The sequence below is a fragment of the Bidens hawaiensis genome, unplaced genomic scaffold (genome assembly GCF_021521415.1).
Source record: "Bidens hawaiensis isolate Kalapana, Puna unplaced genomic scaffold, B.hawaiensis_p1.1 tig00020238_1, whole genome shotgun sequence".
NCBI lineage: Eukaryota > Viridiplantae > Streptophyta > Magnoliopsida > Asterales > Asteraceae > Bidens > Bidens hawaiensis.
In genome coordinates, this window is record NW_027493081.1 from 42,120 (window position 1) to 186,298 (window position 144,179).

The following is a 144,179-nucleotide window of genomic DNA, read 5'->3' on the forward strand; positions in this document are numbered from 1 at the left end:
TAATTGACTCAACACTATCTGGTAACGCTAAAACGCAACGCTTAATTTATGTAAACCTGTGAACTCACCAACCTTGTGTTGACACTTTTAGTATGTTTAACTTAGGTAGCTGAGGCGGGCGAGCGGTATAGGACATGCATTCTATGAACACCATTGTTTTAAACTTCTTTTAATTTTTATCATGGCAACTGTGTTTTAAGTCGTCCTGTGTGGCGCAACTAATTGCTTTACAGTTTTACGATTCCGCACTTTTACTTAAGACTTGTTTATCTTGGTGGTTTTTGAAAACTTTAAATATGGTGTTTGATATAACTAATGATTCCGATCCTGTTAGTTCACACCCTCTGACGGTAAAACTCCGTTAGTAGATTTTGAGGGTGTGACACTGTTTTCTCTTTTATATTATTATTATTATAGTGTCTTAAATATGATGTTTTACTCACTCAATCTAGTGTTGACAAAAATTTATTTGTATAATGCAGGTTACCGTATGATATGATTAGCAAGATTTTTTGAAGAAATTTAGAATTGCATGCTAGAGAAGAAGATACAAGAATTAAACTTTGATTTTTTTTACTTGCTTATTTTTAAATTATGTAATATGTCTACTTTGATGTACTTGATTATTTAATTAAATTTAATAGAACCTTGAGAGCTGTGAGTAATTAGTTCACGCCCCAGCATTTCCGCCATATGTTGGGGTGTGATAATGACAGTCCACGAAGTGACAAACTTTATGAAGAAGTATGAGAAGAATAGCTTCAAGGACTCTGACAACAAGCACATTGGGTTTGATAAAGACAAGCTCCGTTGTTACAACTATAATGAGATGGGGCACTTTACAAGGGAATGCACGAACCCAAGACAACAGATAGTGATATGCGAAAGAGGAATGACAAACGACCGGTTGGTTAGAGTAGTTCATTGGATAAAGGGGTTCCAAGGATCAGTCAAGGGAACCTAGTCAATGAGGCTCAAACTCAAGGGCATTAGTTACACAGTCTGCTGAAATTGCCGAGCCAGATTTAGAAGGTCAATTTCGTGAGCTGATAAACCCATTGAACTTTGATGGAATGACATTTATGAGTGGAGATCAAGCTTCTTCAACCTATACATCTTGAAGCAGCCAAGGCGCCCCTAACATTCCCGAGTTACCCGCACATACATGCTCTCAAGCATGTATAGATAAAGTAGAAAGTTATATAATTCACAATGTTGCCTTAATTAGTGAAAACATTGGCAATATGTGTCTAATTGGATAGTATAAGAAAGCATAAAAGATTTTTACTAATAGAATTAAACTCATCATGAAGCCATGGCAAAAATGAATATAGTGTTATTCAAATAAAATCTGCTAGTTGTCTCTCGTAAAAAAATGAAAAACTGATTTAAATGCCAAAATTGAAGAACTAGAATTAGATATTTCTCAAAGAACAATAACTGGAGACAAGTTTGAAATGGAATCTGATAAACTCAATGGCATTATTGGATCTAAAATGGGGGTGAAACAGAAGACGGGGTTGGGATACGAACATGATGTTATTCCACCACCTTTCAATGATAATTATACTTATCTAACCCATTTTAGTTTCAACACTCCACATGAGGATGAAATGGTTTATGGAATTGATCATGTACCAAAACCTAAGATATTCAGTCCTAAGGTTTTCAAGACTATTGATCCAATATCTATGCTTGTTAGTTCTAATAGTACTTCATCTTGTTCATCACGTTGTGTAAAAGAAAATGGGTCTATGGAAAAGGACATGGGTTGTGAGAAGAAAAGAGTTTTAAATTCACTTTTTGATTCTAATGTGAATCCAAAACAATCATTTGTCAATTCTTCGAGTAATAATAATATTTCAGTTTCCATGCAAAATACATTTAACTTATCTTCATATAATAATGTAATATGTGAGAGTGTTGATGTTGGCGCTGCTCATATTATTTTGGATGAAAATGTAGATGTTATATTAGATAGTGATTGTGAAACTGTTTATGATGAATCTATTAGTGAAAATTATATTAATGTGAAAAGGCTAACTGATGTGAACATACCAAGCCGTTAATAATCAAGTTATAAACCTTTGAATAGTTAAGGTAAATCAGAGTTTTGAAAATAAAAAAGCAAGTACTTCGTGTAAATATGTTCCACCAAGTAAAAGATCATTTTCTCAGATAACCCAATCATTTAAGAAATCCTCAGTTATACAACTTTTCTGATCACAAATACGATGTTTATCATCAACAAAATCATGTTGATTCATATTACAACAATTCTTTTGATGATCGAGGAAACCATACAAATGGGTTTCACAGTCATGTTCCTTTCCAATGATCACTTTTCCCATCGCATCAACCGTATTATAGTTCTGATGATCATTCTGGGGTTATAGTAGAAAATTTTGTTATGTATGTGACAACCAATCTCACCTTGCAAGTCATTGCAAGAAACGGCATAGACAACAAAAGGATTTGAAAAGGCCATTAAATCAGTCCCGGTCTAAGGTTGCTAGTAGCACGGGATCAGGGATTGATCAAATTGCCAGTAATACTAGTGAAATGGATGTGAGATCCAATAAAATAAAGAAAACTAAAACACCTTTTTGGATAACCAAAAAGTATAGAGCGAAAATGGACTCAAAGACTGAGAAGTCTAAGAATCCACCAAAAACAGTTCCCAAAAGAAAGCAAACTGATCCAAAGATTAAAAAATCGGAGGATTTTGTTTTAAAAACAAAAATAAGACGGTCCAACTCTTCTAAAGAATAGGAAACATGATTCTACATGGGTTCCTGAGGACTGTTCATCGGATTTAGATACAGCCCAACACTCCAACTTTTTAGAAAATAAACTAAAATTTGGTGATTTTATTGTTAATCTTCTCGAGACAACTTTGTCTCAGGAACCCATGTCTAATTGAATCGCTAATGTGTAGTGTAAGTCAAGAAGGCCAGTCAATAGTATTCGTTACTTAGACAGTCTATACCTGATGTGTTGTAAAACACATTTACTTTCCGTATCATTTTTATCATGTTTTAATTGCTTTTTAGTTTAATTATTAAGTTTTATGGTTTGTTTATGCTTAATATTACAAAGATGATTGTTTTCTTGTAGGTGATGAAGTTTGGTGGGAAAAAGAGTTAAATTGAAGAGTTTAGGGGCTTAATTGTTCAACTTTCAAACTTATAAGTCAAGGCCCGACCCAAGCCCACATCTTAAAAGCCTTTTATTATATTATATTAAGTTAATAACACTTGTTTCCAGCCATTATCTAATCACAAATCCCGAAATCACAAAACCCTTACCCAAAAACCCTAGTTCCGATCGGAACTATTGTAGCCGGCCGGAAAAAGAAGAAAGAAAGAAGAAAGAAAGAGGCGGCTGAGGCTGTTGGCGGCTGGAAAAGAAAGAGGAACATCGGGGCAGCAGCTAGGGACCTTTTACATTGTTTGTTTCAGCCATAAACCTTAAGTAAAACATTCATAAACTTTACTTTTTGTTCAAGAACCCTAATTTAGTTGAATTGATCTTTTGTTTTGAATTGTTTTGCAATTGATTGATAGTTTGTCTTGTTATTGATATTGTTTGGATCTTGAATGAATATAATTATCTTTATGATGATGTTTATGATGTTTTTCTTAAGTATGCATGGCTGTCCAAAATCAATGAGTAGCTAAACTTGCTTGTTCTACCTAGGATAGATGATTGTTGAATAGTTTAAACTTGTATAATGGATTGTTAATGTTCAAGACTTGAATTATTGATGTAAAGTTTAACTAAACCATAAATTAGATTGTGTGTGATGGCTGTGTTTTATTTGTTATTACTTATAATCCTCTTGCATTAGTTAATTGAATTGGTTTTGATTAATTGATTGCTTGTTAGACTCTTGACTTGGTGTTTAGGGTTTATTTGCGAGGTGTACAACCGTAGGGATAAGTGGGTAATATAATCATCTAAAATCAGTTAAAATACACCTTCTTTGAGACCGAGAGGCGATAAGAAGTAATATTGTCTCGTTGCTTTTACTTGTTAGAATTAAGACCGCGCGAGAGCCGGTTTTTGTCTGGTCAAGTTTGAGTGTTTATGTGCAATTAGTTGGTTTAATTTGGGTTAAGTTAAATTGTTCCTCTATCCTTGGTGATATAGTATTTGTCTCCATTAGGATAGTGTGTCGATGAGACCGAGAGGTGAGTCAGTAATTGAACACGTTAATAATTGTTTTTCCGGTTTATTCTTTAAAATCAATTAAAATAAGTTAGAGTTTGTTAGAGAGACTGAGAGGTAATTTGACTTTCTTAAACAAGTTTTAGTTGTGTCATCTTTTATAACCGGTGTCGTGAATATTTTCAATCCATTGTCTTGTTATTTCTGCCAACATGATTCATTCCTAGGTAGACGTTTTTGTCACTGCTGTCAAAGTTTTCAAGGCCTTGTCAAAAGTTTTCATTTAATTAAGTTAAGTAGTTTAATTAATTCTAAATATTAAAAATCATTTAAATATTATTTTGGTGAGTCTTAGTCAGAGTTTAGTAATTATAAACGTTTTCGCGTGTCTTCGGGTTCGATATCCGGACTTTCCTTATCTGTGCTATACGCGATCGGTACACTTGCCGTTTGTGTGAACTAGGATAGATTGTTTGGTTTTTAAAGCTTAGTTGCGACTTGTGTTTAATATTTATATATATATTTTCGCACATTAAGTTTTTGGCGCCGTTGCCGGGGACACGGTTTAAGGCGTATTAAGAACGACTCGAGTTAAGACTTGCCTTGTTTACTACTTGTCTTTCTTATTTGTTTTTTTTGTTAGTTTAAAATAGTTTAGCTTATTATAATTTCTTTTATTTATTTTAATAGTTGTATGCTACGTACTCGATCTCTAGGACCATCAGAAGTTGAAGGATTTCCCGAACCAGAGAGAGAGCTTCTTGAGAAACGTCGTACAAAACCGTCTTCCAGTTCATCTACATCCGTCGGTAATACGTTTTCTTCTCCTACTTTTTCTGAACCCGTCATTAGGGATAGGATTATGGGTGACGCGAATCCACTACCGAGGAGGACAGTTGCAGACCGGGCCCGTCCGGTCGATGCTGGCGCGAGATCCAGCATTGCTCCACCAGCTATAGGAGTTCAAACGACTTGGCAGATTCCATCAAACGTTCTGAACACGATTGCTCATTCTGCTCAGTATCACGGGTTGCTCCACGAGAACCCGCATTCTCATCTCACTCGTATTGCACGTATCTGTGACATGTTTCATCTTGCCGGCGTATCCGAAGACGCCATAAAACTCCGAATCTTTCCGTTCTCACTCGTTGATCATGCGAGTCTGTGGCTTGAGTCCCTCCAACAGGGGTCCATTGCTACTTGGGCTGCCATGCAGACCCAATTTCTTGAGAAATACGATCCTCCGGCTAAGGCCGCTCGTTTGCGTAACCAGATTCATTCTTTCCAGATGGAGGACACCGAGAGCTTCTACCAGGCGTGGGAAAGGTTCAAAAATCTACTCGCATTATGTCCAAACCACGGCCTACAAGACTGGGCGATTGTTGAGAAATTCTACAACGGAGTGACGTACGCAACTCAGAGTATGCTCGACACAGCTGCAGGAGGTAACCTACTAACAACGAAAGATACGGATGAGTGCATTGCCTTGTTTAACGGTTTAGCCATGAGTGGATACCAGCGACCACCAGTTAAGAGTACCAAAACCGTCGATTTCCTATCACGCGGCATGCATTAGGTCGACACGAGCACCGCACTTGCGGCACAAGTTGAAGCGTTAGCAAAGATCGTGAAGGACTTGCAGGTGAAAAGTAAGTTGTGCGAGATCTGCAGAGGGGGACACGATACCGTTCAATGCCCCGTAGGTTTCCAGGAGGAGGCAGTCGACTTCGTTAATAATCCAAACCGAAATCAACATTCATTCAATTCTTATAATTCAGGGTGGAGAGGTAACCAAAATTCCAACTGGAGGAACGGAAACCAGTCCGGCTTCCAGCAACATCAGAGCCTATTCCAGGATTCCGGTGAGGGACCGAGTAGTGGTGAGAAGAAGCCCACGTTAGAGGAGATGATGGCACAGCAGACACAGATGCTGTCGCAACTCATGACTCGAGAGGACTCCCGTCACAAAGAAACTCAAGAGAAATTCCGGGAGCACGAGTCATTCATGAGAAATCAAAGAGCTTCAATTCAAAATCTTGAGCGTCAGATGGGAGAGATAGCAAGTCGTCTAAATAAGAGGTCGCCAGGTACACTTCCAAGTAACACTGAACAAAATCCGAAGGCGTTCGCGAAGGCTGTGACGACAAGGAGCGGTGCGGGGGCACGTAGCGAGCCCGTGATTCAAGAGGCGACGAGAGGTGTCGTTAACGAGCCTACGGCAGATGTTGAGGAGCAAGTAGACGAGGAGATTCAGTTGGAGTCTCCACCGGCCAGGGTGCATCAAAGGCACAGCCCAGGAAGTACGGCACAGGCCGAGAACCAGCCATTACCCAGCACACCACCGAGAGTCTACAAACCTAGACTCCCATTTCCCGGGAGAGTCCGTAGGGATAGAGACGAGGAGCAGAACTCCAAATTTCTTGATCTTCTGAAGCAACTTCATCTTAATATTCCTTTCCTTGAGACACTTACGCAAATGCCCAAATACGCAAAGTTTCTTAAGGATATTCTTTCAAACAAAGAGAAGTTAGCCGAAGTCTCTTCCATTCCTCTGAGTGCTGGTTGCTCTGCAGTCTTGCAAAGAAAGTTACCAGAAAAGATGTCCGATCCTGGGAGTTTCACAATTCCCTGCATCTTGAGTGATAATACGGTCGTCCATGCGCTGGCAGATCTTGGTGCCAGTATTAATCTCATGCCGTATTCCGTGTATCGCAAGTTGGGACTAGGCGAACCGAGGCCTACCCGTATGAGTATCCAGCTTGCGGATCGTTCTGTGAAATACCCCCGAGGGGTGGTCGAGAACATGCTTGTTCGTGTCGACAAGTTCATCTTCCCGGTGGACTTTGTCATCCTGGACATGAACGATGACGATAGTGTCCCACTCATCTTGGGCCGGCCATTCCTTGCCACTGCACAGGCATTGATCGATGTCTGCGAGGGTAAATTAATCTCAAGAGTTGGCGATGAGAACGTCACCTTTGACGTTCGACAGTCACTGAAACACCCCAAGTCTGCTGATGACTCTTTATACTTCATTGATACCATCATGGAACATGTCGGGGAGTTTTTCAGCGAAATTTGTGGAGGATCTGCCTCCGACACCCAGATTCTCGATAGGGAGATTCCGGAGATTGAAATGGTTGCCGTAACCAATCAGTCCTTAAATGACGACACCGAGTCGCATACCCCTGAATCTGGCGTGTCTGATGAGATCGTACGAGACGATCCGATGGACCGACCTTCAGTCGAGAGTCCTCCTCTTTCCTTAGAGCTTAAGGATTTACCTTCCCACCTTGAGTATGCTTTTTTAGATGAAGAGAGGAAGCTTCCGGTTATCATTGCATCTGCGTTGACCGAGGTCGAGAAGGAGAAGTTGTTGAGGGTGCTACGAGAGCACAAGGAGGCTATTGCTTGGAAGATTATCGACATCAAGGGTATCAACCCTTCGTTCTGCACTCATAAAATCCTCATGGAGGAAAATTTCAAAACTGTCGTCCAGCCGCAACGGCGGCTTAATCCAAAAATACAAGAGGTCGTAAAGAAAGAGATCATTAAACTCCTTGATGCGGGGATCATTTTCCCCATTTCAGATAGTGCTTGGGTGAGTCCAGTCCAAGTGGTTCCTAAAAAGGGTGGCATGACTGTCGTCACCAACGAGAGGAACGAGCTTATTCCCACGAGGACTGTGACAGGATGGCGAGTCTGCATCGACTATCGCCGACTGAATGATGCCACCAGGAAAGACCACTTTCCTCTCCCATTCATTGATCAGATGTTAGAGCGTTTAGCAGGTCAGCAGTACTACTGCTTCCTAGATGGTTTCTCCGGGTACTTCCAGGTTCCGATAGCTCCCGACGACCAGGAGAAAACCACTTTCACCTGCCCTTACGGAACGTTTGCTTACAAACGTATGCCGTTCGGACTCTGTAACGCTCCGGCCACATTCCAGAGGTGTATGGTGGCCATTTTCCATGATATGATCGAGGACTCCATGGAGGTGTTCATGGACGATTTTTCCGTATTTGGGAGTTCCTTCGATCATTGTTTATCAAATCTCGAGAGGATGATGTCCCGCTGCGTTGACACCAACCTAGTCCTTAACTGGGAGAAATGTCATTTCATGGTTCGCGAGGGCATTGTTCTAGGTCATCGAATCTCAAGTGCGGGGATAGAGGTTGACCGGGCAAAGGTCGAGACCATTTCTAATCTTCCCCCGCCGACTTCTGTGAGATCAATTCGTAGCTTTCTAGGTCATGCTGGGTTCTACTGCCGGTTCATCAAAGATTTTTCTAAAATCGCGAGACCCATGACCAAACTTTTGGAGAAGGATGCTCCATTTATTTTTTCTGAGCAGTGTATCGAGGCGTTTGATCTTCTAAAAGACAAACTAGTTAACGCCCCAATCATGGTTGCTCCCGACTGGTCATTACATTCGAGTTGATGTGTGACGCAAACGACTTCGCAGCCGGAGCGGTTCTTGGACAACGGAAGGATAAGCATTTCCATCCGATCTACTATGCGAGCCGGACCTTAAATGGCGCACAGGAAAGCTATACCACCATCGAAAAAGAGCTTTTAGCTGTGGTGTTCGCTTTCGACAAATTTAGGTCCTATCTGGTTTTGTCCAAAACGATTGTTTATACGGATCATGCCGCTATTAGATATCTTTTCAGCAAGCAGGATGCTAAGTCTCGTCTTATCCTATGGATCCTGTTGCTTCAAGAGTTCGATATAGAGATCCGTGATAAAAAGGGGGACCGAGAATGTGGTGGCTGATCATCTTTCACGACTAGAGGGAGTTGATTTAGGAGATTCAGGAGTTAGAATCGATGATCGTTTTCCGACGGAGAGTCTGATGTTCGTTACTTTACAAGAGGAAGGTTTTCCATGGTTTGCTGATTTCGCGAACTATCTCGCTGACGGATACCTCCCAAAGATGCCTTACCAGCAAAAGAAGAAATTCTTTGCTGACATTAAATTTTACCTTTGGGACGATCCATATCTTTTCCGCATTGGTGCTGATCAGCTTATTAGAAGATGTGTGGATGTCAAGGAAGGATGGCAAATTTTGAGCCATTGTCATGTGGGACCGACTGGAGGTCACCACGGTGTGAGTTCTACGGCAAAGAAAGCCTTTGATTCTGGTTTTTTCTGGCCGTCTATCTTTAAGGATGCTCACCTGTTCGTTAAGAGTTGCGATTGTTGCCAGCGTGTCGACAACATTTCTTCGCGAAACGAAATGCCCCATAGTGCCATTCAAGTTCGTGAGGTTTTTGATATATGGGGTATTGATTTCATGTGACCGTTTCCATCTTCGCGTGGAAACAAATACATACTCGTGGCCGTCGATTACGTGTCTATGTGGGTTGAGGCCAAAGCTCTACCCACCAATGATGCCCGAGTGGTAGTCCGTTTTCTGAAAAGTCTGTTTGCTCGTTTTGGAGTCCCGAAATCCTTGATCAGTGATCGAGGTACTCACTTTTGCAACTCGCAGATGGAAAAGGCGTTGAAGCGTTATGGGGTCACCCATCGGCTTGCGACCGCCTACCATCCACAGACTAGTGGGCAAGTAGAAGTGAGTAATCGGGGAATCAAACGTATTCTCGAGAAAACGGTTGGTTCAAATCGTCGGGATTGGTCTGACAAATTAGATGACGCTCTGTTGGCCTTCCGTACAGCCTACAAGACTCCGACTGGTTCCACACCATTTCGGATGATTTATGGGAAGGCCTGTTATCTTCCTGTTGAATTGGAACACCGCGCTTCATGGGCCCTTCAAAGGGTTAATCTTGATTTACCCGCCGCAGAGGGTAATCATTTCCATCAATTACATGAATTAGAGGAGCTCCGGGATCACGCATATGCACAATCATTTCGGTATAAGGAGCATACGAAGGAACTGCATGACAGGAAATTGAAGGGTAATAACCAGTTCAAGTGTGGGGATAAGGTTTTACTGTATAACTCACGATTGAGGTTATTCCCGGGAAAGTTGAAATCCCGATGGTCGGGACCGTTCACGGTCACTGAGGTTTTCCCGTATGGCACGATTGAGATACAAGATCGAAGCGGGAAGTTTAAGGTGAACGGCCATAGATTGAAGCACTACATTGGAGAGCCGATAACTGATCAGACAGTCGAGGTGTTCTACCTTGACTCATTCTCCGAGGAATAGTCGTGATGGATGCATCACTCGGGAGACAGCCCGAGTTGTAGAGTTTGTATTATGATTCTCTTTATTATCTGTTTTTATTTGTTTTATTTTTATATTTATTTATAAAAACATAAAAAAAACAAAAAAATAAATATTTAATAAAAAATCAAAAAAATAAAAAAAAAATTCAAAAACACAAAAATATGTTTATTTCTTATGTTTTTGTTTTCTGTTTTGTACGCCGCTACATGCGAGCGAGTTTGAGTTGTTACAGGTATTATTATGCGCATGGTAGCTCTGATGGCGTTTTGGAACTGGTTCGCCCGAGGTTGCGGCCGCGAATGAACTGCTATACGGTCGTTCGTTTGAGTCATATACAGCTGATGAAGAATTTGCATCTAAACCAGGGGAGTAACCCGTTCTCTATTTTAATTTCTGTTCTTTCAAGTTTTAATTTTATGCTTTACGTTTTATTTTTATTTTATTTCTTTTCCTTGTTCTCATCGAGGACGATTTCGTTCTAAGTGTGGGATGGGAATTTATTTTACTTAGTTGTAGAAAAAAAAATTAAAAAAATTCTTAAAAAAAAAAATAATAAAAAGTTTTCACTTGTTTTTCGTTTTCGTACGTTGTTTAAGTTAAAAAAAAAAAGAAAAAATGTCCCTTGTTTTTAGTTTCTTTTGCATTAAAGTGGGAGATGATGATATTTATCGGAAATCGGTTTTTCAAACTACTAATAATATGAGATAAATAAAAGAAAACGCACTTAACTTGGGATGTGTCGGTAGGCTCAGCCTTGAAAATGAAAGGGCAAATTTGATAAAACGGTTAAACGGAAATCTTTTGTGGGTAAACCGTTTTGTCCGTGGAAAATAAGCAATGAAAGGTCGGGCCATACTCAAGCCTCAAATTTTGGTATGAAAAAGTGGAAATATCATGAGTTTTAAAAAAATTGAATACGTTATCATATGATGCTTGGGTAGGTTTAACGTTAGAGTATGTCGTGTAGCCTGTGATATAAATCTTAAAGTGCTAGTTAGTGTTTTACACCTCATCGGCGTATGGTTTTATAACCTTAAATCCTGTATTGATGGGATGCTTCGGGTCCGGAGACCATGGGTCTGTATGCAATCTCTTTTGCTGGGTATTCACAATTCCTAAGTGGGGTTGTGTATATTTAAAATAAAGCCAAAGAGCAAACCCTTATAAGTCTATTAACTTGATCACAAAAAGTACGAAAGTACAAATACACTACAGACTTGATCATCCACGCTGTTAGTCATGTGGGGTCCCCTTGCTCGCGTCTCATTACTATTAAGAAACGGACCACAAGGGACACGCTACATGTAAGCCCTACAGATAAAATTTTGCATACTCACCTATGGTTATGGATTTGGTGTATTGCTTGATAACGGGGGTATGTCATGTTGTGGGTAGCACTGGCTATAAATAATTGAACCTTAATCATATCTAATGGCTGCTTGGTAGACTTTGATGCTTAAGCTTAGGTGGATAAACAATACCCTTGATCGTCTTAACTATTCATAAATATTGAGCAACAAAGTTTTAATTCTGCTAATTTTGAGGTTTAAGTCAAGTTGGGGTGGTCTGGTCTGGTAAAAACAGAAAATAAGCGGGTCTTAATTGTGTAAACCACTAAGTAATATTATTGTCGGATCTTATTTATCCCGGTAAAGATTAAGGCATGGGTTTAGGTGGACAACAATATCGATGATCGCGGTTTTTGCGTCTTTCTGAGCTTTAAAATCTAACCTATATGTTTGATTTAACTTTGATTTTCCGATTCTGATCCAACTGCATTAGAATTTTTCAGGGACGAAAAAGGTTTAAGTGTGGGGATGTTTGATGTGTTGTAAAACACATTTACTTTCCGTATCATTTTTATCATGTTTTAATTGCTTTTTAGTTTAATTATTAAGTTTTATGGTTTGTTTATGCTTAATATTACAAAGATGATTGTTTTCTTGTAGGTGATGAAGTTTGGTGGGAAAAAGAGTTAAATTGAAGAGTTTAGGGGCTTAATTGTTCAACTTTCAAACTTATAAGTCAAGGCCCGACCCAAGCCCACATCTTAAAAGCCTTTTATTATATTATATTAAGTTAATAACACTTGTTTCCAGCCATTATCTAATCACAAATCCCGAAATCACAAAACCCTAACCCAAAAACCCTAGTTCCGATCGGAACTATTGCAGCCGGCCGGAAAAAGAAGAAAGAAAGAAGAAAGAAAGAGTCGGCTGAGGCTGTTGGCGGCTGAAAAAGAAAGAGGAACATCGGGGCAGCAGCTAGGGACCTTTTACATCGTTTGTTTCAGCCATAAACCTTAAGTAAAACATTCATAAACTTTACTTTTTGTTCAAGAACCTTAATTTAGTTGAATTGATCTTTTGTTTTGAATTGTTTTGCAATTGATTGATAGTTTGTCTTGTTATTGATATTGTTTGGATCTTGAATGAATATAATTATGTTTATGATGATGTTTATGATGTTTTTCTTAAGTATGCATGGCTGTCCAAAATCAATGAGTAGCTAAACTTGCTTGTTCTACCTAGGATAGATGATTGTTGAATAGTTTAAACTTGTATAATGGATTGTTAATGTTCAAGACTTGAATTATTGATGTAAAGTTTAACTAAACCATAAATTAGATTGTGTGTGATGGCTGTGTTTTATTTGTTATCACTTATAATCCTCTTGCATTAGTTAATTGAATTGGTTTTGATTAATTGATTACTTGTTAGACTCTTGACTTGGTGTTTAGGGTTTATTTGCGGGGTGTACAACCGTAGGGATAAGTGGGTAATATAATCATCTAAAATCAGTTAAAATACACCTTCTTTGAGACCGAGAGGTGATAAGAAGTAATATTGTCTCGTTGCTTTTACCTGTTAGAATTAAGACCGCGCGAGAGCGGGTTTTTGTCTGGTCAAGTTTGAGTGTTTATGTGCAATTAGTTGGTTTAATTTGGGTTAAGTTAAATTGTTCCTCTATCCTTGGTGATATAGTATTTGTCTCCATTAGGATAGTGTGTCGATGAGACCGAGAGGAGAGTCGATAATTGAACACGTTAATAATTGTTTTTCCTGTTTATTCTTTAAAATCAACTAAAATAAGTTAGAGTTTGTTAGAGAGACTGAGAGGTAATTTGACTTCCTTAAACAAGTTTAGTTGTGTCATCTTTTATAACCGGTGTCGTGAATATTTTCAATCCATTGTCTTGTTATTTCTGCCAACATGATTCATTCCTAGGTAGACGTTTTTATCACCGCAGTCAAAGTTTTCAAGGTTTTGTCAAAAGTTTTCATTTAATTAAGTTAAGTAGTTTAATTAATTCTAAATATTAAAAATCATTTAAATATTATTTTGGTGAGTCTTAGTCAGAGTTTAGTAATTATAAACGTTTTCGCGTGTCTTCGAGTTCGATATCCGGACTTTCCTTATCTGTGCTATACGCGATCGGTACACTTGCCGTTTGTGTGAACTAGGATAGATTGTTTGGTTTTTAAAGCTTAGTTGCGACTTATGTTTAATATTTATATATATATTTTCGCACATCAATACCCGACACATGACAGGAAACGAATCCTTACTGTTTGATTTTCGGTAGTTCGATGGTGGATCTGTTTCTTTTTCTAGTGGCGTTGGAAGAAAAATAACGAAGAGATGAAAAGTCTCTAATGTTACTTTGACCTTTGAAGATGTTAACCTTGTTGAACAACTCAACCACAATCTGCTCAACATCTCACAAATCTACAACAATCAATACTCCACTCTTTTCACCGAGCATGAATGTTTGATCTTGAAACCAAGTTTCAAAGTCCCCGACGAATACATATTGATGCGTACTCTTGGGCATAATGATGCTTGTATATTATATATGAGAAGTTCGAATTCACAACGAACTGCTTCATGTCTGATGTCTAAGGCCTAGGAGAACGACTCATCACTTTGGCATCGACGTCTTAGTCATGTCACCTTCAAGAATTTGAATAGATTAGTTAAAGGTGAGCATGTAAGGGGTTTGTCGGCTAAAACTTTCTCTTGCATTGAAAATTTTATTTTTTTCTCCAAATGTAAGAAACACAAACTCCCTCATAGGCCCAAAATTGTTAACTCTATTGATTCCATTCTTCAGCTGTTACATATGGATTTGTTTGGTCCTATTCATCCTTTGGTAATTAGCCGAGAAGCATATTGTCTTGTTGATATTGATGACTTTTCCCATTTAAGCTAGACTTTCCTTTTAGAGAATAAGGATGAAGCCGCTCAGTTTCTGATCAAGTTTATGACTCTTATGGAGAACCAAACTGACAAGAAAGTGAAGTGTATACGAAGCGACAATGGAACCGAATTCTACAACAAAGTTGTAAATGAATTCTATCATTCAAAAGGGATTAACCAACATTTTAGTGCCCCGTACACTCCACAAAAAAATGGGGTTGTTGTACGACGTAATAGAACACTGACTAAAGCTGCAAGAAAAATGTTGTCAGACTCAATTGTTCCTTTGTTTTTCTGGGGTGAAGCAATTAATGTTGCGTGTTTCATCCAGAACCGTGTTCTGCTGAAGAAGCGTCTGAATAAGACTTCATATGAAGTCTACTACAAAAAAAAAACCGCATGTCAACTATTTCCAGATATTTGGATGTCTGTGTACTCTGCTTCATACAAGTTCCAACTCAGGTCCCAAGTTTTCTGAGAAGGAAGATGAGTGTTATTTTGTTGGATGCGCTACCAACAAATCCGCAACAAGAGAGAAAAAGTGATTTTGAAATTATTCAATGTTGACTGGAAAGAGCTCATTCCTACAAACGCTCGCACTGGTCCTAACTTGATGTTCGACAATGACTACTTATTCCACCAGTTTCGCGGTCTATCTACCCTTCTTGTTAAAACAACTCCAATCTCAGCTACAGTTCCTTAGTTTGTTTTAATCAAGCTATATCAAACAGTTGGATGATGATAGTTTATCTGTTGGTCCCTCCATTAGGAATGTGATACCCGCAATTTCTCATATGGCTCCTGTATGAACATACAACTGAGGTAGTACTTGTTGAAGATGCTTCAGATTCAAATTCTGATTCTTCTTTGAAGTCAACTAATAACATTGATCCAATTTATATTGAGACTGTAGTACATCTTCAACCACACCCTAGTGTGGTTGTATCTATTCCCACACCTCCCTAAATTAATGAAAACATACAAGTTGATGCTGAAGAGACTATTGATGAAAAACTTCCGACTGATTTTTCCAACACTACGGATTCTACAACAGTTCCCGCAATTGTTGTTCTGTTTTTGGAGAATCTATGGGATGGTCCCATTGCCCCAGAACATGTGGTCCAAACTACATCTGCCGTGAAGTCGAACATCAAATCGTGAAGATTGCCTACTTGTATAGGAAAGTAAAAGAAGAAATTTATGTAAAGCAACTGCCAGGTTTTGAGGATCCAGATCTTCCAAACTACGTTTACTGCCTTGACAAAGCTTTCTATGGCTTTCATCTATCACCTCGTGCTTGGTAATCTACTTTATCAGAACATCTATTAGCGAATGGCTACCAGAGAGGTGTTAGTGATCAAACACTCATTGTCAAGAAAGTTAGTAACGATCTGATCCTAGTCCAAGTATATGTTGATGATCTTATCTTCGGGTCAACGAGCGACACTCTGTGTAGAGATTTTTCATAGGTTATGTAGCACCAGTTTTAAATGAGCTATTTGGGGAAGATTACATTTTTCTTTGGTCTACAAGTTTAACAGAAGATGAACGAGATTTTGATTCGTTAAGAGAAATAAATCCATGAAATTCTTCAGAAGTTTGGGTTCAAGGACGCCACTCCTTAAGTTAATCTGATTGCTACAAGACCGGTGTTAGCTCCAAATCCATCGGGAAAGTAAGTCAATCAACACCTTTACAGGTCCATGATTAGCTCCCTTGTGTATCTAACTGCAAGTAGGTTGACATCATGTTCGTGTTTGTTAGTGTGCTAGATATCAATCAGATCTGATAGAGTCTCAATTAACCGCTGTCAAACGTATCTTCTAGTATCTCAAAGAAAAAACTCGTTTGGATTTTGGTATCCTGCAAACTCTCCCTTAGTGTGCATGCTTACATTGATAGTGATTATGGGGGATGCAACTTAGACAAAAGTCAACGTCAGGAGGATATCAATTCCTGGGTGATCGGTTAATCTCTTGGCAGTACAAGAAACAAGTCACCATGTCCAACTCCACCGCTGAAGCAGAATACATTGGCGCCTCCCGCTGCTACTCTCAAGTGATATGGATACAACATTAGCTGCTGGATTACAGTTTGAATTTCTTTGTAACCCCTATCAAGTGTGATAACAATGCAGCAATTTGTATTGTGAAAAACCTAGTCCAACACTCAAACACAAAACATATTGACATTTGAATGCACTTCATTCATGATTGTTTGATCATAAACTTGTCAAAGCTCCACACCTACTACAACTTTGCAGACATTTTTACTAAAGCTTTTGATCGTTCCCAATTTCTATACCTTTTTGTATAAATTTGTAATATTGTTTAAAATATGTCACAAATGTAGAGGAAGAAAATGAGTTAATTTTAGCTCACTAATAATATTTTCAATTTGTTTTAGAAAAAAAAAATGAGTTACTTGACTTGCCAAAAATTTTTTTATCCTTATCTTCAGAAAATCATAAAATGTTTCAAAAGATATTTTCCCGTTTAGAGGGAGCTACTACTTTGAGGGAGTCATATATTTAAAATTACAAAAGAATTTTGAGAAATTGATTTTCCAAGTGGAAAATGATAAGAAATTGTCTTTAATGATCCTAACAAGTAAAAATAGTTGATGAAAAGCCAACAAGATCATTGTTTGATGTGTAGATAGGCTTGACAAATGAGTAAGTGTCAGAGTGATATAAATTAAATTATCCGCCTATGCTGGTGGTTTTATCTTTATGAATTGGTTGCAAAAATGTTACCAGTCAATCATACACGAGCCCGTTAGTGATTGTTCACCATAAAATTAATTCTCTCTTTTTTAACAATATTGAAAATTCAAATGGAAAAGCAAAAAACTGCAAAGTGCTTAAAAGTCTTTAAAATCAACACAAAATGTTGATAATTAACAAACAAAAGGGGTATATTAGAACGACTTGAGGTGGGGCAAACAAGTAAGTCATAAACATCTTGAAAGACTGCATGTAAGTCTAAACTACGCGGCAAGTAAGTCCATTGTTCAACCTTTAATGTTTGTAAAAGTTTGCAAAAATTTTAAATATTATAATATTTTGACCAATCATTAGGGGGTCGGAGTCAGTTCGGGGTGATATGATGAACAAAAATTATGCCCGATGTATGGTGGAGTCAGTAATTTGTCAGATATGATGGGGACCACAAAAGTATTGTGCTTAATACATACCTTAACGTATCACTTTGACATCAAAATACTTGTTAAGTTTAAACTGGACAAATCATATCTACAATCGATTTTAGGTTCTTGGAATAATAATAATAATGAAATAGAAGTGTGATCTAGGACGTTTTCGATCAATGTGATTCCATGTCGTGATCTTTCTCTCAAAAAATTATGAACTCTTTGTAAATATTATTTAAGTATGTAATATTAATTTCATCTTTACTCCTAGCTTACTTTTTATTATGTTTTATGTTTTTAACTTGAAAATCTTGTTTTGAGTTGTTTTACTTAATTTTTTTTAATTTTTTTTAATTATTATATTTAAATATTTTAATCTTCTCTTTTAAAATTTTAATTTAAGTTTTTTTCTAAAGTTTATTTTAAATTTTTTTTTCTTTACGTAAAGTTCCCTTATGCAAATGTTGTCCAACGAACGGACCCACAAAAAAATAATATCTTGTATATATTTGAGTGTTTGGAACGATGCATAAATATTTTTCGGGTTTGAATCAGTAAATATTTTCAAAGTTCGAGGGTTGAGAGTGAATTTATATATAACTCGAGAGGTTTTAACCCTATCGCGAGACATGCTGGTCCTATATAAAGGGAATCAAAAGTCTCTTTCTCTTTATCACCTTTTACTTTCAAGAAAACCTCTCAACTCTCTCTCTCTCTCTCTCTACAAACTGCACCGCCATTCCGAACACATCCACAAACAAATCTGCTTAACCTCTATTTTGCATCACACTTGATAGTCATCAAAATGGATCCTTCTCCAAAGGTATAGCATCTTTCATCTGAACCTGATATTGTTCTTGTAACTGACGGTTCATAATCGAGCCGACTTCATATAAAAAATGGCCATCTTATGTTGTTTATGAACAAATCAATGTTCTATTCTTACTATCGACATCATAATCGACTTGTGGACTAATTTGATTGAAGTTGTGTTGTGTTTTGTTAAATTTTTAGATTTTTTGGGCTTATCAGACTGTGTAGAGTCCGATTGGTATCTTTATTGTAAGTGTTTGTGTATAAAACTTGTTCATATAGTCGATTCAGATCTATGAGACCTCATATAGGTGTGGAATTGCATTTTGGATAAACTCATATATGATTTGAATCAAATCGCATATTTGATTTGATTCGAATCGCATAATGTTATTATACAATTGGACCGCATTTTAAAATTCCAATCAGATCACATGAAGATATTTCAATGAATCGCATTGTTGATTATGAATCGATCGTATTTCATTCTAATCAAATCGCATTTTCCATGCTAGGCGATTGGATTTTATGCGATGTGATTGGTTTTCCCTATGCGGTTTAATTCGTTTGTCCTTGGCAAATTTTCTAAAATTTTCAGTTTTAAACTGTTACTTTCTGCTTTAATTTTATTGATTTATATTTTCAATTTTTGGTTACATCTTATTTTTTCTTATAAATCAGCACTAATGGTTTGTCTGATGATGTCTTTGTAGCAACATAGCATGTATTGTCCCCTTGATCTTCCAAAGAAGAGGAAGCATAGGGTGTTCACATCAATGATAAAAGACTAAAGGAGTCTCCTCTTATGTATTCTATATCTTTTAATCCAAAGATTCACAGCCCCTAGATTGAGGAGTTCTGGACAAAAGCCAAGGCTGCCAAGGACTGTATTGCATCAATGGGTGGCCAAGAAAAAGTTAATGATAACTGAGGTTGACGTTAGAAGAGCTTTGAGAATCAAAGATGTCGATGATCATTATTCCAAGAAACTGAAGAAAGATGAGTTACAGGAGTTTGTTACTGAGATGGGTTATGATACGGAGTGGAAATCCTTAGATAAGAAGCATCTCCCTCCCTTTTGGAGATTCTTATTTCACGTTGTAGCAAATTGCTTGTCTGAGTTAAAGGAAGGATTTGACCAATTGAGAACATATTGGGTTGGGGTTATGTAAAATCCCAAAAGTTCGAATAATAATAATATTGTATATTGAATCGTAATGACGGAAAAGTTTACTTGAGTTAATAAATAAATAGTAAAATAGTAAAAGGGAAAGATAAGTAGGCTAATTAAATGGAATTAATCATGGACTAAAAAGGAAAGATGGGCCTTAGGTCCATGGGCTTAAGGGAGTATAAATACCCCCTTAAACCCTAAATCTTTCCATTTCCATCCATTCCACACCATAGCCTACACCATAAAACACACACTTAAGCCTAAAGCACCTTTATAGCCGTCGGCCACCATCCGAGCCATAAACCAAGCATCATAACATAGGATCTCGATCATACAAGTGAGCTAACAAGTCCAAGATCATGTCTCAAGCTAGCCGTGACCTTACAAACGTCTAAAGGTATGTTCTTTACATTTAAAGGTTATGTTTTTTATGAACGGTTTGCCATGAAACTTAACCCTAGAGTAAATCGGGTCTAGATATGTCATATAATTGCAAACTTGATGATTAAAATGGACTAAATGAACTCATGGCTATATACGATTCATAAAGGAAACCCTAGATCTAGCTAAAACGTTTTAACACTATAAAGGTTTAAACTTTATGACTAGACATGTTTGATCTTGAAGCCGTGGGGTTAATGGGTTAATAACAGATGTAAAACAGTTAGGAAAATGGGAAATAGGTGGTTAAAAGTGTGAATATGGACCGTTAACCGGTAGTATGGCCTAGATGGATTTTAAGACAAGAAAAATCTGAACTGAAAGCTTCAGACCAAAGTTCTCGGCGACCTGAGCCTCCATATGGGTTCTCGGTCAACGTGAGAACTCGGTCAGCTAGGGTTTTCGATAACCAAAGATTTCGGTCAAACACGAGTTCTCAGCCAAACCCGAGATCTCGGCCAAATAGGAGTTTTCGGTCAAAGTGATGGGTTCTCGGTCAAACCCGAGTTCTCGCTCAAACCAAGGTTCTCGGCCAGAACAAGTTTTCGGTCAAATCAAGGTTCTCTACCTTGAGTTCTCGGCCATCCAGTTCTGTTGGGCCTGAACCTAGTTGGGCCTAGATGCAACAGCGGACAGTTGAGCCTGATATAGCTAAGTCCACAAATGTTAAGCCCAGGTCAGCTTAACCCCAGCCAGGGGCTCTGCCCCTTGGACCCCGCTAGGGGCTGCCGCCCCTAGAACCTTGCTGCCAGGGGCGCTGCCCCCGGACCCCGTTTGTGGTGAGTCATAATTAAACTAGAAACACGATATAGATAGCGATAGTGGATTGATATGTGTAATTGTTATACAGTTAGCCGTGCACAGCTCAAGAAAGGAATAACGATTAACGGTGAACGTAACCGTGTTCAGGTGAGTTTCTAGCCCCATTTCCTTGTTATGTTTTCGGGGCTGTGTGCATACTCGATGTGAATGTTAATACATTTACCTTAAATGGTAAGTGTATGTCTTAATAACGATTGTGATAGTTATGTATATATGATTGACAGTACGTGAACGACCTTCGGGTATTGCACGTATTGTTAAGGCAAGTATAGTGTAGTATGTATGATATGTGTGTGAATAAGGGAGTAGGTACGATTATGTTGTGTTTGGTATTAAATGTATGGATATGGTAATGAAAGGTAAGGTAAGGATAAATTGTTGCATACCCTAATAATATATGCGAAGGTTAATGGGTTGCATACCCTAATAATATATGCGAAGGTTAAAGGGTTGCATACCCTAATAATATATGCGAAGGTTAAAGGGTTGCATACCCTAATAATATATGCGAAGGTTATAGGGCGTAATGCTCTTTAAAACGTGAGGTAAGTATATGAAAGAAAGAAAGTACGAAGGTAAGTATGTATATTATAAATGAAAGTAAGAAAGTATGTAGTTATGAATGTATTGTATGTCATGTGATTTAGCTAGAACTCACTCAGCGTAGCTGACTTTTAGTATGCACGCAGGTGAGTAGAATGAGGTAGCTCGCTTGAGGGGAACATGTTGCATTGAATAAGAGGCTGGCATCGGAAGACTCAAGACGTTTAAGCTTAATGTTTTGTTTATTTTGAAAGACGAGATGTTGTTTTAAGACAAGGTTCAGTTTGTTATGAAATGTTTTGTGTAGGTTCTTATATTCGGCGAATGTTTTTATTAACTCTGATAACTGGAACTATGTGAATGAGTAAATCCAACGTCCAAATGTGAGGCACTGGTAACGGGGCCTTACAGGTTATGGCATGTTTAAGAAACAAAGTGAAGTTCAACTATTCAAGACTCATATTCCTATATATGCACGCTAATGCTTCTTCCAACAACTCATGGATGATGAATCCAAGGTTTGTTCAACTGCTATTCGATGATGTGATGCCTAGTGTTCCTAGGCCTATATACCCTATATAATATGATATTGAGGGGAATGAATTGCCTTATTTAGAGCCTCACCTTGCAAATATGGTGAATCAGACTATTTTTGAAGCCATGCTGAATCCTCCAAGTCGATGCTATCGTTACAGAGGAAATTAAGTTCCTGAGAAGAAGTTTGGTTTATTTGCTGAAACCAAACCAGCTGATGAGGAATTGGGTGATGATGATTCAAATTATGATGTTGTTGGAGATGACGAGAGTAAGGAAGAGCAGGTTGAATATGAGTTTGACGATGAGGATACGGAGACAGAACCTGAGGTAGAAGTTTAAAAGAGGAAGAAAAACAAAGCTGATAAGAAAAGGAAGGCTGCTAGCAAGTCTTCTGCTGTGGTTTTTCCTAACAAGAAGAACAAGAATAAGAGCCCGAGCAGCCACTTAAGCGATTAAGGAAGATCGGGGACTCCAAGAAGCCCACTTCCTAGAAGGTAACTCTTTCCACCGTGACACATACCTTCACACAACCAACAAAAATAACAACTCGACCTCCACAAACTACTCAATCTGACCCTCACACTGCCTCACCAACTACATTGTCCCATACCTTGGCCACCTTGAACGGCAAACAAGTTCATGTTTCCCATCCCAAAACCAAAACCAAAACCAAAACCAAAACCAAACATTCAAAAAGAACCATCCTCCATGGCTTGTAATGTATTTAAATTATCGTTTTCACCTTTTAAACAAGTTGAGGCGTCGGCCTGATGGTCAGCGCATGTTTCTTAAGTGGTGAACCGGTATGGGGCGCGACTTCGAGTCCCTCCGGCCCGGTTTTTGAGTTTTTTTTAAATTCATTTTAGTCAATTTATATTATTATTACACAGATATAACATTAGATAAACGCTATTTTATTAACCGGGGTTATGGTCATTTTTTTAAACTCAAAATCTTTTATAAACCTTTTTTATATATAAAAACAAATACAAAATCTTTTACTACACCCGCTTAACAAACCGAACCATATTAAAGATTCAAAATAAGTCTCCGACTAACTTTCCCGTTAATATATATATATATATACTATTGTATATAATATTTATTTCTTCATCAATAAATAATATTTATTCTATCTATTTAATAAATCAAACCTAAACAACAACAACAATGTTTCTTAAACTAATGATATGTTAATCCTACTTAAAACCCTACCTAATCCCAAACCCGCAATAGTCATGTTATTATAATTATTTCGTTTATAATTAATTAATATTATCGTTAACAATTAGAATCTTTTGTTGACGTATGTCGAGGATCTTGAGATTTTCTATCCTAACTTTATCACATCACATCCTCCTTAATCCACTCTATAAGGTTAGTAATTACAACCCTCCTCTTTATCATTTTACATTTCTTGGGCCGTTATGCAGTCACAAGTAAAATAGCTTTATTGTTTTCACTACAATTCCACTATATGCGTAGATATGCAATTGCTCAATTAGTTTATACACGCGAATGTGATATAACATTAGATAAATGTTATTTTAATAAACCGGATCCCGATTATGGTCATTTTTTAACTCATAATCCTTTATAAACATTTTTTTATATAAAAACAAATACAATAATAAAATCTTTTACTACACCTGCTTAACGAACCGAACCATATTAAAGGTTCAAAATAAATCTCCGTCTAACTTTCTCGTTAATATATAAAATATTGTATATAATATTTATGTCTTCATCAATAACTAATATTTATTTTGTCTATTTAAAAAATCTAACCTAAATAATAATAATAATAATAATAATAATAATAATAGTAATAATAATAACAATAATCATAATAGTAATGTTAGTTAAACTAATAATATGTTATTCTTACTTAAAACCCTACCGAATCCCAAACCAGCTATAGTCATGTTATTATAATTATTTCATTTATAATTAATGAATATTCTCGTTAATAATTAGGACCTTTTATTGACGTATCTTGAGGGGCTTGAGCGTTTCTATCCTAACTTTATAACATCACATCCTCATTAATTCACTCGAAAAGGCGAGTAATAACAACCCGCTCCCCCTTTTTACCATTTTACATTTTTGGGGGCGTTATGCGTTCACAAGTTCAACAACAATATGGTTTTCACTACAATTTGACTATTTGTGTAGATATGCAATTGCTCAATTAGTTTACACATGCGAATGTGACTATGTGTTTGTTTTGAGTTATGGTTGTTGGTATCTCATCGTTATCCTAATCCTCATCCTCATTAGTATGATCATACGCCGTCAGAGTAACTCTACCTGTTGGGATGAGGGATATAACCCTTTTGTATTATTGTTATACTAGTTGTAGTGATTCATGGTTATCGCAAGGAATTGCCATTTTCAATATTATGTATATACAAAAACTGTGATTACTTGCTCAACTTGATGTTGGCAAACTATATAGTTTCACGCATGATGCAGTTAGCTATTTGGGATGAAGCAAGTGATGGAGTTAGATTATACCTTATTTAGGTTGCTATGATGAATAAAGAACAAATTTATTTTTTAGTCTTTTATTGTAATGTTATTTCCTTTGAGACAATGTTATGTTTTTGTGTACTTGGTTTATTTATGAAATGAATAATTTAGTTATTGACACGTGTAATATTCTTTAGTGTCTTTTGAGCTATGATACAAATTATGTAGCACCCCGACATGTTCCTCCGTAGGTTGGGGTGTGAAAGATTATGCGAAGGATCAAAAGAAGAAGGGTATGGAGGCTAAGAAAGAGAAGCTTGTGTTGGTGGAAAGGGTGGCTAGATTGGAAACTTAGCGAGAGGCTGACAGAGCTCTCATAGCCAGTTTACAAAGGATGATTGAAATTCTACAAAAGAACAAGTTCTAAGCATCATGATGATGTTATGAGGTTAGATTCAAAGGTTTCCTTCCTTGAAAGTGACTTGCCCTCCTCTTCTCACATTGCAACAAGTTTGAGAAGGGAGTTCGGGTCGAAGATTGACCGTCTGAGGGCGAAAATTTAAAGATTGGAGACATGGATTGTATTCCTTGAGAGTGATCAAGGCTTCTCGAGAAATGTTGGGGACTCTGATTGCTGAGAACGCTGAACTCAGGTAAGAAATTTATCGGTTGAAGGCAAAGGTTGATGAACAGCCTGCTTAAAAGAGGCTCAACTCAAGATGAATGAAGAACTGACCAACAAATACCTTACTGTTTTTGAGATCATGAAGATGACTGATCAAGACATTGATGATCTTAAGAGACATCTGAATACCGTGGTCGGAAGTTGGGTGAACTCTGAGGACGAGGATGAAGGCAAGAAAAGGATGAATGGATAGTCCGTAAAGACTGTCCCGGTGTTGGAGCCAGTAATGTTGGTGCTGGTGTTGTTGTTACCTGCGGTGGTGATGCCGTTATGATTGGCACAGTTTTTAGTACCGGTGTTGTTGATACAGGGAATGTTTTTGTGATTAATCCATCTGTTGGAGTAACTGTAGCTGAAGATGAGGAGGAAAGTGATGAAGATGATGAGGAGGATGAAGAATATGATCCTCATGATAGCTTTGACGAAGAATCGGATGGTGATGACTCTGATGATGGAAATAATGATGATGGTGCTGGAGGTGCTGGTGATGGAGGTAGCAGTGAAGTGCGCAAACAAATTGCTCCACATGATTGATACGACATTTGATGATCCGCCGATGAAGGATGCTGCCAACAAAACAAGAGATCGGGATGCTTCTATGGAAGAAGGCTTTAATGTTGCTTTTGATGTTGTTAAATGTGAAGGTACCTAGCCTCCAGAGAAAGAAAGCTTCGATGATGGCATAAACTACTCCCCGAATCCGGACACACCGGTTTGTGATGTCAGAGACCTAGATCAAGCATCATTTGTCGTGGTGGCACTTCCAGCAAATGCTGCTGAAGCTTCTCAAGTGCCGAAGCCCAGAAAGAAGAAGTGACACTGGGCCAATAGAAATACTAGCTTAAGATGCCGAAACTACCCGTACCATAAGGCATTTCCCATTCTCTACTGAAACTGGCACGCTGATAGCAAATCATGGCTATCAAACATGCAAATGGAGACCTTACCTACTTGCATTACACATAGATGCATTCATTGTCTCAACTTGACATGAATGACTTCAGAAAACTCGTGGGTGATGGCGCTACAGAGAAGAAGCTGGAGGGTTAGTTCAAGCGGTTCTAGGCAAGGAATGGAAGAAAGACTACCATAATTTCAAGCTCAACAAGGGGATGTCTTACTTACATCCAATTGAAGTCGGTCTAGTCACCAGGAAGAGAAGAAAGGCATGGAGGTACAAGACGCCTAAAGATGGGCAGCCAATCTACCATGGAGAATCGTTCAAGCCCAACGTACTCCATGACTTCATTGATTGGGAGTTTAACAACAACACCAGGGAGGTCTCTTTCACGGTGAGACCATGCATACGTTCTGCTTCTTTGAAGAGCATGAGCTGGTCGGTCTCATCAAGGAAGATTTGCTGAAGTTGTACAAATGTCCTTTGACCACAGTTGAAGACGTTCGAAGGGATAACACTGACATGATAGATAAGAAGTTCAACAAGTTTGTTCGTTATCTTGTTGATAATAAACTATTTGATTATGAATCCCCCTTCAAGTATGTGTCCGACTGAAGACATAAGCTGCAACAAATACCAAAGAGGGAGATTGTAGATCCCACTTTGTTTTGTTAAAGTCTTTTTTATTATTTTCTTATTCACGATGTATCTTGTTAGCTTTCAGTCTTATTGTACTGACATTTGGGCCCGACGCCATGTATGTTGAGCCCTTTGTGCCGGTTGTAATAGAAATGGGCATGGCATGGCTTCACCTATAAAACGTGAAGCATGCACATGCTAACCATAACCTTTGGTAAACCTTATCCGTAGTTTCTCACCAACTCTCTCCCTCTCTATCTTTCTTTCCCTTTTCGGTAATAAACCAAACCGAACAAGTTTTGAGATCTCGGTTCCTCGTGAGTGATTCCCGCTAGCTCACGAGTGAGATTGATCAAAGAACCTAGTTGTTTGATCCCGGTTTGAGGACCTACATTTACTTATTGACTCTCTTTCTCTCTTTTCTCTCTCTATCTCTATTTCTTCACATGCAAAACACACACTAGTACAAAAAAAGGCCATTAGAAATAGTAAGTTAGGATTTTTGAAACGGTCTGGAAACCGTTACATATGTTGCGTTGCAAAAGATGAAATCTGATATTTTAAAATGGTTCAACAACCAATATATTATACCTAAACGACAGTTAACACTTAACGGTGGTGCTAAAATTTTATAACAGGTCTCTAACCGGTGTATAATTTGTAAATTTCAACGTTAAAAACCATTGTATAGTAACTAAGTACAACGGAACCATCGTTGGTGAAAAAACGGTTTTATTACTTTAGCAATGGGCTACAACTGGTGTAAATACCCTTTTACAACGGGCACAAAACCGGTGTCTATAATTGTTTACAACCTAATGCAACGGGCCAAAACTAGCGTTTATAATTATTTACATAACGGGTTGTGAACCATTTTGTTTTCAATGAAGTAAATACAACGGGCTTATTATATGCAACGTGTACATACAACCACAATATATATATATATATATATATATATATATATATATATAATAAAAATATTTATTCATCCATAAATGTACATTTCAATATATATATATATATATATATATATACCGGGGATGGATCTTGCGAGAAGTGATATTACAGCGAGAAGTGCGAGAAGTGAAGGTATAACTCCATTAATCCCTAATTTCACTCCCTTTCATATGATGTTACATACATATATGTAGGTTGATTGTATTTATGTCTTAATTACTCATTCAAACCTACCTACAAACATATAAATGCACCGAGCCACATTCAAACGTATATACCTACACACATACAAACATACATACACATATACAAACATACGTACCTACACACATACATATGCACCTACACAACGCACCTACACATAAGAAATAAAGTGAAATTAGAGATTAATGGAGTTACACCTTCACTTCTCGCACTTCTCGCTGTAAAAAAACTTCTGAAATGATCCAATACCTATATATATACATATATACCTATATATATATCATTTACGTACAAACCTAATACAATCATTTTGATATACACCAAATATAAAACAGGTTTTCATAATCTTGAATTGATGAAATAGAATGGGCTTTAAGTTTATCACCTATAATTGATAATGATATAAAGTACGTTATAACAAATCATATACTATATATTAATAAAGAACTAGATTTAAAACCGCCGCGTTGCGGCAGAGGCTCGATGCACATTCGGTCGGTATCGATGAAGTTCATCACAACATCTAAATAAAAAATGATATGTAAACATCCAAAGTAGTGTTAGCACACTATACTTATGATGAAGGCGTATAGCTTATGATACAAAAAATAATATATGTAAAACCACTTTTATTCGGTTGGAAAATACGGGGGTAGTGGCGGAAATTTGGCCGGTATCGATAGGTTTGCCACGGCACTGGAACTAAACACAAAAGATAATCTCGAAAAATTATCATATTTAAAAAAGAAAAAACAAAACACGGGCGTTGCAGTGGCGAGTCGACACACATTCTGTCGGTATTGGTTAGGTTCGTTATCATATCAGAAGTAAACATAAAAAAGGAAAAAACAAAACACGGGCATTGCAGCGGCGAGTCGACACATATTCGGTCGGTATTGGTTAGGTTCGTCATTGTATCAGAAGTAACATAAAAACTAATTTCCTTATTGACTAGGTTCGTTACGGTACCGAAATTAAATGAAAAAACATGGGTGTTACAGCGACGAGGCGTTACGTATTTAGTTGGCATCGCTTAGATTCGTTACGATACCGAAACTAAATCTAAAACTTAATTTTCTTCAAATTACTATACTTAAAATAGACCTTAAAAAAAATCCTCGAAAACGTAATCACAACTCACAACCCACAAAATGTAAACAAGTAAACAATAGATAGATGAAAAAGAAATATACATGAACAGCAAGGAGGTTCGAAACCAGACAAAGAATACCCAAAGAAGTTACCATAACAAACTCTAGCCAATCCACTATAACAACAAAGTTGTTTAAACCATGAAACTAAATTAATAAATTCACAAATTGAATGTTTCTAAAAGAGGTTGTGGCGCCGACATCTTGCTTTTAATCTATATAGATATTATAATACTTAACTGATTTCGTAGTGTTTCATATAATAGCTACATTACTTATTGATCCCCTCATTATATCTGTTTTATAATAGATAACGGGATAAAGTTATAACAAATTTGCTATAAGTTAATCACCTATAATAGATAATGAGATAAAGTACGTTATTTCAAATTTATAAACTATATATTAATCAAAAAAATATAATATTTATTTGATGTCGTAGTGTTTCAGATAATAGCTACATTGTTTTTCGATCCCCTCATCAAATCCATCTTTTGAAAGAGAATAATATTTTTTATATCAACTAAACATATTAAAAAAAACATGTATAGTAATGAGTACCTATAGCTTATAGAAACTTGTTGAGATGTTTCATCATAATTTAAAACCTGTATAAAAAAATAATTATATTTGTAAATAAACAAAGTATCTAGTAATGTAATATACATACCTCAAAATCTTTGGATGTAACTCTTGTCTTCAAATCATTCAATTGTACTAGTTAGTCTTCTACATAATCAAATCTTTAAATCATTAGGTATTTAAATGATTCGTGTCAATAAAGTTAAACTAAATATATTTAACTTAAAAATATTATTATATCTCAATTAATGATGTCAATCTCATACAGGTTCAGCCAATAGATTAAATAGGAATCTTTAATTAGACGTACATGCACACAAACAAAGTAATTCAGATGATATTTTGATAAATGTTCCGCAAGACAATAATCTTGCATCATCATTATAATTCATAAAACAACTGAAAAAACTTATCACCTACGGGTTGAAGAAACTGTGCCTGCAGGTGGGAGGTAAGCGAGAAGATGAATGTGATTGTATAGATGAATTCAAAATGCTTTTGGTTAAAATGTAAACATTATGGCTTGGAATTGATAAATTTTGGCGGTGTGAAGAGTATCACACGGACACTAAATTTAACCATTGTATATGATACAAATTTTAAACAGCGGTCTCTAAACCAGTGTAAATTGATTAAAAAGATTTATAAAATAATACACAACAGTTTCCTAAGTTTTTAGCGCTCTTTATTTTCATTGTATTTTTTTACATATTATTTTATATTTTGTTTATATGTTATGAACTAAGTTTTAATTAATCTTTATCATTAATTTCATTTACTATTTTTTTAATGTTTATATGTATGTTAATGAACTAAATTCATATTAACAAAAAATATCAGTTTTTAATTAATTAAAAAAAAGTAAAGTACATTCATATTTCATCTTCATCCATCGCTTCCGATTTACAGCCGGTAAGATCAACTTCTCCTACATCTTCATCAGCAACATCAACAAAAGCTTCATCCTCCTCATCCACATCCTCATCCTCATCAAGTGCAGGAGCCAGTTCTCTCACCAAACTCACCACCTTGACTCCCCAAACATCATTTATAGGGTTGACCAAATCAAGTTTGTTGAGTTGCTTCAAATCAATTTTATTGATGTAAGCAATATCGTCTGGACAGTAGAATTTGAATGAGTTACCAGATCTACTCACAATCACCTTCCCTGTATCCTCATTCCATTCCCACATTGTGTTCTATTCAACTTCAACCTCATCATCGTCATCGTCATCGTCGTCGTCGTCGTCATCATCACCATCATCATCAATTACGGGGACGACATCGGGAAACGGTGGTGGATGAATAGCATGAGCTCATCAGAGACTTTGGATGTGCTATCACAAATCACCCCATAGTTGCACATCTGCCTCAACACACTCTCCGAGCACATCACAATTACCTGCCTAGGGTTCTTGCATATTCTATTTATCTTGTTGGTGAAGTTGATAACAAATTCACCATGTGAATGTTTCCTAGTCACATAGGTTGTAGCTTTGCCATAGTAGAGAGAATTTTAATTTGTAGAAAATTATTCAAATATACAAATATTTATCGACTGAATATGATCATTTATAGAAGCTAATCTTCGTTTCATATTATACCGAAATTAAATGCAATTTTATCGAGCCATGCATTGGAGTAGACGTGATCGTTCAAATTAACGCGCATACGCAAAAGAATTAAATTAACTAACAAGATGTTCATTTATGATAAAATAAGTAGCAATGTAAACCCGTGTGATTTTGAAATAATGCAAACCAATTGAGTCTGGCTTATTTTGACCCACAAGAGCTCGAGCTCGGCTTGTGGGTCGTTTTTTAAAGCTCAAGCTTGGCTCAGGCTCTGTTTGTATATTAAATATGTAGTACCTTAAATGAGCCAAAACTCAACTTAAAAGTGCACTAAGTTCGTTAAGGCTCAAAAAGTCTAAACAATTTCCATACAAGCTTAAGCTTGGGTTTGGGCTTGGGCTTGATAACTAAACAAGCTTTGTGGCTCGGCTTAGACTAGATGTGGCTAAGCTCGTTTTTAGTTTTTTTATCGATCCAATCTTGAAAAGCTCCTGAGCTCTGGAATCTTGCCATATTAAGTGAAATTATTAATCTTTTTTAGTATATGCGTTATTGATTATTGAAATGATGATTTATTTTTTGATTTGATTTATTAGTTGCAAATGCTAGGTTAGGTTTTATACTTTTATGTGTTTATATTGTTTGTATCTTGTTATTATATATTGGGTGATTATCTGTCAACAATCTTGCTATTGTTAATACATGTTTAAGTTTTGACACATTTTTACTTTAATGTAATTAGTGGTGTAGTGTAGCCGAGCCGAGCCCGGATTGTTTTGACATACGAGAATTTGAGCGCTTTTTCTAAAGCTTAAGCTCGGCTCAGGCTTGGTTCGGTTATTTATTCGTTGTAGTCGTTAGCAGCCAAAAGATGGATTACTGTTGTGCTTGTTTCAATTCCGGGGAAAAAAATCAACAGCCTTTCTACTAATTTTTAAAGGAGAATGGAGTTTCTTATTCTTATTTAGTTGCTTTAAAGTTTGCGATTTGTCGGTTTGGGAAGCTGCCATAGTAAGTGAAATGATTAATCTTGTTTGGTATATGAGTTTCTTGATTATTACTTCTTGTTTTAATTTGTTTTTCGATTTGCTAGTTGCAATGTTAGGATAAATTCAATTAGCTTATATTATTATTATTATCTTATCACGATATGTGTATTTATCTATAATCTGGTTTTGTTAAAAGCGAAGATTTAAGTTTTGCTTTGTGTTTTTTATTGCGTTCTTGATTAATTTTGTACTTATTTGTTTGGTAACCAATTTGTGTATTGCAAGCCATTCAGTGGAGAGGAAATTGATTGCAAAAATGTATATGTGTTATCTTTTTGATTCCTAATTTACAATCTTAGCTAAGAGGTACTTAAGGTTAGTGGTGTGCAAATAGCTCAGACCCACGAGACGTGACCCTGACCCGTTTAATGGAATTCTCAGGACCTAGGACCCGATCATATTGGTCTGATCGGCTCTGGTTTCGTGAGTCTTAACCGGTTTACATAAAGAGAAAATGCTCAAACCCACGAGACCCGACCTTGACTAGACCCGTTTAATGGTATTCTTGGACCCAGGAACCAACCTATTATAAATAACCGCGTCTGATCCGAGTGGGGTTTCGCTGGTCTTACCCAGTTTATGTTGTGTTGTAAAACTGATTATTGTTACTTGTTACAACAAATTTTTGTGGTGTTTGGATGACAAACTGTTGGGCCAAGGTTTTGTGGTTTGTACTTAATATAGTAGTGTTGGGCTTGGGGTGCGGGTTATATGTAAAACGAGAACACAAGTGTGTTCTCGGTGGGCTTTTCTATGTTTTGGGCCAGTGATTGTTTGCCTATATATAGACATATGATGTATAGGGTAAAAGTTGTTCATTCCTAGTTATTTGTGATCAAGTATTGTAAGTGATTAAGCACCCGACGTATTCATCAATATATGTGTGTTTTGAAGCAACCTCGTGTTAATTTACTTTAGTCTACTCGTGTTCTTGAATCACCGAGTATAGGTATTCCGCACCTATACTTGTTGTGTTGATATCATATTGTAGTGATCTAGATTCGGGACTTACAATTGGTATCAAAGCCTTGGACGAACTCAAGCTCGTTATTGTGATATCAACGGATTCAAGATATCAAGGTTGGGTAGTTCTTGTGTTTTTCCGGCGAGTATTTGATCGGAGAAGAAGATCAGAGGTAATTTTAACTAAAGATTGTTTTATCTTTGGAAACAATTTAAATCCCACTAAAATAGGGATTTAGTTGTTCCCAAAATCAACTGCTCAAACAAGTTGCCTGGTGTTCTCGGCTGTCTCTCACAGTCTTTGGCCAAGGTCAAACTTAATATCAGTTGTTTTCGGTTAAATTGTTCTCGGTTTACGTTGGTTATCGGTCAAGGTTTGGTAAACCTCTTGGATCTCGGCTAAAACTTGCATAAATTAGAGATCTCGGTCAATACTTGTGTTCGGTCAAGATCAATTCTCGGTTAGCACAGTTCTCGGTCAAAGTTCAGTTACAGCTTGAGTTTTCGGTCAAGCTTTGGTCAATTTCTTGGTTCTTGGTCAAGAATTGGTCAACATTTAGTGTTTTCGGTCAACGCCTAGTCAAAAGCTATGTTTTCGGTCAACGTTCTCGGCCCAGTCTGCTGTGTTGGGCCTACTTGTTTTGGATTTGAACCTTTAAACTGGACTGAATTTTTAAGTGGACCTGAATCTCTATTTAAACTTAAATTAAAATGGCCCAATTAACTAATGGCAACAGTTCCATCAACTCGTCTCTTCACCAAGAACTTGATTCCATCATGGGCACTGCTACTCGTTTACCCTGGTTATTGTCTCATGAGGGGTTGAGGGAATGGAAATTCCGTTTCGAACAGTATGCCAAGATGAAAGATTCAAAAATCTGGAAAAGCATTGTGAGGGGACCTCAAAGAATCACCTATCAAAGGGATGGTTCAACCGAGGTTCTTGTGAAACCAGTTGCTCTATATGATGATGATGACTTTGCAAAAGTTGAAGAAGATGAGAAAGATCTTTCAACTCTAACTATGGAACCCTCACCCAAGATTGCCCTTCAGTTTAGAGAACTTCAATCAGCTAAGGAGTTGTGAGCCGCACTGATAGAAGTTTATGAGGGAAATGAGGATATGAAGAGAAGTCGCCATATGTTTAATATGTTTAATCATGTTCTGGGAGAGACACTGGAATCCCAACTTCAAAGGTTTATATCTCTTGTAACTGAAATGAGAACTGCTGGAATCTTTCTACAAACCTCAGAAATTAACAACAAGTTGGTGAATTCACTGCCGAAAAATTGGACATGAATGTTGCAGTTATCAAAAAGACCAAAGACCTTAACAGAATGAGTATGACTGAAATGATTGCCACTATTAAAGCCTGTGATATGGATGATAAACAACGGGCAATAAATCATGCTAGTTCTTATAGTGCTGTTGGATATAACGTTGCTTCTAACAGTGCTCTTATGTCTCAAGATAGCTTCTCACTGTTCAAGCCCACTCAACAACCACCACAGGGAAACTTCCAGATGTTTTCATCCACCCTTGGTCAATCATCATCAAATTCACCTCAACTCCAGTATTTTTCACCAAATCTGGTCAGTCTACAAATGATTTTGGTAAAACCACTCCCAGTCTAAACTCCAGCCAGATTCCCACCATACCCAAAGAAACTCAAGAGAATATCGCTCTAATGGCGGGATTTATGAACTGTTATCATGCCTTTCTGGCCGGAGACTTGGTTCAACCGGTGGTTACTGCTGAACTAGATCAAGGTCATCCCGATGATGTTGAAGAAATGGACATCTCGTGGAAAATTGTCATGGCAGTTTTTCGTGGAAAGAAGTTTACTAAGAGGACGGGTAGAAATAATTGCAACATTCCTAATAATCAAAAGGTGAGGTTTAACAAAGAGACCCTCAGGTGTTACAACTGTCACGAGCCGGGTCATTTTTCTTGTGAATGCACTAATCCAGCTAAGGATGGAAATACGGAGAGGGCATTGGTTCCAGTTGGGAATGTTCGGGGTGATGTTGGAGGCAGTTCGGAAAATGGTGAAAGAGGTATGGTTGCCCAAACTTTCTCGTGGGAAGATCAGATGGCTGCGCTTAACATTGGAAATCAAACTGCAAATTTCGCAACAGTTGAAGACTCTGAAGAGGAAAACACTGTTGAGGAGAAGGTCAAGGAACTCCAGTTTGCATACATGACGTTCACCTCTCCGGATTCATCTGAGGTACGTTTTCAACCATGTTCTTTAAATTGTGGTGAGAAAATAGAAATGTATAAATCTCACAATGACAGTCTAAGCAGAGATATGGAAAGAATAAAATCAGAGAATTTTAAACTTAAGAAAAATGAAAAAGGTTTTCTTGAAAAAATAGAATGTCTTAACAAATACATTAAAAAACTTAAGTCTGATTTTAGCATAAAGAGCTGTCACCATCTTGATGCTAAACAAGAAATCGCTGAGTTGACTGCTAAATTGGAGGCCTCCAAGTCAGAAATTTTAAATTTAACTAGCAAGTTTGAAAAGGCTGAATTTGATTTTAAGAAATTTGACGGGTCCAGTAAAGTTGTCAACTCAATGATTGAAAATCAACTGTGGTGGAAAGAAAATGAAGGTGAGGGGATAGGATTCAGTCAAGTTCCCCCACCATACAACCACAATTATCTCCCAACTCCTATCACCAAAGAACATGAAGAAAAGATAAAGGACTTGAAGTATGGTACACAAGATAAGGGTGAGGGGACCGGTTCTGCAAATGCAGGTCCATCTACTTCAAGTATGAACGATTCTAATGTGTCAACTTCATGTGTAGAAAGAGTAATTGTGAAGGAGTGGACTGATGAGAACGACGACCCAGTTTTGATTTTGATAATAATCTTGTTTCTAATGTTTCTTTAGAACTTCCTGTTTTGAATTATGTTATTCCGACTGTTTGTGTGGGCTTTGTTTTAAAGAGCATGGATACCTGTGTGATTGATTCGGTTGAAACTTTAAACTCTAATAATGTGGTTTCTAATAAAAACAAAATTTCAAAAAATTCAAAAACATCAGAAAAATATGTTGCACCTAAGTTTGTCAAGGAGGGATGTTCTAATGACAAACAAGGTGATAAGTTTAAAAGGGGTGACATGAATTCTCGCAAATCTAAGAAAACTGGTCCACACAACCAGTCCAGACAAGGAGTTGCCCAGAATGAATTTTTTATAGACATGTTTTAACTGTGGCACTCCTGGTCATATTGCCAGAAACTGTCCACATCGTCCGTACATTCCCTACTACGGATTTTATCAAATGAATATGCCTTATATGCCTCGCAATACGTACAGACAAGGATTCAGGCATTATCCAGCTTGTTCCTTTGACGATGATTGGAATCGAAACAAATCTGGTAGGTTTAGTCTTCATCAGACCAAACCGAACAGATCCAAAAGAATGGTCAGAAAAGATGTCTCAAATTCAAACTCAAATATAAATACTAAGGCTAAGCCCAAACAGTAGAAAAGGGCGGATTCGTCTCCTCCCACGTCCAAATCACCGGAGGTTACGACAACCATTCGTACATATAACTCCAAGTCTCACAGACATAGATGGTTGCCTAAATCTCCGGCAAAAGATTCAACAAAATCTATTTTTGATGATCAAAAGGATATGTCATGGCAATCCGTGACAGCTGTAGACGAATCAGGGTCACCCAGTGTAAGTATGGACTGGGTACCAAAAACTAACTAATCCCGCGTTTCGTGCAGGGACAACTATGGAGGAATATCATCAGACCTTGGTATGCTGATAGTGGCTGTTCCAGTCACATGACATAGACATTACCCAGCTACACAACATTCAAACATTTAATGGTGGGTACGTGTCTTTTGCGGGAGGAGAGAAAGGAAAGATCACTCAAAAGGGTACTGTAAGTAACAGTGTGTTAAAGTTTGAAAATGTTAATTTTGTTCCAGAATTAAAGCATAGTATTTTGAGCGTGTCACAAATTTGTGACAAAGATTTTTCAACTCATTTTACTAAAAAGGAGTGCTTAATTCTGAAACCTGGTATAATCATACCAGAAGAGTGGATTCTTGTTCGATCACAATGAAAAGATAATGCTTATGTGATCGTAATGAACAAAAATGTTCCTGACGAAATAACATGCTTGTTTCAAAAGTGTCAGAACATAATGCGATGCTTTGGCATCGTCGGCTTGGTCATGCTAATACAAAAAATCTAAATCGTCTTGCTAAAAACAATTTAGTGCGTGGCTTACCAATCAAGGATTTTGTGACTGTTGAAAAATGTGTTGATTGTGCTTTGGGTAAACACCATCGAAAATCTCATAAGCCTAAGTTAATTAAAACCATCTCGTCAGTTTTTCAGTTACTTCATATGGACCTCTTTGGACCGGTTCATGTCTTAAGTTTGTCTCATAGCTCATACTGTCTTGTTATTACTGATGACTACTCACGTTTTACATGGGTATTTTTCATGTCAAATAAGAGTGAAACTGCAGATCTGATCAAGAAGTTTGTGGTGTTAATAGAGAATCAACTGAACCTTAAGCTGAAAGGAATTCGTTGTGATAATGGAACGGAATTCAAGAATGCAGTTCTGAATCATTTTTTATCAGAAAAGGGGGTGCTTCGTCAGTACAGCACTCCACGTACACCTCAACAAAATGGTGTCGCTGAAAGAAGAAACAGAACTCTAATCCAGGAAGCAAGAACGATGTTACGTGACTCTAAACTGCCACTATTTTTCTGGGCAGAAGCCATTAATACGGCCTGTTATGATAATCAACAAGTCCAAGATGAAGACTCCGTATAAGATTGTTTATGGTCATAAACCCACTGTCGCACATTTCAGAGCTTTCGGGTGTCCGTGCACCTTACTAAATCTAGAAACCACTACAAAGTTTGGGGCCCGCGGCAGATGAGTGTTACTTCGTTGGATATGCCGGAAATGCATCATATAGGGTCTACAACAAGTCAACCAAGCAGATTCTAGAATCTTATGAAGTTCGTTGGTTAGAAGAAAAATGAGACTGATGCCCGTGTTGGTCCCGATTGGTTATTCGACTACAATGTACTCTTCAAGCCCTTCAATGTATTTCCAGTCATCAACACAGACTCTCAAGGTGGTCCCACAGTGGAAGTTACACAAGACAGTTCTCAGTCACTGTCTCATATCTCTCCGTTACTGGATGATGATGTTGCTGAGTTAAGCAGTGTTTCGACCACAACTGATAATCAGTCTAAACAATCTTCAGAGAGCGATTATTTACCAATCTCGTCTGAGGATACTGCAAATGTTGAGGGGGAGAGTTCTGTTTGATCCCCTTGTGTTATCACACGTTCTAATCAATATCTTAGATCTGATCCAGATCTATATTAATTATACGGATCTAACTCTTTTAATACCTTAGCTTGATTGTTTGTAGTATATATATATATTATCAATAAGATTAATGTGAAGCTTGAGAGAGAGAGAGAATACTTTAAACTTTCTGAATAATGTTAATTCTCTCAAAACTTCAACTCTTTACAAGTGAACAGTGGTTCACTATTTATAGAAGACGATCTGGTTCGCTAACATCCCCTAGCGAACCAGCATCCCCTTCGTTAAATAACTTAACTTAACGAACCACCCCTTGATTCGTTAACATCCCCTAACGAATCAGGAGGGAATACATTATAAAGTCCTAGTTCGCTAACATCCCTAGTGAACTAGACTTAACCTTAACGAACTAGTCTTAGTTCGCTAACATTCCTAGCGAACTAGACTAATCATAACGAATTAGATAAATAACATTAAATATTACATTAAAATAATCAAATAAACATTAATGATAATTACAAAGACTCGAGACGCAAAACCGTGCACTAACAGACACCCCCTCGTCTTGAGCTCTTTGTCTTTAACTTATTTGAAACGCTTTGTCTGCCAATCTCTGCAACTATGAATCCCATGTTCATGGCATACACGAATGACACGTTGGAATTGCATAGCCAGGTCGTAATCTTCTTGGCGTTCAAACAAAATTCGCTTCCTGTGTAGCACGTCATTGTCTGTCTCTGATAAATTAACCAACCACATCGGATCAATTATCTTGATGAACTCAGCTGTAGTCCAACGTGTCTATGCAATTCCAAGAAGATTACGACCTGGCTATGCAATTCCAACGTGTCGTTCGTGTATGCCATGAACATGGGATTCATAGTTGCAGAGATTGGCAGAAAAAGCGTTTCAAATAAGTTAAAGACAAAGAGCTCAAGACGAGGGGGTGTCTGTTAGTGCACGGTTTTGCGTCTCGAGTCTTTGTAATTATTATTAATGTTTATTTGATTATTTTAATGTAATATTTAATGTTATTTATCTAATTCGTTATGATTAGTCTATTTCGCTAGGAATGTTAGCGAACTAAGACTAGTTCGTTAAGGTTAAGTCTAGTTCGCTAGGGATGTTAGCGAACTAGGACTTTATAATGTATTCCCTCCTGATTCGTTAGGGGATGTTAACGAATCAGGGGGTGGTTCGTTAAGTTAAGTTATTTAACGAAGGGGATGCTGGTTCGCTAGGGGATGTTAGCGAACCAGATCGTCTTCTATAAATAGTGAACCACTGTTCACTTGTAAAGAGTTGAAGTTTTGAGAGAATTAACATTATTCAGAAAGTTTAAAGTATTCTCTCTCTCTCTCAAGCTTCACATTAATCTTATTGATAATATATATATATACAACAAACAATCAAGCTAAGGTATTAAAAGAGTTAGATCCGTATAATTAATATAGATCTGGATCAGATCTAAGATATTGATTAGAACGTGTGATAACACAAGGGGATCAAACAAGTAAAAAAAAAAAGAAGATGGTTTCTTTTCAGCATCACTTCCCTGTGGTGAAGAAGCATTTTGACTTTGACCACGAGGTCCAGTGTATTCTTTTCTTGGTTTGTCACATTCCTTTGCGAAATGCCCGAATTCTTGACAATTATAACACTTCACCTTCAATTTGTCAAAACCCAACTTCTTGTTTAACGCTGGAAGATCTTTTCCAGTTCTCTGCATGAATCTTTTAACTTTACGAACGATCATGGCCATATTCCATTTCAAATCCATGATCTCTAGATCATCCGGATCTATTTGATCATAATCCTCATCTGTTAACTCACTCGTGGCAATTTTACTACTCACCAAGTTTTCATATGAGGACATAAATGCCGTCAGAAAAGCAAAGTTTTGCTCAGTTTCCTTCATATTCACACTAGGTGGTGTAGCAAATGGATTAGTACTAGTAGAACTTCCTGAACCACCTGAATTACCAGCAGAGTAGAAACAAACTTTTGGATCATTAAATATAGCAGATTCTTTTTCACTTGCGGCATGAGTAAGAAAAGCAGTGATAGGTGAAATCGTTGAACTCAGAGGCATACTTCCACCATAGAAAGCCGGATCTTGATTTTCTTTGGAAGATTTTTGACACTTAAGATCATATTCTCTAGCTTTGATATTTTGTAGAAATTCAAGTGCTGTCAAATCTTCATTCAGAAAATAATCATTCTCTTTCAAAACCATGAGAAATGTTGAATAGGAACTAGGAAGCACACTCTTGATAGTGTCAATTTTATCTCTTTCAGAAATTTCCATTTTCATTTTATCCATTTCAGCAATTAAGTGACTAAATCTTGTAGTCATCTCTTCAACTGTTTCTCCTTTCAATAAATTAAAGTTTCGAAATTGAAACTTGAGCATCACTTTCTTACTCTCAGCTGTGTTTCCCATGCTTCTCATACGCAGATGTTGAAACAAAGATGCACATCTCTTGATACTTCCAACTTGATGAAAAATGTTCTCTGGTAAAGCCATAGTCAAAGTAGAATATGCTTTTATCTCGATTTCTAAAGCTTTCTTCTCTTCTTGTGAGTATTGAGAAACAGCTTTAGGAGTATACCCAATAGTATCATCACCAATCATTGGTGCAACATAAACCTCATCAAGACAATAAGAACAGTCAGGATGAACAGATCCCAAATGTGCACGAAACCGAGGTTCCCATTTGGCAAAGTCACTGAACTTCATCAATCTTGGACATTTAGAATGTGAACCTATCTCGGTATCAAGTTGCAACATTTGTTGCATCAACATATTTTGAGACGCCAATGCATACATACCAGCCATCTTTGAAAATTAAACAAATAATAAAATATCTTAACGAATCAGTGAATCAGCAATAGTGTCACACCCCGACTAGGTAGTTGCGGAAGCGTAATACGGGAATGTAACAGATAACACTGGTATCAACAACATTGTTTATAAAGAAATTCAACAACTAATTTACATCATATTACATAGGTTGGTACTATGTTACAAACTAGATGAGAATCACATAACCGGTTTACGAGCTTTTTATTTAATATTATATGTCCGCGTCTATTCACAGCTATTCAACTCTCCTTCTAACACCAAGCATGTAAGCAATTCATTCCACTTTTGCTTTACCTTAAAAGCATGTTAAAACGGGTCAACTACGTCTAGTTGGTGAGTTTCAAGTTTCACGAGTATCAACGAAATCAGTATACGAGTTCGTAAATTTTACAGTGTGTATGTATACATGTATGTGTATGATGTATTATACTAAGCCACAAGTGAAACCGAAACGAGCTAAAACACATGGCCACCCCTGCCCATGCACTCCCGTTGGCATTTAACAGCCACTTTGCCCCAAGTATGTACTATGTCTAACACCACATAGCAGTATGTAATAAGTTTAAATGACAATGTGCAACTGGGTTAACATGTTCCGGCATACCCCACCGGCTCTGTCAGTTGGGTTTGTCAAACCAATAGTACTATCCACACGTCACCGGCACGAAGTTAATCACTTGTGTTTGTGGGGACTTGTCAAGTGTTAGTACTTAGATAATCCACATCATCACACGTTTTCAAGTATATAAGTATATGTAAACATGTTTTTCACCCCAAAAGTTCGTAAAACAGTTTAGAAAGTGGGGGTCGTGAAACTCACCTTATCGTAGTTCACACAGAAATTATGTATCAATAAGTCAGATGCCTCGCTTATAGCCTGATTCCTATAAACGGTATCGTATCGTTAAGCCCAGAAATTATGTATCAATAAGTCAGATGCCTATAAACTAGTACAGTGTTCAATCTAAGTCGGGCTGTATAGATAATCTGGGTATAGCTGTTAAGCCCAGAACATGACCATAGTCTTAGATTGTGACGTTGTATACTATGAAAATATTAAAACTGGATTTGGCTCAGTTTCACCGTTTCCCGAGCCTAGCCAAGTTGATCGTTTATGCGTTTCGGGATTAGGTAAGATCACATAAACTTAAGTAAATATATTGATTGATAAAATGATTTGATTTATTAAAGAATTTTAAGGTTTCGGTATCTGGTTTGATCGCAGGGTTCGTTTCCGTTTTCACACGGGTTTGATTATACAAAACACGTACAATCCATCCGAATTGTCCGGAATTCTCGTAAAAAGTTTGTTTTTATCAATATCATTCAAAAATATGATATTTGACCACTTTTGACATTTTGACATACCAGTCAGTCCGTTAAACACAAAACTGCCGGTTTCGTTAAAACAATTATAATTTAAATATTTGATTAATCATAACTAAATATGTACTTATATATAAATTATGTAAATTTTTCTAAAAATACATTAAGACATGGAGAATTTTATAAAAATATTTTCAGAAATTTTATGATTAATTATTTACTTATTAAAATTTATTTAATAGGTTATAATTGTGTAATAAATGTCCTGTTTATATCAAACAACCTCCAAAAAATCCGATAATTTTTACAAATAGCCTAAATGTTATTACATAGCCCCTGCAAAATCTCCAGAACCTAACTCTTTTGAAAAAATGCCTCTTTGTGCGTTTTTCGGCTGTTAAGATTCGGTTAAACCATAATTGCACAAACCGTACTTAGGAATTTCTAATGATCCCCAAAATTTACCAGTGATCTTACCATCACATATTAATATCCAAAACAAAATTTCAGAATTTTTCAATATGTTTAGCTATTTTTCCCAAATAAACGCTCATAAACGGAAATAAATTCACCAAATATTCTCTGTTTATCGAAAAATTACCAAATTTGAACAGGGACTCATTTATATGATCCCTAATGTCCCAGAAAAGTTTCACAAGCTAAAAACAAGCACGTCACAACCTAATACTAAATAGCCCTTAAACGAGTGTTACGGGTTTACCTTGTCGGTTTTCGATGAGTTTTGCTAGCTTAAACGACTCTCCGGGTCTCGGGTTGAAAACTCAGTGTATCTACATATCATATAACATCAAACCAAGCATAAATCATCCATGTGTCAGCCTTGATAATTAGGGTTTCGGTTTTGGGTTCAAACCGAACTTTCAAACCGTAAAAATGTTGTATTCATGTTCTAATCCGCGTGTTTGACCAAAAAAGTATACGTTCCTGGTTTGTAAACATGTTTAACATCAAAACATGGTTTTACTTGATTTTTAGGGTTTTTGGATGGTTAAACATGTTTAAAACTAATCAAGGATTAATTTTTCATGGTTAAACTATGTTAATCATGGTTAAAAATCAAGGAAAAATCACTAATTACCTTTGGTTTTTGATGAAACTTGATGAAGAAGAATAGGTCTGCTGATTTCTGGAAATTTTTCTTTAAAAATATCTTCTTAATATTTATATATATAAAAGATACTAGAAGGGGGTGGGCTGTCCCCTTTTGCGGCCGCAAGGATATAAGGGCCCATTGGGCCTCTTTTTGGCCCAATGGTGACTCGGTTTTCGTGCCACGCGTAAAAGTCGGTCCAAAATTTAGTTCGGGTTCGGTTTTTCGCAAGAAAACTAGTTCGAGTGCGAAAACCAGCGCGAAAACGAGTGTTTTTCAGCCTAGTTTTGTAAAATAAGAAAAACGTACTGACTCGTTGTAAAATTCCAAAATATTTTCACGGATTGCTTAGAACATGTCATATAAGTGTTTTATAAATCTTTTTCGGCTTAACGGATGCTACAATGCTCGTTTTGATATTAACGATTGCGTTTAAGCTTATAGCGTATCGATAAACGAAACCTTTTTCGTTTAAAGAGTTTTAAACGTACTGGGGCCTAAATATCAATATGTTAGCCTCTATAACATATATATAACTCGTATATGACCCCTCAGTATGTATACGGGTCATAATTAGTATCGGTCGGTTACTCGTTTAAGCACTACGAATTAACCGATTTATCGTTTACTTGCTACGTAGTGAATATAGTATACCTCGTTTTGTCACGAATGTCACAAATAGCGAACTGTGAACAGTTGTAGCGAACTGTGAATAGTGTAGCGAATTGAGTCTTAACGAATCAAATCTTAACGAATGAGGTGAGTATGTTAGCGAATCAAAAGTCAACCTAGCGAGTCAAGTTAACGAATCACAAATAAATTTAACGAATCATCCAAATGACGAAACAGACAACGAATGTGATGAAAGTTTAACGAATCACAAGTCAACTTAGCGAATTGACCAAATGAATTGACCAAGTCAACTTAACGAATTGATCAAACGAATTGACCAAGTCAACTTAACGAATTGATCAAGCGAATTGACCAAGTCAACTTAACGAATTACTAAGGAGAGCTTAGCGAATTAACTATAACGAATTATAGCGAATTAATATAACGAATCAGCTACAGTGTATTAGCGAATCACACTATAACGAGTTATACTATAACGAATCAGGTTGTTACAACCGTTTGTAACAAACTTGATTCCTTTCTGCCACGTGGCAAAAAGTTGTTATGACACAAATTCCAAGATAACCACGTGTCAAACGAATCAGTTATCTAGTTAACGAACTAGATAACACGAATTGATTAACTCACACGAATCAGTTAGCGAACTAATTAGCGAATGGCAAGAACTGATAGCGAATCAAGGTAAAGACATAGCGAATCGCATGAAACTTTATAACGAATCGCATTCATCTTCAAATCTTCAAACATTCAAGAACAATTTTCTAGAAATATGAAGATCAAACCCAGAAACATATCAATTCCAGATCTGTAATATACACTCAATTCTTAACCAAACTTAACAAATAATATGCCAAACTCTTCGTAATCACAACGCGAATTCAACTCGACTCATCTCGTAATCGATTATCACACTATACGAACCAATTTCAATCAAAATCAAACCCCTGTTTACGGACTCAAACCGAAAACCCAATAAACATCACAAATCCAATTCACAATCCAATTCCACTCAATTGAACATCAATAATACCTTAATCGAAACCAGATTCACTCTAATCCATCCAGATTCAATCCAAATCAACTCAAATTGATTCAAATTCAAACCAAACAGAAAATAACCACAAAACTATAACAATAACAATCAAACCAAGCGAATTGAGCCCCGAAAGCTCTGATACCACTTGTTTGATCCCCTTGTGTTATCACACGTTCTAATCAATATCTTAGATATGATCCAGATCTATATTAATTATACGGATCTAACTCTTTTAATACCTTAGCTTGATTGTTTGTAGTATATATATATTATCAATAAGATTAATGTGAAGCTTGAGAGAGAGAGAGAATACTTTAAACTTTCTGAATAATGTTAATTCTCTCAAAACTTCAACTGTTTACAAGTGAACAGTGGTTCACTATTTATAGAAGACGATCTGGTTCGCTAACATCCCCTAGCAAACCAGCATCCCCTTCGTTAAATAACTTAACTTAACGAACCACCCCCTGATTTGTTAACATCCCCTAACGAATCAGGAGGGAATACATTATAAAGTCCTAGTTCGCTAACATCCCTAGCGAACTAGACTTAACCTTAACGAACTAGTCTTAGTTCGCTAACATTCCTAGCGAACTAGACTAATCATAACGAATTAGATAAATAACATTAAATATTACATTAAAATAATCAAATAAACATTAATGATAATTAAAAAGACTCGAGACGCAAAACCGTGCACTAACAGACACCCCCTCGTCTTGAGCTCTTTGTCTTTAACTTATTTGAAACGCTTTGTCTGCCAATCTCTGAAACTATGAATCCCATGTTCATGGCATACACGAACGACACGTTGGAATTGCATAGCCAGGTCGTAATCTTCTTGGCGTTCAAACAAAATTCGCTTCCTGTGTAGCACGTCATTGTCTGTCTCTGATAAATTAACCAACCACATCGGATCGATTATCTTGATGAGCTCAGTCTGTAGTCCTCGACCACGAACAATAACGGCCTCGCCAGTACGATTGTCATAGTACCAACGGTTGAAAGACAGATGAATATCTTGAGGCATTGTCTTCACAGGAACCCTTCTCATTGTCTTTGGTGGCTTCACTTTCAAGACAAGTTTCTTCCAGCCGGTCCTTGGATCAATCTCATCAGTATGTTTACGTCTTGGGACCTGGGGCTTGAAGAACTTGAAGCGATGATTGACCTCGAATAGTAAGTGTTGATGAAACCACTCAGCAGTTCGGTTGCCCCCACGATTGATAAATGGACGTCTCGCGAGGGTGCGTACATCCCAACACGGTAGTGTTAGAACATCCATTATCCTCTCGTAATATTGCACACCTTTTTCCCATTTAACAATACATACCTTAAGGTCTGAATCATAGAGCCAGGAGACAATATCACCATGTACCTTAGAAACAGTCTTGAAGGTAGTCACCTGATTTGCCTCAATCCAAGCAGCAACAGTATCCTTTCTTTCTTTATCTACATACCGAAAAGCACTGATGATCTTACCCACTTTCTGGCGTTTGAAGCATCTTTCAATGTCATCATCAGTCACTTCTTTGAGTGAAGGAACCGTTCGCTGCACAATCTTCTCCAAATCATCCTCAGTTTCTTTAATTACATCATCATGAAATACCGGAGCACCTTGATCAACATTTGCGTGTTGATACAAGTCCGGGTACTCTTCAGCGGACACATCCTCCATTTCAATCTCCTCATTCTCATAAATAAAATCTGTATTCATAAATAATGGATCATCTTCCATTTCGTTCTCATTGATCACTTCGACATCGGGCTCAGTCTCTAATGCATTCAGCTGATCGTCATTTAGCCCAAGTAGAATCGAGATCTGCTCCCTTGTCAAAGATCTAACCACAAACTCACCGATCTGTATCTCATCTTTGTTCACCACACTTCTAACCATCCCCAATTCATCAATAAATATTACCGTGTTAGCCTCAATCATTTCTATCGGCTTGGCAGCTGTTGGATCTTGATATGAAATTATCTGCTTGTTCGAATTATCAGCGCCACTTACATCTGCACCAGAGGATGAACCGTGTGATTGTTTAGGCTCACCTCCTGCATCAGACTCGTCAGGATCATCATCATCATTTTTTAGTTTCTTGAGGGCATCTTCTTTACAAGTTAATTGTAAAATTAACTCATCTTGTTCTTTTAATTTCACCCCGTGAGACTCAACAATCGCAGGCAACGACTTGGTCTCCTTCTGGCAGAACGAAATGTAACTCATCATTTTTTGTTGATTCTCCATGAGTCGTTATTGATTGAGTCGGTCAGCTGCCATTTGGTTTTCATATAAGTGTAACAGATTAAGCAGCATTTCCGTTTGACGTCCAGGTGACAAATTGTATACAGATGGATGAACTGGTTGAATAGGTCCCTGAGGCCGAGTGATTCTCATGAAAGAGACATCACTAGGCAGAGGCGGAGGAAAAGTAGTTGTTGGCAGAGGAGGTGGTCCCATTGTAGTGGTGGAAGAAACAGTTGACAGCACAGCAGGAGGCCTCGGCATCTCGGTCAACGCCGTTTGAGGAATCAAGTCGAGCCTCTCATGTGACACCATCGTCGTTGTCAAGGTGAGCATCGGAGTGCTAGTAGTTAGCGGCACCGCCGAGCTTTGAGTAGTTGATTGATGAGGTGGTGGTGCACCAATAATTACACCAGCCCCAGAGGACACACGGGGCTTCTTTGGTGGCTCATCAGTAGCTACAGCCTTACCCTTTCGTTTTCGTTCTTGCTGAGCTTTCATGGTGGCAACCAGAGCAGCATCGACTGCATCTTGTTGTTCTTTCAGAGCTCGCACACCAGCTCCATCATCACCATCACCATTGTTATCATCATCATCCCCACCATCATTGTTCCCACCTTCTCCCCCTTCACGCTCGGAATCCGAATCATCATGGATCCAGCGCTCATTAGGAGGACATACATAATCTGGATTGATTATATGACCAATCATCCTTTTGTCTTGTGGCTTATCCTTTCGATAAATCAACATCCGATGCACCGTTTCAGCTTTCATATGTTCCATATCAAGAACATCGTTCACCAACGATCGATCAATCACCAAATCCGGTATCAAATCTTGAATAATTAATTGTAGAAAGCGTGGATACATCAAAAACTTCTTTGTCGGCAGAGTTTGCTGAACTTGCTCTTTCAAATGATCAAAGATGAGTTCTGAATTGTTGAATGGCTTATTCAGGATTAAAGCAACAAATGCCGATTGTAAGCTTAGTCTACATTCATCGAAACCACCGCGACGTCCACTCAAGCAATGAAGCAAGACATGCAGCAAATACTTGTAAGGTGGACACAACCCATTCTTGTTTAACATTGATCGACGAATATCACCCCATAATTTAATCTTGTGAATAACCCCCTAACCAGCGTCCTGTCAAATTCACTCGGGTAATCGTCACTGTCGTCATACTGAAGTACCCGACGAATGACCTCAACATCAATCGTGATCGGAAGCTGATTAATTGTAGCTTAAACCCAATTACTTTCCTCAACATAAATTGCCGTGTTCCAGAACTGCCTGATTATACTAAGATACACCTTAGGTTTAGCAGTGATTGCATAATGTTTCTTCGAACGGCGTAAGAAATTCAACATAGCTCCGAACATCCTTAAATCAGCCACATCATGATCGACATAAGCACATATGTTGTGCTTCTTATCGAACGGTAATAGAATCATTTCGACTTGTTGAGCTTGTTGTGGTGGTTGTCCTTGTGGTTGTTCCTGTGACGGTTGTTCTTGTGGCGGTTGAATTTGTTGTTCTTGATCAGCCATTGTTACTATATAAATTAAAAACCGTATATAAGAATAGATAACACGCAATATAAAAAAAATATGTATTTAATCTAGTTACGCGTATTAGACGATTTAAATCCTTTAATTAAATTAATTGAATATTCAATTTAGTTAATTAATTAAAAACTTTTTTTTTAAATGTCATTCGTTAACAATCACACTGATTCGTTATACTAAGATAACGAATCAGGCGATTCGCTATCAAGTAAATAATTTAACGAACTGGGCCTAGCGAATCACTAATTAAGTTAACGAACTAAACTCTAGTTCGTTATATTTTAAGCGAATCAAACTCTGATTCGTGTGATGTCTTATTTGCTAAGCTAGTTCGTGTGAAATCTTAACGAATTGGACACGAAACAGTTCCAATTCGCTAAGACTAACGAATGGTCAAATTTAAGACTTTTTCTTTGACTTCACAAAGTCAAGGTCAAAATTATCTAGAACAATAATAGTCAACATCTTAACCCAGATTTAATTCGGCCATAATCATCGTTGAACTATCACGATAATCAGCTCTTTGAGCTCGGAAACACATTCGTTAATGTAGGTGAATGAGATTGAGACTCATTACCTAAGTGTACTAAGGATCAACGAACCAACAGCAATCATCAAGAACACACAACAATAATTAACCCAGCAAACAATAATCAAATATTGATTAGAGTCTACCAAGGGTATCAGAAAGGGATTCCGATCAAAATTATATCAAAATCAGACAATTAAAAACATAAATTATACACAAAACGGTTTCAGAAGTTCAAAACCCTTAAACCTCTAAAATTACATAATTAAACAGTTAAATCAATGTCATTTTTGACGAAAATGATATCGCCAAAGACATGTATACCTTAGAAACTCAATTAATCTTTGAAATGTTCAAACACAAAGATCGAAAATATCAGAGAGAATTTGAATAGTTTCTGAAAGATGAAGAAAGAAGACGAAAAGTGAAATGCTTATTCGTTATCTTGTCTTATATAGCAGTGCACGAAACCCTAGGTACAGCTTGCACGAATCAGACGATTCGTTTAACATAAAGTTAGCGAATTAGCCCATTCGCTAACACAATTCGTTACCTTATGTTAGTGAATCACAATGTGATTCGTTAAATTAAAGATAGCGAATCAATAAACGATTCGTGTCATGATTCGTTAAATATGTATAACGAAGGGATGATTCGTTACAGAGTGCGGAAGCGAATTAGGTTAGCGAACCAGAAGCTAGTTCGCTAAAGAATCATCTAGTTCGTTAACCATAAATAACGAATTGGATTTTAGCGAATTAAACCCTTTTATTTAATTTTAAATTAAATAAATAAATGAATAAATTAATGAAATAAATCAATAAGTTAAATTATCGAGAAACCCTTATATCCCGACAACCTAATACGTTAAAATTTTTTCAGATTACCGAAACTTAACTTAAATATTATTTAAAAAAAAATTAGTATAAAGAAAACTAAAATATTTTTGGTATTTTGTAAAAATTAAGGAATTAAAGAGTGTATTTACAGAAGAATATCCGAACCAAAACAAAATAGACAATCTTTTTGTAATTTTCAAAGATTTTATCAAAATCAGTACATATTTTTGTAATTTTGTCGAGTTTGAGCAGAGAATCATATTGACCAAATTGCCCTTCCATCACAGTTTTATATTTCAGCGATATTATGACTGGCGATAAGTCGGTCATTGGTATTGTTGTCCACATAAATCTAATAACACACATTCAAGTATTTTTGTGATATGATTAAATAGTTCAATTAGAGCACAGAATATCAGAAATTATCAGCCTCTAATCTCGGTTCAAGCTTAATTTGATTTTTGCCAAATCACCCCAACTTGACTTAAACCATTACATTGTTGATCAAAAATTTTGATACCAATTGAGAAATTTTAAGCAATGCATCACGTTTCCTTTACTGTGAGTGAGTATGCACGAGCCCATCTGTCGGCTTACATACATTGTATCCCCTGGGGTCCGTTTCTTAATGGTATTAAGACGCATGCAAGGGAGGAACAATTGTATGACTAACAGCGGATTTTGATCAAGTCAGTAATTTAAATTGTACGAGGTACAGCGGTGATCAAGTTTAATGACTTTGGGTTTGCTCTAGAAAGCGAGTGAAATATTCATGCATATGAATACCCAGATGGTTAAGCCGCATAAAGACTCACAGTGTCCAGAATCTTAACGCTTGTTATTTGCTTTATTTGATTTTTGGGTGATCAACAAATATAAGGCTTGAGTATGACTGGTTATTACATTTCTGCCATCCTCACCAAGACTTTTGCCAGAGACTAACACCCCTTTCAATTTGGCGTTTCTTTATGTTTATATCACATACTTTACTCTACTGGGTTGTTTTAAGACCTACCAATGCGCCAATGCAATTAAGCACGCAGTCTTTTAAGCTTACTTTTTACTGAACTTGAGGTCAAGATAATCAATGTACTATCATGTTCCCTTTTTGCTTTAAAAAACTCAAAATTTTGAGGAGCATAAAAAACAAAATAAACATAAATTTAATCGCCCCAGTTAACTTAAGAGAATAAATTAATGGCTAACCTTCAATTCACAAGTGAATCATAGGACCAAGACATGCAAACATGCTTTACAAACTTAAATAACTGACATAATTTTCAGCGAGAAAATAATCTAAAAATCTTTTTGTTTTTTCTCTGTACAAAACTTTAAAAACACAATATTTTTGTCTTTTTCAATTTTCTTATAAACAAAATAAACTTCACAATCTTTTTGATTTTCGGATTTTTCTGTACAAAACATAAATCACATTCTTTTTGGATTTTCAAAAATTTAAAATGTTTTTGATTTTTCTAAATTTTAAAGGAAAAGACAATTTAAGAATAGAAATCACAATATTTTTTGAATTTTGAAAATTTTTTTTAATGTTTTTGGATTTTATCTATACAAACGAAAACACATTCTTTTTGTATTTTCTATACTTTTCACCCCCTAAAATCTAAAACATAAAAAAAAATAAGACTAAATCTATAAAGCAATTAAAAAATAATTATCCTAATTTTAGGATCTCAGCAAGGGTCTTCAATCCATTTAAACCAAGCAAAAAAGTAAAACGTGTTTTATCAAACGCTTTGGTAAACAGATCGGCTTTTTGAAAATCTGTGTGTACTTTCTCAAGATCAATTAATTTCTTTTCATAACAGTCCCGTATAAAATGATATCGAATCTCGATATGTTTCGTTTTAGAATGTTGTACGGGATTCTTGGTGATACTTATAGCAGCAGAATTATCAATCAAGATGGGAGTAGTAAGAAACTTCAAACCGTAGTTGCAAAGATGTTGTTGTATCCACAGAACCTGAGAACAGCAAATCGAGGCTGCAACATATTCAGCTTCGGCGGTTGAAGTAGAGACCGTTGTCTGCTTCTTACACTGCCAGGAAACAAGCCGGTTTCCTAAGAATTGACATCCAGCAGTCGTTGATTTGAAGTTGATCTTGCATCCTCCATAATCTGAGTCTGAATAGGCGGTAAAATCGAAAGTATTATCTTTGGGGTACCATAACCCGATGTCAGGATTTCCCCGAAGATATTGCAAAATACGCTTGACCGCTGCCAGGTGAGTCACTTGGGGACTAGCTTGGTACCTAGCACACACACAAACAGCAAACATTATGTCGGGTCGAGAAGCAGTTAAATACATTAGAGAACCAATCATAGCACGATAAAGGGTCGGATCAACGGTATCCTCCAATTCATCCGGTGATAAATTGTGACCCACTGGAAGAGGAGTTGAAGGGATTTTTCCGGCAGTTATCTTGAATCGGCTCAAGACGTCGTTCACATATTTAGTCTGATGAATGAAGATTCCCTTATCAGACTTATGAACCTGCAGCCCTAAAAAGAAATTCATCTCTCCCATCGAGCTCTTTTCGAACTTTGTTTGCATGGACTTCTCGAACTCCTTACATAAAGTGTCGTTTGTAGACCCAAAAATAATATCATCAACATAAATCTGGACTAGAAGAAGATCATCACCAACAGTTTTATGAAATAAAGTGCAGTCAACAGTTCCTCGTTTGAAGCCATTATCAGTCAGATGGTCGGCAAGCGTGCCATACCAAGCTCTCGGGGCTTGATGTAGACCATACAGGGCCTTGTTTAAACGGTAAACACGGTCTGGATAATCAGGATCTTCAAAACCAGGTGGTTGTTGAACAAACACTTCCTCATGTAGTTCACCATTGAGAAAAGCACTTTTAACATCCATTTGATAAACCTTGATATTCTTGTAAGCAGCATAAGCCAGGAAGATTCGAATCGACTCTAATCTTGCAACTGGAGCATATACCTCAGTATAATCAATACCCTCTTGCTGATGAAAACCTTGCACCACTAAACGTGCTTTGTTTCTGACAATCACCCCTCGATCGTCCTTTTTACATTTAAATACCCACTTGGTTGGAATAGCTTTCTTGACCCTAGCAGGCTTGTCTATTAAATCCCAAACACCCAATCGTGCAAATTGCTGTAATTCCTCTTGCATAGCTTCTACCCAAGAAGGATCTTCAAGTGCCTTACGAGCTGTCGTTGGCTCAAGTTGAGATAGAAAGCAATTGAATTTAGCAATATTCACAATTCCCGAAGAGTGTAAATTAGTGTAACCACACAATACGTTATTGTCGCTTGACGAAGCAACTTGATGACGTGTACGAAGGCCCACATCAAGTTCGCCAATGATATTGTCATGTGGATGATATCCATGAATCCGAAGAGTAGGATTTTCAGGAACAACATCATTATCAAATAAATTAGTGTAATGTTCACCCAACTCGGGAGATGAAGCATTATCACTATCAAGATCAATAACTTGAATCTCAGCTTGATCATCATCGGAAGAAGTAGAAGCACTATCAATAACAATTGGAGGAGCAACTTGAGATTCTTCAGTTGTAGCATCGGGTTGAACTTCATCTGCATTAGAACTTGAAGAGCTTGGAATGATCAAGTGTTCTTCAAAGTATGCTCTAACCAGATCTTCATCGATGTGATCAGTCGAAGGAGTAAAAGAATTAAATAAACTATCGTAGTCAAACATCCAGTCTGGACCTTTCCCTTGAGGAGGAGTTGTGTACTTTTGACAGTCCACATGGTACCATTCTTCAATACAGCCAGATGTAAAATTAAATACTCTTTTCTTTGGAGACGCATATCCCAAGAAATATCCATCGATAGCCTTTTCATCAAATTTACCCGAATCCTTCTTCAATATTGTACACGGACACCCAAATGGTTCCAGGTACTTTAAATTAGGTTTTCTGTTATTCAAAATTTCATAGCTTGTCTTCTTGAGTCGTTTTACTGTTAGAACCCGATTAAGTGTATAACAAGCTGTGTTTACTGCTTCATTCCAAAAGTGAATAGGAAGCTTTGAATCAGCAAGCATTGTACGTGCAGCTTCAATTAGAGTTCTATTTTTCCTTTCAGCAACACCGTTTTGTTGTGGTACATAAGGTGCACTATATTCTCGGTGAATTCCCTTTTGAATACAAAAGAAATCCAAAATAGTGTTCTTGAATTCAGTACCATTATCACACCGGATTCTCCTCACCTTTTGTTTGAGCAGTGATTCAATCTTAGTAATAAGGTTTTGTACCAAAACAGGTGTTTGATCTTTTGAATTCATAAATAACACCCATGAATATCTTGAATAATCATCTGTCACTACAAGACAATACTAGTCACCAGAAATACTCGCACGATTCACTGGACCAAACAAATCCATATGAAGTCGTTCAAGAGGAGTATTAATGGAATTCAATAACTTAGAAGGATGTGTCTTCTTCTTCTGTTTGCCCTTCTTGCATGCAACACAGTGATCAGATAACTTAAAGTTCTTTAACGAGACACCCTCAACTAAATTATTTGCCATTAAATAATTCATCTTTCTAACATGAATGTGACCCATTCTTTGATGCCATAGAATCGAGTCTTTCTCGGTTGCTTTCGAGACAAAGCATGTTTCGATCGATGTTGATATCTTAGAACTCATGTTTAAGACATAAATATCATTTGATCGTGGTGATCGCATGACAACCATGTCCTCGGGAATAATAAAACCCGGTTTCAAGATAAGACACTCTTTGTCAGTAAATATTGTAGTGTACTTTTTATCACAAATCTGCGATACACTCAATAAGTTATGATCAACCTTGTCACAATAATTTACTTTTTCAAATGTAATATGACCATTTGAAACGTCACCCTCTTGTGTGATCATGCCCCCAGAATTCCCAGCAAACGCTACATAACCTCCTTGAATATTTCTTACGTTGGTTAATAGGTCGAGATTTCCGGTGATATGACGAGAACATCCGCTATCCATGATCCAGTTTTCACCAGAAATGGTCTTGGATGAACCCTACACATAAACAAAAGTGATTAGTTCAAAAAAGCAGCCCAGGCCTCAGTCTTGGGCACCTTTTGGTTTTCTCTTTGATCATTAACTTTAACAGTTTTCAATTGTTGTTCAGCCACTTGTGAATAAGTTACAGGCTTCTTAGACTTTCGTCTTAAGTACGCTGCTTGAACAATGTTTGAATTTCTGTTTTGACATATAGGTTTAGTTGGAATGAATTTTGGTTGCACTTGACCGTGTGTCTCATTGATCTGAAATACCTTCCGAGGATTCACATCAGAGAATAAAATATGAGTATCATCAGCAAACAACACTGGTCGTTTCAGAATCTCCTTAACCACTGGAATTGGCTTAGATTTGTCCTTGATAAAAGGATGAAGATTCTGATAGTTCTGTTGACTGCAATTTCTCACAACATGACCTTGTTGACCGCATAAAAAACACGTTCGCATGTCTACATGATGATGTTTAGAAGAAATTGGAATAAATGATGCAGATGATTGATGATGACTCACATGTTTAGTCATGCTCTTAGCAAACTCATCAGATAATTCTGATTTCTTCTTTAAATAAAAATCTAAATTAGAACTGTTTGAAAAGCTTTTTAGTGTATCTGTTCCAGTTGACTTAACAAAATTAATCTTCTTAGCTTGTTTTAAAAATTGTTTTGCCTTAGTCAATGGATCACACTGAACTGATGTTTTCGTTTGAGCATACACACGTTCAAGTTCTTGAATTTTTGAAGTTTCATTGACAAAAACACTCTCAATAAGTTCAAGTTTGATAATACTTATTGGAATGTCTTTTTCAGTGAACATTGTGTCCATTCCTTTTAACTTAAAAACTCTAGCAGCAGATGGCTTAGAATTAGAAGGATTAATGAAACGCATTAAATCCTTATCAGAAATTTTCGGTTTAACTGACTTCTTTGCCTTCATAGAGTTCACTTTCTTTGAATTTTCCTTTGTCTCTTGAGGTTTGTGTGAACCATACACTGCTTCCTCAAATTCGTGAGGTTCGCACAGAATATGATTAAAACTGGGAATGTTCTTATTCTTGTGAATAATCTCTGGTTCAAACACATCCTCGATAATGACCTCGTCATTGTGTTCAACAAACACCTTTTTGCTTTGGACATGAGATTTTTGAGGAGCAACTTGGGGTTTAACAATTTCAGGTTTAATCATTTTAGGTTTTTCAGAAATCACAGATTCCTTTTGAATCAAATCCTCTTCTTTTCTTGCAAAAGGATTAATTTTATAATCATTATGAAAAGGTGGCGGAATTTCAACAAAACTAATACCTTTCTTAGAATCTTTTTGTTTTCCAGAAACTTCAATAATTTCATTCAATAAAAATGAAGAATTTCGAAATTTACCCAACTTGTTCTTTAACTCAAGAACCTCATTCTCAAGCTCAGTTATCTTAGAACGATGTTTCAAGATTTCCTGAAACTTTTGGTCATTAATGGTCATTTTCACAAATAACTCGGCTTTGAGATCATGATTACTTGTCTACAATGCTTCAATCTTTTCTCGAGATTTCATTTGAGACTCAAGAGATTGTCGATAAGTGTCCTTAAGAGAAGCAATTTCTCTTATAAGATTATCATTTTGAATTTTCAAAGCTTCTAACTTAGAGTTGTTAGATTCACAGTCAACACATGATGCTTTAACAAATGAAGTAGAAGAAATAGAATTACTAACCTCATTGATCTTAGCCATGCAAGCAAACAATGATTCAGAAGACTTGTCGCAAGAATCGTCAGAATCAGATCCAGAATCATTATCTGAAGACATCACTCTAGCAGTAGCATCTTGACAATCTTCATGTAACCCAAACATAGCTAAATTTGCTTGAACATCATTGCATAGTAGCCGTTGTGACCAATCAGTCCCATCTGCTAACATTGCTTGTGTTGTTGAAGAAGATGGTTTCTTTTCAGCATCACTTCCCCGTGGGGAATAAGCATTTTGACTTTGACCACGAGGTCCAGTGTATTCTTTTCTTGGTTTGTCACATTCCTTTGCGAAATGCCCGAATTCTAGACAATTATAACACTTCACCTTCAATTTGTCAAAACCCAACTTCTTGTTTAACGCTGGAAGATCTTTTCTAGTTCTCTGCATGAATCTTTTAACTTTACGAACGATCATGGCCATATTCCATTTCAAATCTATGATCTCTAGATCATCCGGATCTATTTGATCATAATCCTCATCTGTTAACTCACTCGTGGCAATTTTACTACTCACCAAGTTTTCATATGAGGACATAAATGCCGTCAGAAAAGCAAAGTTTTGCTCAGCTTCCTTCATATTCACACTAGGTGGTGTAGCAAATGGATTAGTACTAGTAGAACTTCCTGAACCACCTAAATTACCAGCAGAGTAGAAACAAACTTTTGGATCATTAAATATAGCAGATTCTTTTTCACTTGCGGCATGAGTAAGAAAAGCAGTGATAGGTGAAATCGTTGAACTCAGAGGCATACTTCCACCATAGAAAGCCGGGTCTTGATTTTCTTTGGAAGATTTTTGACACTTAAGATCATATTCTCTAGCTTCGATCTTTTGTAGAAATTCAAGTGCTGTCAAATCTTCATTCAGAAAATAATCATTCTCTTTCAAAACCATGAGAAATGTTGAATAGGAACTAGGAAGCACACTCTTGATAGTGTCAATTTTTTCTATTTCAGAAATTTCCATTTTCATTTTATCCATTTCAGCAATTAAGTGACTAAATCTTGTAGTCATCTCTTCAACTGTTTCTCCTTTCAATAAATTAAAGTTTCGAAATTGAAACTTGAGCATCACTTTCTCACTCTCAGTTGTGTTTCCCATGCTTCTCATACGCAGATGTTGAAACAAAGATGCACATCTCTTGATACTTCCAACTTGATGAAAAATGTTCTCTGGTAAAGCCATAGTTAAAGTAGAATATGCTTTTATCTCGATTTCTAAAGCTTTCTTCTCTTCTTGTGAGTATTGAGAAACAGCTTTAGGAGTATACCCAATAGTATCATCACCAATCATTAGTGCAACATAAACCTCATCAAGACAATAAGAACAGTCAGGATGAACAGATCCCAAATGTGCACGAAATCGAGGTTCCCATTTGGCAAAGTCACTGAACTTCATCAATCTTGGACATTTAGAATGTGAACCTATCTCGGTTTCAAGTTGCAACATTTGTTGCATCAACATATTTTGAGACGCCAATGCATACATACCAGCCATCTTTGAAAATTAAACAAATAATAAAATATCTTAACGAATCAGTGAATCAGCAATAGCGAACTGTGAACAGTTGTAGCGAACTGTGAATAGTGTAGCGAATTGAGTCTTAACGAATCAAATCTTAACGAATGAGGTGAGTATGTTAGCGAATCAAAAGTCAACCTAGCGAGTCAACTTAACGAATCACAAATAAATTTAACGAATCACCCAAATGATGAAACAGATAACGAATGTGATGAAAGTTTAACGAATCACAAGTCAACTTAACGAATTGATCAAGCGAATTGACCAAGTCAACTTAACGAATTACTAAGGAGAGCTTAGCGAATTAACTATAACGAATTATAGCGAATTAATATAACGAATCAGCTACAGTGTATTAGCGAATCACACTATAACGAATTATACTATAACGAATCAGGTTGTTACAACCGTTTGTAACAAACTTGATTCCTTTCTGCCACGTGGCAAAAAGTTGTTATGACACAAATTCCAAGATAACCACGTGTTAAACGAATCAGTTATCTAGTTAACGAACTAGATAACACGAATTGATTAACTCACACGAAATCAGTTAGCGAACTAATTAGCAAATGGCAAGAACTGATAGCGAATCAAGGTAAAGACATAGCGAATCGCATGAAACTTTATAACGAATCGCATTCATCTTCAAATCTTCAAACATTCAAGAACAATTTTCCAGAAATATGAAGATCAAACCCAGAAACATATCAATTCCAGATCTGTAATATACACTCAATTCTTAACCAAACTTAACAAATAATATACCAAACACTTCGTAATCACAACGCGAATTCAACTCGACTCATCTCGTAATCGATTATCACACTATACGAACCAATTTCAATCAAAATCAAACCCCTGTTTACGGACTCAAACCGAAAACCCAATAAACATCACAAATCCAATTCACAATCCAATTCCACTCAATTGAACATCAGTAATACCTTAATCGAAACCAGATTCACTCTAATCCATCCAGATTCAATCCAAATCAACTCAAATTGATTCAAATTCAAACCAAACAGAAAATAACCACAAAACTATAACAATAACAATCAAACCAAGCGAATTGAGCCCCGAAAGCTCTGATACCACTTGTTTGATCCCCTTGTGTTATCACACGTTCTAATCAATATCTTAGATCTGATCCAGATCTATATTAATTATACGGATCTAACTCTTTTAATACCTTAGCTTGATTGTTTGTAGTATATATATATTATCAATAAGATTAATGTGAAGCTTGAGAGAGAGAGAGAATACTTTAAACTTTCTGAATAATGTTAATTCTCTCAAAACTTCAACTGTTTACAAGTGAACAGTGGTTCACTATTTATAGAAGACGATCTGGTTCGCTAACATCCCCTAGCGAACCAGCATCCCCTTCGTTAAATAACTTAACTTAACGAACCACCCCCTGATTCGTTAACATCCCCTAACGAATCAGGAGGGAATACATTATAAAGTCCTAGTTCGCTAACATCCCTAGCGAACTAGACTTAACCTTAACGAACTAGTCTTAGTTCGCTAACATTCCTAGCGAACTAGACTAATCATAACGAATTAGATAAATAACATTAAATATTACATTAAAATAATCAAATAAACATTAATGATAATTACAAAGACTCGAGACGCAAAACCGTGCACTAACATTATCGTCCGTCAGATATTCGGGAGCACACTGTTTCTAGACGCCATTCCAGATGAATACGTTGCCGGCACTTCGTACTCTCATAGTACGACGACGTCTGGCTGGAAGAACCCTCGTACTGATTCCGGGGAGAACGTAACAAATCTTCAACCTAACAGTGATGTTTTCGATCATTTAATTCCATCAAGAATCCAAAAGAATCATCCGATTGAAAACATCATAGGTCCCCGATTTCAGCTGGATCTTACTCAAATCAAGTCATAACTCACACAAATAGATGTGTTGACTAGGGAGTTAATGACGGGTTGCTATATTTAGAAGGATTACTGTTTATTAAAGGCGGAATCAATAATAAACAGGGTAGTTGATATCAATAATCAAAACTAACACACACAAGATTCACTCAAAAGATTTCCATTTATATAATGTTCATCATACAAATGATAATCGATTTAGGGTTTCTCGATGGGAAAGTTATATCCGTACTATTCTAAGACAGCCGTCACACACAAAAATATTCTCTCTGAATTAATGTGTCTATCTGCCTTAGGAGGCGTGCCCTAAATTATTCCTTTTATAGGCCTGACACCTCCTTTACAGCTGTCATTCCTTCTAGAAACCCTAAATGCAAAAACATATTCAAATTATATATTCAGAATTACTCTAAGTGTAAAACAAGTCTTCCGGGTAGGCTTTGCAACAATATTGATTTTCAGAGTAGGCTATGTGCTCTGCCTTCCTTCAGCACTTGGTAACATAGATGTGTGCTCGGGATCTGTTTCCGGGTTGACTTTACTTGAAGAGTATTTTACCAAGTAAAATACTCACTAGGTAGACTTCAATCTTCTTGACTTTGCCAAACTTTGCCCGACAAACCCTTACGAGCAACCTTGTTCTTCAATGATCCCTTCAACTCTTTACTATAGAATAGCTTATTAGCAAAGTGTGCTCGGCATCACTGTTCCTTGAGTCTAGTTTAGGTGTCACTAGTGTACTTTGGGTTCGATATCCGGGCTTTATTTGGCTTTACTATAGTCGATAGGTACACTTGCATGTCTAGTGGTCTAGCATTAGGAGAGTCTAGATTTATAAATTTAAAACTAGAGTGTCTAAGATAGGTTATATTATATACCGTTTTGCACATCAACACACGTAAACGTATTTTTTTTTGAATCTTGCCCGACGTTACTTAGAAATATTCCATTAAAACATCAAGCCTACTTGGACCACAATTATTAATGAATACCTTGCCCGGCCTTCCAATTACTTGGCTTCATGAGCTTGGTTAGTCGAAAGCTTACTCGGGAGTGAACTCTACTTGGCTATGAAAACCAGACTTGCTTGATAAAGTGAACCTTGCCCGGATTTGCATAAACTAGTGAACCTTGCCTGGTAATACACCAATTTGCAAACCCTGCTCGGATATCCACTAAAGAAGAATACTTGAAGATAACATTGCCCGATAGACAAAGTATCATGCTCGGCTAAGTAAAAGCTTGCTCGGAGGTCTAAGGTGTGCCTGGATCCATACTTAGCGAATTCTGAGGAGGTTGAGAAGATTCCAATCTTCCATATATCTCACTTTGGTCAAATCTTTGACTCAACAATCTCCCCCCTAGATTGGAACACCTCATCTGACCCAAAACATTTCTATGGTTACTTACACTTAGTCAAAATACACATCAAATCAAAATCAAAGTACGTATTCATAACAAAACATAAACAAATTACATAAAAAGAATTCTGTCCGAAGACATTACATAACAAAGCCTAATCTAGGAATCTTGTCTTTTCCTTGCATTGTTGGCGGCTTGTCTTCTGTTTACTATCACTGATGCAGCTCTCGGCCTAAAGATATCAAGGATTTGGTAGTGAGTATGACTTTCCGGTATGACCAAATCCCATATATCCATCAGATCTTCATCATGTAAGTAAGTCAAGTCTTCATCTTTCTTGATTATCCCCAGTGCTCTTCCATCTGAGTTTCTAAGCACATAATGGCCCACATCTTCTTTGTATTCGACTTCAGTTATGATGCCATTTCTTTGGACTGTGTAGTTGGGGCGTGCCATTCTTCTTTCAAGACTTATGCATGTATTCATGTTTGACAAAGGATTTCTATCTCTGACATTCATTTTGTAGTACAGTTCACACTGTCCATTTTCTTTAACTTCTCTGACCTTCTTGATCTGTGAAATTGAATCATTCTCCAACTTCTATTTTCTTTTAGGAACTGGAATCCCTTGTCAGCTTCATCCTTCAAAAACTTTGAGAGATCATTCATTTGCCTTACTGCCATCTTGTTTCTGTTTCTATAATCATACAGATTGAGTGTGGCCATTCTTTCCAGTTGTTCTTGAGTGTACTCATAAAAGTCACCTCTCACAACTATGTCTCTTAGTTGTCTGCTTTCCATAATCACTCTCAGACATTCAGATACAGAATCATAGTAAAGTTCTCTTGGAAGATCCACATCTGATTGTGGTCTTGTTGTTCTTTGTGGTACAGACCTACTTGATTCACCTCTTCCACCTTGTGAATGTCTTTTTGAAATTGGAGGCCTGAATGAATAGACTTCTTGGGTTTTCCAGGCCTTAAGTTGAAGGTGTTAATGTAGATTGCCTCTACCATTTCAGGTGGAAGGTTAGCCAGATCAATAAGATTGTGTCCTGCTTGTTCATTAAGAGTCTTCATCATTTTAGCTAACCCAGGACTGTTTGACAGTCCTGCAGGTATAAATCTTCCTTCAACAAAGCTTCAAGTGTTATCACCTTCCCTTAGAGCTTTTTCCCAATCAGCCTTTTGAATATAGAAAAGTTCTTTCAAGTCTTGCTTTTCCAAGGCATTAAAAGAGGCTTCATCCATTCCTCTTTGATTAATCATTATGCCCCTCAGAATATTGATCATCTCTTCATTCTCCCAAGGAACAATAGGTTCATCTTCAGGTTCAGAATTTACTTCCTTTGGAACTGATGTGTCAACAACAGGTACTTCCTTTGACCTTTCTTTTTCCCCCTGAATCTTATGTTTCTCCCTTAGAGTCATTATATTTCTTTTCTTTGCTGGAGGTTCAACAGATGTTTCAGATTGCTTAGTAGAGCTCTCAGTTTGTAACCTTTTAAACTTTTCTTTTCTTTTGAGTTTATTGTACTGGTCCAACACTGATTCTCTTGATAAGTTCTCAACTATTTCAGGTTTTACTCCTTTCTCCAGCAGGTATCCACACATACCTCCAAACTTCTTTTTTCAAAGTTTCCATCTTTTCAATCTTCTCATTCTCCTTGACACATTTTTCTATCACTTTTGCTCTTTCACTATTATAAAGATCTTGCAGTTTGTCAAATTTAAAGTGTGTGAGATCCTTTTCTGAATAACCATGACTTCTAAGATATTCTCTGTATTTCTGATCATCTCTGTTCTTTTGTTGCATGGACCTTTTGATCTTGTCAGTTTCTTCTTCAAGTTTCTTATTCAATTCATCATCATTCATATGAGCAATACTTTCAAATTTCACACCCAGTGCTTTCAACTTCATAATCAAAGGATTCTTCATTTTGGCATCTAACAGACTCTGCTCAATGTTATCCCTTTGTTCTTCAGTCACTGTCACATGTGGGGATTCAACATTAGCAGTCTTAGCACTTTTTCTTTGATCATCATTGTCATCATCATCAGATTCATCATATTCATCCTCCTCCTCAGTTGAGTCATTTACTGCATCTATCTTGGGCTCATCAGAAGGTGGATGATCTGGGTTTGATTCACTTCTAACAGGCACATCAGGAACACCATGCAGCTTTTCTCCTGGTTGCAAGGTTTGCAATGGGATTGCCCTTATTGGACTTGCATCATCATCATCATCATCAGGAGTCTCTACATAGCATTTATTCTTTTCATCACATTTCCCTTTCTTTGTTTTCTGATTCTCTCTCATGCCTTGATCAGTAGCTTCCCTCTTTCTAGAATATGTATTTTCAAATCTTCCTACATTTTCATGTATTCTTGAGGCTTTGGCCAATATATCTTCAATTGATTCTTCATTCTCCTTTTCAGGATTCTTTTCAGGTTCCTGTTAGAATTCTTTTTCAGGTCGACTTTGAGGTTGAAACATGCTAACCACCATAGCCAAAAGAGTTATCTGCTTCCTCAACTCTTCTCAACTTAATCAATGCCTCAATCATATCTTGATCAGCCACTTCTTCATTAATTTCTTTAGCAATATTGGCTTGGTTGATCAAGGCTTCCTGCTCTGCCAGCTCTACAGGATCCATTGTTTGGCCAGTATTTCTCTGTCCCTTGTTTCTCTGATAATGTTTTCATGTTCTCTCCTGGCAGCAGCAGCAGCTTCAACATCATCTTTGAACAGAATATCTTTCTCTGGATAAGCCTTAACAGGCTCTTCTTCAGAAACTTTTGCCTTTCCCTTACTCAATCTTCTCTGAGCTCTTCTTCAGTTTTACGCTCAATTTCATCAATATCTCTATCCAAATTTTCCATTTCTTCATCATACTCTTCAGTCTTGGAGTTTTCTATTTGTTCATTTCTGGTTCAATGAGTATCAACTCCTCAGTAACAGCATCTTCTTAATTAACTATATCATTTTGAATGTCAGTTAAATTGTCAGTAGCCACATTAGTCAAGACATCAGTAGCCACATAAGTGACAACTACATTTTCTTCAACATTTATCTTTTCAACTCCATCCTCTGTCTCCTCTACATTCTCTTCTTCACTCCACACAACATTCATTATCTCATCATTAACATCATAGTTTTGTTCTCCAACGTCAGATTTATCAGCTTCATACTCATCATTCTCCATCCTCCTTTCCTCACTATCCTCCTCCACATCATCATCATATGCATTCAAAATCAATTTCAAACCATCCACATTCTCTAAACCTGTTTCCATCTCAGTCTCAACATTCACCATAGAGTCAGTTGGCATCTTTTCATTCTCCCCCTATTTTGGGGCAGCTGAGGTCTTCTCAACCTCCTGCTCCAGGGCTTGAATTTTCAGTTTAGCTTGAACCAACTGTTCTAACAACATTACATTCTCCATAGTCACCTCTTCATTCCTCTTTTTCAATTCAGCATTTTCTTCCAACAAATCCAAATTTCTTTGGAATAGGTCGGGGTCAATAGGTGGGGTTGTAGGTGGTAAAGTAGAGAAGTGTTCAAATTCAGGTTGTTCTTGGGTTGTGGTTTGAGGTTGGAAAGTGGATTGTGGTGGTGACTGGGTATGGGGTGGGCTTGGAATAAATGGATCTGAATGAATTGGGCTAGTGGTTGGTGGTGTTTGGTATATATGAGTTGATGTTTCAGGCTGGCTCAATGTTAAGGTTTGAGGTGGGGATTGAGTAGTTTGGTGTGGTGGAGTTTGTGGTGGTGATGATATAATGGGTTGGTCAATGGTGGTGGTTATTGTGGTGGTGTTGGAATAGGTTGTTCTGGTTGCTCCCCCTGATCAAGTGCACCAACATCCGTGGCTACTCCAGCCCCTCCTTCATTTCCATCATCATCACTATCATCTTCATCATCCAACTCATCAATCTCCTCATCCTCCTCTGAGCTCAGCTCAGGAACCGGCATTATCTCCAAATCATGGTTCAACAACCATGGTAAAATCTCAAAAGGAATGTTGGAATTAAATCTATTGGCAGCACCTGGATTTGCAATTCTCTTATATGTGTCAGGATTCTGCAGCAGATGTGTAATGCCAAGTGTGGGTAAGTCTTGTAATTCCCTGTTGAAGATTATCTGTAAGAATCTAGGGTATTGCAGGAATCTATCCACCTCTGCCTTATTCAAATTTGCTACCAATCCTTCAAATATCATCTTGGAGAAATTGAATGGTAGATCATATATAATACCAACAGTGGCATTTGCTAAATCACGACTCATCAGAGTCTATGACCTTTTCTAGGAGCAAACCCCTGTATCACATGGTGAATTAAGAATCTATACAGCATAGGAAACATTCCCTTTTGGAATTGTCCATCATGTAAAGTTCCCTGATATCCCATTGTTTGTTCAAAGATCCTCATCCGGTGTGCTGTATTGAAATTTATAGAGTTATAGTCATCATCATGTAACAGTAAGCATCTTCTTATCATTCTCTCCGTCACATGTATTTCATGGCTTGCAAATGTTGCTTCGATTCTTCGACCATTTATGTCATCCACAAGTCTTTCAGATCGCCAGAAATCAAGTGAATGATTTCTATAAATTACTGGGCTTTCTGTGAAAGCAAAACTGACATTCGATCTAGCCATCCATGTAATCATTCTTGCCACCGACTCATTATCAGGTGTGACTTGTAACAGTGCACACATGTTGTGTTTCTTTTCAAAGAAATATTTTGGTTGAACTTCTTCTTCTGCCATATCTGAACAACACAATCAAACATATTCAAAGTGAAATTAGTCATAAAGTTCAATACTTTAAGTAATTTCAAGTTATAAAAAATGAAGAAGAAAGAGAGATTAATCATCAAGAACCTGTTCTTCGACAAGTTTATAACCTAAACACAAAAACAAAGTGTTAGTAATCAAATACATAATCAAAGCCCATTGTAGTCTAATCACGATCGGGAAACACATTATTATTGCTTACCGAGTCGGAATTAGAGGGCTGATTAAAATTAGAGTTTGGATTAGAGACGAATGTGATAAGTCGGTTTAGGTTTCTTTGTGATTAAGCAGTTGCAGTGGAAGGAGAGAGAGAGAGAGGGAAAAGTAATATTGAATAAAATTTCTAACTCCCTCTTTTATACCTTTTGAAAGTGGGTTTTAAATGCTTTTTGTCATTTAGTGAGTTATTAGCTGTCAAACAGTAACATTATTCACTTAATATATTAAAAGCATTTGAAAATATCCAACTTTTTAATATTTAAGTTTAGCAAACCTTGCCCGGAAAAGTAAATCCTTGCAAAGTCTACTCGGTATACTTCCACGTACACAAAGCTTACCCGATTAGATCAACATGTCAACCTTGCTTTGTAAAAAATTTCATTAAAATTTGACAAAGTCTGCTCGGTATTCTCCACTTACTAACCTTGCTTGGTCAGGCTAAGTAATTTAAAGTTAAGACAATATGAAGAAAGCTTACCCGAAATACCAGATTTCTTGAGAACTTAATCACAAGGAAAATAATCAAGTATAAAATATCAAATAAACATCCTTTCTAGGAATCAATTAAGATACCCGTATATATTTCTTAAATTCAAATTAAATAGCTCGATCTAGCATAAACCCTATCAGAATAAGAAACATATTCAAACAAGCATACTTGGTTGCATAGTGTGCCCGAGCAACCTTCCTGATGTATAGTGTGCCTGAACAACCTTCTTATGCAAAGTAGACCCTAGTAATCTTCCTAGAGTACAAAGTGTGTCCGGAAGAGGACTTCTAGCAGACAATGTACTTGGAAAGTCAAATTTTGAAATTACCAAGTATATTGAGGGAACACAAATGTACCCGAAACATAAAGTGTGCCTAGAAAACAAGGTTTGCCCGGAAACACTTGTAATTTCAAAGAAAACATATTCACACAAATCACAAAGCTTACTTGGTGTACTAATCCTAAGTTCACAAAGTTTGCTTGGAATAACAATCAGCATATAAAATGCAAAGCTTGCCCGGAACATGAATTTCTTGTTAAAACCTAGCTATAACACATAATTATCTCAAGACTTCAAAGCTTGCTAGGGAAATTAGTACAATAGTGTACTTTACCCGGAAAGTGTAAACCCTTCAAAGCATGCCCGAAAATCATAAACTTAGTCAAAAATGACTAAGCTTGCCCGGAAAGGTCATAAATCATCAAAACTTACCCGAAAATACATATTCAGCCATATTCAACTATTTTGTGCCCGGGAAGGTTAGAAAACATCAAACCCTACCCGAACTTACATATTCAACCTATTAAAGGCAAAATGCAACACTTTTTGACTTAAACCACTTGTCAGGTATATATATATATATATATATATATATTATTAAAGATCATAGTTTAAGAGCAAATGGTGCATTTAGAGATCAAATTTCAGTTATATTCCTTTTCAAAACAATTTCTTCCTTTTCCTGAAAATATCTCAAGAATGGGATCATATTGACTAAGTAGCTTTCTCAATACTTCATTCTCAACATTATTATGACAACATAGATAGGTTAACAGCAGGTCTAGACTTAGCATGAATTTCATCTCTTTGGTGATATGATTAAGGTTCATTTAGTAGCATAATACATTGAATAATACATTGATGGTCAACACTGTGTTATGATGCCTCATATCTCTTCTCAAAGCTTATTTGGCTTTCCCCAGATCACCCCAATTTGACTCCAACCTCCTGTATTTGGTCAAAAATTGTTTTTGTATGACAGAACTTATTGGATCTTTTTGTATTTTTGATATTCAAACATATATAGAGGTTGAACGTTGGACTTACTGTTAAATAACAGGCCTTTCATGCAAAGACAACTATGTATCTCCACATAAAGATCAACATATTCATTATGTTTATATCACCTTAGATTTTACATCATCATGGGAAAGCAACCATACATGTAAATGACTATACTAAGGTCCTTTTAGCCTATTAAATCCATATGATTGGCTAAGTAGTCAATGTACTATCATTTCCCATTTAATTATCAGTTTAATATTCAATCACCCCAATCTCTCTTAATTAGCAGGTAAATGGCTATCCTGTTTGACCACAAGTGATCAACAGGACCAAACATACATGTGAATATATGTCCTTTTAAAAGTCAGAGTTATTGACATAGTTTTAAGTGAAGGAATAAGAAACAAGTTATAATTTCCAAACATACATAAATGTATGTCCTTCCAACTGTGCAAATGACATGATTTTCAGCAAAAATAACTACTTCAGATTTTTCATTAAAAAAATCCTTCTTTTAAGCTTCTATAAAGCTTGAAATGAATAATCTTATTATATCTTAGTACCATTAATCAACTTGCTCATGTTTTGACCAAAATAAAGTGATTATGCAAAATACATTAGAAAATTCATTTTATCATTTAATTTTGACATAAAACTTATTTTGACACAAAAAGTTGTAACATAATCAAATCTTAATCAAACATAACATTATCAAGATGAGTAGACAGTACTAACATTCAAAGTCTATCCTATCTTAATAACATCAAATGATCAGATAAAGCACATATTCAAGCAATTAAGAAATGATGTCAAATAAGCTTATTTTAACAAGTAAATCATAACAAGAACACTTATTCTAACATCACAAATGCGCATCAACTGATAAACTTGTAAGCATATCAATCATATCAACCATGTCAAACTTTGCACTCATAATCAGTTAAAGCACATAACAATTAACATACCAAGTAATATAATCAAGCATATTCACTTATCATTCATTTTGTGCAACCTCTAACAATTTAATCAGTTAGCACATAGAGGCACAAAACTAGGCACACATCCTTAATCAGATCTCATCAGAGTTGATCATTCCCAAGGCTTTCAGAAGAAGTTGAACCTGCATCTGTCAAGTGGTTTGGTGAATAGGTCTGCCAAATTATCACTTGTATCAACTCTTTGCATTTCAATCAAACCTTTTTCACTACAATCTCTTATGAAATGATGCCTGATTTCAATGTGCTTAGTTTTAAAATGTTGAACTGGATTCTTGACAGTAAAATATGCAGCAGTATTATCAATAAGAATAGGGGTATTCAAAAAATTCAAACCATAGTCCAGCATCTGGTTTTGAATCCATAGAACTTGTGCACAGCATGCAGATGCAGCAATGCATTCAGCTTCTGCAGTTGAGATTGAGACAGTAGTCTGCTTCTTGCATTGCCATGACACTAGCCTTTCACCCAAAAATTGACATCCTCCTGAGGTTGACTTTCTGCTCATGTTACATCCATCATAATCACTGTCTGTGTAGGCAATCAGATCAAAAGATTCATTCTTTGAATACCAAATTCCCAAGTCTGGTCTTCCCTTCAAATATCTAAGAATTCTCTTCACAGCATTCATATGGGAGACTTTTGGATTTGATTGAAATCTTGCACACACACATACAGCAAACATAATATCTGGTCTTGTAGCAGTAAGGTACATCAGAGATCCAATTTTGGCACTATATTCATGTTCATCTACAGGCTCCCCCTTTTCATCAGCAATCATCTTTTCTTTGGTGTCCATTGGAGTTGAAGCAGTTTTGTACTCATGACAATTGAACTTATTCAAGATGTCCTGTACATATTTGGTTTGGTAAATGAACTTGCAGTCCAAGGAAGAAGTTCATCTCTCCCATAGAGCTCATGCTGTATTTGGATTTCATTACCCCTTCAAACTCCATGCACATTTGTTCATTTGCAGAACCAAAGATGATGTCATCTACATAAACTTGTAACAGAAGTAAGTCTGATCCCTTTCTTTTGTAGAAGAGTGTCTTGTCAATGGCTCCTCTTTGAAAATCATTTTCAAGAAGATGATTTGACAGCTCATCATACCAAGCTCTAGGAGCTTGATGCAATCCATATAGGGCTTTATTCAACTTATACACCTTGTTTGGATATATTGGGTCCTCAAAACCTGGAGGTTGAGCTACATACACCTCTTCATCAATCTTTCTATTTAGGAATGCAGACTTAACATCAAGCTAAAACACCTTAATGTTCTTTGAGGCAGCATATGCAAGAAAGATCCTGATAGCTTCAATTCTTGCAACAGGTGCAAAGACTTCCTCAATTTCTATTCCTTCTTCCTGAAGGCATCCCAATGCCACAAGCCTAACTTTATTCATAATCACCAAACCCCTTTCATCCCTTTTATTTCTAAAAACCCATTTAGTTCCTATTGCATATCTGTCTATTGGCCTATCCACAAGATCCCACACATGTAGGTCTCTGAACTGTGCGAGCTCCTCCTGCATTGCTTCCACCCAACTATTGTCTTTTAGAGCTTGAGCAATGTTCTTTGGCTCTATTTGGGATAGAAAGCAGGAGTAAAGACATATGTTTGCAATTTCATAATGGCTTCTTGTGACTCTTTCATGTAAATCTCCAATGATGTTTTCAGAGGGATGATTCTTTTCCACATAAGGAGTTTGAACAATCATATTTGCAGACACATTTGTGTCAAGATTTGATTCATTGAGATCTGGTTCTTCAATGATCAAATCAGTTTCTACATCATGAAATTCTGGTGCCTCTTCATCATTCGGTCTTGAAGTGGATGCACCATTGTTTTCTAAATTCAATCTCTCGAAAAGATCTTGAAATCTTGCAGTAGATACAGCTTCTTCTTCATTTTCTTGGTTACTTGTGTTTCCCTCATTCTGAATTTGATCATTCTGTACTTCTTGATTGTCTTGATTGATCTCAGTATGATCATGTTCAGGACTGTGATTATTTTCTTGATCTTGTTCAACAATATCAATTGAGGAATTTTTCACAAAGGTGTATTCCTTTTCTTTTCTAGCAACCTTTTTCCATAACTCTTCTAAGTCCAATGATTTCTTCTTTTTCTCTTCAACTACACTGGTCTTGTAGAATGAGTCATCAAAGTCTTCTGGATAAATCTTGAAAGACCTTATCAACTTCTCATAATCAAACAGCCATGCTGCACCATCAACTGTATTGAATTGATTCTCATTAAATATGATGTCAGATGATTCTGTAACACTCAAATGGTCTTTTACATATACTCTGTATGCTTTTGAGTATGTGGAATATCCAACAAAGAAACAATCTAGAGATTTTGTTTGAAACTTGTTCAAATAATCTCTTGTGTTCAGAAGAAAACATTTGCATCCAAAGGGCTTGAAAAACTTGATATAAGGCTTTCTGTTGTGGAATATTTCATAAGGAGTTTTGTTGTGCCTTTTGTTTACAAGTACCCTGTTCTGAACATAGCATGCTGTATTAATGGCTTCAGCCCAAAAAGTAACAGGTAAATTAGCATCTGCTAACATGGTTCTTGCAGCTTCAATCAAAGTTCTATTCCTTCTTTCTGCAACACCATTTTGTTTATGAGTTCTAGGAGCTGAGAATTGTTGAAGTATTCCCTTTTCTGCACAAAATTCTTGCATAACTCCATTTTTGAACTCAGTGCCATTGTCACTTCTCATCATTTTAACTTTCTTATTCAATTTGTTCTCAATCATTGTTACACAACCCTTAATTAACTCTGCAGTCTCATCCTTGGTACTCAGGAAATAAACCCAAGTATATCTAGAATAGTCATCAATGATCACAAGACAATATCTTTTCTTTCCTATACTTGGCACACTCACAGGACCAAAGAGATCCATGTGAAGTATTACAAGTACTTGATCAATTGAATTGATGAGCTTTGTCTTATGAGAATATTTGTGCTGTTTTCCTTTCTTGCGTGAACTACGATGATCTTCCAATTTGAACTCTCTTGTAGGTAATCCTATTACATGCTCACCTTTGACAAATCTATTCATGTTCTTTAAGTTCACATAACACAGTTTCCTATGCCACAATTTTGACTCATTTTCAGTGGCTGTGGACACAAAACATGCACCTCCCTTTGAAACAGCTTCTTTCATGTTCAATTCAGATAGATTGCCATTTCTTGGTGCCATCATCATAATCATTTCAGGAGGAATTACAAACTCAGGTTTTAGGATGAAACAGTGTGAATCATCAAACTGACTTTGTAACCCTTATCACACATTTGTGATATACTCAGCAGATTATACTGAAGACCTTCAACATGGAACACATTATCAAAAGAAACTTTCTATTTGTTAAGATTCCTTTCCCAACAATCTTTCCACCATTTTTATCACTCCCAAAAGCTACCGGACCTTCAAACTTTTCTTCATAATTGAAAAGTGATCTTTTATCACAAGTCATGTGCCTAGAACAACCACTATCCATGTACCATATATCATTCAGAGGAGTGGACTGTTCCTGCACAAAAGAAAGAATTTGATCAGTTGAGTGATGAGGTGCAAGTTTTTTCAGCTTGCAATTCATCCATTTCAGTTTCAGTGGCAACTTGGGAAGTGAGTGTTGTTGGTTCAGGATCTTCATGGGTGACTTCTATATTGTCTGAATTGTCTGTTTCATAACCATACTCTCTTGGAGTTTTAACAAATGAGGTTGAATTCTAGCATTCTGCTGAGTCAGTTGCATACTCCTTTATCACACATTCCTTCTTTTCAGAGTAGTCTCTTACATCAGCAACTGTCTTAACCTTAGTTTCAGCCTTAGGTTTCCAAAGGAATCCTTCAGGTTCATAACCATGTTTCATCAGAAACTTCTCATCACCAGTAAGTTCAGTTGGTTTCTTTCTAGGAAAGTTACCTCTGATTCTTGTCTTTTCACTGTTTGGTGATCCTTGAGAACTATCAGATTTGACTGACTGTGTATCCCTCTTAGGAATGATTCTCAAGGGCTGAAAGTTCTTTTGACCACTTTCTCATGCTTCTTAGAAGATACACTTTTTCTTACTGATTTAGTCACTTGTTTCTTTGCTTTGACTTCAGTTTTCTTTTCATTTCGTGTCTCCCCTGCTGATTTCAATTCATCTCTGTTTATGGTTTGATTTCCACACACCTTTCCTTTTCCCAGGTATGCATCATACTTTTGCTTGTACAAGACAAAATCTTGTCCATACTTTGTTTTATCTGGGACATGAAAAGGCATGAATTTGAGTCTTACATTATAGGAGTCTGTATGATGACCATACTCACCACACTTCTTGCACCAAACCTTTCCTTTGTATTTCTCATGTTCTTTTTCTTTCTTGAATCTTTCACTTGGTCAAGGTTCTTTTACTCCAATGGTCTTCTGATTCTTTAGACTATCAAAATTGATTGAGAAAGGAACAAACTCCTAATTCTTGATGTCTTGTCTTTCAGTCTTGCTCTTTACAAACACAATTTTTTACATATTCAGTGGTTCTTCATCTTGACTTTCTCTATGTCTTGAATGTCTATTCTCATATTCTTCCATGGTTTCTACTTCCCCAATGTCAAACACCTCATGACTATAGAAAACAGAGTAAATTAGGATAAACTTTTCAACATCCACATTCTCTTTCACCCTTTTCTTGTTGTTCTTCTTTATCCTTTCCAATACTTCTTTGCTTGGAGGCCTTACAGCATTGTAATTTACCTTCTTCCTTTCACATATGTCAAAGGACACATGCTCTCTCTTCATTCTTTCATTCAGTTTCCTCATTCTTGGTGTGACAGGTGGATACATTGGAAGTTTGTCAATGGACTCTAGTTTCTTGTATTTTCTTCCTCTTTCAGCAGCTTTAATTTCTTCATCAGTGATTTGATTACTCAAATCACTTAAGTCATCTTGATTTAAATCAATTGAATCAAAGTCATCTTCAGAGACTTGAACTCCAATTGACTTTTCTTCTTTCACATCTTTCTTCACTACAAATTCTCCTTCTTCATTCACCTCAACATTCTTATACAAGTCCACAACTTCTTCTTTGTCTTGAAAAACATCTTTGAATTGTTGTAGATATGCATTTCTTTTCTCTTTATCAACTTTTGGCATAAATTAGTTTTTGAATGATGGTGGTACTGCTTTATACTTGTCTTCTTCCTTTACTTGGTTTAGAATTCCACAGATGTTTTCAGTGGAGACCAAATTCTTCAAGAATTCATTGTCAGTTTGAAGTTTTGTGTTCACATTCTCTTCGTTAATCATTTTCTTCAACCCATGTATTTCAGTTGTGAACCTTTTCTGAGCTCTATAACTGTTTACACAATCTTCTTCCAAACTTTTCATTCTTTCTTCACTTATCAGTTCACTTGCCTCATATGCATTGATAATACTTTGTTTCTTAAAACACTCACTTTCCAGCTTGCCTACTTTTACTTTTAACTCATTGATAATTTCATTTAAATCAATAGTAGAAGCAAAGTGTACCTGAGATGATGATCCAGTTTCTTTCTCAATTATGGCCATGAATGCCACATTTTCTTTCTTGATATCATCTGCAATGTCTTTTTCATGATTGCTCCAATCAAAATTACCTTCATGCTGTGTTGTTACAGCCACATTTCCTTGATTTCTGATCTGATTTTGGTTGGCTGGAACAGTGTTGTTTGGAACATTTTGAAGGTTTTGGTTGTTGTTTCTTTGAAAACCTTGATTCTGAGGCACTCCTTGATTATGATTGTTCATTTGAGGTTGGAAGTTGTTGAAGTTGGGATTATAGTTGTTGTTGGGATTGTTGTTGAAGTTGTTGTTGAAGTTGATTCTCTGTTGATTCTATTGATATTGAGGTTGCTGATTTCTTGGTTGGTTTTAAAACTGGTTCATTTGAAAGTTTCTTGGCATGTTACATTCTCTTGCAAAATGACCAGGCTGTTGACAATTATAGCAAATGGCTTTTGACTTATCAAAACCAATTATTTCATTAGGCCCTGATCGGAGTGACCTACCAGTCATGTTGTAAAGCCTCTTGCTTCTAAGAGCCAACATGGCTGCTTGCCACTTCAAATCCATGTCCTCCAAGTCATCAGCATCTATCTGCTCAAGATCATCTTGTACCACACTTGTGTGAATTAAATTCTTTGCAACAAATGCATTATATGACTCTGTAAACATTGAAAGCAAGGTCTGTGTTTCACTGCCTTGACCATTTCCACCACTAGTATGAGGTACATGCCCACTTGCCATTGAGGCAGAATCAGTGTCATCAATCCGTTGCACATTGAATCTTTGCTTGTTTCCAAGATTACTTGTGCTAACACCAACAAAAGATTTTGGAGTATCAGCATTAAGCTCAACTGGTTCTTCAATAATGAGAATTTGTTGTTGATTCTTGATAGTCAAATTTCCCATGGGTGCAATCAATGCATTTGAAATATTGAAGCAAGGTCTTTCCTCCTTAATCATCTCATTCTCTATCATCTCAATCTCTGCAGCCTGAAGGAAGCACACTACATCATCCAATTTCAAATCATTGAAGTTGTGCTTCTGAAGGATGAATTTGCAAGCAGTGTACCATTCCTTTGGCATTGAGTTAAGCAACTTGGTATTCAAGTCAAAGTCAGTCATGACATAATCTGTGGTTCTGAGATCATTCACTATTGCTAAGAACCTTTCAAGAATGGACTTCAACCTTTCTCCATCTTTATACTTAAACCTCTCTAACTGTTGTTTCAGTCTCTACTTCTTGATGTTTTTGAGCTCAATGTTTCCCTCAAACATTTCAAGTATTGCATCATACATTGCCTTTGCGGTGGCATGATGTGCAACCGGTAAGTATCTCCTAAGACAGTCCTAACTTTAACATTGCTAAAGCCTTGTCATATACTTTTCTCATTCTTTCTCTCACAGCCGCAGTTGCAGCCGGATTTGCACCATCCTCAACAGTGCCTTGTGGACCATTCTTGATTGAGCTCCACATATCAACATCATTATAGCAAACGGCTACTTCAAACAAGACCTTCCATTTAGTGAAATTTTCCTGTCCATACAATCTAGGAATCTTGTTAGTAGACACTTCTTGTTCTTCGTAACCAGACATTTTGAGAAATCAAAAATAATTTCTGAAAACCGGTTGTTCAGATCTGATGTGTCTGATGCGATTAGAACAAGATTTATATATAAAAATTAAATCTTTAAATAAAGTAAGGAAGAGAAGACACCAAATGATTGTAGATCTGGAAGAAAAATGAATAATAGAGTTGCTGACGTCACTTTTCAATGGAACAGTGGTCTGCTTACGTCATCTTCTTCAAATCTTTAATCAGCAAAAAAAATCTTTCCAAAATAGCAGCAACAAGCTCTGATACCACTTGTCAGGTCCTCGATTTCAGCTGGATCTTACTCAAATCAAGTCATAACTCACACAAATAGATGTGTTGACAAGGGAGTTAATGACGGGTTGCTATATTTAGAAGGATTACTGTTTATTAAAGGCGGAATCAATAATAAACAGGGTAGTTGCTATCAATAATCAAAGGTAACTAACACACACAAGATTCACTCAAAATATTTCCATTTATATAATGTTCATCATACAAATGATAATCGATTTAGGGTTTCTCGATGGGAAAGTTATATCCGTACTATTCTAAGACAGCCGTCACACACAAAAATATTCTCTCTGAATTAATGTGTCTATCTGCCTTAAGAGGCGTGCCCTAAATTATTCATTTTATAGGCCTGACACCTCCTTTACAGCTGTCATTCCTTCTAGAAACCCTAAATGCTAAAACATATTCAAATTACATATTCAGAATTACTCTAAGTGTAAAACAAGTCTTCCGGGTAGGCTTTGCAACAATATTGATTTTCCGAGTAGGCTATGTGCTCTGCCTTCCTTCAGCACTTGGTAACATAGATGTGTGCACGGGATCTGTTTCCGGGTTGACTTTACTTGAAGAGTATTTTACCAAGTAAAATACTCACTAGGTAGACTTCAATCTTCTTGACTTTGCCAAACTTTGCCCGACAAACCCTTACGAGCAACCTTGTTCTTCAATGATCCTTTCAACTCTTTACTATAGAATAGCTTATTAGCAAAGTGTGCTCGGCATCACTGTTCCTTGGTTGAGTTGAATCTTGCCCGACGTTACTTAGAAATATTCCATTAAAACATCAAGCCTACTTGGACCACAATTATTAATGAATACCTTGCCCGGTCTTCCAATTACTTGGCTTCATGAACTTGGTTAGCTAAAAGCTTACTCGAGAGTGAACTCTACTTGGCTATGAAAACCAGACTTGCTTGATAAAGTGAACCTTGCCCGGATTTGCATAAACTAGTGAACCTTGCCTGGTAATACACCAATTTGCAAACCCTGCTCGGATATCCACTAAAGAAGACTACTTGAAGATAACCTTGCCCGATAGACAAAGTATCATGCCTAGCTAAGTAAAAGCTTGCTCGGAGGTCTAAGGTGTGCCTGGATCCATACTTAGAGAATTCCTAGGAGGTTGAGAAGATTCCAATCTTCCATATATCTCACTTTGGTCAAATCTTTGACTCAACACATCAGGCTCCACGGGCGTGGTATGCTACACTGACCGCGCACCTTCTTGACCACGGCTACAAGCGTGGAACGATTGATCAAACCTTGTTCCGAAAAACTGTCAGAAAATATTTGATTCTGGTCCAGATATATGTTGATGACATCATCTTCGGATCCACCAGTGCTGATTTGTGCAAAGAATTTAAGGGTGTAATGATGAAAAGATTTGAAATGAGCTCGTTGGGTGAAATGACAACGTTTCTGGGTTTACAGATTCGCCAAAGTCCGACAGGAATTTTGTTGCATCAAGGAAAGTATGTTGAAGATACGCTGCCTAAGTTTGAACTTCAAGACTCCAAGAGTGCTAATACTCCAATGGTAGAAAGACCGCTATTGTCATCTGATCCTGAAGGGAGTCCTGTAGATCAAACGTACTATCGATCGATGATCGGGTCTCTGATGTATCTCACAGCTAGTCGTCCTGACATCATGTTTGCAGTCTGTCAATGTGCTCACTTCCAGGCTAATCCTAAACTCTCTCATTTAATTGCTGTTAAACGTATTTTTGGATATATGAAGGGACGACCGAAGTTAGGTCTTTGGTATCCCAAACAATCAGAGTTTGATCTTTATGCTTTTGCTGATAGCAATTATGGTGGAGATGACATTGACAGGAAATCCACGTCAGCCGGTTGCCAGTTTCTCGGAGATCGCCTCATCTCATGGCAGTGTAAGAATATGTTGAAGCAGAATATGTTGCCGCACCCGCTTGCTGCTTTCAGGTTATCTGGATGCAAAACCAGTTGCTGGATTACGGTTTGGAATTTCTTGACACTCCTATTTTCTGTGATAATGATACGGCCATTGCTATTGTTAAAAACCCTGTTCAACATTCTAAAACCAAGCACATCGATATTAAAATTCATTTTATTCGTGACTGTTTCGATCGGAAATTGATTCATCTTGAACAAGTCCACACTGACAACAACGTGGCGGATTTATTTACAAAACCGGTCGGAACAGCAAAATTTAATGTGCTTGTGAGTTTTCTTAAAATGCGTCGTTCGAGGATTGATTCTTTTTGGGGATAAATATGTACAAATTTAGGGGGAGAAAAATCAAAAAGACAAAAATAGTGTGTGTGCATTGTCCTTATTTAAAAAAAAATATTGAGTTTTTCAAGATTCATTCTTGCTTAAAATCATGTCGGTTGCTCAAGTTTGAAGGACATATACTTGTATATGGTTGGTCCGGTGTTTTACTTGTAGCTTCATAGGATAGCCATTTACCTTACGACTAAAAGCACCCGGGGCGATTATGATGTGTTTTGTGTTTTGCATTCTTTCATTTAAAATTATGTCGGTAACTCTGTGTTGGAAGGAGATGTGTTTTCATGCATGTTTGGTCCGATTAACCACCTGTGGTTATAATGGATAGCCATTTACATGAAGGCTTAAAGTGACATGGGTGACTGAATTCTTAACACGTCTGTTTTACTCTACTCCCTGGGAAGTGATATTACTATTCAGTTAACAGCTTTTTAGAAGCATTAAAATATTTTCAAATGAAAATTGATCCAACCTTTGGAAAGTGATAGATAAATTGTTTATGTGTGCCTAACGGGTGAAGTTATTAAGCTTAAAAGGATCTAGAACAGTCATTGATGTGTATGGTAGCTTTCCATGATGCGTAAAAGTTAAAGTGATATAAACTAAATTTGCTAAACTTAATGTGGAGAGTCATTTTGAATACATGTGCATGTCTCCAGATACATCTCTCCGAATGATAGGCAGAAAAATAATTACCCGGTCATACACGAGCCCGTTAGTGTCTTGATCACCAAAAATATTGTATCATCAAGCTATTATTACTATTATTGAATATATATATATATATATGTGATTGCATTAACCTATTTCTATTAAAGTTATTTCATAATCAAGGCTTAAAGGGTCAAACTAGAACTACAGAGATGGTGGCACACAAGTAAGTCCTGTCATGTCTCGAATGAAAGGCTTGTCAGTTTAGTGGCACTTGTTGGTACATGTGTGTCAGTAGTTCATAGTCTAGCATTTGTAATCGAGTCTGTAATGCAATTATGTTTTGATTATGTTTATTTGTGTAATACGCGAAGTTGTCAACAAGTTCGCTATGGCGAACTTGTTGAATCAGCGAAGTTATTGACAACTTCGCCTATGGCGAAGTTGTCGTGTATATAAACTGTTTCAGCGAAACAGTTTGTCGTTGGTCGTTTAGGGTTTTGTTTCAGTTATTCAGTAACCGAGTTACGTGTCATTGTCTGTAATAGTGACCTTGGGTCACGTGTTTGTTATCAATATAACGTGGTTGGTTTATTGCTTGTGTGTTCGATCTCTACATACTCTACACTCGTATCTACCTACGCAGGGATTCCGCACCTGCGTTGTTAGAGACATCCCGTGTACGATCCGTCCAGGAACCTACAATTGGTATCAGAGCCATCGGCTCGATTGTGAGGTTCGGGATTTCACGCGGGTGTAGAAAACGTCTCGTTTGACCTATTCGCGGGACGTGTTTTTGTTGGGAATGTGTTTTGCTCGTGCTTGACAGTCATTTTCAAGCCATTGCATTGATCGGAAACTGCTGGATTGACGAAAACAGATCTGAACAGTTTCCTTGTTCATCGGGCGAAGTTACCGTTCTTCGGGCGAAGTTACCATTCTTCAGGCGAAGTTGCCGTCACTGGAATTAGGGTTTCGGCGAAGATATAAGGTTTAGCGAAGTTAACCACAACTTCGCTTACCTCATAAGTTCGCCTTAGCGAAGTTATCCGCAACTTCGCTTTCCACCCAAGTTCGCTTACCTCCTAAGTTCGCTCATTCTAAGCGAAGTTATTTTTAACTTCGCCAAGCCTAGCGAATTTAAGAACTCAGCGAAGTTCTCTTTTCAGCGAAGTTAACTTTCAAGCGAAGTTATTCTTAACTTCGCCTACTGAGCTGTTTTAATATTTTTTTTGTATTTTCAGGTTTTTCAGGTTTTCGCAAGGATGTCGTCAATTAACATCTCCGATTTGGTCAAGATGGAAGTAGAAGCGGGGTCTGCCACTAAGGCCCCGAGGCTGATGAAAGGAACTGACTTCGTGGCATTGAAGGACAGATTCATCCAATACATCAAATACCAGGATGCCAAAATGTGGGTGTGCATCCAGGATGGATATATCCCTCCAACTGCGCAATACGAAGGTCGTGATGTGGTTAAGAAGTACAGCAAAATGGAGGACGAAGAAAAGAAAATGTACGAGGCAGAAAGCAAGGCCCATGCTGCGATAACAATGGCACTTCCTCAAGAGGTTCTCCATACGTTCCGAAAGTACACTTCTGCGAGAGAGCTTTGGGATGCTCTTGAAAATAGATTCGAGGGGAATGTGGGTATCCGTGCATCAAAGATCAAACTCTTAAAGACCCAGTTCTCCGTCTTCAAATTTTTGAAGAACGAATCACTAGATGATATTATCACCAGATACTATCATCTAATGACAGAGCTTAGCAATTATTCAATTGCTTACCGAGAAGAAGAGATCGTTGAAAAGCTTCTCGATGCTCTCCCACCGAAGTGGGAAATGTACACCGTTCTTATGAGGGAAGACAGAGACTTTCCAAATTGTGATCTTGAAACGGCAGTAAACAAGCTCAGAACTTATGAGCTTAATATGGTTCGAAAAGAAACACCAACAGATCAGATACAAGACCCTGGTATGTATGGTGCAAAGGTTAACTCAGGCTCGAGTTCGAGGCCTGAATCTGCTGCTTATTACTCAAAAGGGGAGTCAGGTTCTGACTCTTCTCATGAAGGAAACGTTTCTGTAAACTCGAATGGTGATGTCTGTTTCGTTGCTGGAGGATCAAGTACTTCAAAGCCTCAAGCATCCTCAAGTGGTTTTTCTGCAAATGCCTCAAGCAATAATTATTCCAAGATGCCTATGAGTGTAAAATCTGCTGAAGAGCAGTTTGCAGTCTATGCATCATTTATTGCTTCCTACGAAAACTACATTCAGGGGAAGATTGTGGACCCTGCGGCTCTAGATGAGGATTACGACCAGATCGATGCTGATGATCTGGAGGAGATGGATTTGCAATGGCAAATGGCAATGATTGTGAGGCGTGTAAAACGGTTTATGAACAAAACTGGGAGAAAGTTTGTTGGTGGTAGGCCCGGGTTCGACAAATCCAAGGTAAGGTGCTATAATTGTCAACAGTACGGGCACTTTGCCAAGGAATGCAGAAATGAGAGGGTTGAACGAGGACAAGGTCGGCCTACACAACACTCTGGAGTTAACAGAGAGATTAACGCCATGTTGACCAGAGAAGCAGGTGAGTACAACTGGAACCCGCATTCAAGTGGTTCTGGTGAGCAAGCGAACATGGCTGAGGCTGAAGTTAAAGAATGTGAGAAGGATGATGGAATTGAGAAAGCTACTGAAGAAGAAACAGCTTTCATGGCAGATGACAAGGATAATCGCTCCGAGGTAAGTACTAAGAATATTTGTACTAGTTGTGAGAATTTGTCTGAGCAACTTAAAACGATAACTGATCAGTATGTCCGTTTAGATGCTGACTTTAAAACTATTAAAGAAGATCACCGTTTTACGAAAGCAAGAGAAACAAGCTATAAAATTAAAATAAAAGCATGTGAAAAAGACATTCAAATCTTAAAAATTAAACTTGCTGAGAAAATTGAAATAATTGATCTTAGTTATGAAGTTTTGGAGGAAAAGACAAAATTGATTGCTGATCGAGATAAACAGATTGCTGACCACCAGGTGAAGGTGGTGGAACTGAACCGCAAACTTGAGCAGTTCAGGAATTCCTCGGCCATCCTTGATCACCTCGTGAGTGATCCAGGTACCTCTGCAAAGAGGGGAGGAATCGGATATAATGAAGTTCCACCACTCTTTAACCACAACTATACTTATAATCCGAGTGTTCAGAAATCTGTTGAATTCGAAGTTCCTCAGACAACTCCAATCAAGATTACTAGTGTAAAACCAAGTGTTAGCTGTGGCGAAACAAGTTCGCCTGTTTCTAATGTGAATATTTCTGTTTCGAGTCCAGTCTCATCGGATTCGGATAAGTTGTCCGAATCTGGTCAGACAAAAGAGAAGGTAGGGTTACCCACCGATGGAGATAAAAATAAAATTTCTAAAAAGAGTTCTCCACTCAATCCGTACGTCCCACCTTATGTGAGACGAACGGCTGGTAACACTGCCTCTACATCCAAACCAACATTTGACAAGAAAATGGAGAGTCGATGTTGCTTTAGATGTAACAAGTTAGGACATCTAGTTGCAGATTGCCCTCGGGAACCGAGATTCAGAGGTGTGAAGTCAAATAAAACTGAGTATAAGCGTCATTTTGCTACTGCTAAAAATGAAAACTTTACAAAATGCCAAAATGTAACGAATTCAAGTTTTCATAAAAACAGACCTCAGTTTTACAACCAAACCACAAGATATAACACTTTCAATTCTCAAAGGTTTGGGAGGCTATACCCTCAATCTGCAAGGAGATTCCCTAACAGGACTTACAGAAATTATCCTGATGCTAACTTGAGAAAGCCAGGGTACGGGACGTATCGATCCAAGACCAATTGGTCTTGGGTCCCAAGATTCTAACTCTTTGTTTTATTGTGCAGGAACAGTTGAACAGGGCAGCCAACAATCTTTGGATTGTAGATAGCGGCTGTTCCCGGCACATGACGGGCAACAAACACTTGTTGCAAGATTTAAAACCTGTTCAGAGAGCAAGAGTTAGTTTTGCTGGTGAGAGCGGTGGTAGGATTACCGGTAGAGGAACTGTGTCGAATGGGAGAATGACACTTGAGAATGTAAATTTTGTGGAGGAATTAAAGCACAATCTGCTGAGTGTGTCGCAGATTTGTGATAAAGATTACACTGTCCATTTCACAAAGAATGAAGCGATCGTATTGAAGCCTGGTTTTCAAATACCAGACGAATGGATAGTAATGAAAGCTCCACGTGAAACGAATACATATGTGATGGATATGAGGTCTACTGAAATGGCCACTGGAGAATCCTGTTTAATGACAAAAGCAAGCGAATCAGAATCAGAATTATGGCACAGGAGAATGGGACATATTCATCTTCGGAAGATGAACTTCATTGTCAAGAATGGGCTTGTGATGGGCGTTCCCTTAAAAAGTTTTAACTTTGAAGACAAATGTATAGCATGCAAGAAGGGAAAGCAACACAAGAAATCCCATCTCACCAAGAAGATTAACTCAATTGCCGGTACTCTAGAACTACTTCATATGGATCTCTTCGGTCCCGTGAATGTACAAAGTCTAGGAGGTACCTCTTACTGCTTGGTGATCACTGATGATTACTCGCGATATTCGTGGGTATATTTTCTGAAAACGAAAGATGAGACGGCTCAAATGGTGAAGAATCTAATTACAAAAGTTGAGAACGTCATGAGTAAATCAGTTAAATTCATCAGAAGTGACAATGGGACAGAGTTCAAGAACTTTGAAATGGAAATCTTCTGTCTTCAGAAGGGAATTGAACATCAATACAGCGCTCCGTATACTCCACAACAGAATGGAGTGGCTGAAAGGAAGAACCGAACGTTAATTGAAGGAGCCAGAACTATGCTGGCAGACTCGAAGCTTCCTGTGATGTTCTGGGCTGAAGCAGTTGCTACAGCCTGCTATGTTCTGAATAGGGTGTTAACCGTTAAGAGACTTGGAAAAACTTGCTACGAGCTTATGCACGGAAGGAAGCCCAACTTGTGCGGTCTTGAACCATTTGGGTCTCCTTGTTCGATTTTGAAGACTAATTCGAAATTTGGTGAAGTAGCCGATGAGGGAATCCTAGTCGGTTATGTTGTTGGGACTCCCAACAGACGGGTCTTCAATACGTCGACTTGCAAGGTGGAGGTGGTTTGTAACACTGACATTACTAGTTACCAACCGCCAAAACCAAGCAATGGACCTGCTGAGCTTTTTGACTATGTTAAACTTTTTAAGTCGTTTAACGTACCTGATTTGGAAATTTCAGAAGAAGACGAAAGAGCTGTGACGAAGATGATACTTGATGAGGAAGAGAATCTATTGCAACATCAGATGTTTGAGAAATCTCAACCTTCCACATCAAACCCTATCGATACCCCTACTGCCTCAACTGAAGATGAGTTTATCAATCCTTTTCACTCTCAGCCAGAAACAACCATAGATGAGATCTCTTCAAACTTGGAAGACAATTTACATGTCGGTGCTGTTCCGACCACGAGAATTCACAAAGATCACCCATTGGAGAACGTTATAGGTGATGTGTCCTCCAGTGTACAAACCAGAAGTAGCTTGAATGAACACACCTGTGTTTATACAAGCATTAAGGAAACGGGTATTCTGAACGAATGTTTGTACTCTTGCTTTATAAGACAAATTGAACCAAAGAATTATCAAATGGCTTTAAAGGACAGCTCGTGGGTCGAGGCCATGCAAGAAGAGTTGGCTCAGTTCGAGAAAATGGAAGTTTGGACCTTGGTTGAAAAACCAAGAAATGTGCATGCTATAGGCACAAAATGGGTGTTCAAGTGTAAGAGAGATGATAAGGGAATTATCGTAAGAAATAAGGCGAGGCTGGTTGTTAAAGGTTTTAATCAGCAAGAGGGTATTGATTACAATGAGGTGTTTGCTCCTGTCGCCCGGTTAGAAGCTATTCGATTGTTTTTGGCGTTTGCTGCATTTAAAAAGATGAAGGTATTTCAGTTGGATGTGAAGAGCGCGTTTCTAAATGGGAAAGTTGATGAGGTTGTGTATGTTGAGCAACCTCCGGGTTTTCCAGACCCAGACTTTCCTGATCACGTATTCAAATTGAGCAAGGCATTGTATGGGTTACATCAGGCACCTCGTGCCTGGTATTCAACGTTATCGGACTACTTGCTGGAAAATGGTTTTGAAAGGGGATTGATTGACAGTACGTTGTTTGTGAAGAGAGAAGGATGTGACTTCTTACTGGTTCAAGTCTACGTGGATGATATCATTTTTGCTGCATCAAGAGTATCCATGTGTCAGGATTTTGAAGCTGTCATGAAGAAATGATTCGAGATGAGTGCTATGGGTGAACTAACTTTCTTTCTAGGATTGCAGGTTGATCAGAAGAAGGACGGGATGTTCATTCATCAAACGAAGTACGTTCATGATGTGCTGAAAAGATTCAAGATGGAGGACAGCTCTCCATATGACACTCCAATCTGCGTCAATCACAAATTGGGTGCTGAATCAGATGGTGACGCAGATGTGGACCCAACTCTGTATCGGGCGATAATAGGTTCATTAATGTATTTAACTGCTTCTAGGCCTGATATAATGTTTGCTGTTTGTCTTTGTGCACGTTTTCAGGCAAATCCGAAAGAATCTCATCTGAAAGGTGCAAAGAGGATACTACGGTATCTCAAGGGCAAGCCAAAACTAGGGTTGTGGTACCCAAAGGGAGGAGACGTTGAACTGGTGGCATATACAGATTCTGATTATGGGGGATGCAATCAGAGTCGGAAGTCAACAACAGGAGGCTGTCAGTTTCTTGGAGGAAGATTAGTTTCCTGGCAGTGCAAGAAACAGACATCAGTTGCAATTTCAACATGCGAAGCTGAATACATGGCAGCATCCAACTGCTGCTCTCAGGTTTTGTGGATTCAGCAACAATTACGCGACTATGGTCTGAATTTCTTACTCACTCCTATTTTAATAGATAACACTGCCGCCATCTCAGTAATTAACAATCCCATGAAGCACAGTAAAACTAAGCATATTGACATTCGTCATCACTTCATACGGGATTGTGCTGAGAAGAAACTGATCAAGATCGAAAAAGTTGATACACTTGAAAATTTTGCTGACTTGTTTACAAAAGCGTTTGATAAATCCAGATTTCAAAACCTAATTGAGCTGAACGGGATGATCAATCCCGAGTAACCATGCCTTTGTGTTTATTTAAAAAAAAAAAAAAAAAAAAAAAAAAAAAAAAAAAATTGTGTCATTATTGCTTAAAATTAGTCGGTTACCTCAGTTTGATGGACATATACTTGGATACGTTTTGGTCCTCGTTTCGACTTAGAGAATGAGGATAGCCATTAACCGGAAGACTGAAAGTGACCGGGGCAGTTATGACGTGTGTTCTTTCAGTTGCTGAAAATTAGTCGGTCATTCTTAGTAAGAAGGACACATACTTGTATGTGGTCGGTCCAGTTGATCCATTGGATCTTCAGGATTGCCGTTTACCTGACGACTTTGACATGATCGGGGCGATTGAATTCAAAAATTTTATGGGGGAAATGAAATTACTTTTCAAGTCTAATACTTCGTAAGAAGTTCTTTGCTGTGTTTAACAGAAAATTGATCCAACCTTGGAAAATGATATATATACTGATTGTGTGTGCTTAACTAGTGAAGTTATTAGGCTTAAAAGGCTTTAGAACAGTCATTGTATGTCATGGTAATTTTTATGGTGCGTAAAAGTGTATGTGATACTAACTTAAACTACTCAAATTTACGTGGAAACTCCTTAAGAAATTTGTATGTCTTCACACATATCTTTCCGAATGATAGGCAGAAAAGCGACTACCCAGTCATACACGAGCCCGTGAGTGTTCTGATTCCCGTGAAGAAAGCATTTCAAGACACTGCAGTGATCCAGATTCGGGACTTGCAGTAGTTTAGTACTCCGAAGTCAATAAGAATGTTTGGTTTAAAAAAAAAAAAAAAAAAAAACTTATACATGTATATTTTTAGTACTTATGAGACATAGTAACAATCAAGACGTCTCAATTCTGTAGTAAGAAAAGAACGGGAAGCAGACAACGAGTATATACAAGTTAATCAGACACTATGGGTCGAAGTCAACTCGGGGTGACTTGGGTATAGCCAAATACGCTTTGAGAATAGATAGAAGACATCATTATCTCTGAGTTGGTACCCACTTAAAATTTTGAGCTTAACTGAACCTTAATCCGTATCACAGAAACGATGAAAACCATTTAAGTTATTTACATGCTTACAACCTGTTTCTCTATATCATAATACAGCTAAACACGGATCCAAGTGACAGTCACATAGTTAGTATGATTCCTGTTGGGATCTTTTCTAAAAACATAGTGGTCCCTGACTAGACTGAAATTTGATCCCTTATTTCGTTAAATTTTTTATAAGTTTTTCTATTTTTGTAGTGGTATTATCTTATAACTGGTTACTTGGACATGATCATTTTTGTTTAACTCTTTTTGGAAGCTTCTAATGTTAAGTGCAAGATTCTTCAAACTTAAAGGGTTGATTTTGAAATTATGGGCGAAGTTGTTGAATTCGGCGAAGTTGTGCTTAACTTCGCCTAGGCGAAGTTAAGCGTAACTTCGCCTGAACCAACTCTGCCCTATATAAGGAATTTGTTTTTGGAACAGTGCCATTATTTTCAAAAGTTCCGGCGATCTTATTTTCGGAAATCAAATAATCCGGCGATCTTGTTTTCATTCCGTTTTCGATCCTTGATTTCAGTTTCTAGTGTTCTTTGACGGTATGTGTTGTCAATATCATTCACAAACTTACTCGTTCGTTATAGTTTTACCCGGTTCGAGACCTCGGGTCGTTGAACCTTCAAAACCAAGTTTTTCACCTTTGTGTTACGTGTTCATGGACGAGCTTTACGTCTAAACACCAATACTATATGTTGTTCTTCACTCCTGGATCGTCAATTCGTTGCGAAAACATCGGATCTATGGCCTTTGAATCTGAACAGTCGCCGTATCAGATTCAGGCGAAGTTAAGGTTTAGGCGAAGTTATCCACAACTTCGCCAGGATATTAATTTCGCCTGTGGCGAAGTTATCCGTAACTTCGCCTTGAACTCAAGTTCGCCTGTGGCGATGTTGTGATAAGGCAAAGTTATCACCAACTTCGCCTATACCCATTTACCTATAAGTTCGCCTGTACAGGTTTAATCACAACTTCGCACGTGGTACAATGCGAACTTGTTAGTTGCTTAACTGTTCTCTAACTTGTTTTGTTTTGTGCAGATATGGCTGCTGTTGGAGGTGCTGGTGGTGACGACGGTGATGATCAACGACAATTCTTTCCAGCCCATAACCAGTACATCACTTTGGATCCAGACGCACGAGGCGTAGAAGACTACAGGGAGATTATCAAGTTTCTCCTGCGATCAAGAGTCTTTCACGCGCTCACAAATACACTGCCCATTTCTCTGCCTAACATTGAAGACTTTTGGCAGACAATGTACTATGATTGCAGGCCTGAGCCTCCTGTGATGCGAGCAACCGTAAATGGTCACAACATACAGTTTTCCTCGGAAGATATACGGTTGGCTCTGCAGTTCGGTGAAGAAACAAGAGATGACCCAAAGGAGTTCGTAGCTCCTTTCCGTGATGGAGCTTATTTGAGGATGGGTTATTCGGGTCCGCTGGGGGACTCGCAGAGGAGGAAAGGGTTTTTGCTGGATCAATGGCGCTTCCTGATGCATGTATTGATTGTATGCATGTCCGGCAGGAAGGCAGGAACAGATGGGATGGGCGCGACGATGCAGTCAGCCATGATAGCGCTGACTTACAACCGTCGTTATTCTTTTAGTCAGCTGATATTCTACGAGATTGATCGTCAGCGAAGGGCTGTGGCGCGCGAGCGATTCACTATGTATCCTCGTTTCTTACAGATGATTTTGAATCATGTCGCTCCGTCGCTACCGCAAAGACGCCCGATTAGATACGTCGAATGCGTGACGAAACGTATCTTTGCTCAGTGCCGCACTTCGAGCACTCGTAGCAAGCCTGAGCTGCGTCCCAGGCATACTCCACTGTTCGGGTATCTTATCAACCCGGGGTATGTTCCTGCAGGAGGGGACGAGTTCAGAGACCCGCAACCACATCATGCGGCAGCACCACATGCTGTATCAGCTGCGCCTATTGTATCTACTGTTGCCTCTGCTGCTGTGCCAGCTGCGGTATCTCCTGCTGTGTCTACTGCTGAAGACATTGATCTTGCTGCTGCCTTTGGCGTACAGGGTGTGTTTGATATGGATGTCTCGGGTCCTCAGTTTGTGGATGTTACTAGAGCAGTTACTTCGGTAGCTGACTCCGATCTAGACGAAACATTTGCTGAAGCGAGACGACTTATGGTGTCTCGGGAGAGAATTACGGGAAAGAGGCCGAGAACGGTAGACGAGGATGAGGACGAAGTTGATGAAGAGGAGGCAGTGCAGATTGTGCTTAGACGTTCACGAAGAGAACGGACAGGTATGGGTTCCGGAGCTGGAGAATCTTCGAGGCTGGTACGTTTTGCTCCACCTGCCTTGTCTGGTATGTCTCTTATTCCTACGACAGCACAGGTTACTGCTGTCGAGACGTCGGCCCCAGCAGTTGTGTCTCTACCACCCCAACCGCTTACTACACCGGTGGTGGTTGCACGATTTGTGGAGTCGACCGTCACTACTACTGCAGGGTTACCAAGTGTACCACCTGCGGTCACTTCTGCTGCTGATGTCCCGCCAACTCCAACGCCTACTTCAGATTCCGAGAGGACATCACTAGAGCAGATTGTTGCTGATCAGACAAAGACCATTCAGAGCCTAGTGGAATCCAATCGACTACAAGCAGCCCTCCTGGTTGAACACGGAAAAGTGATAGATGCCTTCAAGGCATTCTTGGCATCTCAGGGGGAGAAGACGTGTAGGGGGGATGAGTTGAGGACGAAACGGAGAGAAGATCATGATGATGATCCCAATGCACCGGAAGGTGCAGGTGGTGAGCTGCCAAGAACCTCTCAGGCTCTTGGGGCTTCCACAGCTGAGGGGGAGTCTACAAATGCAGCTGGTGACGATGTTGTAGATGGTGATGATGATGCTGATGTTGAAGATGTTATCGACGCATTGAAAGAGTTAGATGAGGAGGATGATGAGTTTATGATTGAAGATGATGTGTTGCCAGTTGATGAGATCGAGAGGATTGGAGAGCAGATTACGGTTGAAAATGTGTTGGAGGAAGGGGAGATTGTTGATGACTCCGTGGAACATGAGATTCCGGAGGTTGAGAGACCAGGTTTGGGTGATGAGAACGTGGAGGAAGATGCTGAGTGGGAGGAACAACTGAAATGGAAGGAAGGTTGTGCCCACTGGTTTGTAAAGACGAAGAAGCCGGCGGTCCCTAAGATGTTCAGAAAAAGTTACAATATTAAGGGATACGCGGAAGCCAAGAAAGGTATTATCTGCTGGTTATACGACGAGCAGCTGCGGCTCTTCGTGATCAAGAGATACGATGGCATTCAGTACTTCCAGAGAAAGTTGAGATCTCTAAACACACTGCCAGAATGTGAAGTAAAAGATTTAGCCAGATTGGGATTGGTAAACAGAAGTGAAGACAACATGGCTAGAATCATTGCGAAGATCGTGTGGAAAGAGTGCGTTAAAGAGAAAAAGTTTGAGCTACTGAAACCACAAAAGGGGAAACTTGTGGAAGACAAGGATAGAGGTCTGAGAGTTGATGGAAAACCTTGGATGGTTATGAAATACAAACCGATCCGGTGCCTTAAAGAAGTACCGATGAAGTTCATGCCCAAGGACGTGCTCAAAGATCTAAAATGGTGGTACATGGATTGTGAGACAGCTGAGGCGGTAATGGAAGATGAGGATGAACAAGAAGTACTTCGGGTTTACGACCCGATGCATCTTGTTAATCTATCGAAGGCTGATCTGAAAGTGCTCAACGAGAAGAAGATCTTCTACATTCCTGCTTGGAAGGATCAAGCTAGGAAATATCAACGGGTGGTGTCGGTATGTGTTAGAGAAGGAGCGCACGCGTAGAGATGCAAGATTACAAGACTCAAGATTTGAAGATCAAGATATGAAGCTACTGCCAAGGGGGAGTCTGTTGGTACATGTGTGTCAGTAGTTCATAGTCTAGCATTTGTAATCGAGTCTGTAATGCAATTATGTTTTGATTATGTTTATTTGTGTAATACGCGAAGTTGTCAACAAGTTCGCTATGGCGAACTTGTTGAATCAGCGAAGTTATTGACAACTTCGCCTATGGCGAAGTTGTCGTGTATATAAACTGTTTCAGCGAAACAGTTTGTCGTTGGTCGTTTAGGGTTTTGTTTCAGTTATTCAGTAACCGAGTTACGTGTCATTGTCTGTAATAGTGACCTTGGGTCACGTGTTTGTTATCAATATAACGTGGTTGGTTTATTGCTTGTGTGTTCGATCTCTACATACTCTACACTCGTATCTACCTACGCAGGGATTCCGCACCTGCGTTGTTAGAGACATCCCGTGTACGATCCGTCCAGGAACCTACAGCACTAAGTCCAACGTTCAACCTTAAAAGCTAGGCCTGCTTTTTATAAGATCTTTTGATCAAGAACTAGGTGGTTGGAGTCAAATTGGGGTGATCTGGGGAAAGCCAAATACGCTTTGAGAATAGATAGGAGGCATCACAGGTCCATGAGTGATGTCCATCTAAGCTTTATGCCGAACTGAACCTTAATCATATCACTGATACGATGAAAAATCATGCTAAGTATGGGATACACGCTATCAACCTGTCTCTTAATGTCATAATAACGCTGAACATGAATCTTTGTGACAATACCTAAACGATATGATTCCATGCTCGGATCTTTTCATAAAAAGGCGGCAGTTTTACTAAGAACTGAAATTTGATCCCGACTTTATAAATTAAAGGGAGTAGTCTTTCACTGTTGTGTGGATTTATATTTCTTTTTTTTTAGTTTTAATTTATTTTATTTTATTTTGTTTTGTCTTGCATAATTTTATTTTTTCCTCGAAATTACTCTCCTCGAAACGTTCGTGTAAATTAAGTTTTCTTAATTTTGGGCTTGGAAAGATTTGGGTCATTTTTGTTAGGCCATACCCTAGTTGGGCTACCCTTAGTTTCGGCCTGCTTTGAGCCCATTAAGGGTTTTCAACCTTCCTGATCTTGGTATAAGTATTTTTAACAGGTCTTTTCTTTTTCACTTTTATTACTTTACAAAAGCCAAACTCTGTAATCATCTTAGCCGAGATCATCTCTCTCAATCATCTTAGCCGAGATCAAAACCCTCTTCACTAATCACCATTTAAAGTGTTCTTCTTTGACTAGCATGTACTGGACAAGGACAAATGAGATCTATATACCACTGAGGCCTATTTTGGTGTTGCCATAAACTGATTTCATGGAGGGTTTGATGAATTAACCATTGGTTTTATGAGTAATTAGGGTCTTGATGGATATATTAGTGTTTATTTAAGGTTTTCGGTTGAGTATTTGTTAGTTGTTGCAGGTTTAATGTAGGTTTTAGGGATCTCGGTGGGTTGAAGACGACAACACGTTTCTCGAGGTGGAATCCAAAGGGGTTCTCAGTCCCCAGCTAGAAAGAAATTCTTGGTTTGACTTTCGTTGACCGGGAACTCTCTATCTTAACAGATAACTTCGTTCTCGGTCAAATCTGACCGAGAACCCCTGTTCTCGGTTAAATTGACCGAGAATCTCAGACGGTCAGAGCGAGCGAACGAACAATACAAACATTGGAGGATATGTTAAGGGCGTGCATCATCGATTGTGGTAGCAGTTGGGAGACGCACTTGCCTTTGGTTGAGTTCTCTTACAATAACAGTTACCATACGAGCATACAAGCAGCCCCTTTTGAAGCTCTGTATGGGCGTAAATGCCGATCACCACTCTGCTGGGCGGAGGTGGGTGAGAGTCAACTAACTGGCCCTGAAATAGTTTATGAAACGACGGAGAGGATAGTTCAGATCCGAAACCGTATGGCAGCAGCACGTGATCGTCAGAAAAGTTATGCTGATAAGCGTAGAAGGCCTTTGGAATTTGAAGTCGGGGACAAAGTTTTATTAAAAGTGGCACCGTGAAAGGGTGTCATTCGTTTTGGAAAACGGGGAAAGTTGAGCCCGCGTTACGTAGGGCCATTCGAAATCGTGGAACGAATCGGTCCAGTGGCTTATAGGTTGGACTTACCGGAACAACTCCGCGGGGTACATAACGTCTTCCACGTATCAAATCTTAAAAAGTGTTTGGCTGACGAAAACTTGATAGTTCCTTTGGAGGAACTAGAAGTGGACGAACAGTTACGTTTCATCGAAGAGCCGGTGAAAATCATGGATCAGGACGTAAAGATCCGTAGGCACAGTAAAACTCCTATCGTTCGCGTTCGTTGGAACTCTAAGCGTGGACCAGAGTTCACATGGGAGCGCAAAGACCAGATGAAAGAAAAGTATCCACACATATTCAAACCTGAAGCCAAACCATAGGTACGATTTAAATTTTCGGGACGAAAATTCTTTTAACAAGGGGATGATGTGACAAACCTAAAATTTTTCTTTTCTATCCCTTTCATGTCCCAGTCTAGTGGTGACATCACATTAATTTTCGGGACGAAAATTCTTTCAACAAGGGGATGATGTGACATCCGGCATTTTTAGGTTAACTCTGTTAACTAAACCCAGTTAAATCCTGTTGACTATGTCTATAAACTCAGTTAGTTCTGTTAACTATGAGTATGAACTCTTGTACATGTGATGTCATGTATGCGTATATTTAAGTCAACGTGTCATTGGTGACTTAAACAAGGATAAGTGACTAATTAAAACTAGGATAATAAACTCGTCTTGCATGTTATAATAAACATGTCATATAACATGTATGATAAGTATAATGTGCTATGTGATTAATATGTTATATTATGGTTATTACATGATGATGTGATTGTAAGTAAGCTAAATGATTAAATAGGTTATATTGTATGTCATGTAACATGTTTGTTATTTAAATGGAACCTTAGGTTATGATGTATAGAAAATATTTATAAATTATGTAGCATGTTATAAATGAATTAATAAAAGTTAACCTAAGTAATTTTATTCATTAAATCAATCATAAAGGGTTGTTAATAACAAGGAGGTTACAACTATTGGATGCCAACACCTTTTCTTTTCCCTTTTCCTCTCTCCTTTGGCCGTGATACTCACACACACACACACACATACTCTCATTTTCTTTCATACAAACAATCATCTTCTAGTATTTTCTCCATAACACAAGAGTTGGTGATTTTGGTAAACAAGGGTTTAAGCATTTTATCAAGCAAAGTGAGTAGATTATTATGTTTATATGTTTCTTTTTCTTTTAATTCATATGAACCTTGTATCCAAATGGTTGGATCATGAAAGGGGATGATCAAAGTTTGACAAATAAAAAGGATTTTTGTATGAGTCTTGATTAATATTTTGAGTCCTTTATAAATACTTGTGTTCTTATTATGAAATCAAATGGATAAAAATAAGACATGCAATTTGATTTGGTAAGAATGTTTCTTGATGATTGTTGAATCAAAGGATAGAAAAGTTGTGATTTGTAGTTGATTGTGGTTAAAACTGCTTGCTGGCAGACTTGGTGTCTCGGATTGTATTGTGGATAACTTGATGATATGTTTGAGTTTTTGATCGATTTTTGATTCTAGGAACATGTACTTTGAATCTAGTTTTCAGAAAGTTCGGAATCTTAATTTTTGGACTCTGTTTGAGTACTTTTTATGAATTTATAAAATCAGGATGCAAAGCTGATTTAGGGATAATAATTTCTGAGTTGAGTTGTAAATTTCATAACTTGATGATAAAAGTAGATATGGATATAATTCTACTTCTAGGATGTTGTAAATTGAATTAGGAATCTAGTCCAATTGGCCTTGCATTAATTGGACAAATATGGAATTTTTGACAAATTTTTGATTACTGCTGTGTTGTTGTAGAAATATAAATCATGTTGTTGTAGTATATGAATATTCTGGACGAATTGGTAAATCCAAAAATTGTGAGAAAAATATATGTTGAACCTAATACTGATGTGTACATGTGTGATTTATTTGGTAATTTAATTGGGAGTTTTGATTAATGAGAAAAATCGGTTTAGGTGGTATAAATTGTTAAATGTGATAAAGGTGTTAGTTGAATTGGGTTAATTGCAAATTGTGATATGTTAGTTGTGGTAAATTAGAACTTTGACTTTTTAAGTCAACTTAGAACTAGTTGCCTAAATAGTTAGTCTTGCTTGTGATGTTGTGAAAGTGTATTGATCATAGAATTGCAAGGAATATGGCTAAGTGTGTATACTTGATGATTGATTAAGTGTGACTAGAATTATAAGGTAAACATTCTAAGTCCAACCTTTTAGTCAAAGGTCAATATTTTAGTCAAAGGTCAAAACTTTAGTCAAAGTCAACTTTAGTCAAAGTCAACAAAAGTCAAACTTTGGTCAAAAGTCTTTTTAAAAACAATGGGAGATTGTTGGATACTAGTGGTTCTAGGAACCATCCCACAAGTTACTTACGTACTTGCATTTTTAGGGTCTTAGCACGTGACGCATTTACTTCGGTCGGATTTATGTAATACCCGAAGCACCAACAAGGTGAGTTTACGGCCCCACTTTTATACCTTTCCTTTGGGGGAGGAAACATGCAAAACTGTTTTACTTTACTTGCTCTAAATCTTTACACAACCGTTTGGTTGCTTATAACGTAGTGTTTCTTTGCCATGGAAAGTCCTCACGAACATCGGACCGTTAACTAAGGTTAACTGGCGTGGTAAATTTAAATAGTACTATTGGGTTTGACAAACCCCACCCTGCATTATTCTCGACTGGAGGTCGAACGGGGTGTAACTTTGACCAAACAGTGTTAAGTTTTGGCAATACTTGACTTGAGGCAATAACTAGTCAGCTTCGGTCGTGATGGAAACATAACACTATGCGGCAACGAGTTAACTAAGTGTAGTTAACCATGGGCCACTTTTATTTATAAATGTTTATGAACTGATAGAGCATAACTTACTTTGAAAACCTGCGAACTCACCAACCATATGTGTTGACTCTTTTTAGCATGTTTTCCTCATGTCACTAGCAAGCACTTGGATTAGGATAACATTGCATGCATGGACTGCAATTGGTTTAAGTTTGAAAACATTTATTTGATATTGGTTTTGCGCTTGTAGCGCCATGAATTATTTAAACTTGTTTGGGAGATGGCTCCCGCACCTTGTTTAGCTTCCGCACTAGCACTTAAGTACTCTGAACATTTTATTTTGATTTGTTAAAACTTTTAAGACCATATAGATGTCGGTTGGTGTGATTAATGTGTTCGGATCCTGGTTTGTCACCCGCCTTACGGTAAAACTCCGTTAGTGGAAATTTGGGGTGTGACAACCGAGAACTCACATGTTTGACCGAGATCCCAAAAGCTGGGCTTATTACACACTGACTGGCCCAAACCTACACGGTATTGTGTATTTGGGCCTACTAATGTATTTTTGGGCCGTCTTATGTGTTTTTTCTTTGGGTCTGTCTCATTTTAATAACTCAAGTCCTCTTTTAATTATAGACAAATTGTTAAATACTATCAAGTCAATCTATTTTATATCTAACTTGATACGTTTGGTGCAGATATGGCTGATCAGAACCCGTTAAAGTTTGTTGATACTCATAATATAGCTGGCCACTTGTATGATCCACCAATGGCTCACAAGAAATTCAAGTCGATGATTGTCGGACTCAACACCTGCAGGATCTCTCATGCTCTTCGGGAGAACCCTGCCATTTGCAAGAAGATGGTTACCGACTTTTGGAACAATGCAAAGATTAATTCACAAGGGCCGGATGGAGTTATTTCAATCGACTCCAAAATACAGAAGAAGCCGGTCGTTGTTACTGAAGCCATCATCAGAGAGGTGCTCTTGTTTGGGGATCAACCCGACTATCCAACAGAGTACTCTGCTGCTGAAGTTACTGAAGTTCTTAACAGAATGGGTTATGAAGGTACCTATCCACCAGCAATAAAGAAGTTGTTTCACCCATACTGGAGATCACACGTTCTTTACATGTATCTCAGGAAGAAAGGGAGGATCAGATGAGATCAGTCACACCCAAATGTCTGCCGTTGCTGCTCTGATCATGGATTGGAATTACAACTATTCCAAATTCGTTTTCAATGAAATGATGAGCAACCTAAGGGCAAAGAAGAAGGAGATGTTTCTGATGTATCCAAGGTTTTTACATATGATTTTTGATTCTCATTACACCGACTTGGTTAAATCTGTTGAGACCTTGGACATGAAGTCTATGGGACCCAATTCCTTTGGGTTAATGAAGCAGTCTAGGAAGGGAGCCAAAGTGGTTTATAGGGGACTAAGCCCTCTAGTAAAATTCGGTCATTTTGCTGAGACCGAAGCTGAGCCTGACGTGGCTCAGGCTGCTGACGAGCACGTGGTGCCCGCTCAACAACGTGCTGCAACATTTGAGATTTCTGATGATGAGGAAGAAGTAGAAGAACACCGTCAGTCAACCACCCTTACTGATGATGAATGATTAAAGGCACTTGAAGCTGCTAAAGCTCTATTTCAGTCAACTGCTCTGAAGCCTCCTCAGACAGTTACTGAAAACTTTGAGGAAGACTAGTTGAAGAACCAACTGCTGATCTCATTCATCGTAAACGAAAAAGGGATGATTTGAGATCTAGCGAGCTGGACAGTGAATTTGAAACGACCAACGTGACACCAACATCAACACCCACACCCATACCAGCACCAGAATCAACTACCAGCCCTGTTGCTGAACCATCTTTCCAGGAGTTGCTGTCTAGTGATTTTGTCACTGATTTTGATTTTGAGACAGAATTTCCATGCTCAAACCCTTCAGATATTCCCTTTGGTTCATCCGGTCCATCTGTTCAGGTTCAATCAAGCTCAGGTATTTCAGATAAGGTTACCCAAATCCTTGCTATGCAGGAGAACTACTTTCAGAACAAGGGAAAAGGTGTGGTTCTTGAGAACACTCCTGTAGATGTTCAGGCACTGCAACGACGAGTTTTTGAACTCGAGCAGGATTCGGTGATTAAGGATGTCCGTATTCAAGAACTTGAGGCTAGCAACTCAGACAAAGATTCCAAGATTAAAGAGTTGCGGTCTGGCATATGAGGTTTAACAGCTATGTATCTTGATCTCCAACAAAAGCTATGTCAGAAATTTGGAGATGAATTCAAGAGCAATGAAGATGTATTATATCAACCTCACACTGCTGATCAAGATAAAGACTCTACTGCTCGTCCAGTCGACAATACTGATATTAGCAGACAAGAGGAATCAGAGTCTTTAAAGCAATTCATGGAAGCACCACCTGTCACCAAGAGAAATCATCCAGAATTCAGAAGAAACTACTTGAAAAAGGAAAGAAGAAACTTTTGGTGATGAAGAATTCTGATCAGAATGTTGTATCATCAGATCACCTAGAAAGGTTCGTTGTTACTCTTGAAAAGGGATTCTCTGACAGATATGGTGATCGATCTGGAGTTCTCTCTTGGGGTTTTGATGCAGACAAAAATATGTGGTGGGTTAAAAGAAAGTCAGGAAAAACTGAATACTATAAAAAGATGAAAGACTTTGGTTCCTGGACAAAAGTGGATTTGAGTGACTTAATAAATGCTCCATTCACCAACCCATCCAATGAAAAAAGGGGAACAGACTTCTGGAATTTTCTGAAGCGTCAAGTTGATAAAGGTTTTTCAAACATGACTACCGCCGAATCTTTCCTGAAGAAAGCCAAAGGTGTCTTGGATCCAAGGACTGGAAAAACTACGGTGAATGTGATGTGGCCTCCCACAAAGAAAGCTACTTACATCCCTGTACCAGATGCTATGACTCTTTCACTGCCACAGTCATTATTAAACTGAAAAAAGGGAAAGGTCAGTGCTGGTTCGTTGACCCCAAAGATTTGTTGAAGTTTGGTGAAAGGGACATCAAGACTCTTAGCACGTTTCAGATTACTGATGATCCACTTTTCGAAACAGCCGCAAAAGAATACATGAGCATGGTTGCGTCTATAATCAATAACAAGTTCTGGGCTGGAGCATTGAAGGATGCCGATATTGACTACATGGAGCAAGATTAAAGATAAAGCTACAAACCAAGGGGGAGATTGTTGGGCCAAGGTTTTGTGGTTTGTACTTAATATAGTAGTGTTGGGCTTGGGGTGCGGGTTATATGTAAACCGAGAACACAAGTGTGTTCTCGGTGGGCTTTTCTATGTTTTGGGCCAGTGATGGTTTGCCTATATATAGACATATGATGTATTGGGTAAAGGTTGTTCATTCCTAGTTATTTGTGATCAAGTATTGTAAGTGCCTAAGCACCCGACGTATTCATCAATATACGTGTGTTTTGAAGCAACCTCGTGTTAATTTACTTTAGTCTACTCGTGTTCTTGAATCACCGAGTATAGGTATTCCGCACCTATACTTGTTGTGTTGATATCATATTGTAGTGATCCAGATTCTGGACTTACACAAACTCTGTTTTTAACTTTTTATTTATCTGATTATTAACGGGCCTTTTGGAGTCTAATAAGCACTCTTTGCCATTGCTTATTATGTTATTACAATTCTCTACTTAAAATGTATTTATGTTTGACACGCTTAACTTTTGTGTAACAAGTTCTTAAATAGCTATATTTTATCATCTATTAAGTCAAGTCTTTACATTTATCTAAAGCTAAATATCGTCATATCGTGTCTTAACTGAGATTTTTTTTTTTTTAAGGTTATGGCAAACCAAGGATTTAGGGACGACGAGACTTGTTGCAGCCAACAACAAGGCAAAGTTCTTCATTCTTGTTTGAATTTCTTCAGACCATGTTTTTCAATCTGGAACAAAAACTGTTCCATTCTTTATCTTGTTTGGATAATGTGTTTTTTAATGATTATTGGTAATTTTCATATGTTTGGGAATTTGGATCATGCTATTGGTTATTATTTTGTTTGTTTGGCTGATTTAGATTTTGTGATATCTTTAGGATTCTTAATAACTGTTCGGGTTCTTTTTTTTTTTTTTTGAAATTGAACTTGGTTAAAAACCATGTTTCTCGATCTTAGCCGACGACCCAAACTACTTTGGATCCTACATGACAGAAACCGGTTTTGACCTGATTGAACCTGTATGTTTGGGACCAGTTTATAACATTCTACATTAAAACATATTCTAAAACGAACTGACCCGGTCAAACACGATCAACATTTGAACTTGTTTTGGCTTATTGTTAACCAACCTGAACCGGACATGACTTTGTGCACCTCTGCGTTTAAAAATGATAAGTAAATAATTTAATAAATCAATGTACAAGGTACACAGTTGAATAAATTTCAACTAATCTGACTTGGTTTCTTTTCTAGTTAAATTTTGCAACCTAAATTCAAATAGACCTATTTATAAATGGGTTGAAATTACACCAACCACTATGAAATATCCTACAAACGTGGGCAAAAAAATCCCGGTTCCAGACCCGGTCCTACCAGAGCCACGGGTACAAACCAAGTGTCAGTTCCACATAAAAATAGTACCCAGAACCGGTTTCATCTCTACTCGGTCTAAACCCTGACCAGACCCGGCCAAAACCCGATAAGCACCCAGCAAACCCAGTAAAATACCCGACCTGGTTCTTGACTTTTGTTGACCAAACCAAGAACCGCTTCTTACCCTATACTATTATATAGAGGTGTAGAACAAACAGTCTTGGCAAGAACCAGTTCAGAGCTAAACTGTAGGTCCTCTTTGGATGGATCTAACAACTTTACTCGGATCAATCCGTGTTGTTAGCTAGCGGAAATCACTAACACTCGGATCTCGGATCTTAGTTTGTAAGAAACAAAAGAAAGGTAGAAAAGTAGGTTTTTGGTAGAGAGAGTATTCTCTTTATTTCCTTGGAATTGATGTGTATTGTGAAGGGTTGGTTGGAGAAATGGGTAAAGTGACCTTTTATATGATCCCCACTTCTCCAACTTTTATATTTCGTCTTACAAAATAAACGTATTGAGGTACGTAATACACCGACTCTAAATAAATATAAAGACATACACAATCCTAATACTAATATATATAGAATATTAGCCCTACAATCTCCCTCTAGGATTGAGTATGTCCAGGAACCTTCATCAAGTTCCTTACTTCGTCTTTATTTCTTGAAATCTAGTACTTGTCTTGATCCAAGAGCTTGAACGAGATTGGATCTTGGACAGTTCTTTATATCCATTCTTGAAGACTTGAACTTCAATCTTATTTTCTAGGAAGGATCGGCAACATCAAATTTTAGAAACATCAAATGCGGGAGGCTCGACGTCTTATTTTCTTTTGTTGACTTTCTTGAGCCGACTTGTTTATTTGCTTTGTCCTTCGACTGATCTTCAAACATGATCAGCTCCCTTCTTAGGTTCAACCGCCAACTGTCACGTTCTCGTTTTCTTTTAAGCGCTTCAGCATCTGCAACTTTAGTCTCTGCAGTCCACGACACTTGATCTTGATCTACCTGTCTATATACAGCTGCACAAAACTTAAAGTGAATAAGATTCATTCACAGACCCTCTTGAGGGTCACGAAAGAATTTTCTTTTTCAAAACATGCCCTTGGTTTGAAGTATTTGAAGAATAACTCTGAAATTTTATTTTATCTTGACTTGTTATAAAATACCAATTTCAGTCCCTCAACTTGTAAATGATTTGTATAAGTCCTAGGTTTCAATGAACTTTGCATAAACGACCTTGACAACAAAAGGCATGATTTTGAATAAAACAAAGGTTTAATAAAATATGTACAAACACAATAAAAACTTAAAATATTTTTGGCTTTTTCATATGTTTTAAATTTAAAAAAATATATACAAAATTTTGAAATTGTAACATAAAAATAAAACAAGAAAAATGAAAAAGATAAGAGTAAAGATGAAATTAATAATATATAACAATAATATTTACAGAAATTTCTAATGACTTTAATATTTTTGCGAGAAAGATCACAACATGGAATCACATTGATCGACAACGTCCTAAATCATACTTCTATTTGGATATTATTATGCCAACAACACAAAGTCTATTGTAGATATATTTTGTCCACTTTAAACTTAACAAGTATTTTGATGTCAATGTGATACGTTAAGGTATAAATTAAGCACAACACTTATGTGGTCCCCTGTTAATCTGACAAATTACAAACTCCATCATAACTCGGGCATAGTTTGTGTGCATCAGTATCACCCCGAATTGACTCTGACCCCTTAATGATTGATCAAAACATTTTAAGCTAATTTAAATATTTTTTTGCAAATTTTCTTTCAAACAATAAAGGTTTAACCATGGACTTACTTGCCATGTGGACTTACAAGCCTTCATATAAAGTGTTTAGCACTTACTTGTTTGCCCCACGCTACGTGATTTTAATATACCCCTTTTTGTTTGTTAATTTTCAACATTTTTTGTTGAATTTAATTTCTTTTAAGCACATTGCAGTTTTTCTGCTTTAACATTTTGCTTTTTAATAATATTGTTTAAAGCAAGAATTATTTTTATGGTGACTAATCACTAATGGGCTCGTGTATAACTGACTAATAACATTTTTTCTTTCATCGATATGACTTATGTTGGAGTCGGCAACCACTTCATGAGAGTGTAACCACTAGCATAGGCAGGTATTTAAGTTTATATCACTATAAAACCTACTCATTTGTCAAGTATGTCTACACAACAAGCAATGATCTTGTTGGCTTTTGATCTACTCTATTCATGTGCTAGAATCATTAAAGATAATTTCTTATCGTTTTCCAAATATCGGATCAATTTCTCAAATTTTTATAATTTTATATTATCTGACTCTTTCTAAGCAGGAGTTCCCTCTAAACGAGAGAATACCCTTTTTAAACTTTTTGGTTTTCTTACAAAATAGAATATAATAAACTAATAAAATATAAAATATTTTTGACGAGTCAAGTGACCCAATTTTGTTTTTCTTAAATTAAATAAAAACCTTTTTGGTGAGTTAAACCTAACTCATTTTCTCCCTCTAAAATTGTGACATATTTGAAAAATATTTACAAATTTATATACAAAAAGATATATAGGTTGTTTTAATCAAAATTGATCGATGGCTTTAGCGAAAAGGTCAGCAAAGCTGTTGTCAGATGGACTATCCTAAGCATGCATTAACACATCATATAACAAAGTTGAAGATATTCAAACCGAAGCCCAACAGCTTATGTTGGATCCATCACTTGAGAAACGCTCGACAAGTTGTGGTTGATCCATTTGAACAAGCTTAGTGTAGTTGAAGCACAAAGAACTATTTCCCTTCCTTAAAGTTTGTCATCCCATGTCTCTTATAAAAGACTCAAATCCGCTATCGAATTGTTTAGAATCAAATAGCAAGGGATCGTCTCCCATCATATGTCGGGTGCAACCACTATCTAAGTGCCGAATACTCTTGATAGTCCTCCTTGATTGACCCTGCATGCACTAAGTGTTTAAATAGACATGGGTTCCCAAGACGTTTTTGTTTCAGGAAGGTCAACCGTAAATCGACCAAACTTGATTTTATTTGTTGAAAACCATTTATATCTTGGCGACTCATCGGTTGAAGAACATTCCCTAGGAATCCAAGCACAAACTTGTTCCTTGGTTTTGGCAATTTTGGACTTTTGTTTTCTATATTTTAAAACTGTTTTTGGTGAATCCTTAGACTTTTCAATCTTAGGAACCTTTTTTATTTTATCCTTTTTAGTTATCCAGACGATTTCTTTTTGCGTTTTACTTTATTGACTTTGGATCTCACATCCACTTCACTGGGTTCACTACCAGCTTGATCAGTCATTGAATTAGGGCTACTAAAAGCTCCTTTTGGGAACTAATTAAGCCGCCTTTGAATATAAAGTTGTTGCTTGAACCAGTGCTTGCAATTTCTTGCAAGGTGAGAAGAATGACTGCAAACAAAACAGAATTTTCTCCTAGGAGAGCCACAGAACTCATCAGAACTATAATATGGTTGGTGCGGTGGGAAAGGTGATCCGTGGAAAGGAACATGATTATAAAACACATTTGATGATTGACTCCGAACATAAAAAAACATTAGTGTAATATGGATCAACAAAATTTTATTGATAATGACCATAGTAGTTGTTATCAAAACAATTGTATGACTAAGGACTTTGTGAATGATTAGTTATTTGAAAAAAAATGATCTTTTTTTGGTGGCACATATTTACATGAAGTACTTTTTTTATTATCATTTTCAAATACTTTTTTTTACTTGAATTATCCTCGGTCTTACAACTTGATATGTTCACCTCAAAAGGCCTTTCCACCGACCCACTTTCTTCCTCACAAACTTCTGAACAAGATAAATCACTGCTAGAAATAACTGATGAAAGAATGCGATCAACAGTTTTGGATATATGGGGAATAAATGTCTTGGGTTTTGGCATGACCAATACCATAGACCATTTCGTCCTTGGGTGGGGTGTTGAAACCAAAGTGACGTAGGCTAGTATAATTATCATTAAAAGGAGGTGGAACAACTGTATTATCATAGCCTATGCCCGTCTTTTGTTTCACCCTGATCTGTGCCCCAATGATCCCATTCAATTTATCAGAGGCTAACTCAAATCTTTCAATGAATATTTTTCTTTGAGCTAAATCTAATTCTAGCTTCTCAATTTTAGCGTTTAATTCTACCACGCGTCTTTCATGAAATTCAGCTAGTTTATCAGATTGAAACAGTTTTTCGTTAAGTTTAGCCATATTGTTATTATGAGTTTTAATCCTAGTGGTGAAAATCTTTTCAGCTAGCTTAAGATCATCGTTCTGGCATCTAAGGCTAAGATCTTCATCTATCAGGGCAGCATTATGAGTTCTATATTTCTCAATTTTATTTATACAAGCTTGAGAGCACAAGTGTGTGTGTACCTCGGGAAGGATAAGACTTGCTTGACTGCTTCCACCTGCAACACACTCATGGATGATAACACTTGCTTGATTGCTTACACCCGCAACACTTGTCTCAGCTTTATTTTCTTTGCACCAATACTTGATGGTAGAAGTCAACTCTGAGAGTATTAAGATATCCAGATTTGTCGTTCTCTTGATGGTAATCATGCTGCTATTCCATGTGTAAGGCAGTGAATTCAGCAACTTATTTGTGATACCGGCACTTCTAATTTTAGTGACGAGTGCCTCATATCTGTTGATAAGAGAGACAAACGATTCTCCTTGGATATGTTTAAACATGTTGAATTCTCCTTTTAAAGTGTCTTTTTGGCCTTCCCTCATTTTCAAACTTCCTTCAAGCTCAGAATTATAAGACATTTGTTTTTTTTAAGAAAACACTAAGTAATAATATTTTTTTTAAGAAAACACTAATTAAAATCAAAAGGCCAAGCTTTTTTTTTTTTTGTTCAACTAGTCAAAGTCAACGGCCAACAAGTCAAAGTCAACGAGTTAAAGTCAAACTCGACTAGTTTGAGTCAAATTCAAACTCGATTAGTTTGAGTTTGAACTCAAACTCGATTCAATTAGATTGAGTTAAACTCAAACTCGATTAGTTAGAGTTTGAACTCAAACTCTATTCGATTAGTTTGAGTTAAACACAAACTCGATTCGATTAGTTTGAGTTTGAGCTCAAACGCGATTCGGTTGGTTGAATAACTAATGCCATTGATGGAGTATTTGCTGCAAAAATGGTTTTGATGTAGTGTTGATGTTACTCTACAATTAATATTGTATTTATGTATTCTACATAATTCATATAATTTAATTGATTTAGACATTATCAATCTTCTATTGTTGTTGGTCAAATCCATTTAATATATTTCCAGAATTTTGATTCTTTGTCAAATCCGATTGAATATATTTCCATGATATTTTTTATGGGTCAAATTCTATTTAATATATTTCCATGATTTTAATTACATAAATACAATAATAAAGTTTTCATGAATTTCACTTATTTTCACATTTATTTACATAATTGGTCAAATTCTACTTAAAGTTTCTTCAAAAGTTTCTTGTATTAAATGAAGTTTCTTCGGTGTTTTAAAATTCTATATTATCTATATATTATTTTTTAGTAATATTAAATGTATTTTATTAATATAATCATGTAAGTATTAAATATTATTTTTTATTTGGTTATTTTCTTCATATGGTAACCATTATTAAATTAAAAATGTAAAGACCAACATTATAGGTCACGTAAATCAATGCAAATGAAATTACCTTTAATTCAATTTATGACATTTGATTATTTTTGTTTAAAGATATTTAAGGTAAATAATTAATTTACAATTTAATTTTCATTTACTTAATTGTGGAATCAAATTAAATTACTTAATTGTGTAAGTCAAATTAAATTATTAATGCTTTCTAAAACACCCGGATACTTATGGAAGTCAAATTAAGTTATTTAAACTCAAATTTATTTTAATTCACCATAATAATATTGTTACAAAGATATATGTATTTTAAGAAAGATTTCAAATATTGTGATAACTAACTATCATTTGATCAAAATGATATATTCATAATTAATGATATTATAGTTTGCCAACTTCAAACCATTTATACTTTTTTATATATGTAAATTCGTTTGAATTTAAGTTTTTGCAATATATGTTGACCACTAATTAATTTATTAGCTATGATGTTTCTTTAAAATCAATTCTTGATGGCATTTATGACACAATTAGATGTTTTACTTTTTCAATTATTCTTAAAACGAATTTTTCAAACGTTTACGTATTACGTATAATATTTTTTTCACTTTTGTTATATTTTTCATTTGTAAAGAAAGTTTATGTCTCAAATTCCTGTGGGTCAGCTGCTAGTCGTGTGTTTATCAACGATTATTTGTTTGAAATTGAAGATTACAAAAACGGGCATCATAAAAAACTATGATACTCATATATATATGTATATATATAGGTATTGGATCATTTCAGAAGTTTTTTTACAGCGAGAAGTGCGAGAAGTGAAGGTGTAACTCTATTAATCCTTAATTTCACTCCATTTCTTAGGTGTAGGTACGTTGTGTAGGTGCATATGTATGTGTCTAGGTACGTATGCTTGTATATGTGTACGTGTGTTTGTATATGTGCATGTATGTTTGTATGTGTGTAGGTACATAGGTTTGAATGTGTCTCGGTACATTTATATGTTTGTAGGTATGTTTGAATGTGTAATTAAGACATAAATACAATCAACCTACATATATGTATGTAACATTATATGAAATGGAGTGAAATTAGGGATTAATGGTGTTATACCTTCACTTCTCGCTGTAATATCACTTCTAGAAAGATCCATCCCCTATATATATATATATATATATATACATACAGATATTGGATCTTTTCAGAAGTTTTTCTACAGCGAGAAGTGAATGTGTAACTCCATTAATCCTTAATTTCACTCCCTTTCTTATTGTGTAGGTGCGTATATATGTGTGTAGGTACGTATTTTTGTATATGTGTATGTATGTTTGTATGTGTGTAGGTATGTAGGTTTGAATGTGGCGAGGTACGTTTGTATGTGTGTAGGTAGGTTTGAATGTGTGTAGCTAGGATATAAATACAACCAACCTACATACATGTAGGTAACATCAAAAGAAAGGGAGTGAAAATAGGGGGATTAATGAAGTTAATTTCACATTCACTTCCCGTTGTAATATCACTTCTCGCAAGATCCATCCCCTGTATATATATATATATATATTGTAAGGATCCTAAGAGAATCATTTAAAAATTGAGACTTTAAGAACCATTTTAGACCACTAAAAAAATCTCTAAAAATATTATATAACAAAAATTTTTAAAAAGTAAAAAAAAAAACAATATTCTTATATTTCATTCGTTTTCATAAAAAAAAACTTCGCATTATACACATGTGTATAATTTCATGTAATCTCTTACGTAATGTACACATATGTACATTATCATTTACTTAAAATTGTACATATGTGTATAAAAAAACATGAATGTATATATATGGACCAAATATACATATATGAAACCGAGACGTTTTTTTATGAAACCGGGATGATAAATAAGAATTTTGGTTTTTTTACTTTTTTCATTTTTGCGTTTTTTTATGTTTTATGATTTTTTTTTATTTTTGGGTTTTTGTGGTCCAAAATGGTTCTCGTGATTCTCAATTTTCAAATAGTTCTCACATGATTCTGATCCTATATATATATATATATATATATATATATATATATATATATATATATATATATATATATATATATATATATTTATATTTTTTGAAAAATTAGTTATGCAAATAATATATTTGTCATGAGTAGCTTGTTTGGATTTCTAAATGACAATGACGTTCATGTTTGAAGTCCAGTCACTTTCAAAATGTGTATAAAACAATACATTTTTATGTTGATATCATTAGACTATTATGTTTTAAATAAAATGCGCTATTTGTACTCATGGTATAATTATAAATATGTTTGAAACTTTCATTTTTCTCTGATTGTCTTTGTATGTTTTTGTATTTGAATTTAAAAAACAATTTAATATCTCATAATTTATGTAAAAGTATCTTTTTTTATATAAATATGACATTTGTATTTTACTAAATTTATAATATATACATGTTAATATGTTTTATATTTTCATAAATATGATGTTTTAAATGTGTTTCATCCGTGTGTAACACATGCACTATCCTACTTAGTTATAACATCAACCCATCACAATTCATAATTAATAAGTTATGAGTTCATAACAAGCATGACCCAATTCAAATTGAATTCATATAAATTGAATCAATGTTGTAAAAGTAGGTGTACAAGGCCGAGTACTCCGCAAGTACTCGGTACAAGGTATGACGTCGAAACGAGTTTATTGCACCCTGCCTAGTTACTAAGAATCGATCGAAGTTGGTTAATCTTAGCCAGAATCTTATCTAGTCAGTCTACTTGAGACGATTTTGATTTAAAAAAAATAAAACATAATTCGTATTTCTGTAATATTAAATAAAAAATATCATTTTTTAATTATTTATTAACAACTTTTTGAATAGTTTAGTATTTAAAAATGTATTTCTTATATTTATATTGATTTTCACTTCTTTTATTATAAATATTAGTAAATTTGTGATATTTTGCATATATATAATCTTCAAAAATTAATTTGCTTTACATTACCATTTTCGAGTACACCCAACTCCCCAGTTGGTCGCATGGGCTCCGCCTAATGACTTTTGCGATCTTGATCTGAATATATTTAATCTGTCCATAAGTTCATAATTATTAACCAGCCCAGTAGTCCGCGCTTAAAACCTTTGCAAAATATTGAGGAGGGATAAAGATAAGGGGACGATCATACTTTAAACAAACAACGAACACCGAACAAAACACCCTCACCGTCGCCGGATCCGGCCTTCGCTAGTACGCCAGTCGCCACCCCACAATGTCGTTTTTTCGCAGTTCCGCTCGACTTGTGGTAAACTTTTTGTTTTTTATTTTTTTTTGCAATTCTTGAATACGGTCCTACATAATTATCACCCTTACTCAACTAGAAAGGCCGGTTCGCCTATTTAAGAGAAACTCATATGACTATTGTGAGTCAAGTGTCATACCACTTATCCTATACTTCGCGCTTGCCCTGTCAAAACACTCTAGGGGTATGTTTGGCAAAGAGCTTTTAGGAGCTTCTATCTGTAACATCCTACTTTTGATTATAATAAATAAATGAAGTTTCGTTTATTCAGTTAAGTGTCGTGTGTCGGTTTAGATAAATAAACTATAAGATGATGGGCTTGGACCTTAAAGGATGGAATAAGAGATGGAATGGGCCTTAGGTCCATGGGCTTAAGGGCATATAAATACCCCCTTAAACATTAAACCTTTCCATTCTTATCCATCTCTACACCATAGCCTACAACATCAAAAAAACACACAAGACTATCCTTTAACCCAAGCCTAGATCCGAAGTTGAAAACCGAAGATTGTTGGTGCTAGAACGTTGTGACGAACCGAACCTACATCAAAGACCAGCTCATGTTCATAGTTCGACTCGTTTAAGGTACGTTTATATCTAGAAATCATCCATTAAGGTTCGGATTTGTTTGGGAAACCTTAGATTTGTATGATAATGATAAAAACGAACCTAGCACAACAAACCTTACTGAAAACCATAAACGATTGATGGGTTAATCGATTGATAAACAAGCCATAGGTGCTTAGGTATAAATCGCACCCTCTAAACATGGATGTTAGACGGATTTGATGACTAGGGTTTATTAGCGCTGATATTTCGAATATATTGGTACCAAAATCATGTTATTTCGACATGATTTGAAGGGTTAATTGCAGATCTGAGGGTCTGTTGACTATTCCGTGTTCATATCAATTTTGACTTTGATTCTGTCAGAGTCTGGATAAGAACCTATGCCAATTCGTTATGATAAGATAACGAATCAGAAGGATTCGTTATTCGCCAATTCGTTATGAAAAGATAACGAATCAGGAGGATTCGTTATTCACCAATTCGTTATATTAAGATGACGAATCAAGTGATTCGTTACTCACCTAATTCGTTAAGATAGCGAATTAGGTTAGCGAACCAGAATAACGAACCAGCTCACGAATCATATATGTAAGATAACGAATCAGTTAACGAATGAGGCATAATTCGTTATGAAGAATGAGTTAACGAATTAGAAAACAAATTAACATCCTGAAAATAAAATGTGTTAACCCTAGCCAGGGGCTCTGCCCCTTGGACCCCGCTAGGGGCTGCCGCCCCTAGAACCCCGCTGCCAGGGGCGCTGCCCCCGGACCCCCGTTCGTTGAGGGTAATAATTAATCTAGAAAGACGATTTGGATAGTGATATTTAATTGATACGTGTAATTGTTATACAGTTAGCCGTGCACAGCTCAAGAAAGGAATAACGATTAACGGTGAACGTAACCGTGTTCAGGTGAGTTTCTAGCCCCATTTCCTTGTTATGTTTTCGGGGCTGTGTGCATACTCGATGTGAATGTTAATACACTTACCTCAAATGGTAAGTGTATGTCTAGATGATGATTGTGATAGTTATGTATGTATGCTTGACAGTACGTGAACGACCTTCGGGTATTGCACGTATTGTTAAGGCAAGTATAGTGTAGTATGTATGATATGTGTATGTGAATAAGGAAGTATGTACGATTATGATATGTATGGTATTAAATGTATGGATATGATAATGAAAGGTAAGGTAAGGTAAAGGGTTGCATACCCTAATAATATATGCGAAGGTTAAAGGGTTGCATACCCTAATAATTTATGCGAAGGAAAAATGGTTGCATACCCTAATAATATTTGCGAAGGTTAAAGGATTGTATACCCTAATAATATATGCGAAGGTTAAAGGGTTGCATACCCAAATAATTTATGCGAAGGTTATAGGGCGAAATGCTCTTTAAAACGTAAGGTACGAATATATTATAAAAGAAAGAATGAAGGTAAGCAAGTATGAAAGTATGAATGAAAGTATGTATGTGTGTATGTAGTGTATGTTATGTGATTAACTAGAACTCACTCGCGTAGCTGACTTTTAGTATGCACGCAGGTGAGTAGAATGAGGCAGCTCGCTTGAGGGGAACACATGGCATGGAATTAAATATATTGGCATCTCAAGGAAATGATATGATGTTTTTAAAAGACTATGTCTTATGTTTAGATAACGAAATGTTTGTTAAAGACGAGATTTGAAGGTTGTGTAATATATATTATGGTTGAAGTTTTATATTCCGCGAAAATTTTTAATTAACTCTGATATTTAGAATTGTGTTCATGAGTAAATCCAACGTCCAATGTAGGGCACCGGTAACGGGGCTTTACACTAACTTCATGCTTTTATAAAAAAAACTCATATTCAATAAAAAGTTTTGCTTGGTTAAAGTAGCTTCAAGCTTTTAGGTTGGTAGAAAAAGATCTATATTTGAACGCTACTAATACTAGTGTTTGACAAAAAAAAGCTAGTTATAAGCTTTTACATTTGAATTTACAAGTTTGGTACTTGAACTTTTATTATTTTTGTTAATTTATATAATAGTTACACATTTAACCATTATTCAAAACTAGCTACCCCCGTAACTTTTTTATGGGCCGTAACTTTTTCACACGTTAATAATTTTTTTCTCTTTAATTTGAGTATGATATTGTTATACTTCTTTAACTTAAAAAAATTAACATACTACGTGATTATCGGTTAGGGTCGGTAACAAGTCGAGTCATATGAGCTTGAGTCATGTGTAAGACCAAATTAGGGTCAAAACGAGTCGATACAAAAAAGTGTTAAATTAGTTCGGTTCGTGTTGGTACGCTTTTGAGTCGAAAGGGGTCAGGTCAGAACACGTTTCAGATTAGAACAATGTCTGTTCAGAAAGGGATTCAGATCAAAATAGGTTGCTTTAAAAAGTTATCTATTTGAAATTACTGTATATTTCAGCTTTGTTTCTTAGTTTTCGACATCAGTTACATGCTTACTGTCTTTCCATGAATTAAAGTCTACATTCAGGTTATGTACGCATTGTCATCAAGTGAATCATATACTGACAATGATTAAGCGGTTGATGTTAGGTTGTGCGCTCATTCCGTCGCACCACGCGGGCACCCAGCAAGTTTTATTAAAAACTTCTGCTACTCTGTCAAACACCTAAAAATAAATCTACAGCTAACAATTACTATCTTTCAGCCATCAGCTAACCATCACCGGCTAGTTTTGACAAACATACCCTAGATGATGTTAGAATTGTATTGAATTGTTTTGTATTGTAACATCGTTAACATCATTCTGGTATCTCATTCCACTTAAAGTGTTTAATTATTTATTGTAATTATTAATCCGAAAACAAATTTCATGAGGTTGATCAAAAGCTGTTTGACTAAGTCAAACCAGAAATTTAGACGTACGATATAATTAAAAAGTTGCAGAATTTTGTAATTATAAAAAAAATATATGCCGTTATTGTAAATAATATTTTGACCGGGTAATATAAATGCATGAGAAAAAGAATATGCCATTAGTGCGCTACTAAAAGAAAGAATATGATGTTGATAAAACAAATGACAGCGAACCAACTTGGACCATATCGTCCGATATTAAGCTTATTTAAGTTACGAGTTTTTTTTCTCTCTTTTTATTCAAATTAAATAAAAGTTTAGTCATTCAAACTAACTGTAAAATAATCATAGCTAGGGGGTCGAGGGGAAGTGAAATTGACAGATCCTACCTCTATTTGTGAGGATAAAAAGGACGCTTGCAGTAGACTCCCGAATCCAAAACATTAGAAATAACTTAACGAATAAAAACTTTAAATAATAATAATAATAATGGGGTGGGATCTAGAGAGAACTTCTTTTAAAGAGAGAACTAGTAAAAAATTGTTTTTAATTATTTTTAAAAAAATATTTTATGATTTTTTTTTCTTCCCTCATTCTAATAAGATAATATTGTTCCTAAAAAAATCGTCGATGTAATGCGTGTGTGCATTAATGTGTATTGTATATATGACATAGTGTTTTATTGCATATAATTCAACACAAATACATTATCTAATACACACTATTGAATATATGCAAATACGACACTAATAATTGTATTCAAAACACATTATTGCATATATGTAATACAACACTAATGCACATATGCATTATATCGATTTTTTTAATTTTTGTATATAATATAACACTATTGCAAATATACAATACAAACAACTATATATACTTTTTAACACTATTTCAAATATCAAAATGCACACTATTGCACATATGCATTATAAAAAAAGTCGATATATTGCATATATGCATTAAAACGTTAATTATTTTTTTAATTTTTATATTTTTTTGTGGTGAAAAATAACAACATATAAAAATGATGAAAGAAAAAAATTTAAAAAATATTTTTTTTAATTAAATTAAAAGTACTTTATTATTAGTTCTCTTCATAAAATGGAGTTCTCTCATGATCCTCTCCCTAATAACAATAAGGTAAAGTTACGATCATAAGATGTATTTCTAAGCAAGTTAGGATATTTTTTGAGAACTTCTTTGAGTTGTAAGAACTTTGAGAACCATTAAATAACATGTTTTTTTTTTGTTTTTTAAAAATTAAAGAGCTTTTATACACTTTTGAAACATTTTCGTCAATTTTTTTAAAAGAAAGAGAGAATTTTTTATAAAAAAATATCCACAAAAAGTACCGCTATTGCATGTCACATACATTTTTATATAGGATGTTCCATATGTAACATGTTGAAACGGGGATTTTTATCGCTTTAAAAAAATTGACATTTTTTTGTGTAACATCCCGAAATTTCAAAGGTAATATTAATTATATTACTTATTAATAGATGGGAAGTTTACTCGGGTTATCAGGAAATAAATAAAAGAATAGGAGTTGGTATGGGTCGGGCTAGTGTCGGGTAATGGAAGTGGGTTATGGACTTGGGTTAATTGAGATAGGTTAAATGAGAATGGGATTTCAGGGATATAAATACCCCCAAAATCCCAAAATATCTCATTTCTCACCAAACTCCCTAACACACACTCCTTACACTCCTCAAAACACACACATTCTAACCGATCAAGATTCGAAGCCGAGACCCGAGATTTTGTTGATAGATCTGAGTTGGTAAGGTAAGAACAAATCCACCAAAGATAATATTACTGAAAATGGTTAGGATTGAATGGGTTAACCGGACCCGAAACCCAAACTGCCCAAATCGGACCCCTAAAACGTCGATTTTAGGCCGATTTGATGGTTGGGGTTTGTAGGCGCCGATCATACGATTCCGTGGGTACCAAAATCGAGTTATTTGGCTAAGAAACGAAGGATTTATGGGCAAACAGATCTGCAGCGCGATAACTTCGCCTGCAAGATTAAGTTCGCCTGATGAACTTCGCCTTCAAGCGTAACTTCGCCTTCAAGCGTAACTTCGCCTAAGGATAACTTCGCCTACGGCCAAGTTCGCCTAAGGATAACTTCGCAAGAAGCCAAGTTCGCCTAAGGTTTAACTTCGCCTGAAGCCAAGTTCGCCTAAGGTATAACTTCGCCTGAAGCCAAGTTCGCCTAAGATTTAACTTCGCCTGAAGCCAAGTTCGCCTAAGGTATAACTTCGCCTGAAGCCAAGTTCGCCTAAGGTATAACTTCGCCTGAAGCCAAGTTCGCCTAAGGTTTAACTTCGCCTGAAGCCAAGTTCGCCTAAGGTTTAACTTCGCCTGAAGCCAAGTTCGCCTAAGGTATAACTTCGCCTGAAGCCAAGTTCGCCTAAGGTATAACTTCGCCTGAAGCCAAGTTCGCCTAAGGTTTAACTTCGCCTGAAGCCAAGTTCGCCTAAGGTTTAACTTCGCCTGAAGTGAAGTTCGTTTATAAAATAAATTAAAAACCTAATGGAAAATGTGTTAAGGCAGTTATCGAAAATAAAATTTTTCCAAGCTGACCTGGCAGCTTAACCCCAGCCAGGGGCTCTGCCCCTTGGACCCCGCTAGGGGCTGCCGCCCCTAGAACCCCGCTACCAGGGGCGCTGCCCCCGGACCCCCGTTCGTTGTGGGTCATATAAAGATAGAAACGCAACATAAGTAGTAGTAGCTAATTGATACGTGTAAATATTATACAGTTAGCCGTGCACAGCTCAAGAGAGGAATTACGATCAACGGCGAGCGTAACAGGATCCAGGTGAGTTTCTAGCCCCATTCCTTGTTATATTTTCGGGGCTGTGTGCATACTTGATGTGTTGTTAATACATTTATCCTAAGTGATAAGTGTATGCCATATGTGATATATGTGATATGTATGAATGATTGCTTGATGGTTCGTGAACGATCTTCGGATATTGCACGTACTGTCAGGTTGTAACGTTATAAAGCCATATATGATATATGTGATATGTATGAATGTTTGCTTGATGGTTCGTGAATGATCTTCGGATATTGCACGTACAGTCAGGTTGTAACGTTATAAATATGGCAAGTATGATATGTATGTTTATGCGTATGAACGTAATAAAGTTAATAAAAGAAGAAAATGACGGTTGTATGGTTGTATGGTTACGAAAAGGGTACCGAGCCCTAATAATACTCGAGGTATGATGTATGGTTGTATGGTAACGAAGAAGGAATCGAACCCTACTAATATTCGAAAACAAGGGACCAGACCCTTATAATATCTGTGATGTTAGGGACCAGACCCTTATAATATCTGTGATGTTAGGGACCAGACCCTTACAATATCTGTGATGATAGGGACCAGACCCTCATAATATCTGTGATGTTAGGGACCAGACCCTTATAATATCTGTGATGTTAGGGACCAGACCCTTATAATATCTGTGAGGTTATAGGGCGAAAGGCTCTTAAAAACGTATGACTATGAATGTAAAGAAAGTATGTAAGTAAGAAAGAAAGTATGTAAGTAAGAATGATGGTATGAGTACTTATGTGTGTATGAAAGAAAGTTATGAGGTTAAGTACGTATGTATGTAATAAGGTATTGTATGGTATTGTATGATTAACTAGAACTCACTCAGCGTAGCTGACTTTTAGTATGCACGCAGGTGAGTAGGATGAGACAGCTGGCTTGAGTGGAGGACACATGGCAGAAGACTAAAGCCTGGCATCTGAAGATCTGATATGTTTTATAAGTTATGTTTTGATTTTGAAAGACAAGAGGAATGTTTTAAGACATGATTAAGAATTGATATGTAATGTTTTATGAAAGTTTTATATTCCGCGTAAAGTTTTTAATTAACTCTGATATTTAGAACTGTGTTTATGAGTAAATCCAACACGAAAGTAGGGTTACCGGTAACGGGGCCTTACATTTTGAAAGAAAAAACTCTAAAAGTGTACATAAACTCTTCTAATTTTTTTTCAAAATAACAATGTATGTTCTTTGTGTGGTTTCAAAGCTCACACAATTGGGCATGGTTTTAAGAAAAAAACTAGCGCTTTCCAAGCAAAATGATATTCTTTACCTAAAAGTTATTAACCTTAATTTTACGTTTTCAAAAAGTCCTACTATCGACTATATTCTTGGAGTTGTGTAGGTCTATTAAATCATGCATAATGATCTCATTCAAAGTCAATCTAGGCTTGTCTCTACCCCTTCTCCCTTCTATAGTAATGTTTTCTACTAATCAATCATGATTAATTGTTTGTCTTCTCTTCACATGTCCAAACCACCTCAAGCATATCCATTATCTTATCTGATATACTAGCTACCCTTAATCTTTATCAAAAAAATGTTGTTTCTTATTCTGCCAAGCCTTGTATTCCCACATCCACCTTTACATTCTCATATATGTTGTCTCTTGCTTATGTGTGCATGCCTTCTTGATGCCCCAACAATATGTTTTGTACAACATTGGTAGTCTAGCGGCACTACGTGAATATCGACTTTTAGCCACACATGTGGTCTGGGCGATTTGCCACACTTCGGTTTAAATGTGTGGCTAAAAGGTCTTTGACCATGTTTGAAAACCTTCCAGAATATTTTGGCCACACATGTTATTATTCATGTGACCATTCTATTCCTACTCAGGTACTTTTCGCCACACTTTGAAAAAACTGAGACAAAATCTAGCCACATTATAAAAACGTGTGGCGAAATGTGACCTACAGTCATAGTTTGTTTGATCTTTGATACATGTGACCAAAAACACATGCATTAGCCACAAACTGTGACATTTAACTAGCCACATGTTTTAATAGTGTGGCCAAATGTGACGAACGGTTACTGTATTGATAAGAGATGTGTCTAAAAGGTAAAAGATATAGCCACTTATATTACGTTGTGTGACCTAATGTCACATTTTTTAGCCACATTTTTAATAATTTGGCGAAATATGACGAACAACCATTGTATATATTAGTAATGTGGCTAAAACGCTTAAAATATATGGCCACTTATACGAGGTTGTGTGACCAAAGAGTAGTTTAATTTTATATGTCTAAAACGCTTTATTTTTCCTAAGTTATTTTTCCTGACTAATAGTGACAACAAAACAACAAATGTTGTTAATGGCCACACTTTATGCTTCTTGTGACCATCACCTTCACCTCCTCCCAATTACAAACTTAATCCATAAACATCGATTGAAGCTCATTACTCTTCTTCATCACTTTGATTCTTGCTCCAAAATTCATTAACCATCCTGCGATCAAATCTAACAGGGGTTTTCAACATGATTAATTAGAACCCTAGAGATGTCATAAACATGTTAGGGTTTGAGTTTTGTTGAGAGCAGTTGGCTGACAGATTCGTTATCGTCTATTGATTGGTATGTAACTCGATGTTAAACAACGATTATTAATCGATTCTTGATTTTAGCATATAGCATTCTGAGTCTAGTTTCCAGAAAGGTAAATTTTGCGATTTTTGAATGAGTATTGAATACCTTTTCTGATTTTACAAAAAAATATGTCAAAGCTGATTCGGGGAGTTATATTCTGGTCCATTTTTCGGACACCATAACTCCCTAATGACAAACCCAAACGGGCTGGTTCCACTTCTGGAACTTAGTATTATTAGTTTAAAATACAACCCAATTGGTCTTACACAATTTGGTTTAATGAGTTGATAGAACCATTAAACTAATTTTTGTTGCGCAATCTGCTGAACTGTTAGTACCTATCTGTAATGGTTGAATTATTGTGAGTTTTTTATACTTGAAAAAAATATAATAAAAATTGTTTGAGAAAACTGATTCATATATCATACTGTGGTAAATTTTTTAGAATTTATCCTTAATCTTTTCTTTGTGAATAAAATCAGTTTGTACATGCCAGAATATGTCTCGTGAACTGAATGATCATAAGTTAAGTTGTATGATGAATATTTGGTTGCTTTGCTATGATATGATGTGTGGATACATGTTAGGACTTTCAGTACTGTTGACATTACTTATTATCACCAACGATTCGTCGGGTCAAGTTTGTGTTTGTGTGTGAGTTCATACGTGGGTTTTAGAGTCATGTGTTGTTGAACATACTCTCATAACTTAAAACACTTGTACTAGGTAACAGTTAGCGAGTCAAATGCATTCATTTGATTTTGAGAAAACTCTGTTACACGCGACACCAGGTTTTGGATTGAAAACACGGACATACTTGCATACTGGTTTTGAAAACACTAAACGTTTGCCTATACTTGTTTTCAGGATTGAAAACACAAAACGTTTTGAAGTATTGGTTATGTAACCTGCTGAAACGGGCAAAAACGAGCTGAAATGCTGATTTTTTATTGCTGAATTGCTGCAAAATTGGTCAAAACGCATTGAAACGATCTGTTAAGTGCTGAACGAGCTGTTAAGTGCTGAAACGGACTAAAAAATCACTGAAACGAGCTGTTTAACATGATGTTTGCTGTAAAAACGAGCTGTTACGTGCTGAAACGAAATGAAAACTTGCTGAAACGAGCTGTTTAACATGCTGTTAAAACGATTTGTTAAGTGCTGAAACGGAATGAAAAGTCGTTGAAACGAGCTGTTTAGCATGTTGTTTGCTGTAAAAACGAACTGTTAAGTGCTGAAACGAGCTATTAAGTGCTGAAACGGACTAAAAAATCGCTGAAACGAGTTGTTTAGCATGATGTTTGCTGTAAAAACGAGCTGTTACGTGCTGAAACGAACTGAAAACTTGCTGAAACGAGCTGTTTAACATGCTGTTTGCTGTTAAAACGAGCTGTTGAGTGCTGAAACGGATTGAAAAATCGTTGAACGAGCAGTTTAGCATGTTGTTTGCTGTAAAAATGAGTTGTTAAGTGCTGAAACGAACTGGACTGGAACATGAACTTTAATGATAAAACTAAAACATTTCCTCTGTTGTCCTTGTTAAAAAAAAAAGACCCGAAACCCGTTTTGACCCGTTCCGACCTTGACCCATTTTGACCCAGACCCGTTATGACCCGAACCGTTTGACCCTGACCCGTTCCGACCCGAACCATAACAACCTTTTTTTTAGTTGACCCGTTCCAACCCTGACACGTTTCGACCCTAACCCGTTCCGACCCATAACCCGTTTCGACCCAACCCAACCCATTTGCCACCCCTATGTTTAATGTATATCGACGGGTTAGGCGAGTTTTACCTCTTAAGACACAATTTAAAATTATCTGCATAATGGGCCATTAGAGATTTCAAGGCCCAATATGGCCCATTAGGACAAGTATGACTTGTTTTTGTCTATTATGGTCTAATATGACTCCCTGTAACACGATATAACCCTTAAAAATCTAATGTTACATATCACATGCTATAATAGGCCACTAAGAGATTACAAGCCCTAATATGGCCCATTAGAGCGACTATGACATGAAAAAGGCTATAATGGGCCACTAACACCAACAAGGCCCAATAAGACCTATTGATGAAAGTATCACAAGTTATCGGCCATTAACATCTAACTATGACTAATGACATTCCTATACAACCTTCTTAGAGCAACTATGATATGATAAAGGCTATAATGGGCCACAAACACCAGTTAAGGTCCAATAAGGCCCATTGATGAAAGTATGACATATTATTGGGCTTTAACCAAACTATGACTCACTAAACTCATATTCAACCATTTTAGAGCAACTATGATATGATAGAGACTACAATGGGTCACTAACAACAATCAAGGTCCAAGACGACCCATTAATGCAAAGTATGACATGCTATTGGGCGTTAACACCAACTATGAGTCACTACACTCCTATACAACCTGTTAAATTAACTATGACATGATATAGATATATTGGGCCAATAACAACAATCAAGGCCCAATATGTTCCATTAATAAAAGTATAACATGTTATTGGGCGTTGACACATGATTATGGCTCACTACACTCATATACAACCTCTTTGTAGCGACTATGACATGATAGGTGACATAAAGGGCCACTAATACCAATCAACGCCATTTGATGAGACCAACTATGACTCACTACACTCCTATACAACCTGCTAACGTAACTATGGCATGATAGACCCATACTGGCCATTAACAACAATCAAGGTCCAATAAGGCCCATTGATGAAAGTATGACATATTATTGGGCGTACCAAACTATGACTCACTAAACTCATATTCAACCCTTTTAGAGCAACTATGATTTGATAGAGACTACAATGGGTCACTAACAACAATCAAGGCCCAAGACGGCCCATTAATGCAAAGTATGACGACCAACTATGACTCACTACACTCCTATACAACCTGTTAACGTAACTATGACATGATAGAGACGATATTGGCCATTAACAACAATCAAGGCCCAATATGGCCCATTAATAAAAGTATGACATGTTATCGGGCGTTGACACATGCCTGTGGCTCACTACACTCATATACAACCCTCTTGTAACAACGGGGACATGATAGATGCTATAATGACCACTAATACCAATCAAGGCCCATTGATGAGTGTATAACATGTTGGGCCATTGACACAAATCAAGGCCAAATAAAGCCTATTGACGAAAGTATGGTGTGTTTCAGGCGTTAACACCTAACCATGACTAATGACACTCCTATACAACTCTTTTAGAGCAACTGTGACATGATAGATGCTATAATGGGACACTAACACCGATCAAGAACTAGTATGACCCACTAATTAAAGTATGGTTTATTGAGCGTTAACACTGATTACTACACTCTTATACGACTCTTTTAGGGCAACTATAAATATCACTTGTATTTATTTTATATGTTTTTATATTTAAAATACAATTTTTTATATTATTTAAGGTTTATTTAGTTGTTATATATATATATATATATATATATATATATATATATATATATTTATTTATATATATATATATATATATACACTAACAACTCTTTATTTTAATTATTAAAAATAAATTAAATTCATATTTAGTTCATATTAATTTCACTTCCCTCAAAATTTCATATTAAATTCAACCCCCTCTTTTCTTCAAAAAATTTTAAATTACCCTCCCATTCTTAAATTTAATTTCACCACATATTTAACCTACATTTTTTTTTCTTTCTCTTCATTCCTTCTTATTATTCTTTTTCTTCATCTCTTTACACCCACTATAATCCTCTATCATTAATTCTCTAACTCACTCAATTCTTAACCAAATCCTTTGATTCCGGGCTCTAATCTAATTATTTTTGCGAGAGGAATTCACGTGTGGTGTCGGTTTCCATCAATTCTATCTCGATTTTTGCCGGATTCGTATTGAGTGTGAAGAACCCTAAGAACCAAGTTTGGGTATTTTCAATTTTAAGTGTTATTTCTTGTAATTAAAGCTTAGTACTTCTTCTTTCATCACTAAAAAGGTATGTATTTCACTTGTTTGATGACAACAGTTTGCTGACAGATTCGTTTTTGTTTATTTATTGGTATGTAACTTGATGTTAAACGATAATTACTGAACGATTTTTATTCTAGGATATAGCACTATGAGTCTAGTTTCCAGAAAGGTAAAATTTGTAATTTTTGGACACGTTTTGAATAGTTTTTATGATTTTACAGAAACACTGGTCAAAGCTGATTCGGGGAGTTATATTTTGGCCTATCTTTCCGACACCATAACTCCCTAATGACAAAACCAAACGGGTTGTTTCTAGTTCTGAAAGTTAGTATTATAAGTTTTGAAGACAACCCAATTGGTCTTGCACAATTTAGATTAATGAGTTGATAGAACCATTAAACAAGTGTTTGTTGTGCAATCTGCTGAACTGTTGATACATATCTGTAATGGTTGAATTATTGTGAGTTTTGTATGTATGAGAAAAATGTAATAAAATTTTTTTGATAAACCTAATTCATATATTCTACTGTGGTAAATTTTGTAGAATTTATACTTAATCTTTTCTTAGTGAATAAAATCAGTTTGTACATGCTATAATCTGTCTCGTGAACTAAGTGATCATAAGTTAAGTTGTATGATGAATGTTTGGTTGATTTGCCATGATACGATGTGTGAATACATGTTAAGACTTTTTAGTACAGTTGACATTGATTATTATCACCAACGAGTCATCGATTCAAGTTTTTGTTTGTGTATACATTATGTCTAATGTGATTGTGCGTGATAGTTGTTTTGCTATGCGTGGACGTACCACGGTACATAGGAAGGGTGAAAACCATCGTGGTGGGGCATCAATTGCTGGATCACATGAGGGTGAAAACCATCGTGGTGGGGCAAAAATACTAAAACTCTCACGCAATAAATGCTCATAAAACGCTCAAGAAACGCTCAAAAACGGTTTTCGTGAAAAAAAGTGAAAAATTGATCGATTAACCATCTAATGTGATTGTGCGTGATAGTCGTCGTGCTTTGAGGTTTCGCCTCACATTAACCCTTTACTAGTTATGATGCTAATATTTTAACAATTTTAGGTTCAAAAAGTTAGAGCCGAAATGGAAAAAGATGAAAGAAAGTCAAGAAACGAGTTGGAAGAACGAGTGCAACGAATGGAATAAATGGAAAAGAACTTAAGGAAAATGAAGAAAGGAGGCAAAAACAATTTGATGAGTTTATGAGAAAGTTTGAGGTCGGTAGTAATTAGTAGTAGTTTCAAATATTTTGAATTCATAACTTATTAGCGTAGGTTTGTTAATGTAAACTTGTTTTGAATTTATGTTATTGTGTTTGTTAAACTTATGAAATAGCCACATTTATCTATGTGTGACCAAAAGTATGATAATAGTCACACTTTATATTACAAAAGCATTATGTGTGACAAACGGTAAGACAATGGCCACACCACAAACTACAAAAGAGTGTTTGACTAACAAGTTCACATTTTTAGCCACATTGACAATAACCTCCAGTGTCTATATGATATGATTAGCCACACAATACCTCACTATGTGTGACGAAAAGTTTGACAATAGCCACACTTTAAATTACGAAAAGCATTATGTGTGACAAACGGTAAGACAATAGCCACACTATAATCTACGAAGAAGTGTTTGAGTGGCAAGTAAACATTTTTAACCACTTTTAATGTAATATCCGGTGTCTATATAATATAATTAGCCACGCTATTATTAAATTTAAGTGGCCATTGCTTTGCTATATCCACACGGTATAGGTCACAATGCACGCTTAACACAACCGTATTGGCCACATTATTATAAAATTCATGTGGCTGAAACATTAATTCATGTGGCTCTATACGTGCAATGGTCACTCATAGTAAATAGTCATGTGACCATTTTCTACCGTTTAGCCACACTTATTGAAGAGGCTTCTTGATGGCCAACAACTAATACATGTACCCTTTAGCCACACTTATTACCACATAAGGCCACTAAAAACTGTGTGTGGCCATATCATACCCACGGTGTCGCGACCTTTGGCCACATATGACTGAACCAAATGTGTATGGCTAAAGGCCTACGGCCACACTTTTTTCGTGTGGCCGAAGGTCAATATTCACGTAGTGCGGCAAATTTTCCATTAATTTAGTTAGAAACCTCCTGTCGCACAAAATTCTTGTCGTTTCTCTCCATCTATATTATCCTACCTAGACGCGACATGTCACATTACTATCTATGTCCTTATCACCCCGTCATTCGAAATTACTCGAGTTATTTTATATATAAACTTATCAATTATGAAATATTAACAAGATAATATATTTTTGAAGATTCTTAAATAAATATATTATTTTTACAACCATTTAACTAAAAACAAAATAATGATCATCCATGCCAAAGAGCACCCAGGTGCCTATATCAAACCAACTAGACTATTCATATCATTTTTGGAAGTTGGGGATCAAATCTGCATATTGATTAACCACATAAATCATAAGTAAATAACTCCAAAAATAACTAAAAGAAAATGAAATCAAAATTTGGTACTACTAAATGAAATCAAACCAACATGAAAACATATTAATAATTCTTCCAACATAAGTTGTTTAACATACCATTTTGACCTATGAGCCCTAGATTAATTAAGAGCTTCGTTCATACGTTATCTTATTGGGGGTGTTTTGTTTCCGATACGGAACTCAATTGTCTTTTCTTTTCTCTTATTTTTTTCAACTTAATGGCACGGAACTCAATTGGTAATAAGAATTTTGATGAAAGTTTACTTTTCATGTTTCTCCAAACCACATAATGACAATTACACTTTCATCTAAGGAGACCAGATGAGGTCTACAACTATATACCAGTCTGAAACATGGGGTGAAAATACCATTACTTCATTTAGACTCATTTCCCTAACCGAGGTAATGTAATAATGAGGGAATGATATTTACAAGGGAATTAAATGAAAAAGTAAATTAAATAGATTATTAGCATTCCATTGTCATGGTTAACCAATGCTAATGAAACTATCATTGCTCTATATTATTTGATAGGCCTGAAAAGATGTGGGAATAAAATAAAAATAATCAAAATCGCCCTCTCAAAATAAAGACAATACATCAAAAAATAAAAAATAAAAATTGTAATGGTGGCAGTGGTGGCGACGGCGATGACGTTGACAATGGTGGTGGACAGGCGGCGACTTTCGTGGTCACTATTTAGGCGGCGATGGTGACGGTTGTGGTGGCGATGGCAACGTGATGGTTGCGGTAACATTGATGGTGGTCAGGTGGTGACGGTTGTGCTGGAGGGTGTGACGTGGTTTTGGTAGTAGTTGTGGTGGTAGTGACAGTGATGGTGGTCAGGAGGTGGAAGTGGCATTGGTGATGGTGGCGATGGTCAGGCGGTGGCGGTGACAGTGGTGATGGTTAAGTGGCGAGAGAGCGGTGGTCTTGGGAATGCACAACATGAAATTTGAGTTTTAGCGGCAACAAAATTCACCACTAAAGACCCAAAAGTCGCCACTATTACTTTTAGTGGCGACATGTTGCCGCTAGTTCTTCTGTGCTGATACCAAAACCATCATCGCTACTGCCAAACACGTCACCATTAATGGGTATGCCGGATATTTCCCCGGAAAAGTTTTCGGTGACGGATTACCAAATTTCTTAAGCAAACAAAACATGATTAACTTGAACGAGAGCTTTAACTCGGAAATGAAACAAAAACACACTTAATTTATCATTAAAATGGGTAAAACTTATACAAAGTTTCAAGAAACACCGGATGTAGAAGTGGCCGGACCACTAGCTAAACAAACACTACATAATTTATACATAAAATTACAAAAGATATGAACTAGTTGTGGTGGCCGGAGCTAAATGTTCAGGTTTTTTCATGGTTTTTGACGGTGGTGGCCGGATCTGAAGTTGCAGGTTCTATCATGGTGGTTGATGGTGGTCTCAGAGCTGAAGTTGTTGGTTCTGTCACAGGAGGTGGTGTTTGTAGATGGTGCGAGTGTTGTAGTGAAGGAGGTTGAAGATGGAGTGGAGGTGCGACAGTTGTGCCGGAGGAGGTTGAAGATGGGACAGTGAATGGAACGGCAAGTCGGTTGTTGCAGATCGATGGTTTTAAACTTGGGTTTAGAGTACGGGAGTGAACATGGAGATGGAAGCTTTCAAGGTTGAAGATGGGTGACAAGGAGTGACATCCGTTAGATCTCTCTCTTATCAAGGGGTACAAATTAATATTGCAGATTCACACGAATCGGAACTTATAGAGACGAGTCCTTTAGCGGAGACAGGAGGCATTAGCGTCGATGCCTAACCGTGTCGCTGCTAAAGCTCCATGTTGCCGCTAAAGCTCGAATTCTTATAGTGGTGGTGGTCCAGTTGGTGACGACGATGGTGGTCAGTGGTAATTTTGAGAAAGTAAGGTGACTGAAACGAGAAAAAAAACAATTGTGTGAATGAATGGTTTTGATGTGTCTAGAGGGAAAGAGATTTCATGTGTAATCAACTATCATTTTCTTAACCTCTCACAAAAAAGTCACCACTACTACTATGTTACTTGTCATTTCTTCTGAACAAAAACCATCTAAAATCACGTTATCGCCGTATTAAATCAATTTTAACTTTGACTAAATTGCGTCATTTTCAATTTTTCTTACCAAAATTCATTCAAAATATTTACAACACAATTTTTGCAACATTTATAAGCCACATATTCAAATTTGATATCGACAACTACATTTAATTATTGACAATTTTTCATTATTTAATGATTACCAAAGTCTCGTATCATATTTTAAATATTTAAGCTATATTCTAATTATAGGGGAATATCAACAAATAATATAAAATGTTGATTGTCAATTTGTCATATAAGTAAAATCTCAATTAATAGTGCTAAAGAATGCATCTAATCATCTATGTTGAAAACGCGCTTTTGGTAAATAACCTTGAAATAATCATCACCCCTCTTATTTAATCTGATCAAAGCTTCTAATACAATTTTGTAAATACTAACTAGGATAATATGGACTCTGCAACTGGAGAGTCATCAACTTCAGAAAAAATATGTTTGCGTTTTTCTTTTGCGGAGATTCAATCCGCAACGAACAACTTTGATGGTGTACTGGTCAATGGACATGGAGGGTTCGGAAAGGTGTACAAAGGTTGTTTGTGTATTAATGAAACAAGTCATGTTGTTGCAGTCAAACGGCTGGATTCTACATCCAATCAGGGTGCACCTGAGTTTAGGGCGGAAATCGAGATTCTCTCTGAGCTGCGCCACAGTCACTTGGTGTCACTTATTGGTTTTTGTGACGATCACCGAGAGATGATCCTTGTTTATGAGTATATGCCCAATGGAACCCTTTATGATCATCTACACACAAAGCTCGTACTCCTTTAAGTTGGGTGCAACGTGTTAAGATTGCAATAGACGCCGCACGTGGGCTGGACTACCTTCACACGGGCATGCTATTTGGAATCATACATCGTGATGTGAAGAGTGCAAACATTCTTTTAGATGAGAATTGGAAAGCTAAGATTTCAGACTTTGGTTTGTCCAAATTCGGCCCAACCAGTGAATCAATATATTATGTTGATGCGAGTGTTCGAGGCACATTCGGGTATTTGGATCCAGAGTACTTTTGTACTAGAAAATTAACAATGAAAACAGATGTGTATGCATTTGGGGTTGTATTATTTGAAGTGCTATCTGGAAGGTTTGCAGTAGACGAACGAAATAGGGAAGAACAATACAGTTTGGTAAGGTGGGCTCAAAAATGTGTAAAAGAAAGAAAATTAGATCAGATGGTTGATTCTAATATCAAAGGAACAATTTCTCCCACAAGTTTAAGACGGTTCACTCAAATTGCAGATCGTTGTGTCCACAGTGTTCCTAGAGAACGTCCTACCATGACCGAGGTATTGGCCTTACTTCAGGCTTTGCTTGAACTACAAGAGTCACCTGGCATAATGGGTTCTCCTTGGAGGATTCATAAATATTTTGTTCCACCGAATGAACCAAACTTCAATATACGCAAGCTCTTCATCATGGGAATTAACATGCTAAATTCCTTGTCTGCAAGAGTTTTTTCAGGTTTGCCCATATTTTAAAGGACGGTAATGCTAAGTCTTCCTTATATCCATTCCTTTCTCACTGGTTAACAAGAAAATTATAGTTTTAAAACCACATCTATAGAGACAATTATTAGCTTTGTCACAACTTCATTATGTGCACATATAAGCAGTTAACCCTTTTTCACTTGCCATTTCTAAGCTTTTAATCTTTTTTGCTAACATTCTTAGACCAAAGTGCAACAAGTAACACAAATCAGCATGAGGAATTAGTGACCATAGGCGTTAAGTTGTTCACATATGATGAATTGCAACTTGCTACAAGGGACTTTGGAAATGAAACATGCTTGGGTGAGGGGAGATATGGAATGGCTTACAAAGGTTGGGTTGATAACACTGAACTGCCCATTGTGGTTAAGAAACTTTTCCACCGCACACATGTAAGTCCTAAAAAACACGATTTAGGTGTAGAGTTTTGTGACATCTCTAGTTGTAACTATTGGATGATAAAACATACATACTTATCCAAATTATCTGGATATTTATGACTCCACTATTCCAATGTAAATTTTATAGAGAAGAACTAAATTATTTTTGAAATTTGATCACCACTGAGTGCAGATTGATCTGGAAGTAATGAAAAATTTTGATCATCCCAACCTTGTTAAGCTTATAGGATACTGCTTGGAAGGTGAACCACTCTTCCTAGTGTATGAATTCATGCATAAAGGAAACCTTGAGGATCTACTTCAAAGCCGTAAGCAGGAAATTAAACTAACTCCATATATTTTTTGAACCGTTTTTACTGATGAGAAAGCATGTGCAACATTCAACTGAATTTTATGTGTTGTAGGAGCTGTAGCAAGACTTCCATTGGTTACAAAGGTGGAAATTGTAGTAGAAATTGCTCGAGGGAAACATAACATGGCCTAGAGTTAGTGAGTCCCCGCTATACATGCATAAGATATTGCTAGATAAGGTAGAACATGAGCTCTTAGTATTAAATTTAATGGGATAATGATGTACTATAATTCAAGATCTTCACTTTCGTAGATGAATTCTGAGTTAAGATCATGATTTCAAATCTTGAGTGTTACAACTATTAAATGTATAGTTAGCTTGACACAATTTGGAGTTTTTCCCCCAAAATTGTGTTGGGGAAAAATATTTCATATATATTTTCTTTCAAGACCACACATAAGTATATTTAATCTGACATTAACACTTGGGATATGATTTCGTACCATCCAAGATAGCATATATTAGCCCAATGCTATTTTTGCTATCACACTTTTAGTACATCTTGTTGGTTTTGACTAGTGCAAGAAATATAAATTGCAGAATTACCCCAAAGCTTTCAGGCTATGACATTACTCTTCTAGTCGATGGAAAATATAGCATAGCCTATCCGGATTTTGATGGGATGGGATTAGTGCGATGTGGATTCAAAATATAAGATGCTAAGAATGTTGAAGGAGCATGATTAGTTGATACAAAGGAGATTGAAGAGCTGGTTGCTTGATCCGCCCAACTAGGAATGTTTGTTGGACAAAGGGTATGACATATTGAAGTTTAACAAAATATTAGTTGTATTATAAATTATAAGGATTTGTTTGTCATTAGTTAAAGTTAATTTAGGGTTAAAGGTTTCATTGTAAATAGTGTTGGTACATGTATGTCAGTAGTTCATAGTCTAGCATTTGTAATCGAGTCTGTAATGTAATTATGTTTTGTTTATGTTTGTTTTGTAATGCGCGAAGTTGTCAACAAGTTCGCTATGGCGAACTTGTTGAATCAGCGAAGTTATTGACAACTTCGCCTGTGGCGAAGTTGTCGTGTTTAAATACTGTTCAGCAGAACAGATTACGGGTTGTTCGTTTAGGGTTTTCGTTTCAGTTTTCAGTAACCGAGTTACGTGTCATAGTCTGTAACAGTGACCTCGGGTCACGTGTTTGTTATCAATATAACGTGGTTGGTTTATTGCTTGTGTGTTCGATCTCTACATACTCTACACTCGTATCTACCTACGCAGGGATTCCGCACCTGCGTTGTTAGAGACATCCCGTGTACGATCCGTCCAGGAACCTTCAATTGGTATCAGAGCCAATCGGCTCGATTGTGAGGTTCGGGATTTCACGCGGGTGTAGAAAACGTCTCGTTTGACCTATTCGCGGGACGTGTTTTTGTTGGGATTGAGTTTTGCTAGTGCTTGACAGTCATTTTCAAGCCTTTGCATTGATCGGGAGCTGCTGGATTGACGAAAACAGATCTGAACAAACTTCCCTGTTCATCGGGCGAAGTTACCGTTCATCGGGCGAAGTTACCATTCTTCAGGCGAAGTTGCCGTCGCTGGAATTAGGGTTTTTGGCGAAGATATAAGGATTAGCGAAGTTAACTACAACTTCGCTCACTTCATAAGTTCGCCTTAGCGAAGTTATCCGCAACTTCGCTTCAAACCCAAGTTCGCTCAACTCATAAGTTCGCCAGAGCTAAGCGAAGTTATTCTTAACTTCGCCCAAATCAAGCGAATTTAAGATCTCAGCGAAGTTCTCTTTCAGCGAAGTTAACCTTCAAGCGAAGTTATTCTTAACTTCGCCAACTAAGCTGTTTTAATATTTTTTTGTTTTTTCAGGTTTTTCAGGTTTTTGCAAGGATGTCGTCGATCAATATCTCCGATTTGGTCAAGATGGAGGTAGAAGCGGGGTCTGCCACTAAGGCCCCGAGGCTTATGAAAGGAACTGACTTCGTGGCATGGAAGGATAGATTCATCCAATACATCAAATACCAGGATGCCAAAATGTGGGTGTGCATCCAGGATGGATATATCCCTCCTACTATGCAATACGAGGGCCGTGACGTAGTTAAGAAGTACAGCAAAATGGAGGACGAAGAAAAGAAAATGTACGAGGCCGAAAGCAAGGCCCATGCTGCGATAACAATGGCACTTCCTCAAGAAGTTCTCCATACGTTCCGAAAGTACACTTCTGCAAGAGAGCTTTGGGATGCTCTTGAAAATAGATTCGAGGGGAATGTGGGTATCCGTGCATCGAAGGTAAAACTTTTGAAGACCCAGTTCTCCGTCTTCAAATTTTTGAAGAACGAATCGCTGGATGATATTATCACCAGATACTATCATCTAATGACAGAGCTTAGCAATTATTCGATTGCTTACCGAGAAGAAGAGATCGTTGAAAAACTTCTCGATGCTCTTCCACCGAAGTGGGAAATGTACACCGTTCTTATGAGGGAAGACAGAGACTTCCCTAATTATGATCTTGAAACGGCAGTGAACAAGCTCAGAACTTATGAGCTTAATATGGTTCGAAAAGAAACACCTACAGATCAGATACAAGACCCTGGTATGTATGGTGCAAAGGTCAACTCAGGCTCAAGTTCAAGGCCTGAATCTGCTGCTTATTACTCTAAAGGGGAGTCAGGCTCTGACTCGTCTCATGAAGGAAACGTTTCTGTAAACACGAATGGTGATGTATGTTTCGTTGCTGGAGGATCTAGTACTTCAAAGCCTCAAGCATCCACAAGTAGTTTTTCTGCAAATGCATCTAGCAATAGTTATTCCAAGATGCCTATGAGTGTAAAATCTGCTGAAGAGCAGTTTGCAGTCTATGCATCATTTATTGCTTCCTATGAAAACTACATCCAGGGGAAGATTGTGGACCCTGCTGTTCTGGATGAGGATTATGAACAGATCGATGCTGATGATCTGGAGGAGATGGATTTGCAATGGCAAATGGCCATGATAGTGAGGAGAGTCAAGCGTTTCATGAATAAGACGGGGAGAAAGTTTGTTGGTGGTCGGCCCGGGTTCGACAAGTCCAAAGTAAGGTGCTATAATTGTCAACAGTACGGGCACTTTGCCAAGGAATGCAGAAATGAGAGGGTTGAACGAGGACAAGGTCGACCTACACAACACTCAGGAGTTAACAGAGAGATAAATGCCATGTTGACCAGAGAGGCAGGAGAGTACAACTGGAATCAACGCTCAAGTGGTTCTGGTGAGCAAGCAAACATGGCTGAGTCTGAAGCTGAAGAATGTGAGAAGGTTGAAGAAATTGAGAAAGCAAATGAAGAAGAAACCGCTTTCATGGCAAATGACAAAGATAATCGCTCCGAGGTAAGTCCTAAAATTATTTGTACTAGTTGTGAGAATTTGTCTGAGCAACTTAAAACAATAACTGATCAGTATGTCCATTTAGATGCTGACTTTAAAACTATTAAAGAAGATCACCATTTTACGAAAGCAAGAGAAACGAGTTATAAAATTAAAATAAAAGCATGTGAAAAAGACGTTCAAAGCTTAAAAATTAAACTTGCTGAGAAAATTGAAATAATTGATCTTAGTTATGAAGTTTTGGAGGAAAAAACTAAAGTGATTGCTGATCGGGATAAACAGATTGCTGACCACCAGGTAAAGGTGGTGGAACTGAACCGCAAACTTGAGCAGTTCAGGAATTCCTCGGCCATCCTTGATCACCTCGTGAGTGATCCAGGTACCTCTGCAAAGAGGGGAGGAATCGGATATCACGAAGTTCCACCACCCTTTAACCACAACTATACTTATAATCCAAGTGTTCAGAAATCTGTTGATTTCGAGGTTTCTCAGACAACTCCTATCAAGATTACAAGTGTTGAATCAAGTGTTAACTGTGGCGAAACAAGTTCGCCTGTTTCTAGTGTGAATATTTCTGTTTCAAGTCCAGTCTCATCAGATTCGGATAAGTTGTCCGAATCTGGTCAGACAAAAGAGAAGGTAGGTTTACCCACCGATGGAGATAAAAATGAAGTTTCTAAAAAGGGTTCTCCACTCAATCCGTACGTCCCACCTTATGTGAGACGAACGGCTGGTAACACTGCCTCTACATCCAAACCAACATTTGACAAGAAAATGGAGAGTCGATGTTGCTTTAGATGTAACAAGTTAGGACATCTAGTTGCAGATTGCCCTTTGAAACCGAGATTTAGAGATGTAAAGACAAATAAAAATGAGAATAAGCGTCATTTTGTTCCTGCTAAAAATGAAAACTTTAAAAAATGCCAAAATATAACGAATTCAAGTTTTCATAAAAACCAACCTCATTTTTACAACCAAACCTCAAGATATAACACTTTCAATTCTCAAAGGTTTGGAAGGCATTACACCCAATCTGCAAGGAGATACCCTAACAGGACTTACAGAAATTATCGAGTCTCTAACTTGAGAAAGCCAGGGTACGGGACGTATCGATCCAAGACCAATTGGTCTTGGGTCCCAAGATTCTAACTCTTTGTTTTATTGTGCAGGAACAGTTGAACAGGGCTGCAAACAATCTTTGGATTGTAGATAGCGGCTGTTCCAGGCACATGACAGGCAACAAACACTTGTTGCAAGACTTAAAACCTGTTCAGGGAGCTAGAGTTAGTTTTGCTGGTGAAAGCGGAGGAAGGATTACCGGTAGAGGAACTGTGTCGAATGGGAGAATGACACTTGAAAACGTAAATTTTGTGGAGGAATTAAAGCACAATCTGCTGAGTGTGTCGCAGATCTGTGATAAAGAATACACTGTCCATTTCACTAAGAATGAAGCGATTGTATTGAAGCCTGGTTTTCATATACCAGAAGAATGGATAGTAATGAAAGCTCCACGTGAAACGAATACATACGTGATGGATATGAGGTCTACTGAAATGGCCACCGGAGAATCCTGTTTAATGACAAAGGCAAGCGAATCAGAATCAGAATTATGGCACAGGAGAATGGGACATATTCATCTTCGTAAGATGAACTTCATTGTCAAAAATGGGCTTGTGATGGGTGTTCCCTTAAAGAGTTTTAACTTTGAAGATAAATGCATTGCGTGCAAGAAGGGAAAACAACACAAGAAAAGCCATCTCACCAAGACGATCAACTCAATTGCTGGTACTCTAGAACTACTTCATATGGATCTCTTTGGTCCGGTGAATGTACAAAGTCTAGGTGGTACTTCTTACTGCTTGGTGATAACTGATGACTACTCACGATACTCGTGGGTATATTTTCTGAAAACGAAAGACGAGACGACTCAGATGGTGAAGAATCTAATTACAAAAGTCGAGAACGTCATGAGTAAATCAGTTAAATTCATCAGAAGCGACAATGGGACAGAGTTCAAGAACTTTGAGATGGAAATATTTTGTCTTCAGAAGGGTATTGAGCATCAATACAGCGCTCCGTATACTCCACAACAGAACGGAGTAGCTGAAAGGAAGAACCGAACGTTGATTGAAGGAGCCAGAACTATGATGGCAGACTCAAAGCTTCCTGTGATGTTCTGGGCTGAAGCAGTTGCTACAGCCTGCTATGTTCTGAATCGGGTGTTAACCGTTAAGAGACTTGGAAAAACTTGTTACGAGCTTATGCACGGAAGGAAGCCCAACTTGTGCGGTCTTGAACCTTTTGGGTCTCCTTGTTCGATTTTGAAGACTAACTCGAAATTTGGTGAAGTAGCCGATGAGGGAATCCTAGTCGGTTATGTTGTTGGGACTCCCAACAGACGGGTCTTCAATACGACAACTTGCAAGGTGGAGGTGGTTTGTAACACCGACATTACTAGTTACCAACCGCCAAAACCAAGCAATGGACCTGCTGAGCTGTTTGACTATGTTAAACTTTTTAAGTCGTTTAACGTACCTACTTTGGAAATTTCTGAAGAAGACGAAAGAGCAGTGACGAAGATGATTTTTGATGAGGAAGAGGAGGTAGTGCAACATCAGATGACAGAAAAATCTCAGCCTTCCACATCAAATCCTATCGATACCCCTGCGGCCTCAACTGAAGATGAGTTTATTAATCCTTTTCACTCTCAGCCTGAAACTACCATAGATGAGATCTCTTCAAACTTGGAAGACAATTTGCATGTCGGTGCTGTTCCGACCACGAGAATTCACAAAGATCACCCATTGGAGAATGTTATAGGTGATGTGTCCTCTGGTGTACAAACCAGAAGTAGCCTGAATGAGCACACCTGTGTTTATTCAAGTATAAAAGAAACAGGTATAATGAATGAATGTTTGTACTCCTGCTTTATAAGCCAAATTGAACCAAAGAATTATCAAATGGCTTTAAAGGACAGCTCGTGGGTCGAAGCCATGCAAGAAGAGTTGGCTCAGTTCAAAAAAATGGAAGTTTGGACTTTGGTTGAGAAACCAAAGAATGTGCATGCTATAGGCACGAAATGGGTGTTCAAGTGTAAGAGGGATGAAAAGGGGATTATCGTGAGAAATAAGGCGAGGCTGGTTGTTAAAGGTTTTAATCAACAAGAGGGTATTGACTACAATGAGGTTTTCGCTCCTGTTGCCCGGTTAGAAGCGATTCGATTGTTTTTGGCGTTTGCTGCATCTAAAAAGATGAAGGTGTTTCAGTTGGATGTGAAGAGCGCGTTTCTTAACGGGAAAGTTGATGAGGTTGTGTTTGTTGAGCAACCTCCGGGTTTTCCTGACCCAGACTTTCCGGATCACGTATACAGGTTGAGCAAGGCGTTATATGGGTTACATCAGGCACCTCGTGCCTGGTATTCAACGTTATCGGACTACTTGCTGGAAAATGGTTTTGAAAGGGGATTGATTGACAGTACGCTGTTTGTGAAGAGAGAAGGATGTGACTTCTTACTGGTTCAAGTCTACGTGGATGATATCATTTTTGCTGCATCAAGAGTATCCATGTGTCAGGATTTTGAGGCTGTCATGAAGAAACGATTCGAGATGAGTGCTATGGGTGAACTAACCTTCTTTCTAGGATTGCAGGTTGATCAGAAGAAGGATGGGATGTTCATTCATCAAACAAAGTATGTTCATGATGTGCTGAAGAGATTCAAGATGGAGGACAGTTCTCCATATGACACCCCAATCTGCGTCAATCACAAATTGGGCGCTGAATCAGATGGTGACGCAGATGTGGACCCTACTCTGTATAGGGCGATAATAGGTTCATTAATGTATTTAACTGCTTCTAGGCCCGATATAATGTTTTCTGTTTGTCTTTGTGCTCGTTTTCAGGCAAACCCAAAGGAATCTCACATGAAAGGTGTGAAGAGGATTTTGCGGTATCTTAAGGGCAAGCCGAAACTAGGGTTGTGGTACCCAAAGGGAGGAGACGTTGAACTGGTGGCGTATACAGATTCTGATTATGGTGGCTGTAATCAGAGTCGGAAGTCAACAACAGGAGGCTGTCAGTTTCTTGGAGGAAGATTAGTTTCCTGGCAGTGCAAGAAACAGACATCAGTTGCGATTTCAACATGCGAAGCTGAATACATGGCAGCATCCAACTGCTGCTCTCAGGTTTTGTGGATTCAGCAACAATTGCGCGACTATGGTCTGAATTTCTTACTTACTCCTATTTTAATTGATAACACTGCCGCCATCTCAGTAATTAACAATCCCGTGAAGCACAGTAAAACTAAGCATATTGACATTCGTCATCACTTCATACGGGATTGTGCTGAGAAGAAACTGATAAAGATCGAAAAAGTTGATACACTTGAAAATTTTGCTGACTTGTTTACAAAAGCGTTTGATAAATCCAGATTTCAAAACCTAATTGAGCTAAACGGGATGATCAATCCCGAGTAACCATGTCTTTGCCAAAAAAAAAAAAAAAAAAAAAAAAAAAAAAAAAAAACAAACAAACATGGGTCATTTTTGCTTAAAATTAGTCGGTTACCTCAGTTTGATGGACATATCCTAGGATATGTTTTGGTCCTCGTTTCAACTTAGAGAATGAGGATAGCCATTAACCGGAAGACTGAAAGTGACCGGTGCAGCTATGACGTGTGTTCTTTCAGTTGCTGAAAATTAGTCGGTCATACTTAGTAAGAAGGACACATACTTGTATGTGGTCGGTCCAGTTGATCCATTGGATCTTCAGGATAGCCGTTTACCTGACGACTTTGACGTGATTGGGGCGATTGAATTTAAAGTTTTTTTTTAAGGGAAATGAAATTAATTTTCAAGTCTGTTACTTCGTATGAAGTTCTATGCTGTGTTTAACAGAAAATTGATCCAACCTTGGAAAATGATATATATACTGATCGTGTGTGCTTAACTAGTGAAGTTATTAGGCTTAAAAGGCTTTAGAACAGTCATTGTATGTCGTGGTAATTTTTATGGTGCGTAAAAGTGTATGTGATACTAACTTAAACTACTCGAATTTACGTGGAAACTCCTTAAGAGTTTTGAATGTCTTCACACATATCTTTCCGAATGATAGGCAGAAAAGCGACTACCCAGTCATACACGAGCCCGTGAGTGATCTGATTCCCGTGAAGAAAGCATTTCAAGACACTACAGTGATCCAGATTCGGGACTTGCAGTAGTTTAATACTCCGAATTCAATAAGAATGATTGCTTTAAAAAAAAAAAAAAAAAAAAAAAAAAAAAAAAAAAATGTGTGTATATCTTTAGTACTTATGAGACATAGTAACAATCAAGACTTCTCATGTCTGGAGTAAGAAAAGAACGGGAAGCAGTCAACGAGTATATACAAGTTAATCAGACACTATGGGTCGAAGTCAATTCGGGGTGACTTGGGTATAGCCAAATACGCTTCGAGAATAGATAGAAGACATCATTATCTCTGAGATGTTGCCAACTTAAACTTTTGAGCTTAACTGAACCTTAATCCGTATCACAGAAACGATGAAAACCATTTACGTTATTTACATGCTTACAACCTGTGTCTCTATGTCATAATACAGCCAAACACGGATCTAAGTGACAGTCACATCGTTAGTATGATTCCTGTTAGGATCTTTTCTAAAACGTAGTGGTCCCTGACTAGACTGAAATTTGATCCCTTATTTCGTTAAAATTTTTCTAAGATTTTTTTTTGTTTTTTTGTAGTTATATCATTTTATTGTTGGTTACTAGATCTTGATCATATTTGTTTAACTCTTTTTGGTAATTTCTAAGGTTAAATTCAGGATTATTCAAACTTAAAGGGCTGATTTTGAAAATTACGGGCGAAGTTGTTGAATTCAGCGAAGTTGTGCTTAACTTCGCCTTGGCGAAGTTAAGCGTAACTTCGCCTGAACCAACTCTGCCCTATATAAGGGATTGTAAACAGTAAACTGTATCATTTTTTTCTCGAATTACCACCGAACTTGTTCGAATAACCAATACATCCGGATCTTATTCTTCACTTTCGATTTCGATCTTGTGTTCCTTGTTTCTACTATACTAGTGGTATGTGTAGTCAATATTATCCTATCTTTCTCGTTATGGTTTTACCCGGTTCGACACCTCGGGTCGTCGAACCTTAGAAACCAAGTTTTCCGACCTCACGTTACGTGTTCATGGACAACCTTTTCGTCCTAACACCATTGAAATATGTTGGACTTCATTGTTAGATCGTTAAATCGGTCCGAAACATCGGATAAACCTTGTTTGAATCTGAACAGTCGCCGTTTCAGATTCAGGCGAAGTTAAGGTTTACGCGAAGTTATTCTCAACTTCACCAGTGGCTTAAGTTCGCCATGGTACACAGCGAACTTGTGAGATGATTATATGGTCTCTAACTTGATTTGTTTTGTGCAGATATGGCTGCTGTTGGAGGTACTGGAGGTGATGATGGTGATGAGCAACGACAATTCTTCCCAGCCCATAACCAATACATCACTTTGGATCCAGACGCACGAGGCGTTGAAGACTATAGGGAAATTATCACATTTCTCCAACGATCACGAGTTTTTCACGCGATCACTAATACACTACCCATATCTCTGCCCAACATTCAAGATTTCTGGCAGACGGTGTATTATGATTGCAGACCTGAGCCTCCAGTGATGCGAGCAACTGTCAATGGTCAAGACATACAGTTTTCCTCGGAAGACATACGGTTGGCTCTGCAGTTCGGTGATGAAACGAGAGACGACCCAACGGAATTCGTAGCTCCTTTCCGTGACGGAGCTTACTTAAGGATGGGTTATTCGGGTCCGCTGGGGGACTCGCAGAGGAGGAAAGGCTTTCTGCTGGATCAATGGCGCTTTTTGATGCATGTGTTGATTGTATGCATGTCCGGCAGAAAGGCAGGAACAGATGGGATGGGTGCGACGATGCAATCGGCTATGATTGCGCTGACTTACAACCGCAGATATTCGTTTAGTCAGCTAATCTTTTACGAGATTGATCGTCAGAGACGGGCGACGGCGCGCGAGCGTTTTATTATGTATCCTCGGTTCCTACAAATGATTATCAATCATGTCGCTCCGTCTGTACCGCAAAGACGCCCTATCAGATACGTTGAGTGCGTAACAAAACGTATCTTTGCTCAGTGCAGAACGTCGAGCACTCGAAGCAACCCTGAGCGGCGTCCCAGGCATACTCCACTTTTCGGGTATCTCATTAACCCGGAGTATGTTCCTGCAGGAGGGGACGAGTTCAGGGATCCGCAACCACATCAGGCGGCAGCACCTCATGCTGTATCAGCTGCGCCTGTTGTATCTTCTGCTGCTGTGCCAGCTACTATATCTCAGGCTGTGTCCACTGCTGAAAACGTTGATCTAGATGCTGCTTTTAGTGGACATGGTTTGTTTGATATGGATGTCTCGGGTCCTCAGTTTATGGATGTTACCAGAGCAGCTACTTCGGTAGCTGACTCTGATCTAGACGAGACGTTTGCTGAGGCAAGAAGACTTATGGTGTCTCGTGAACGGACTACGGGAAAGAGGCCGAGAACTGTGGGGGAGGATGAGGATGAAGTGGATGAAGAGGAGGCAGTACAGATTGTGCTAAGACGCTCAAGAAGAGAACAGAGAGGGATAGGTTCGGGAGCTGGAGAATCTTCAAGACTAGTACGTTTTGCTCCACCTGCCTTATCTGGTATGTCTCTTATTCCTACTACTGCATAGGTTTCAGCGATCGAGACGTCGGCACCAACAATTGTGTCCCTACCACCTCAACCGCTTAATCCACCGGTGGTAGTTGCACGGTTTGTGGAGTCGACAATCACCTCTACTGCAGGGTTACCAAGTGTACCACCTGCGGTCACTTCTGCTGATGTTCCACCAACTCCATTGCCTACTTCAGATACCGAGAGGATTCTTTCGCTAGAGCGGATTGTTGCTGAACAGTCAAAGACTATTGACCGCCTAGTGGAATCCAATCGACTACAAGCTGCCCTCCTGGTTGAACATGGACGAATAATAGATGCCTTCAAGGATTACTTGGCATCTCAGGGGGAGAAGACGTGTAGGGGCGATGAGTTGAGAACGAAAAGACGAGAAGATCATGACGATGATCCCAATGCACCTTCAGGTGCAGGTGATGAGCTACCAAGAACCTCTCAGGCTCTTGGAGCCTCCACAACTGAGGGGGAGTCTACAAATGCAGCTGGTGATGATGTTGTAGTTGTGGATGACGACGCTGATGTTGAAGACGTTATTGATGCGTTGAAGGAGTTGGATGAGGAGGAGGACGATGAGTTGATGGATGATGATGACGTGTTGCCTATGGATGAGATTGAGAGGATTGGAGAACAGATTAATGTGGAAGATGTATTAGAAGAAGGTGAGATTGTGGATGATTCAGTGGAACATGAGATTCCAGCTGTTGAGAGATCAGAATTGGGGGATGAGAGTGTGATAGAAGATACAGTATGGGAGGAGCAGCCGAACTGGAAAGAAGGCTGTGCTCAGTGGTTTGTTAAAACCAAGAAGCCTGCAGTGCCAACGATGTTCAGAAAGACTTATAATATAAAGGGCTATGCAGAGTCAAAGAAAGGAATCATATGCTGGTTGTACGACAAAGAGCTGAAACTATTTGTGATCAAACGGTACGACGGCATTCAGTACTTTAAGAGATTGTTGAGATCTCTGAATTCCTTACCAGAATGTGAGGTGAGAGATTTAGCGAGATTGGGGCTGATCAATAGAAGTAATGATGATATGGCAAGAATCATTGGGAAGATCGTCTGGAAAGAAGCCATTAAAGACAAAAAGTTTGAACTCCTAAAGCCTCAAAAAGGAAAGTTGATAGAAGACAAAGATCGTGGAATGAGGGCTGACGGCAAACCTTGGATGGTAATGAAGTATAAACCAGTCCGTCATTTGAATGAAGTACCGATGAAAGTTATGCCCAAGAACGTCCTAAAAGATTTAAAATGGTGGTACGTGGATTGTGAGACAGCTGAGGCGGTAATGGAAGATGAGGATGAACAAGAAGTACTTCGGGTGTACGACCCGATGCATCTTGTTAATCTATCGAAGGATGATTTGAAAGTGCTCAACGAGAAGAAGATCTTCTACATTCCTGCTTGGAAGGATCAAGCTAGGAAATATCAAAGGGTAGTGTCGGTATGTGTGAGAGAAGGGGCGCACGCGTAGAGGTAAAGATTACAAGACTCAAGATTTGAAGATCAAGATATGAAGCTACTGCCAAGGGGGAGTCTGTTGGTACATGTATGTCAGTAGTTCATAGTCTAGCATTTGTAATCGAGTCTGTAATGTAATTATGTTTTGTTTATGTTTGTTTTGTAATGCGCGAAGTTGTCAACAAGTTCGCTATGGCGAACTTGTTGAATCAGCGAAGTTATTGACAACTTCGCCTGTGGCGAAGTTGACGTGTTTAAATACTGTTCAGCAGAACAGATTACGGGTTGTTCGTTTAGGGTTTTCATTTCAGTTTTCAGTAACCGAGTTACGTGTCATAGTCTGTAACAGTGACCTCGGGTCACGTGTTTGTTATCAATATAACGTGGTTGGTTTATTGCTTGTGTGTTCGATCTCTACATACTCTACACTCGTATCTACCTACGCAGGGATTCCGCACCTGCGTTGTTAGAGACATCCCGTGTACGATCCGTCCAGGAACCTTCAAATAGATTAGAGGCTAGTCATGTAATTATGTTGAAACGGTTATGATGCAACGTTGTGTCGGTGGTAGGGTTTATACACCCCTTCATCGATGAAACAAGTATATCAGACAAATCATATTAATCAAATAATTCGTTTGTGTATCATCATCGTGTTCTTATTCACTATTCAATTTGTTTGATCACTAATTACCAACAGTGGTATCAGAGCCAGTTTATCAAACATAGTTGGGAAACATAGCAATCAACATCAACAAAAACAAATCAAATTGCAAAATTGCGGTTTGAAAAAAACGATTAGAAGGGCTCGTTCAAGAAAATTGATTAATTACTTTGATCAATTGTGAAGACGCTAACATAGCGGTTATTTTTCAATCAATTGTTAAAGCAT

General features: G+C 37.3%; 2 pseudogenes; both read left to right on the forward strand.

Annotated features, from left to right (window-relative positions):
• Window positions 1-128,902: 128,902 nt before the first annotated feature.
• LOC143560215 (putative receptor-like protein kinase At5g38990 pseudogene) lies at window positions 128,903-129,280 on the forward strand (annotated as a pseudogene).
• Window positions 129,281-129,666: 386 nt separating this feature from the next.
• On the forward strand, window positions 129,667-131,549 carry LOC143560216 (putative serine/threonine-protein kinase PIX13; annotated as a pseudogene).
• The last annotated feature ends 12,630 nt before the right edge of the window (window positions 131,550-144,179 follow it).